This window comes from Pleurodeles waltl, chromosome 1_1 (assembly GCF_031143425.1).
Source record: "Pleurodeles waltl isolate 20211129_DDA chromosome 1_1, aPleWal1.hap1.20221129, whole genome shotgun sequence".
In the NCBI taxonomy this organism is placed as follows: Eukaryota; Metazoa; Chordata; class Amphibia; order Caudata; family Salamandridae; genus Pleurodeles; species Pleurodeles waltl.
The window spans coordinates 175,187,515-175,331,693 of record NC_090436.1 but is presented as its reverse complement, the minus strand read 5'-3'; the positions used below and the strand labels follow the sequence as shown (position 1 = coordinate 175,331,693).

Sequence of the window (144,179 nt, the reverse complement as noted above, 5' to 3'; positions counted from 1 at the left end):
GAGAGTGTAATAATGGTCTTAAGAAAAATGTTTATGAAGGAGAGAAACCCAAATGAACTTGTGACAGACAATGGAGCACAACTCACATCCGAGTTGATGAGAGATTCTTGAGTCGAAACGGAATCAAACACATTTGCACGCCATTGTATAACCTCCAGGGAAATGGCATGGCGGAACGGGTGAACGGGGGCAATACAAATGGTGGTACAGAATAAGAGGAGTGTGACCGAAAAGGATGAAGAAATTATATGGGCGTATAAGTTTGTATATAGTTGCTATATTGGCTGGGCTCAGCTGTCGCCAAGCTTCGTGACGACTTGCATGATGTCATGAATGCGAGATGTGGAATGTTGGCACAAAGCTGATGACAGTTGATGGAGAGCAGTTGAGGGATGGTTCATATTTTCATGTCAGCTTATGAATAAATGTAACATTTACTCTACAACCTGCTGGAACGTATCATTACAAATGAATGCCTTTTGGTGCCCATTTCTCAAGAAGTACCGTCATACCCTATAATTTCAAATTATTGTTATGCCATAATGAGGCAAGGAGGGAGAATCACATTTTGTTAGGGAGTTTTTTGAAGTGTCTGTGCTGTGCTGGAGAGAATAATTTAAGAGTGTTCCGTCCTTTTCTTCAGGGTGGTGATGAGCGAAATGAGGGAGAGTGGGCAGTCAAGATTATTCTCAATGAAAGCCAAGTAGGAGGAGCGGTATTAGGTACAGAGTAACAGAAGAACCATTGTCTCACTAGGTATGAAGCTTGGTATCTCTGTTAGTCTGGGAGGTTTAGGCCTTTGAGTTTTTTTGAAGTCTCAGTTTTTTATTGCAGTTCTTAGTTTGTTGATTTGCCATAAAAACACAGTGGGAAGTTGATCTATTCTGGCAAAGAAAGTGTCAAACATATGGATTGGAGACATGCTAATCAGGAAATTGATGAGGGGGTGATCATCATCTTGATTGTTTCTATACTTCCCCACCAGGTGATGAATTTGGTTGACCATTTATCTAGTATATCATTAATTTTGGTTAGGGTTATTTTTTGTTATGATCAAAGGATTTTCTAAGATTTTGGCTGAGCCAAATGATCAGGTATTTTTGTTTGTCCTTGGCTCATTAAGACCATAATCTCCAGTGACTGAGCTATTGCAGTGTACATTTATGAGAACGACCTCTGTCTTATCTCTTTTAAGGGTATATCTGGAGACTTGGCCATAGTCATTGATAGTTGACATGATGTTGGGTAAGGCAGAATCTGTCTGAGTTGTGAAAAGAAGGATGTTGTCTCTATAAGCTGCCACTTTTTGTGGTCCTGCAGAAAATGGAATACAAAGAATAGGTTCGCTCTGATTTTTATAAGGGGCAACATTGCCTGGTGCCTTGTTGTAGGTTAAAGGTGTTCCATTGATATTTAATCTGGCTTTGGGGTCCTTGTATAGGGCGAGAATCATTTTAGATAGATTAGGGTCTAGGTTGAATGCAGTAAGGGTTGTGTGTAGGAAAGACTACAAGACTGTGTCAAAGGCCATTTCTTGATCTAATGCGATCATGCAGGTGGGTTGGTTGAAGAGGTGGACTTTCTCATTGACATGACTGACAAGTCTAGTATTTTCTGCACTTAACCTACCTTTGATAAAACCGGATTGGGATGAATGAATAATTTTTCTGAGGATGGGTTTGCTGTCAATGTTCATTAGGGAAAGAGGGTGGTAGTTTGTAGGGTTTGAGGGGTCTTTACCTTTTTTAGATGTGAGTATTACTGTGGCTTCTGTGGCTGTGCCAGTGACCATACAAGTAGAGGAAAAGTGGGAAAAAAGATCCTGCAATGGACTGATGAGGGATGGTCCCTAGTTATGATAAAAGGAGGCGGAGAAGCCGTTGGGTCCTGGTGCCTCCCCTGCTTTGAGTAATTTGATCATGTTAATATTCTCACATTGGGTAATGAGTTTTTTTAATATGATTTTAGTTTTGTTGTCTATTTTGGTGATGGGGATGGTGTTAAGTTATCAAATGGAGAGAATGTCATTTTCTCTGGTGGAGTATGTGCTGTGTTCACTGGTAATATATGTTATCCTGGATCTACGGTTTCGTTTCTGATAAGAGGCTAGTACTTTTCCAGATTTATTCAGTCCACCAAAGGAGATTCATTTGTGTCTTTGTACAAAGATGTATGGTTTGTTGCTTAGGATTTTAATATGTTTGTACTTTAAGTTTGTTGGATGATTTATAAGTGATCTATCCGGGTTTTGTTTACGATCTTTTCTAAGGATTTTATTTGTCATAAGAGCATATCTAAACTATGATCGTCTTGTTTGTTTTTGCATGACATTAGTTTGATCAATTGACCACAGATGGTGGATCTGATGGCATCCCAGACAACTTGTGGGTTAGGACCTGAGTTTATGGTAATTTCTATGAAATTAATTATTTCAATTTGAATCTTGTCTCTAAATGTAGGGTCCTCTGAGAGAAGGTTATTCATTCTCCATTATTTAGGATCAGGTGTTGAGCTGGAAATATCATATAAGAAGGATATGCAAGCACAATTCAATGCTAGAATTGGTTTGATGGTGGGATTGGAGGTAAAAGGGATGTGAGCCTCATCAACTAATATGCAGTCTAAGGAATTGTGAGTGTGAGAAAAAGGAAAAGTATTTTCCTGTAGGGTTGAACAGTCTCCAAACATCTTTCAGTTTAAGGTTGTTGCAAAGGTCTGCCATTTGTTCGGTCTAAATGCGCAGGAGGAATTCCTGTCCAGGGGACCTGCCCATGGAAGATGAACATCACCACCCATGATAAATCTGCTGTGAGGGGTATAGCTTTTTATTCCGCTGTGACCAAAACGAAGGGAGGTTATTATGGAATAAACATTGGCAGTCACTATTTTGATGTTGTCTTTTTGGAGTCTGGTTATAAGCCATCTGCTTTCTGGTTCTGCTTCCAAAGATGTGATTCTAAGGCCAGAGAAATTGGAGATAAGGGTAATAAGGCAGTTTCTTTTTTGAGAGCTGGGGCACAAGCTAGATCACTAACCCAGCGTTTCTTTAGAGAATTAACTTATTTCATAGCGAGTTTTATTTCTCGTAAGGGGATTAGGTCTTACTCAAAGTTTATAGGTTTAGCCTACAATTTTCTGGCATTTCTTTGGGTGATTTAAACCCTTAAATTCAAGAAATAATATCTTTATGTTATGAGTGTCTGTGATGTATGGGGTTTGTGAAGAATGTCCTGAGTTGTGTGTTGGAGAGAAGGGGTGGGGAAATGGAAGTATTGTCTGGGTTGGGTGCGGAATGGAGTGGGGAGGGAATGAGGAGGTAATGGGAGGAGGGTGGAGGAGAGGAAAGAAGCAATGGGATGATGGAGTAGATCGGAGGGGGGGAGTTGGAGGAGTGGTGAGCATGGAAAGGAGAGAGAGGGAGAAAGAGAAAGAAGTGAAGAAAAAGAGGAGAGTGTGAATAAGAACCCATGTACGAAGTAGAGTTCTAGGTGCAATCTCATTAGGAGGACAGGCGGTGGAGTCCATGAGGGGTCAAGCCCAAGCTAACAAGACAAGAGGCCACACCCTAAGAGTAGTGTAAGGAGGATCAGTGAGAGCTCTGGCTTTAACCTGTGGGTGGATTGAAGCTAGATTAATGAACAAGCAGGGCATATCGCGCTGCTAGATCAAAGATGTCATGTAGTCCTTCCATGCAAGAATGTAAGTATCTCTGGAGCATACATATAACAAATAGCAATTGATCAATAAGCAAGGTAAGCCAATGTACGCTACATTTAAGTTACACCATGGTAAGGGGTAAAGGGTGGTGGGACCAACTTGTGTTGGTTATAATGAGGGCATCATTGGTTTGAGACCTAGGGACACTGGATTTCTGGACCGCGTACCATTCATCGTGCATAGCGAGACCAAGGTTAATGAGAGCAGTTAATGAGAGATACAAAAACATTATAAACACATAATCTAAGAAATGCATCTGTGCAACCTCGTTAGTAAGAAAAGCAAGTGGAAGGGAAGGGAGAGGTTGAGCAACAGCATTAGAAGTGGTATATAGTTGGAGTTCTGATACTGTTTTAGTGGATTAGGTTGGGTGTAGGCAAGTTATTTGAGAGTTGTTGTCAGGTAACCTGCCATAACACTGATTCAGCAGTCATCTCTAGAAGGGTTAGTAGGGTTAAAACCTTTAATTCCCATGTCAACCTCGACGTAGTGGGTGGAGGTTGGGGCTTGTCAACAACCATGCAAGAGTATTCCAGCGATGGTGTTTTATAAGGTTGGGATGGCAACGTGGCTATGGAACATGAGCAGGTTATGAATAAAGTGGGTGAGATGTTAATCAGTTAGATGAGTGTTTGTGTATTTAAGGTAGTAAGTTGATAACATAGCACATGTGTGACAGAGTTAGTGGTAAACCTCAACATGGTCAGTGGAGCATGCAGATGTAACATTAAGAGCTCGTATTTGAATCTTGAAATCCTGTGATGAAGAAGTCCGGATCATGGGGGTAATCGAGGATGGTTGTTTCCCATTGTTATCTTCAGGAGAACTGGGCCAGTGAAGGAGAATTATATTGGTAGGTCTTTAAGAGTTTTTTTTGCTGGAATAGGAATGCTTTCCTTCTCTTGACAGTTTCTTTAGAGCAGTCCTGAAATATTCTGATGGAGGAGCCTTGCCAGTTGATCCTTCGTACCTTTTTCATTCATGAGAGGATTAATTTTGTGTGAGAGTAACAAAGTGGTCTGAAGATCAGGGCTCTGGGTGTGGAGCGGTTTTTCGGTTTGAATGTTGGCATTTTGTGAGCTTATGTTATTTCAAAGTCCTTTGTGAAGTTGAAGCCCAGGTTTGTGGTGTCCATTTTTCTATGAAGGAGGCACAAGTTAGTGTGGGTCTTCCTCACCCTCAGGGTGGCCCAAGATCAGCAGGTTGCCCCTTCTGTGTCTGTCTTCTAAGTCCATGAGACTTCTTTCCAGTAGGGCCGGTCTTGCATTGGTGGTTGCCAAAGTCTTTGATGAGCTTTGTTTGTGATCTTCCAATATGTTCATGCGTGAGTCTGCTTCTGTCATTCTTCCCCGTAGTAAGTGAATATCCTAGAAGCAAGGTCATTCTGCATGGAGTCTGTGCTAGCCTTTGTAGATTGGGTAAGAACATTTAGTTTACCAAGCTTCTGCATGATTATGTTTAGAGTTGGGCTAGCGTCTAGTTTTGTTTTAACTCGAGAATCAGGGATGAAGGAACTTCTTTGGATCTCTTTGGCGCAGGTCTATAGTCTTTCGGGTCTCCCCTAGAGTTCCTAGTGTCATGAGGTTTGGAATCAGACATGACGGTGGTGGGTGAAGGTGTTTCCAGTTACTTTGTTGGGCAGGCAAAATACAGCTGTAGACATGTGTTGGTAGACGTATACTAGCACCTCCGCTACCAATGAAGAAGTGTGGGTAGCTGGAGAGTGAGGTTTCTCTGCTGGATTAAGTTAGATGCAACCTTGAGTGTCCCCAATGTGTGAAGTTGCATAGAATTCAGCGTGAAATAATATGGGTCAATTTGCTGGGGTGACTCAGAGGCCTCACAATAGGGTTAATATGACAGAAAGAACAAAATTCATATCAACCCAGTGAAATAGGTATAAGGCTTGAGGGAAGGAGAAAAAGTCCAGTGTATCTGGTGACCAACCAAAGTCAGACAGGCCTTCTGTATGGGTGAACACCCAAGTTGAAGGTTTATGAAACTTTGTGGATGTTGGAAGTAGTAGGAACAATAGCAATTAGGGGCACCTACCCCAAAAGGAAGCTGAAGGCTGATTTATATGTAGGTATAGGCCGTCGCGGTCTTCACTATGTGCAGGGCAGCTTTACCAATGGAGTTGTGTCCCAGCAGTGGCCATTTAGACATCAGGCACAGCCTCCATGCTCCATTAGGGCTCCATATGGTTGGAAGGTAATGGCATGGGAGTATGGCCCGGGGGCAGAGAGGTGTGCTCCAAGGAGCATGTTAGATGCACTGCGACATCAGGACTCTGGTACTTTCATAGTTGAGGGGAAACCTGTCCCTCTGAGGAGAAGCCATTGAGAACGTGGGTGTGGCAAAGCTCTGAGCGTAGGCCTCCATCTTTCCTGGGCTGTAAGGGTTTAACCTCTTTTTAGGTCTGGCATTAGCCAAGACCTTTTGATTTTACTTAAATTATACCTAGAACATACTTACTTAAAGGGGCTTTTAGTGAACTTTCTTCATCCATTGGTCTGTTTTGTCATTCACATTTTGCTTCTGCCAACTAAAGCATACAGCATGGGGCGATGGGCAGACTACTTCAGCCAATGGCTAACTTCACTTTGAGTGACTGCCTTTTGCTCTTTCACAAGAAGCACAACCGTTTACAAGGTAGTTTCCTTCAGTCCTAGTGTTTTTGTTTTTACCTTCTTATATCTTTAATCTTGCTTTCGTGTTTAGAGCTTGATGTGATAGCAAGAGGCTTTTAATGTGAGTACAGGGCACTTTCAGCTTTATCAGACCCCCATCTCCTGCTAATGCTGTTGTAAATTCCTTTTGGATTGGCTTTTGTTCATTTGACTGTTGCTATTTCACAGCATACCAGATTGTGTCCACTTGAAGGTGTTAATTATAAAGTTATTTTCTTTTTAGCATACATACTTTACCTTTCTGTCTATCTGTCTATCAATCTACCTGTCTGAGTACTTGTCTGTCTACCTGTCTGTTATCTATCTATCTATCTATCTATCTATCTATCTATCTATCTATCTATCTATCTATCTATCTATCTATCTATCTATCCATCTATCTATTGTTCTGTCTGTCTATCCATCTATCTTTTGAAACAATCTCTATGCAACCACCTAGCTGTCTTTCTGTCTATCTATTAATCTATCTAGCTGTGAAACACTGCATAGCTACACAGCACCCTCTATCTATCGTTGAAAGCCTCTAAATGTACCTATCTTTTCAACCCTCTCTATCTATTTGTAATTAAGATTTACAAAAACACTACAAAAAAGCATTTGCAAAGCCAGGAGGCTGGCAGTGAACTTTTTATTAAGTCTGATGTTAGAAAGTGGGATAAAATGAATTTATGAGGTAGTGCGTGCAAAGTAAAGATGTAATTTTCTTCTCGAAATCAAGGTAAGGAAAAGCAGAACAAAGAGAAGACCACGAATGGCGAGGTATGGAACACGTAGAGGGTGAAGTGGGCACACAAATAAGAGGTGTAAAAGGCTTGAACAAGGAAACAGTGTGCTGTGGGAAGAAGAACCAGTACAGGCGGGGTCAAGGAAGGATGTAAAGTGAGATGGAGTTTAAAAATGATCAGTAAGAGAACGAGGCCAGAAAATATATCATCTCTGTATGTAAAGCACTATTATTTCTGTTCATTCATATACAATGAACGTCTCTGGCATTTTCCGATCACATCTCTGTGAATGATGGATTAACCTTTTATCACTGGTATGATACATTGGAATGTATTGATTAGTTTTGGAAGCTTACATTAACAGGGTAACTGCTACTGTAGATGGGAGTATGGAGGTTCTCATTATATTACGGTTTCATTAAACCATTTTCTTTTCTTTGTGGTTTTGGATTATTTGAAACATGTCATGACACAATAATGTGAACTCATAAAATAACCAAATAGTACAAATGTACGTCTCTCATACAAAAACACATTTACAGCTCTACCACAGGATCAGAATTCTGAAACCCTCTAAAATCCTCAACATTAATGCATAACGCAACCTTGGTCTACATTAATAAGAGAGTCCCCTGAATGCCCCTGGATGCGTAGTTTAATATACTTGGATTGCACTGAGAGTAAGGGGCCCACTACACCTCACCTTTTCATGATGGCAATCTCAATTTTTCTACCAATCATCAGCCATTTGTCATTTACTTCTTTCAAAATGCATTGTGGGTGATTTTGAACATAAGGCCTTAATTGCACATTGCTAAGATTATATTATAGTATTATAGCACGTGTCTGAACTCTACTAAAAAATGAATTTTCTTACAGCCCTTTTATGTTTAAATAAAAGGCATCAGGTAACAGTTTTCAGTTAGTTGCAATGGTCAATTCCAACAGATATGTTTACTTCTTTCTTATGTTATGCCCATTACTGTTGATCTGTAACATTTTTTAAACTGTACAGGAAGAGATATGTGTTCTACTACATAATGGGTACTCTGGAAATGGGGTTGCAGCTCTTAAACATATGCGTTTCTATGTTATTACTCACTTTCAAATAAACGGAGATTGTTTCAATGTATTTTTGTAACATTGCTGGAAAATGTATACCTATATTTATATCAATGCCATAATGTATAATTCATAAAGTCATCTCTGAATATAATGATCGGTGCTATATTGAAACAAACACTGGATAATGGTTCGAGGGTCTGTCACTGCGCCTGGACTATTTTTCTTTTTGACATTTCTAAATGTATTGGTTTGTTGATTTGCAAAAGGAGGGCTTGTTTGCAATGGGAACAAATGGATTTCTACCTCTCCTGACATTTCTGACGACGTTTGCAATCAAGTCTATTTTGATTTTCCACCTGCAGTTGTAAAGGCGGAAATCCCTGTAAATTATTATTTGAGGCAAGTCTTGATTAAACCCTGCTTACACCTGAGAAACCTAATCAAAGCTTCTGCGAGGCTAAAAGTGGTTGTTGACGCACTCCTGTCACTGGTGATTCGTTGTCAGGAGGTATCATGTCATGGCGATACAAGCCACCAAAGGTTTCACAGAGCAGGGAGTATCTTTTTTTCCCCATCGTAGTTCCTTATTTATTTTATAAATAATGACTGAAGTACGGAAGACAGTGTCGTCCATCGATATATCTTACACCATCACACACATCGAACATTGGTTACAATCATGTGAGGGCGCAACCGAGTCATCTGTGTCCGATGGGCGTAGGAGTCAACTACAATGTAAGGACAAATATAATCTTTGCCAACATTACTCCCATGATCCAAGTGAAATCAGACATTCACCATTCGGGCATATCGAATGTTGTCAACTTGTGTGTGGGTGTCCTCTGGTCGGTGATCAAGCTCTAGCAGGGTTGGTGCGGGAGACGAGGGGTGCAGGTCCGACCGAATCTCGTTTCTGCTGGTCCCTCTCGGAAACAGCTTTCCCGTGAGCTCCGAGATGGTCCCTATTGCCCCCTCCCAGAATTGTTCTATCACTAGGCATGCCCACACTATGTGCATGAAATCAGCTTATTGTACTGGACAACTTGGTCACTCTGTGTGCATTCCTGGGCGCATGCGCACTAGGTGCGCCAGTGTCAAATATGAGTGATGTAAATAGTTGAATTGTGTTTAACTGCAGTCTAGAGTTTTTGGAAATAAGTTTCAAACTGAGTAACCCCATTCCCAGTCACCTGATGGTATCGCCCTGCTTAGACGCTCCCCCCACCAGTCTTTCAATGGGCACAGTGGTGATTCTGCCAGTGTTAACAGGTGTTTTATATGCATCCAACTGCCTAGTGTCGCTATATGTAAGGACAATCTAGAGGGTATTAGGTGCCTTCACCCCAGTGTCCATTTGGCTACTGTTATCCTATTCACTACATTTTACACCACAAACTGCCCAGGACCGAAACCATGTTCATACTGAAGTTCTTCAAATATTTTCAAATCCCTGTCTGTGTTAAGATCCCCCATTCCTATATGTCTGCCTTGTACCAGTGATGAATGCCATGCTGCTTTGTCAGGCCAGCTGATTCTGGCCGGGACCACAGCAGTAATTCTGGTGCACATGGCAAGGAAGGCTTTTTGTGACGTATGCCGTCCAGCACCTCTTGGCTACTGTCATCAAGGAGTGACGTCTGCCTGTTTCATCCCCGGGTGTCATCATCCATTGCATGATGGATCTGTGGCCCAAATGTGATTGCACAGCGAGTGTATTCCTGTCACTTGGCATTGCTATTCATCTCATAGGCCACTGGAGTTGTGCTGCGGAATAGTAAAGTTTGTAATTGGTAGCTCCTAGATTCCCTTTGTCTAATGAAGCACATAGTGTTTGAAGTGCCACCTAGCAGTGACCCCTTCCCCAAATTAATGCATTGAATAACAATTGCATTTCCTTACAAAAATAATTTTTCACTATCATCTGTGGTGCAGTGCAAAAATACAGCAGTCGGGGTAGTATTAGTTTGTATATTGGCTATTGCTATACGCCCCAGCCATGACAGCAGCAGTGCTTTCCAGAATGGTAGGGATTGGCAGATGGAAGTTTTCAGTGCTCAAAGTATCTTGACATTGTAACTCCTGTTGTCCTGTAGATACTGGTATTGATATGGTGGCCACAAACATACACATCCACCAAACACAGAGACAAGCACGCACAGACACACTCGGCAGCAAAAGAAAGGTGCTGTTTCAGGCCTCTTGTGCACCGGCCTGTTCTGCATACAGGACAGGCCGGTGCACAAGAGGCCTGAAATCCTCTCTTGAATGCCTGAAATCCTCTCTTGAATGCACCCGATCTCAGAAGTGCTAAGCATGGGATGGCCCTGCCTGACCAGGCCTGACCCTGCTTAGCGCTTCTGAGATCAGGTGCATTCAGGACTCCACGCATCACAGAAGGCCGCCTCTTTAATTCCACAGAGTTTTATTTGGACTCCGTAAACTCTGCCCGGCCTAAAAAGGTGCCAACTATCACTGATTCAATCACCCTAAGTTTTGGCATTTTTTAGCAATTCTGATATCATCATGTTGAGTCGACATTATTATACTGCAGTACGGTACCTACTGCTTAATTTGGCTGGTGGTTTCAGGCGCCCCCCTTTGCCTCATTGCACTTACTTTTAGAGACCAGTACTTACTTTTCTGAATCAGACAGTGACTCAGAGAAATGGAGAGAGAAAAAAATAAGGAGCAAAGGAGGAGGAAGGGAAAGACAGGTAAACAGTCAATAAGGGAGAATGCGGGGATTAAAAAGAAGTTGAAAGTTTGAAATAAAGGGGTATCAAGTGTGCAGTGATGAGAGAAAGAGGCATAAAGTCAAACCAAGACTAAACAGCTTTGATTTTCGGCAATTTCAACATTGGTCAGCACCAGCTGCTGGTTTCTGAGGACAACTTTCAGCACAAGCACTTATAATTTTGCAAAATAAGCACTGAGTACCTAAATATTTCTAAATACAATGTGGACCAGCTGCACAAATCCGAAGTTGAGCTATTTGAATTATATTCAGACTCGAGAAGTTTGATTGTCTGTGTGGGCGTCACTCCATCAACACATGCCAGGGGGAGCTGGAATGACATCAAATGCCCTTTGCTCTTAGTGAAATGACAGGGAGTGACGACATGTGACACTTGACCCTCATCTTTTTCAAGGATGCCATGTTGTATGACCTTAACCTCAAGGACATCACACTAATTGATATTGATTAAGTTCCATAATAACTGCATGATTAATATAACATCAAAGAACAAACAACCATCTATTTTAGATAGCACCTATATAATAGTTCTGACTTGATCTTTGCAATGTCTGGGACATAGTACATTCACAATTTTGCAGTGAGTTAAAGAAGGGTAAAAGGCAGGCCTATACCAGGCGGTTCATCAATCCCTCCCCTGAAGATTTTTTTTAAAAGAATGTGGTCCTATAGTGCATTTGAAAGCACAATTTGCACATACATTTGCTAACACCTATTAGGCTTTGAAATGGCACAATTTCAAATCCTTTCATAGTCTGTCAAGCCAATGAAACCTGATGCTCCCTAGGACATAACCCGGGTTTTTCAAAGTGTGCCATGGATACCACCATATGTAAAACATTAGCCCCACTGTGCTTAGGCAAGCATTTTGTCATGGATGCACCATATGCCATGGATGCCTCCAATATGCCAGTACAGCATTTTTCACTTATTGCATCCATATATCACAGGTGACCTTTATTGTCTTAAAATTATTTCTGTATGTGAGGGCCAGCATTTTGTCATGGTTGCCCCCTCCCGTCAGGTTTCCCTCCTCTGTACCAAGAAATACCTTCAATGTTCTAGTACTAGCTTTTACACAGGTGCTTCAAATGCCAAGGACCACCTTTAATTGGCAATTACCAGTATTTTACCATGTGTGTCCATTATGCAAGAGTTACCTCTAGCGTGCCAGTAACTGTATTTTGTCACAGGTACCTGTCATGCTAAGAATTGACTCAAGTTTGCCAGCAACAATATTTTACACAGGTGTCGCCATAAAACAAGAATTACCTTCAGTATGCCAGGGCTTACAGCAGATTTGCAAGTTTAACAACATTTTTCAGACTCACCTACATTCACTCAGGTAAATAAAGTTTCACCCACAACGTACATTTAAATACATTTTTTTGCTTATCTTAGCTGCCAGCACAGGTCAAATCCATCTAAACGTGCTACATTTTTAATTACACTAATAGTGAATAATAAAAGGAGTCCAGAGCCACCGCTGTGTTCTTGGCACTGATTTTGCCACCTCTGAGGCCAGGCTTGGAAAAGGCAGTGCCAGTGGTTGCCTGAGTCCCAATGTTTTCTATCAAAACATCACGTGGGACTTGGGTGGCTTTCAGTCAAAAACTTGATAGAGTTCAGGGATCTTTTGTCTGATTTGTAAATCAGTGTAAGGCTTAGATCCAGGTTAACTGACACAACATTTTTAATTCCAGGGACACTAGCTAGATTAGTACGACCTGCCAGTGATACTGAGCTGTTCAACTCTAGATGGCGCTGCTCTAAATCCGAAGGAAAGTGTAAAAGAGGTTAAACTCTGATTACTAATGGCTGGTCATCTCTGATGTATTCCCATAGTGAAGCACAAGTTGCAGTTCTACCTAATGTATTCGGTTAGCTGAATTTTTATTTTTTTGCCATCAATCTATTGCTGCTTTTTTTATTTTGTTTTTTTAAATTTAATTGTTTGTGAATCTTGAAGCATCACTTGATCCAAAAATGTTTGCACGTTACAAATTAAGATAAATAGGAAATAGAAAAAATAGACATAAACACACACACACATACAGAAATGCAGACAAAAATACACACATCTCATACATAAACCACATTCCATGTGTGCGTTCGCACACACACAATGGCTTGCAGTACATCCTATATATGGAGTGGTAGTGTTGTGCGTGCACATTGTGTGTGATGGGTGCGCTTGTAGTGCACACTCACAAAAGGCATTCACGTAGACACATGGGGGAACACACATAGACACATATATGCAATGACATTGCAAAAACAATGAGTGAATTTCCCCCACACACAATGCACAGACCAAACAGACATGTTTTGCATAAAGCACACATAAACACTCATAGCAGACTCACATACCATACCGAGTACACACACAGACACATAAAGACACAGATGCAGGAACCCATCCACACAGAAACATACTCCTACCTCAGTCTCTCTCTTTGTTCACCGGCCATTTATTCTACTACACTTTAATTTACTACGTTACACAGGCATACATGTACACACACATTCGGTTGCAAACGCACACTCAGGAATACGCCATGATAAATTGAAGTATGCTAACAATAAAGCCAAAACAAATCTTTGAATTCACCAGGCTCTTAGTCATGCACGTCAATTCACCAAAATGCCAAGGGTAGCGGAAGTGACATCACGCGCCCTTTGACCTTCTCTTACACACACACACACAAACACACACACACATGCTTACACATACACACTTTCACATAAACACACTCTCACCGACAATCACACGCGCAACATACAATTAAAAAGCATTTTTATACTTACCTCAGTTGCCACTAAAGGTCATATTCTAGCTAATTGAACTCTGTTTTTATTACACTAATGGAGAAAAATAATATATAGATACATATATATATATATATATACATATATATATACACACACATACATATGTATATATATATATATATATATATACATATATATATATATATATATATATATGTATATATATATATATATATATATATATTATCCACTATTAGACCACTAGTGTAATAAAAAAAAATGACAATACAATGGAGAGTGGAGCCCGAACTGACGTCCATGAGGAAGAGCAGCCTACATGGCCTTGGCACTGATTTTGCGACCTCTGAGGCCAGGGGTCGCAAGGGACAAGCCAGGTGTCACAGCTGCAAACCCTGGCGACCCCTAAATGATGTCCATGTTCTTAGTTGGCAGGATCAATAGTGAGCTAGCTAACACTAAATGGGTATATTATAGTAATGATCTAGTGAGCCCAAAATGATAATCCTCAGGTTGCCTTGGGTTCATTTTGGAAATTTCCCAACAGACGACTGTCTCATAAAGGCTGATGGAGCTGGGAAATTGTAATTTATTTTTCATGTACCTGACATGTAACTGAGGGGCTGACTTAGATGTTGAAGGTAACGGCCCCATCTTCAACTTTTCAACTGAAAATCTGTTCATCGCTGTGATGGTCCACCTGCTCTATGTAGATGTCGTCAGTCCCATAGATAAAAGACCGCATTACAACTGCCGCCTCTATCAAGAAACACCACCCGCGTCAAAGACAGGAAACTGAAAAGCGGATACCTGTGGGACCCGAGCCACCCTTCCCGCCATGCATATTTGGATGTGCCTCACCACCAAGAAAAAAGTGGCTTTCCAACCTCCATGTTTGAGTTGGCGGATTGGTGGGCAAAGGGGTTGAAAATTCACCTTTTTTCCAAATTCCACCCCTTTCTTAACTGGACATGACTGGACAACACCTGCCATCGCTGCTGCCACTGACCCACAGAGAAAACACAACCTCTCCCATCGTTGAACTCGAAGGTAGGGACCCCACACTGTCACGGTACGTTGGGTGGGCACTGCATGGGAGGTCGGAACCACTGGAGATATTTGCATGTCACAGTTATTTTATTTAATCACTGTGACATGCATTTGTCAGGGACACAAGTGGGTCAGACACGAATGGGGACACAACTGGTACACAACACATATCACACACATGCACACTGTCATTATGGTGCCAGTATTCATGGGCAAATGAATGCTGGCACCAAAATGATGGGACATTCCCACCTGTCAACTGTGTCCATGTGAGCACATTGCCAGGGGACCTGTGCCTGTCATGTTGTGCTGTGAGTTGTGTGTGAGTCAGTACGTGTATGTATGTATGCAATGCGATTGGCTGGTTGAGGTGGAGGGACCTAGAGTGGGTGGTGTGGTTGTGTCTGTATGTGTGTCACTTGCATGTGAGACAGATGTTGTGCATGTTGTGTTGCTGTGAGTAAAACATCCAGGTGAGTGTTTTTGTGTAGTAGTCGGTTTTGTGATGTGTGTGGTTGTGTGTGTGTCTTTGTGTAGCTGTGTGTAGTTGTGTTGATTGTTGTGGTTGTGTCATGTGTGGTGCAGTGTCAATGGTGTGTGTATGTTGTGTAATGGATGTATGGCAATGTGTGTGTTCGGCATATATGGTTTGTGTTGGAATTGCAATGGGTTATTGTGTGAATGTGATGTGTTGTGTAGTGGCTAAGGTAGAGAGTGTGTGTGTGCCACTTACCTCTCTTCCATAACCACAGCAATTGTACGAAGACCGTTGGGTCCTGCTGCCGTCTCCCTCCATCAGCTAACCGCCGCCAGTCAATCCACTTGCAGAACTGTAACATCTAAATACGACAGACGAAAGACAATCGACTTGGCAGTCTTCTGGGGTCTGTGGCCATCACAGCTTGGCAGTGCAACTGCCAACATCTAAATCAGGCCCTAAGTGTCCTCCATGGGCAGGGCCACCGGATTTGTGAAGTAATCCCTGGACTAAACTGTATGGAATGGTGATTAAATTATGCTGCAAGAAAGGCAAATAATGTGGCATAATTTGGCAAATTCTGTGGTCCTTTTTTAGTAACGCTCTGTGTTCGCTAGAAATATATTATACAGCACATGGTAGAAGTTCACTCAATATATAATTATGCAGAAAAAAACAAAATAGCATAACTCAAGTGACCCTGCTGTTGAACCATTTTATCCCTGTCTCTAAAAATAAATTACTAAAACTCCTCGATGGAGCACCATGCAGAAGCTCTTGCAACACTTGGATTGCCTGTGGAAAATGGGAGGGCTTCTAATTGCAGGCTGGGTTAAAGAGGCCAGCGGTGGCTGGTAACCTAAAAAAGAGGTGGTGGGAGCGAAGTGCCCCACCACTTCCCAAAAAATAAAAAAATAAAACCCCTCCCTCCAAAAGCCCTTAATAAAAAAGGCTTCCATCAAAAGATCAAGATAAAATATTCCCTCTCCAAAAGTCCATAATAAAGCAACCCCTCTCTCAGTATAAAATTACTATGTTAAGTAAAATTAAAACAAAAGGTACTAATCGACTGCAGCATGTCCTCCTCAGTGTTCTTCTAACTGCAGTTTGCTGTGTAGCTCCAATGACCAATCCAGATGCTGGTCTCATGCTATTAACCAGCATGAGAGAAGCCCCTGGATTGGATGGAGCAGGATGGCTTGACACTACTTCAGGCCCTGGAAGCCTGAGGGCTTCAAGGTGTGCATGTCATTTTGGCCAACACAAAATAGCTGGCCAAAGTGACATGGGCACTTTGGAGCATCCAGCCAGCTACTGCTCCTGCATGCTGCTAATTGGCAGCAGAGGACATGTCTCCCATGCCTTTTGCCTCAGAGACACTGCAGTGCGCACAATTGGGAAAAAAATAAAATGGCAATGAAATCATTTAATTGTCCTTTTATGTCTTTTACCCATGGCTTGCAGTAGGTGGGTGGAGGTGTGACATCACTTTGTTATGCACTCATTAAATATGGAGGATTAAAGTGGTATTGATAGACAACAAATATAGGTAAACAAAGATTTGGTAAATTGTGATTCTTTTCTTGCCAATGGAGTTCATTTAGGAGAGGTACATATGCACCTAATAAATAATATGTTGACTGGTTATTGTGATGGGGTGGGATGCAGGTGTCCCTTAGATGGTAGATCTCTATACACAGTGACAAAGCATACATTAGCAAAACACACAATACTTTGGATACAGAGGCAACAAAGATGTTATAAACTTGGGCCCGGATTTATACTTTTTGGTGTAAAACTGCACGAACGCAGTTTTGCACTAAAACGTTTAGCACCTGCTTGCACCATTTCTGGGCACCAGCCGAGCACCATATTTATGGAATGGTGCAAGCCGGTGCAAAGCGTAGGCTAACGTAATTTCTTTTTACGTTAGTCGGGTGGGGCTGGTGGTATGGAAGAAGGGGGGTTTGCACCAAAAAATGATGTTAGGCAGGTTAGAGTAAAAGAAAATGACTCTAACCTGCCTAGAGTAATTTTCTGACGCAAAACCATCCATACCACATGACTGCTGTCTTAGAAAGACAGGAGTCATGGCCACCACCCCAATGGTGAGCACAGGGACCAGGGTCCCCTGGGCCTGGCCATTGCACCCAGTGCCATTGGTCCCCTAACGCCTGCCCTGACCCAGGTGTTAAAAACCGTGCAAAGCAAGCTTTGCACAATTTTTTGACCCCTCCTCCTCCCCCATGCGTGATTTTTGCACGGGAGGATAAATAAGGTGCTAGGGCCTTAGAGTCATTTTGTCCCCGGAATGCCTACCTTGCATCTCATTGACGCAAGGTAGTTTTCCGCAGGCAAAAAATGACTTTAACTCCAATATTTTGGCACTAGACATGTCTAGCGGCAAAATATAAATATGGAGTTAAATTTGCGCCAGATTAGCGTAAAAAATTATGCACATCCAGTGCGAACAGAGTATAAATATGGCCCTTTGTTTTTCCTAAATAAGAATCAATACAGCCCAATAGCACATAGATTTTCTTTGGTATCATTTTTCCTCATCCTGCAGCCTTTAATTTTTCCTATTGTGTGGTTTTCACATTCATTTTTGGAAAGTACAGATTCAGCTTAAAATAAAGTAGAAGGAAGAATGTTAATTTTTGTGAATTGTGTGTTGAGTACAACCTATTCAACTTACATATGGTGAAATAGTTTATTACTATTGTCCAATAAAATGGAGAGCATATGGCTATAATCGGACAGATTTGCTTGAAATTGACACAAACACCTTAATTAACACCTTAATTAACAACATTATGACTAATTCTCATTAGGAAGCCTTGAAAGAGCTCTTGGCTACCTTGTCCGAGAGAAGTATGTGTTTGGTGCATCAATTGAAGACTGCCAATTTATTTCCTAAAACATAAGCCTGGACGTTTTAGAATTTTAGTCTAGCTCATTTTCGTTTTGGAGTGTGGATTCAACCATTTCGGTCTTTAGTTTATTATTATTATTATTATTATTATTATTATTATTATTATTATTGTTGCTGTTTGTGCCTTCCACTTTTAACAAGTGAGACTCCTGGACAAGAAGTACACCTCACATCTTCACAAGTAGCTGTGTATCTAATACCTGTTTGATGGGTTATCCATCCCCCTGGCATTCAGTGTCAGTACACAGTCTATACTGTGCCCTTGGGTGGGGGTATATGCCTCAGGAGATGTGTTGCCTAATATACATAGGAGAGCAGAGACGTTTTAAGGCATGGGTAAAGTGAGCTTTGGCCCAGAGCCCCATCCTTTAAAGCCCGCTCCCCTTATACAGACAAATCTGATCTGCAGAGAATCTTGTCCTAATGACCTTGAATAATTCTTAAACAAATTATTTTATATACCATTTCTTTAATTTATTTTTAATGTGCTTATGTGTCTATTACAGATTTTTTTGCTGAGAAATGTTGTGCTTATGATTCATGCAACATGCATAAAAAAGTTTCTTTTAGATCAAAGCAGGGCTTCACATATGAGAAATGAGAGGTCCTCACAGAGGTTAATGCAGTAACAGTAGTAGCTGCTGATTTGTCACAATATTGAAAACACGTCAATATCCATGAGCAGAATTTGTACGAGAGCGCCTGTGCATTGTCAGTGAACTAGCCAAAGAGGGCTTGAAAGACCTGGAACTGGATTATCTATTCAAAACATTTTCTGAAAAGGGTTACCCAAACTCTGTTTGGTCCAGGGACCCCAAAATCCTTAAGATGTTCCTGTAGGAGAGACATACTCAACATGGAAAGAGGCACAGCTGAGATTATAGGAAAGAAACATACATGGCCAAAATTTCAAAGTATACATTACTGACATTGAGGGCCGTATTTATACTCTGGTTGCGCCGAATTTGCGTCGTTTTTTTCGACGCAAATTCGACGCTAAACTAACGCCAACTAACGCCATATTTATACTATGGCGTTAGACGCTTCGGGCGCCAAAGTGCCCGGAGTGTGCGTCATTTTTTAGCGTGAACCCCTTCCTTGCGTTAATGATATGCAAGGGAGGCGTTCCCGTCTTAAAAAATGACTCCCAGGCCTTTACGTGGTATTTATACTCCCGGGCAAAAATGACGCCCGGGAGTGGGCGTGGCCAAAAACGGCGCATTTGCGCCGCTTTTTAACGCCTGGGTCAGGCATGGCGTTAAGGGACAAGTGGGCTCAAAATGAGCCCAGAGTGCCCTCCCCTGCCCCCAGGGACCCCCCCTGCCACCCTTGCCCACCCCAGGAGGACACCCAAGGACGGAGGGACCCATCCCATGGACATTAAGGTAAATTCAGGTAAGTATTTTTTTTTTTTTTTTTGTGGCATAGGGGGGCCTGATTTGTGCCCCCCTACATGCCACTATGCCCAATGACCATGCCCAGGGGACAGGAGTCCCCTGGGCATGGCCATTGGGCAAGGGGGCATGACTCCTATCTTTACAATGATAGGAGTCATGTTGATGGGGGATGGGCGTCGAAAATAAATGGCGCAAGTCGGGTTACGATGATTTTTTCGACGTAACCTGACTTGCCCCATTTTAAGACGCCCATGCGCCATTTTCCCCCTACGCCGGCGCTGCCTGGTGTACGTGGTTTTTCTCGCGCACACCAGGCAGCGCCGGTCTGCTTGCGCCGGCTAACGCCATTCAATAAATACGGCGCCCACATGGCGCTTCAGAATGGCGTTAGCCGGCGCAAAACTTTTTGACGCTAAACTGCGTTAGCGCAGTTTAGCGTCAAAAAGTATAAATATGGGCCTGAATGTCAGTGGAATGTGTAACCTATCAAAAAGACAAAAGCTATATGCTTACATGCATTTACATGGAGGAGACTATGTTCTGTTTCAGGAGACCAGCTTATCAAAAGGGGAAAACACACAGCCTACAGCACATTGCAGAAACCTAGAATAATGGTTATGTATCAGGCAGCCATGAAATGTGGTCCTCTGCCCCCAAAATAGTAGAGGTCATTGTGGTTGCATTAACTAAACCCTACAGAAATCCTCTGGATGTGAGTTCTTACTTATAGTTAGTAATGCTATACCTAGATTACAAAGTTCTGGGCAAAGTGCTATCAAATAGACTGGGGATGATCGTGTCCAGTTTTGACAATGCTGACCAATCAAGATTCATACCGGTCAGGAATACATCAACAAATATAAGATGCTTGTTGACCTGGTGGAGAGCCAACTGATGGATGACTAGTTACTTGCAGTGGCATCCGTCGATATGGAAAAAAGCTTTTAATACACTAAGCTGCACTTTTATGTTTGTAGTATTAAAGAAGATAGAGTTTTGGAGTGAAATAATAGAATAGATCCATCTATTTTATTCTGTACCCACGGGACGGGTGTAATGAGTCATTAAATATCAGAATTATGTAGGGTAAGGAGATGGATCAAAGAAGGGTGTCCACTCTCTCTCGTTGTCCACCTTGGCAATAGAGCCTCTGGTTGAGTTGGTCAGTAAAGAAGGGCTGCAAGAAATTGGGTTATTATTTGAGGGGGGGGTGAGAGACTCCCTTAAGTAATAAAAATAATTGATGTCAGGGTGAGATTATATGACGGAACACCGAATTAAAAACAACTACTAACCTTAACAACGAGGTTGGAACACCGACCTCGTCCTTACTACTAATGATTTTACCACGAATGCCTTAACAACGATATTTCGTTGTAAAGGCATTCCTGATAAAATCATTAGCAATAGGCACCATTCACCCTACATCCCTCACCCCACCCCCCCAACCCCACCCCAAAACCTAAAACCCCCTGACCCCCCACCCACTCCCCAAAACCAAAACTGCCCCACCCCCCAACCCCACCCTAAAACCTAAAACCCCCTGACCCCCCACCCACTCCCCAAAACCAAAAACGCCCCACCCCCTAACCCCACCCCAAAACCTAAAACCCCCTGACCCCCCACCCCCTCCCCAAAACCAAAAACGCCCCAGCCCCCCAACCCCACCCCAAAACCTAAAACCCCCTAACCCCCCACTCCCTCCCCAAAACCAAAAATGCCCCACCCCCCAACCCCACCCCAAAACCTAAAACACCCTAACCCCTCACCCCCTCCCCAAAACCAAAAACGCCCCACCCCCCCAACCCCACCCCAAAACCTAAAACCCTCTGACCCTCCACCCCCTCACCAAAACCAAAAACGCCCCAGCCCCCCAACCCCACCCCAAAACCTAAAACCCCCTGACCCCCACACCCTCCCCAAAACCAAAAACGCCCCACCCCCCCAAACCCACCCCAAAACCTAAACCCACCACTTACCTTCGCCAACTCCCTTCTTTGTACCTTAACCACGCATGTTCGTTGTTCAGAACATACGTAGTTAAGGCACAAAAATACGAAGTCGTGGTTCAAAAAAGCGTTGTTACGCTTTCGTTAACCACGACTTTCGTAATAAAAAAGTCGTAAAAAAGGATGTTTCCCCAGGGTGAACCACAAACATCACTAAATATACCAGTGCTGAATCCGCTATTCGCTTGGTACAAAAGCAGTAAGGCTTATTTGAGATGCAATGTGTGAAGTATTTATGCAACACTCAAACAGTGCTGTGCCCTAGGGGACCCCTTCCTGTTTGTGAATAGGTTACCGCCTCCTTCAAGGAGTTGGTAAAGTATGAGTGTTTTGCAACTGCATTCCCAGTCGCAAAACATTCAGACATATCAGTGGGACTTGGATTCGGAAGGGACGACCCTTAAACGTGTATTCCTAACACTGATTCGCAAAAGCAAAATGCAAGTCGGTAACAAGTTACTGACTCACATTTTACCTTTGGTACATGCCAAAATGCATCCTTCTGGTCGCAAATGACCCAATGGGCTGTTTGTGGCCATTAATATGCTTCGTATATTTGGCCCTTTGTGTGAAAGAATTTAGCAATGAAAGACAAGACCTTCTAAGAAGGCCAATACTGTCATCATGGGATGAATGGCCAGAAATGTTCTCAAGATGAACCTAAACAAAAACAAGATTTTATTTACCTGTGCTTCTTCAGTAGCTGAATGGGACACATCTTTCATATCAGATATAATAGGCAGCCCCCACAGAGCTTAACAGCGGTTAAGAAGTTAGGAGTTCTCTTGTTCAACTCACTGCTTTGGAAGCTCAATCCATGTATGTGGATCACACCTGTTTCACCCATCTTTATTTTCTCCCTTATTATTACCTCTTTCAGTATGCCAGCAGTAACCACTATTATCCATTCATGTATTTACTATGCTAGCTCAGTTCCCAGACAAAATCTTATGTTGACTTCAACTTGCTCAGAATGCTGCAGCAAGATTGCCTACAAAAACCTGCAGAAGATTGCATATGTCGCCAGTACTGTGACCTCTACACTGGCTACCCCTTTGATACTGAGTATCCATTAAGGCCCCAACAATTGTTTATAAAGCCTTGTACCTCAGATCACCCTCCTTTCTGGCCTATATATTTTCCTTATTTCAACCATCACAGTTCCTCAGATTGGCAAAGCAGTTCTTGCTTGACACCACTAGACAATTGGAGACCATTTTCCTACATCAGTGGCCAAACTGTGGAACTCTCTTCCTTTGAATTTGCAATCAGAAACAAATTTACTCTGTATTAGACATAACTGAGAACCTGTTTTTTTAATAATTATGTGTCTGTCAGCCTTTTTCCATTGCCACTGCTCGGTTTTAGGTTAATGCCTTCCTAAGGCATCAAGAATGATTTTCTTTCAAGTTCTCTATAAATAAATTATAACTTAGCATAGTAGAAAAGACAAGCACTGACAGACATGCCTATACTGTCACTCGGATAGGAAACAGTGACCTACAGATAAATGAGGATCCCGGTGTAGAATAGAACAGGGGAGTGATTGATGGGACTATCCATGAGATGCTAACCACAATCAGCTATTTTATGATGTTCTGAAAAAAACATCCCACATCATTTTAGCATTTTAGCTTTTGATTATTATATATATATATATAAAATACATTTTATTTTATCCCTCATGGTGATGCATTTTAGCTTTTGATTATTTATTTTATATATATATATATATATAATAAATAATCAAAAGCTAAAATGCATCACCATGAGGGATAAAATAAAATGTATTTTATATATATATATATAATAATCAAAAGCTAAAATGCTAAAATGATGTGGGATGCATTTTAGCTTTTGATTATTTATTATATATATATATATATATATATATATATATATATATATATATATATATATATATAAAATAAATAATCAAAAGCTAAAATGCATCACCATGAGGGATAAATCTGTCATCCTAGTCAGCACCATGACCGGGGAACCCTCTGACGGCCAATGCAGGAGACCACACATGGGATCAAAATTCTCCCGGGCAGTGCGTCCGCTCCACAGGAGAGTTTCTGTCTTAGCGACAAGTCCCCCATCTTTTATACCTTAAACAAGCTAGGTGAGCATTCTAGAACACCCTCTCCCCTGTTACGTAATCAAATGCTGGATGTACTTGGTCTATGTAAAAAACATGCAAAAGAACTGGCCGAGCCCCAATGCGCATTCCAGAGAGATAGCTGTACCTTCCGCTGATGAAAACATTCCCAGCCTCGTACCCATTTATCTTGTCTGCATCCCCTATAATATGTTCCAACACGGTATGACCCTGTTCTGGTGAGAAAGACAAAAACACATTCTGTGTGAAAAACAAGCTCTGTGTGGAAAAACTCTGCGCTGCCGTGACAACATCTGAAGCAGTTCACAAAATGGAGTCAGTGGTTAAATACACATAGCATTACACTCCACCCTTTGACCAGTGACTCTCATAACATACTGGTCTAAAAGTAACCCTTTTTGGTCTAAACATAGTCATTAGATTAGGTATTCATTGTACACAGTGACATAGCTTTATTATAATGCAAATTACTATAAGTATTCCACCTAAAATAGAATGAAGCCACTTAAAGAGCCATTTCCTCCACCTTTTGTCTATGTCTTGCTTCACTCCTTTCGCCATTTTGTGCAATGCTTCAATGTGAGACTGGATACCTCCGATGCATCCTACTCAACACCCGCTCCGCACGCAAACATGCCGTCGAACTCTGGGACCTGCTCGACACCTCCACCCCGGACATCGCCTTCCTGACGGAGACCTGGATGAACGCCTCCTTGCCCCAGACATCGCCATAGCCATCCCGGATGGCTACTAGATCACCCGCAGGGATCGTACCAACGGAGTCGGAGGCGGAATTGCCATAGTCCACAAGAACACCATCAGGGTCACGACCTGTACCAACGACACCCTCAGCACTGCCGAACACCTGCACTTCCAGATCCACACCAACCCCAACACCACCCTCAGAGGAATCCTCATCTACAGACCCCCCGGACCACGGCCTCAGTTCTGCGACTCCATCGCCGACCTCATCAGCAGGCACGCCCTAGCCTCCGCCGACTACGTCCTCCTCGTTGACCTGAACTTTCACCTGGAGAATAACAACGAGCCCAACTCCACCACCCTAATCGACAACCTTGCCACCCTCGGACTCAGACAACTTGTCACTACTCCAACGCACTCCGCTGGCCACACGCTGGACTCCGTCTTCTCCGCTAGCCCCCACGTCACCTTCAGCCACACCACCTAACTCCCATGGACCGACCACCGCTGCATCCAGTTCACCTTCCAGAAACCCACCACGCACCACCGCACCCAACAGATCCCCCGCCGCAACTGGAGCAAAATCAGCCAAGACCAACTGAACACCAGCCTCGCCCAAAAACCACCCACCGAACCCACCAATCCCGACTTCGCAGCCTATAACATCTGGCGCTGGATCGACGACAGCGCCAACACTCTCGCCCCACTCAATAAACCCTCCAACAGAGGTGCCAACAAGGGAGCCAGCTGGTTCACCTCGGACCTTTGAGCCTCCAAGCAAACCTGCCGGAAACTGGAGAGAAAGTGGCTCCTCGAACAGACACCGGACAACCATGCCGCCTTCAAGAACGCCATCCGCAATCACCATCATCTCATCAGATCTGCCAAGAAAACCTCCTTCAAAGACCGCCTGAACAACAACGCACACAACAGCAAGGAACTCTTCAACATCGTGAATGAACTCTCCAACCCCAGCTCCAGCACAAACGACATCCCACCTTCACAAGACCTGTGCAACTCCCTCGCCGCCTTCTTCCACCACAGGGTCACAGACATCCATGACAGCTTCAACAGCCAGACCACCCCACCAATTACCGACTCTTCAGACTCTCCACCCACCTTCAACTACGACCCCCTGTTCATCTGGGCCAACGTGAACGAAGATGACACAATCAAAACCATGAGCACCATCCACTCTGGATCTCCGTCAGACCCATGCCCGTACCACATCTTTAACAAAGCAAGAGCCACCATCGCACCCCACCTACGCAAAGTCATCAACATCTCCTTCGAGACCGCGACCTACCCCGAGAGCTGGAATCATGCTGAGATCAAACCCCTACTCAAGAAACCCGGCCAAGGTCATTGAGAAGATCGTCAACAGACAACTGACCCACTACCTCAAAGAAAACAACATCCTGGACCCATCCCAGTCAGGGTTCCGCAGCAACCACAGTACCGAAACCGCCCTCATCGCCGCCACCGACGACATCAGGGCCCTGCTTGACAATGTCAAAACCGCAGCCCTCATCCTCCTGGACCTCTCGGCCACCTTCAACACCGTCTGCCACCGCATCCTACGCAGACGCCTCCAGAACGCAGGGATCCGGGACAAAGCTCTGAAGTGGACCACCTCCTTCCTCTCTGGCAGAACCCAGAGCGTCTGTCATGACCACACAAACTTGCCAAGTCAAATCAAAGAAGTGCATGAGAAAAGCAGAGAGATATCCCCAGTGGAGACAGCAAAGCTCAAACTGGAAGAAGGTTTGCAGAGTAATCTTGCGCTTATTTCAAAGGAAGAATCAAGAAGAGAAGATCCAAGATGGCCGCTGTGAGTCCTGAAGGTTAGTTACAGTTCTAGTCTTGCAATCGGTTGGTTGCTAGGTTACGAGCTCTCCAGCTGGAAGCCTTGCACTTCAACTGAGGTCTGACAGGAATCAGCTGTGTGGAGAGAGAGCGCGCTTCAGAACAAAAACTCCTGTGAGGTAAAATTACATTTGAAGATTATATTACAGAAAACAGATAAATATTGTCAAGGTTTATTCGAAGAGTTTGATAGTAGACCGTTCCCGTGGAAGTCGGCAAGGCTACAGAGTTAATGTATGAATTAACCTTATGTTTACAAGGTTCTTGTTTAAGATATTAAAGTCAAAGAAAAAACGAACTTTAAAAGAGCAAGTATCTACAAATGTCAAGGTTATAAACAAAGGCCAAGTTTAAAGGAGAAACGAACTGTTAACAAATAAGCATTTACAAATTCAATGGTAATAAACCAAAATAGAGTTTAAAAGAGAAACGAACTTAAATAAACAAGCATTTACAACTACAAGTTATCAACAGATGTCGAAGTAAGGAAGGAGAAACTAACTGTAATAAACAAGCATTTACAAATACAAGTTATCAACAAATGTCGAAGTAAGAAAGGAGAAACAAACTTTAATAAACAAGCATTTACAAATACAAGTATTGACAGAAGTCACAATAAGACAGGAGAAATTAAATAACATCAGCTGATTTGAAGAACGCATTACCACCAACTATATATATATATATAGCAACATAAAACCAATCTCTAACAAAGGTTGAGAAGTTCTTCCAGAATCAGTAATAAGCATTTTTTAAGAAGAGCTATCATTTATAGAGAGAAGCAAGGCTACAGAGAACTCAGGGTGAGTGAAGAAATAATAGAATTAAAGAGAATTAAATGTTGAGAGTAGAAAGTGAAAAACTGATGTTGTATGTCCCTAGTAATTGCGACTGTGACTCTTGCAGGTGCTGTATCCAATCTTAGATGTGAAGAGGCAGACTGAGTACTGGCGTTCATCATCTCTGTGGCAGTCTCTCTACCATCCCATTCCCCTTTCCCCCTCCGGGGTACTCAGCACAAAGGATTAATATTCGTTGTGAGTAGCTCGGGTCGGGACTGAGGAGTTATCTTCTGCTTCTGAGGAAATCGAATTGAAGTATCCTGACAGATTGAAGTGCGATCACCCTAATTTTAGGGAAAAAACAGATTTCCTCCTGAGCAGAATGGCAGAAGGAATTGATATAAAAGCATTAGCCACCGTTTTGGAAGGGTTACAGAAACAATTAAATAACACCATAGAAGAAACAGTCCAAATAAAACAGCGAATAAATGAGTTAGGGAACACCGCTAAATCAAATGAATCTGAGTTTTCACAAATCCCTAGCCCTTCACAGTCTGCAGGTATTTCCACTCAAGTAATTCATGCGGTTTCCCCTATTATTCCTTTGGCTTAACCCGAGCGCTTCGGTGGGGATCCAAATAAGGCGCAGATTTTTCTGACCCAATGCTCATTGCATTTTTTATGTAGACCAGTCATTTTTTCCGAAGACCAGTCCAAAGTGGCATTTATATTGTCTTATCTGACAGGAGATGCGGCTGCATGGTCCATCCCAATAATTTCCAGAAATGATCCTGTTTTATATAATATTCAAAATTTCAAGGAAGAGTTCTTAAGAATATTTGATCGGCGAACTGCAGCTCAAGCCACTGACAATGAACTACTGGAAATCAGGCAAGGTAATAAAGATCTAGTAGCCTATCTAGCTAAGAACCAATGCAAATTTGGTTCCATCCGAGGTCCTTTATCTAAGGAAGAAAAAGAGAAAAGAAGAGTGAATCAACTATGTTTATATTGCGGTGCATCTGGGCATTTTGTTAAAAACTGTCCCAAGAAACCCAAAGCTCTTCAGTCAGGAAAAGGCCAGCTTCATCAGTAGACGGAGTTGCCCTGATGAAAGCAGAACCCAAGAGTACTCCTTTAGATCAACGAGTGGTGAATACCTTACAAACCGCATTTGGTACATTTGGTACAAACAGTATCAGTTAAGACCCTTGAGAAGGAAATTCAAGGGATCTCAGTTATGATAGACTCTGGAGCTACGGGCAAATTCTGTGATATCAAATACGCTCGTAAAATGGGTATTCGATTTATCAAGAAATCTACTTTGGAAGTAGTAAGAGCTGTGGATGGAACCAATCTTTCTTCAGGACCCATTTCCCATGAGACCGAACCAATTCAGATGCAAGGTTTTGGTGGACATCAGGAGCAGATAATCTTTAATTTGATAGATGCTCCACAATTTCAACTAATTTTGGGTCTGCCCTGGCTTACAGAACATAATCCACAAATTGATTGGAGCAAAAGAACGATCAAGATGAATTCCTCTTACTGCAAAGAGAATTGCTTTCATGATGGAGTGGAAGTGTCCACCAAGTCCCAAGCGGCCTGTTTATCATCACACTCTTCAATGATCTGTGCACTAAAGACAGCAGAAATCCCAAAAGAATATGAGGATTTAGTCGCCGTTTTTGATGAAAAGGAGGCTGAGAAATTGCCACCACATCGACCCTACGACTGCAAAATTGAACTGGAGCCAGGTGCGATATTGCCATGTAGCAGAATATACGCATTGACCGAAGCAGAGAATCAACATTTAAAGGAGTATTTGGATCAATATCTTGCTAATGGTTTTATTCGTCCTTCTGAATCTCCAGTGTCATCCCCACTATTTTTCATACCAAAGAAGGATGGGAGTCTTCGAACTTGCATTGATTATCGAGCCCTCAATCAGGTTGCCATCAAGAATCGATACCCACTGCCTTTAGTGTCAGTTTTATTAGATCAAGTAAAGAATGCTAGAATCTACACCAAATTGGACCTGAGAGGAGCATATCATTTGATTCGAGTGGCTTCAGGAGATGAATGGAAAACCGCTTTTCGGACTCGATACAGATTATTTGAATATCAAGTGATGCCTTATGGGTTATGCAATGCTCCCGCTGCCTTCCAGCATTTCGTTAATAATATATTACGAGAATTCCTCGACCGGATTGCCGTGGTTTATATAGATGACATTTTAATCTTTTCCGACAATCTACAGGAGCACATTTCCCATGTTCGATCCATCCTCACAAGGTTGCAAGAAAACCATCTCTATGTAAAATTGGAGAAGTGTGCATTTCATGTGGAACGAGTTGAGTTCTTAGGATTCATTTTGTCACCAGAAGGAGTTAGTATGGATCCTGCCAAGATAAAGACAGTGCAACATTGGCCTTCTCCTTGCAATGTCAAAGAGATCCAGAGTTTCTTGGGGTTCGCAAATTTTTATCGAAGATTCATATCCAATTTTTCTCAAACAGTTACACCCATTACTTGATTGTTGAAGAAAGGAGTGAAGTTTGAGTGGACAAAAGAAGCTGAAAATGCTTTAAATTTTTTGAAGAATTCCTTCGTCTCAGCTCCAATCTTGCTCCACCCCAATCCAGATGAGCCATATTATGTGGAGGCAGATGCTTCAGATGTTGCCATAGAGGTATCCTTTCCCAGCGTCATAAAGATACAGGTCAATTACATCCAGTGGCCTATTTCTCTCAAAAATTAACACCACCAGAGATAAATTATTCAATTGCGGATAAGGAGCTATTGGCAGTCAAAGAAACTTTTCGTGAGTGGAGGCATTACATTTTGGGAGCTAAGCATAAAGTGACTGTTTACACGGACCACCGAAATTTACAGTTTTTAAAATCAGCTCGAACTCTAACAGCTTGACAACTGCGTTGGTCCCTATATTTTGCAGACTTTGATTTTGTTATCACTTTCAGACCAGGAAAAGTAAATGGGAAGGCAGATGCTCTATCTCGAATTGATACCGGTGCAGTTAAAGAGCCTCCAGAAAAAGAATTGATTATTCCACAAGAGAAGTTCATATCTGCCATATTGTATGAAAAGTTAACCAAAGAAATTCAAGTAAACTTAACATTCGAAGGAATGCTGAAGTGGTCCAAAGAAGGCCAAGGAAGAGAAATCAAAAAAGGTTTGCCATACTTTAAAGGTGCACTGTATGTTCCGACTGTGGAGCTGCAAGAAAAAATTCTTCAGGCTTATCATGACGATCAATTGGCTGGACACAAAGGAATTCAAAAGACTCAAAATCTAATACAACGAGAATTTTGGTGGCCAAAAATGAAAACTCAGATAAGACAATATGTGTCAACTTGTGACAAATGTCAAAGAGGGAAATCAAATAGAACAGCTTCACAAGGTCTGTTAAGACCTTTGCCCACTGCATCCCATGCCTGGCATACTGTTACTATGGATCTTATAGTGGACCTCCCTAGTAGCCAAGGCTTTAACACTATCCTAGTTTTTGTAGACACTTTCACTAAAATGGCGCATTTCATTCCTTTGAAAGAAATCCCTCGAGCCCCACAGGTTGCACAGTTGTTTACACAACACATAGTACGCGCCCATGGTATCCCAAAAATTCTAGTTTCAGACAGGGGGTCCCAATTTGTTTCTCGCTTTTGGAAGGCCTTTAGTAAAAGATTAGGAATTGATTCTCGTTACTCTACCAGTTACCATCCTGAAACCGATGGGCAAACAGAGAGAGTGAATCAAGAGTTAGAACAGTATTTAAGACTCAATTTATTCGATAAAGAGAAGGAATGGCCCGAGTTGATGTGGGCAGCTGAATTTGCTTACAATAATGCTGTTCATTCCACCACTGGGTTCACCCCCTTTTATCTGAACCATGGTAGACATCCTAATGTAATGTTGGGTAAAGAAGATGATTCAGTGCCTGCAGTAGAAGAGATGGTGAGGGATTTGCAGACCACGTTAGTTAGGGCTAGAAAAAACATCATTCAAGCAAAAGACTCATATAAGACTCAGGCTGATAGAAAAAGAAGAGAGAGTCCCATTTATTCGAAAGGAGACAAAGTTTGGTTACCCACTCGTCATTTACGTCTCAAAGGAAATCGCAAATTTCAGCCACGATTTATAGGCCCATTCAAAGTTGACAAGATGATCAATCCAGTGGCAGTTAAATTGCAGTTGCCAGCTCATCTAAAGATACATCCTGTTTTCCATGTCTCCTTGTTAAAGAACAGTCCTCCAAATTTACTTCAAAACTCCCCTCCAATTCCTATCCAGATTAGCTCTGCAGAAGAGTATGAGGTCAATCAAATCTTAGATTCCAAAATCCGTAATGGCCAGCTTTATTATCTAATTGATTGGAAAGGTTATGGTCCAGAGGAACGATCCTGGGAGCCGCACGAGTATGTACATGCTTCAAGATTAGTGAGAAACTTTCATAGAACCTACCCAAGCAAACCTAAATTGGAGAACTGTTCCTTGAGGGGGAGTACTGTCATGACCACACAAACTTGCAAAGTCAAATCAAAGAAGTGCATGAGAAAAGCAAAGAGATATCCTCAGTGGAGACAGCAAAGCCCAAACTGGAAGAAGGTTTGCAGAGTAATCTTGCGTTTATTTCAAAGGAAGAATCAAGAAGAGAAGATCCAAGATGGCCGCTGTGAGTCCTGAAGGCTAGTTACAGTTCTAGTCTTGCAATCGGTTGGTTGCTAGGTTACGAGCTCTCCAGCTGGAAGCCTTGCACTTCAACTGAGGTCTGACAGGAATCAGCTGTGTGGAGAGAGAGTGCGCTTCAGAACAAAAACTCCTGTGAGGTAAAATTACATTTGAAGATTATATTACAGAAAACAGATAAATATTGTCAAGGTTTATTCGAAGAGTTTGATAGTAGACCGTTCCCGTGGAAGTCGGCAAGGCTACAGAGTTAATGTATGAATTAACCTTATGTTTACAAGGTTCTTGTTTAAGATATTAAAGTCAAAGAAAAAACGAACTTTAAAAGAGCAAGTATCTACAAATGTCAAGGTTATAAACAAAGGCCAAGTTTAAAGAGAAACGAACTGTTAACAAATAAGCATTTACAAATTCAATGGTAATAAACCAAAATAGAGTTTGAAAGAGGAACGAACTTAAATAAACAAGCATTTACAACTACAAGTTATCGACAGATGTCGAAGTAAGGAAGGAGAAACTAACTGTAATAAACAAGCATTTACAAATACAAGTTATCAACAAATGTCGAAGTAAGAAAGGAGAAACGAACTTTAATAAACAAGCATTTACAAATACAAGTATTGACAGAAGTCACAATAAGACAGGAGAAATTAAATAACATCAGCTGATTTGAAGAACGCATTACCACCAACTATATATATATATATAGCAACATAAAACCAATCTCTAACAAAGGTTGAGAAGTTCTTCCAGAATCAGTAATAAGCATTTTTTAAGAAGAGCTATCATTTATAGAGAGAAGCAAGGCTACAGAGAACTCAGGGTGAGTGAAGAAATAATAGAATTAAAGAGAATTAAATGTTGAGAGTAGAAAGTGAAAAGCTGATGTTGTATGTCCCTAGTAATTGCGACTGTGACTCTTGCAGGTGCTGTATCCAATCTTAGATGTGAAGAGGCAGACTGAGTACTGGCGTTCATCATCTCTGTGGCAGTCTCTCTACCATCCCATTCCCCTTTCCCCCTCCGGGGTACTCAGCACAAAGGATTAATATTCGTTGTGAATAGCTCGGGTTGGGACTGAGGAGTTATCTTCTGCTTCTGAGGAAATCGAATTGAAGTATCCTGACAGCGTCCGCCTCCCCCCTTTTTGCTCCGAAGCCTCCAAGATCATCTGCGGCGTTCCCCAAGGTTCGTCCGTCAGCCCTACACTATTCAACGTCTACATGGCCCCGCTCACCCGCGTCGCCCGGCTACACAACCTCAACATCATCTCCTACGCTGACGACACCCAACTGATCCTCTCCCTCATCAAGGAGCCCCTCACCGCCAAATCCATCCTCCACGAAGGAATGAATGCCGTTGCCGAATGGATGAGGAACAGCAAACTGAAGTTGAACTCAGATAAGACGGAGGTCCTCATCCTCGGCGCCAACCCCTCAGCCTGGGAGGACTCCTGGTGGCCGACCGCTCTGGGAGCAGCCCCAACACCCACCAACCACGAGCGCAACCTGGGCGTCATCCTCGACTCAACACTCTCTATGACCAAGCAAGTCAGCGCCGTCTCCTCATCCTGCTTCAACACCCTCCGCATGCTCTGCAAGATCTACAGATGGATCCCACAGATACAAGAAGAACAGTCACCCAAACCCTCGTCAGCAGCAAACTTGACTATGGAAACACCCTCTATGCAGGAGCCCCGGCCAAACTCCTCAAACAACTGCAAAGCATACAAAACACCTCTGCACGCCTGATCCTCGATGGCCACCGCCACAGCCACATCACTCCCCTTCTGAGCGACCTACACTGGCTCCCCGTCAACAAAAGGATAACCTTCAAGCTCCTCACCCACGCACACAAGGCGCTCCACAACACCGGCCCAGCCTACCTCAACAGACGACTCACCTTCTACACCCAGTCCCGCCAACTCGGCTCAGCCGACCTCGCCCCCGCCACCGTCCCCCGCATCCGAAGAGCGACTACCGGAGGCAGATCCTTCTCCCACCTCGCCACCAAGACTTGAAACACCCTTCCCTTACCCCTACGACAGACCGAAGACCTGCTGACTTTCAGGAGCGGCTCAAAACCTGGCTATTTGAGCAGTAGCAGCACCCCCCTCCCCTCAGCGCCTTGAGACCCTCACGGGTGGTATTGCGCTCTACAAATACACTGATTGATTGATTAATTGATTTAGAATGATCTGATAGGTTAAAACAACATATTCCTTCAAATCCTAAGCAACCATGGTCGTGCTTCAAAAGTAAGTAGTCAAATAGCTGCCCTATTTTGCAAAGCAGCTTTTTTAGTGCCTTATATATCTAGTAATAGTTCTGCCAAAGCAATAGATGTATTATTAATATTCTTACCCATCAAACATGCTAGTTTGTTAATAACTCTAGTATTATAAACAGCTAATCCTGGAACTCCTACCATTGAAAGACCTAAGCTTACATATTCTGATCTAGATAATAACTGAGCTCCAGAGTCACAGTCTTCTCTTAATTGAACTGTTTCCTTTGTGTTTTGAGTATGTAATACTGAGTGAAAAGGAAACATCATAAGTCCCAACCACGTGAAAGCACACAGTCCTCCAGTTATCTATGCAGGAAGGTAAGTGTATGTGATCTTTCCTCAAGAAAATAACCATCCAACAGGTAACTTGATATGCTTGATGTGACTAGAAACAGGCACTATGGCCCTCATCATGACCCTGGCGGTCTACTGACCGTCAGGGCCATGGTGGTGGTCTCACCGCCAAGGGGCTAGCAGTGAAGACTGCCAAATTATGAGTGTGGTGGGTTAGCCTCTGCCAACCCGCCACATCTCCACTCAGACTACCAGGGCGGTTGGACCCGCCATGCCGGAGATGAGCATCTCCGAACCGGCAGTCCAATGAAGACCACCAGTGGTATTTTGAGCCGGCTTTCCACCAGGGTTTCCGCTGCGGTAATACCGCCACAAAAACCCTGGCAGAAAGGCTACCGGTGACAGGGAATTTCTTCCCTGTCACCAGCAGACGCCTACCCCACCCCGCCTAGCAAGCACAATGCCCACCCACACTTTTTCCATACCAGAACCCTCCACCCCCCTTCAGGTACAGCGCCTCCTCCCCCACCTCCTTCAGGTACAGCACCCCCTTCCCCCACCCCCCTTCAGGTACAGAATCCACCTCCCTTCGTCCCCCACCCTCCCCCTTCAAGTACAGCGCCCCCGACCCACCCTCCCAGCATACATGCACACGCACACAGACACCGACACGCACCCCGCATACACTCATTCACCAACACTGACATACACGCATTCACTCACATGCATCCATACACGCATTCACTTCAGCACTCATACACGCATTCACTTCAACATTCATACTAGCATTCAATCATGCATTCACACACCCATACAAACACCCAGACACACACGCATACCAACACCCACTCACACACGCACACACAACACCCCTCACCCTCCCACCCCCTACCCTGTCGGACACCCGACTTACCTTATCCGGTGAGGAGGTCGTCCGGTAGGGAACGGGGGCTTCCACCTCTGGCAGTGCCCTGCCATCAGGACACCACCAGGACGTATTACAGGTTGTAATACGGCTGGTGAAGTCCTTCTGGCGGGGTGGGGCCGGTGGTGGGACCGCCCATGCGCCTCCGCCTGCCAGCACGACTACTGCAGGAATTCCACTCAAAATGGGACGGAAATCCTTCAGTACTAGTAATATGGTGGGTGGAAGACCGCCAGCACTGGTGGTCTTCTGGCGTCCACGGCTTTGGCGGTCTTTCAAAAAGACTGCCAAAGTCATAATGAGGGCCTATATTCTTGCAAGACGTGCTATTATTCACATTTTTACACATTTAAGCACTTCTTCATTGATAAAGTACCCATGGAATCTCTTGGGGAGACCCGGTTGTTGCTTCAAGGCACATTTGAGCGCACTTTCCGATTTTGTAGGTTTTGCATGTTAGGTTGCACCAGATATCACTGGCAGTAACATTGTAAGTGATCACTTTAGTCAGGTTGTCCCATTTCTCCTCTGTCGTTTCTTGGCAAAACCAGCAATACCTGTAGGGGGTAAAAGGAGTCAGTACACAACTTTCTTCTACCACTCCATCAGCATTAGTGCCATTGAATATTTGCAGCAGAACACTGGCGGGAGTTGGGATAGCAACTAAGCATGTGGAAGTGACGTCAACAGTGCTTTTCAGATTTGTCATGCAGAAGTCCGGCCTGTTCAATAGAGTCTGGGCTAAGTATATCCAGTTTTCGGACTGGTGCAGCAAGGGTGTCGATCGACACTGTTGGTCGATTACTTCGGAGCTGTGGGCTTTCTGTCCCTCCTGCCTCCACTCAGATCCATCTGAATACGCTCCACGAAGCACAGTTAGTACAAAGACACCTCGTAGTATGATCTGTAAAAGAGACAAGTATGATCATTCTCGCAAATGACCTTTATCAGCTGGTACATATTCCCATTTTATTTGTCCTGGTTTCATTTCTAACAGAATATTGTCTTTGCCCTTTGCTGTGATTTCTGCTGGTTCAGGAGGATGATTTGGGCATTTCTACCCACACCTTAGCACCAGGATTTGTGTCAGATGAGCCAAAGCTTCCCTTCCCATGCACTGTATGAAGGGCTGGGGCAGACCCCTTTTTAACTATTCCTCCATACACTGGAATGATTACAATTTGAGCAATTCTGTCTCCAGGTTGAATGATCAAATCAGCTTCTCTCCGGTTCAATATTTTTTTAAAATTTCGTATTGGTAGTCTGTGTCAATCACTACCCCCAAGACCTCATTGCCCTTGAGTGCCAGCACAAATCAAGGAGCAATCAATCCGAAATGCTCTGGGGGAATTTTTATCCCAACACCTGTTTCTATGAGCATCATGTCTCTTGGTTTCAGTCTGTACATGAAGAAAGCTTGCAAATGAAGACCTGCAGATTCTGGTGTTGCTCGGTACGGAGCCAACGCTCTTGTCTTTGTCTCCCAATACATAATAGTATTAGTTGCTACGTGAGGTTGTGTCTGTAAAGCTGGAGTCAGCATTCGCATTAAAGGAGTTTCTGCATTTGCCAAAGGTCTATTATTCAGGATCTGAAGGGCTTCATTTAAATGATCTCTCCAATTTCTCAACGTACCATTATCCAACTTCTGCATCTGGGCTTTCAGCAAGCCATTCATTCTCTCAATCAATCCTGCAGCTTGTGGATAATATATAGTAGATAAATCTACTATATATTGTGTTGTGAACAGTAGTCTTGCACCAACGTACCTTTAAAATGTGACCCATTAACACTATTTTATTTGGAGTGGAACTCCGTAGTATAACATCAACAAGTCTAGTGTCTTGATTGTATTAAGCTGAGTAGCACGTTTACATGGAAACACAATCAGATAACCAGAATAAGAATCCATCACCATGCAGGCGTATTGACACCTGCGACTGTTTGGCAGTGGCCTGATATAATCAATCTGCAATACCTGCCCTGGCAGCTTTCCTCTCCCTAACTAACCTCTGACAGTCTGCAGAACAGATCTCTGTTGCGCGTGCTGACAAATAGGATATTGAATGATACCTGTTTTGATCACATCTAGTGGAAAGTGCATCTCTCTAATCTCTGCCCACCTGTTAGTGGCTTTCTCTCCCAGGTGTCCGCATTTTTGGTGAGCCCACTTAGCCATGCCCAGAAAGTCAGAATCCTGTGTCGACACTTCTGCCTCTGAGATTTTGGCCTTGTCTTCTGCAAAGGAATTAAACCATCATTCTAGTGAGTCGGTGGGACAATGGACATTCTCATGATATATAATGATGGTACTTTGCTCTAGCATTTTCTAATTTTCTTGCCACAATTCTTTGCCCCACACCTCTTTAGAATGTAATTACCAGTTATGTGCATGCCACGTGGAGAGTCAGGCAGCTAGCCCATTGGCAGTAGACCAAGAATCAGTATAAATGTGACATTTACCAGGTAATTTTTGTTTTAGAGCTTGATATACAGCGTACAATTATGTGTATTGACTACACTTCCAGTCTCCTGTAGTGGAAAGCAGCTTCTTAATTACAGGATTACATGACACTGCCTTTCAATGTCTCTTGGCCCCCATATACATGGCTGAACCATCAGTGAAACATACATTCTTCCTATACTAAGGGGACAAGGACTCAAATGGCTTACCCCACTTCACAGGTGACTCTTTTACCTCTGTCACCTTCTGGAACACCTCTTCCTCCTGCCCAGTGGCCTGAAGCACCTTTTTTAATGCAAGGCCGCTGTTCCTGCTGGTCCTACTTGGGTCCTGTCCTGTATGTACCATTTCTACTTAATGGCACTAGCTTCCTATGCATTTCCTATTCAGTGAGTTTTGGGTGAACTCAACACCCACTGCATTATCGGGATCTTGGGTCTCAGAATCACATTATGCCCTATTGTCATTTGCTCAGTATCCACCGAGAGCCCAATAACACACCAGTAACTGCTTTTCAAAGGCTCTCCAGCGTCTGATAACTTTTTGGTCCAGAAACTCAGGGGGACCCTCTTTCTTTCCTGTGTTTGCCACATACTCCAATTTGTATAGTGCCCATGAACAGTCACATGTAACTCAATGCCTCCTTCCTGTACTGGCCTTAAGTCTAAAGCATGTTGAATCGTCCCTTTGCCAACTCAAACGCACACTGCTGATGCTCTCCCCACACAAACACATGTTTCTGTCAAGACACCTTGTAGAAAGGGGCCAAAATCTGACTCAAGTGAGGAATGTGCTGTCTCCAAAAAGCCAAGCAATTCAATGACTTGCTGGGTTTCCTGCTTACTACGGAGTGTGGCAAATTCTAGTATCTTTTGTCTCACCCGAGGCAACGCCTCCCTATGTCCCTGATTCCACTGAATTCCTAGAAACTTCACATTTGGGAGGGTCCTTGCATCTTGTCTGCATTTATCATCCACCCTTTGCTTTGCAAATGTTCCACAACCCTATCCAACTGAGTCTGCACCTTTTCTTGTGTTTCTCCCTGAATCATCACGTCATCAATATAATGAGATAGCTGCACCCCTGGAATGACAGATACTTCATCCAGGTGTTCTGCCACCAGTGGTGGCAGGTGGTAGGGCTGTGTACATACCCCATAGGTAATATTAATGGCTTAAATTGTTTTCCGAGCCACAAGAAAGCAAATTGCTCCTGATTCTCAGGGGCCAATAGTACAGAAAAGAAAGCATTAGCAATATCAATGGTTGCATACCAGGTCCCTTTATGTTTTTGCATCCTTTCAATCAAAGTGATGGTGTTGGGGACCGCAGCAGTCAAAGGGGGTAAATATTTGTTCAATTCTTGATAATCAGTGGTCATTCTATAGCTCCCATCCAGTTTGCACACAGGCCACACAGGATTGTTCCAAGCGGTGTTGACCGGGGCCACCATCCCTGCCTCCACCAAATACTGTATAGTCTTACCTATCTCTTCATGCCCTCCCGGGATTCGCTACTGCTTCAAATGCACCACCTTGGTGTGGGCACCTTCACTGGAGGTATCTTCAGATGATCCACCCTCACTACTGCCACTGAAATGAATCTCTTCGATCCAAATTGTTAACATCCATCCTCCAAATATAAAGTCATTCCCTTCAGCATCTCAATTCCAAGAATACACTGTAAGAGGGCACTATCAAGACAGTGTATTCTCTTTTTGGCATTCTCCCTATTTTCATTTGAACATTAGTCTGCACAGCGGGGGTGTTCTTTCCACCCAACCCTGTGATGATGTAGTGCTGACCTGTAAACCTTTTCGGATTTCCACATATCAAAGTGCCCCCCGCTCCGGTGTCCACCAAGGCTAGAACGCTTTGAACATTTTTATTTATCCAGTGAATTTCAAAATCAACATGGGGTGTATTATCTTTGCGAGCCCATCCCTGCAATGGAGTTTTGCCTATTTCCTAATCTGATTTAAACCTGTCAACATTTGCCCAAGCCAAATATATGCTCTCATGTCTGTGAGGAGATTCTTCTCCTTCCCTGTTTTCCTCAGTCAACCATTCAGTATTCAAATCTTCCTCCTCCTTCACCCTTGAGGAAACATTTTTCTCCCTCTCTGTTCTTCGTCCGGCATCTCGGACCTGCCCTGACTCACCCGTTTGTTATTCTGCTTATTCACTTTCCTGCTCCCCTCCTTTCTGTCCAGCCCTCACTTGCGATACATCTCCCAGAGGCCCTTGGTGTCTATCCCATCTATCTGTTCTTTGTTGACACCATCCTCCAGCAATGTCATAAACATATCTCTTCTAGATACCCTGTTATTATCAGTTTGGCCCTCAGACCGAGAGGCTGTTTCTGATTTACCCCACTCTCCCAGCTCTCCCAACTCACAAACTGCCTCAAGTGCATCTTTTTATAAGTGTCCTGTCTTGTTGATTAGTAGAGTCATTATCACCTATTTGTATGCTGAAGGAGCTAACCAAATGATTTTGTTTAGGATTGATACCGTCAGTGGTGCATCCAGCAAATTGTGAGCCTCATTTAAAAGGACAGCAGTTTTCATACTTTCCTCCTTAATTCTCTGCATTGTGTACCCGGGTCTATCATTTGGTGGCCTGTCTGACTCTATGATATTTGTGATTACACCCTATCACTACTAATTGAAACACATTAGTGTCTCTGTCATCCTCATATTCTCTAAATTGCTCCTGTATAATGGGGTCAGTGCTAAAGGTACAAAAGTTCCTTGCATCTCCCACATCCAACTCCACTCCAGAAGCTCCTGTGTCAAACAATCGCACCAGCAAGGTAAGCAACGCTTCCCCAGGTTTTTGCCAAAACCTATCCAAAATATCAATAATCTCCTGTTGCGAGTAATCTTCTAGGGAGTGCATTTCAACTCCCCCGGATTTTGTGGGGTGCCCTGTACTTTCCGTCTAAATATGGGCTGTGCGCGAACCACTTTATGTTTGTCTGCCTCACCCTGAATACTACTGTTTTGAGAAGATTCTTTGCCAGAATCAGAAAAGTCAGAGGAATCCCAAATATTAGCATCCCATTTGTCAGGGTTCCAGTCTATCCCTGCTTTAGCAATGGCTAAATAGACCTTCTTTTTCTTAACTCTTCCCCGTCGCTTCTTGTATTAATATTGAGCTACGCGCACCACATTCCGTTCTGCTATGGTCTTGTAGCAATTTATTCTGACATGATAACATTGTAGAGGTATTTTTGGCTTCGCCAACTGCTTTTGTAACTGTTCATGTTCCCATTCTAGCTGAACACATTTCTCATGCATTTTCCAATAGGCACATAAAAGGATCCAGCCCCTACGGCCTACAATAATTAATTCTCTTCCTTTCTCTATTGGCACTTTCTGCAAACAAACTAATACTTTTGCTGGATCAGTTTCTGACATACCCACATCCAAATTCTCACACAACCCAGCACCACAAGGCCACTTATTTGCAAGTACATCATAAGGAGCTTTTTCTCAACCTGGTATTTCACTTGGCATCTGTGACGCTGCCTTTGGTTTTCTGCCAAACATTTTTCACTTTTTAATCTTTTACTTCGAATACTGCAAGTGACGCCAATTTGTATTGCTCTTGTTTAAACTAAGAGGAAACAATGCCAAAGAAACCAGCACTCTTAGTCTGCGTAATGAATTTATTAAGGCACTTCCCAGATATCAAAAAAGCAAATAAATATATGAAAACAAGCATTTAACTTAAATGAAGTAAAACATGTGTATACATCAGAACAATCTTAGCAATTAAAGAATCGCAACATCTATCTATCTATCTATCTATCTATCTATCTATCTATCTATCTATCTATCTATCTATCTATCTATGTGTATATATATATATATATATATATATATATATATATGCATATCTATATATATATATATATATATATATATATATATATATATATATATATATATATATATATTCCAACAAACACAATGTCTGCTCCTTCAGCGTATCCTGAGTAGTGAACCACGAACCACGGCTCATATTATTCCAGCGTGCGTTTATTCAAATCGAAATGGCAGAAAAACCTCTACGCGTTTCGGAGCAACAGCTCCTTGGTCACAAGTATAATTAATAGAGATATATTATTAGTCCATCAACCATTCTTATTCAACCTACTTTGTAAAAAAACAGGAAAATAATAAAAAGACTAAAGCAAGATATGTGCACATCTACCAGAAGAACGTGTCTGCCATTTTGGAGTGTCATTGCTGAATACCAATATTTACCAACAACTATAGCAACTTGTTGTCTAACTATATGGAAATAATATATTAATACATCATAATTATTACCAATTCAAATCTAATTATTACAAAATGTTGGTCCTCTATCAACCATTTGATATTCATAAACATACAATAAACATTATAGCAACTTATTGTCTAACTATATGGAAATAATATATTAATACATCGTAATTATTGCCAATTCAAATCTAATTGTTTAAAAAATGTTGATCCTCTATCAACCATTTGATATTCATAAATATACAATAAACAATATACAACATAAAATCACTTATTGGTACTTAGCGTTTCATGTCACTTGGTTACACCTTCCAGACAAATAGAAGGATTCAGATATAATAGCTCTCCTGCTCCCATCCAATTAGGCTTATCCAGTTCTTCACCCTAAAACTGAAACACAAAATAATCGTTAACATTATAATCACAGTGATATATGTGACACTACTACCACTCTTACATTCTAAAGGAAATGGACAAAATAATTTGGACAAAAATGTCCACTTAATTAATTTTATACATAACAATTAAACTGGTTTCACACTTTCATGATATATCAGCCCAAATGCACTGAGAGTTCTTCGTCCATATTTAATCCTTTCGGTTGAAGAGTCCTATATTTTATAATCAATTTGGATTCCAACCTGCGTAGTTCTTGTTCTCTATTCCCACCTCTTATACTCACAGGGATACTATCCAACACACAGAATTTTAACATATTTGTATTCTTTTGATGACAACTTGCAAAGTGTCTTTCTACTGGATATTGTTTATCCTCATTTTTAACTTCTCTAAAATGTTCCAATATCCATTTATACAGATGCCGGACTGCATTCAGGTTAACCTGCGAGGTGAGTGTGGCCCGACATTGGAATTATAATCATTCTGTTGATTCCGGGTGAATGCGGAAGCAATTTTAGTGGTGTGGCAAGCAGAACTGACTTATGTGTTCTGAAGTCAGGGATTACAGGGTTAGCAAGCCAATATACAAATTATATTACAAGTAAATTAATGACAGAGTATATTGGGACTCAGGGACCAAATGGCAGCTTTGAGAGAAAATAAAAGGATGGAAGCAGCTGAAAAACTATTTGCAGGTTCAATTAACAAACATTCAGATTCTGATGTGGGAAATGGTCGAAAGGAGGAATTGGAGAAAAAAACAATTATGGAATCATTTGTGGAAGATATACAAATGGTGGAGTGATAGAATTTCCAGAGGACTAAGGGCCTGATTCTAACTTTGGAGGACGGTGTTAAACCGTCCCAAAAGTGGCGGATATACCACCTACCGTATTACGAGTTCCATAGGATATAATGGACTCGTAATACGGTAGGTGGTATATCCGCCACTTTTGGGACGGTTTAACACCGTCCTCCAAAGTTAAAATCAGGCCCTAAGTATCTTTACTTTACCTAACATAGTTAACTCTGAGCCGGACATGATTGAAGAGTGGATGACTAATGATCATAATTGTTCTGTGGGGATGTTAAAGATATTAATAAAGTATGCCAGGAAGGATGTGGAGAAACTAGCACAACAAATAGACAAATGCATGGAGATGTTAAAAGATAAGTGTACTCCTGATGAATATGAAAAGGAAACAACAAGGTTGAATGAACGTTTAAACAAATTGGAAGGGGAAATAATAGCCAAAAAACAATGTAAATTTGATAGAGATGAAGTGGATTATGAGATGGGTCGTATTTTGACCTTTGGACGGAAATTTGATCATTTAAGGAGTAGTAGTATGTTAGAAGATGTGAGGCAACCAATACCTCACATGCATATTACAACAACTGATGTTTCTCAGGTAGCAACCAGTGGAAGTGATACAGGAGAAAGTGATGTTTCTAATCAATCTGATGCTGAATCGGTAAAATCCAACATTTTAAAGGAGTTCAACCTTATGGTGCAAGGGAGAATGAAAACCCAAAGAGGTCGAGGTGCGCAAGGTTACAGAGGTTGTAGAAGAGGAGGGAGAGGAGGCAGAAAAGGAGACGGAAAGAAACAAGGAGATATTGAGAGTTCTATGGCAATTCGCACAAGGGGGCAAATTGTATCAAGTCAAGGAATAGATTGACAGTAGTAAATTTATCAGATACAGTTTTGACAAAAACTCAGGTACAAGTCTTGTCTCTAGGCCTTTCGTTTTGTCCAACAGCTTTATTTGACTTTTTTACACAAAGTAGAGTTGACTTATTTCACTTTGTGAGAAAATTGAAGTTAAGATATTGGCATGCCACTAAGGGCCAGATGTAGTAAGCTGTTTGCATGGTGCAAACTGCGAAAATCGCAGTTTGCGCCATGCAAAAAGCCTTCTGCGATGCACATTCACAATTTGCGAGTCGGTACCGACTCGCAAATTGTGAATGCGACTCACAAATAGGAAGGGGTCGCAAAGCAATTCGCAGTTACCACCAGTGTCACACTGGTGGTAACTCATTCACAAAAGGGAAGGGGTGCCCATGGGACCCCTTCCCCTTTGTGAATGTTGCCCAAAAGGTTTTTTGAGTGCAGGGACTCGCTATGGGGTCGCAAAATGCGACCCACCTCATTCATATTTATGAGGTGGGTCTTTGCGACCCCATAGCGAGTCTCAAACGGTGTCTGAGACACCGTTCTGCATCCGCATTTGCGATTCAGAAATTGCGAGTTGCTACATCTGGCCCTAAGTCACCAAGAGAGTTAGTTAATAGCAACAGTTCTCCGTCAAATTCATTAATAAGTGATTTAGAAGTTTTACAAACAATGGGAGAGCTGGCAGGAGACAGTGGGTAGGTTGATGACCCTGTTATGAATCTTTATAGCGAAGGTCTGAGAACAGACTTACGGTGTGCAACAACAGGTAATTTTAGACCAAAATCGACTTTTTGTCCCCAAGTGGTACAAGGATCTATTGACGTGTTTAAAAAATGCATGATAAATGAATTTCATAGATTGATAAGAAGAAGGAATTTACACATATGAATTTAAAAAAGGATCAATTACAAGCTACTAAAGAGTTAAAGAGAAAGCAGAATATTGTCATAAAACAATCTGACAAAGGTGGCAATGTGGTAATTTGGCCCCTAGACAAATACTTACAGGAAGGACTCAGGCAATTAAATAATAGTAGTCAATATGAGGTAACAACCATACAGTAATTTATGCTAGCTAGTAAGGCATATTTAGAGAAATTATATGCTTGGAAGGAGGAGGCATTAATTGAAAACGATTAATATTCCTTTCTGAAATGTGATCTACTTAAACTACCAGTACTCTATTTACTGCCAAAATTACATAAAGATCCCATTAATCCACCAGGGAGACCGATTGTCTCATCTAGAGGTAGTGGCCTAGAGAACACTTCTAAATATGTGGATTATTTTCTTCGCCCATTTGTACAGTCTTTACCATCGTATATCCGGGATACAAGTTTTTTTTGACAAGAATTGATGGTATAACCTGGGAAATCAATATTCATTAGTATGTTTGGATGCAGAGAGCTTATATACCTCTATTCCAAATTATGTGGGTATTAAAGCTAGTCAACATTTTTTGAGAGCTAGATCATTATCTTATCTAAAACATACGGAAATGCAATTGTGTATGATGAATATTTGTCTGTCCAACAATTTCTTCATATTTGATAGGACGATCTATAGACAAACCCAAAAAGACAGCAATGGGACCCTGTTTCGCTCCCAGCTATGCGGGTCTGTACCTTGGCTGGTGGGAGAAACAGGTGTTGTATAACATCCGTCAATTTGACGAACATGTTATTCTTTGGGTGTGCTTTATTGATGATATCTTCTGCATATGGAATGGTAGTGAGGTGCAAGCCTTGGCATTTATTAAGATGTTGAATGAGAACCAATTAAATTTAAGATTTACAGCCCATATCCATGCTTCAGAGATAGAATGTTTAGATCTAAAACTGGAGGTTTGAGGTTCCAAATTGGTTAGTTCGCTGTTTCGTAAACAAACAGCAGGCAACAGCTTATTACATGCAAAAAGTTGTCATCCAAAAAAGCTTATAGAGAGTAATCCATATGGAGAGCTACTCAGAGCAAGAAGAAACTGTAGTGAGGATGAGGATTTCCATCGGGAAATGGAAACTATGAGAAGTAGGTTTTTGGAAAGAGGTTATTCTAGTAAACCTATTGATAGTGCTTGCAAAAAGGTGTTAACAATTAACCGAGAGGAAGCATTAATTCCTCATCAGGAAACAAGCACTAATATACAACAACCAGTTAGGTTTATCACCAATTTTCATAATCAAACATGGAAGGAAGACGATGTTTGAATAAATATTGGAATGTATCAAGAATGGATGAACAAGTCAGGGATTTTGTTGTGGATAAACCACAAACTACCTTCAGAAGGAGTTCCTCATTGTTGGTGCAGTCTCCAGAAAGGAATCCACAAATACCTATACAGGTTTTTTTTTACCTGTGGCTCATGTAAAGCATGTAAATTCAGTATCAGCTGTTGGGAGGTACTGTTGTCTCAAGAAATGAAACCTTTTATAACAAAGAAACATTTAACCTGTAACACAGAATGTAGTATTTATTCATTGTATTGCCCATGTAATAAATTTTACATTGGCAGTACAATTCATAAAGCAAAAAAAGGGATATTGGAACATTTTAGAGCAGTTAAAAATGAGGATAAACAATATCGAGCAGCAAGACACTTTGCAAGTTGTCATCAAAAGAATACAAATATGTTAAAATTCTGTGTGTTGGATAGTATCCCTGTGAGTATAAGAGGTGGGAATAGAGAACAAGAACTATGCAGGTTGGAATCCAAATTGATTATAAAATATAGGACTCTTCACCCGAAAGGATTAAATATGGACGAAGAACTCTCAGTGCATTTGGGCTGATATATCATGAAAGTGTGAAACAAGTTTAATTGTTATTTATAAAATTAATAAAGTGGACACTTTTGTCCAAATTTTGTTGTCCATTTCCTTTAGTTTGTAAGAGTGGTAGTAGTGTCACATATATCACTGCGATTATAATGTTAACGATTATTTTGTGTTTTAGTTTTAGGGTGAAGAACTGGATAGGCCTAATTGGATGGGAGCAGGAGAGCTATTATATCTGAATCCTTCTATTTGTCTGGAAGGTGTAACCAAGTGACATGAAACGTTAAGTACCAACAAGTGATTTTATGTTGTATATTGTTTATTGTATATTTATGAATATCAAATGGTTGATAGAGGATCAACATTTTGTAATAATTAGATTTGAATTGGCAATAATTATGATGTATTAATATATTATTTCCATATAGTTAGACAACAAGTTGCTATAATGTTTATTGTATATTTATGAATATCAAATGGTTCATAGAGGACCAACATTTTGTAATAATTAGATTTGAATTGGTAATAATTATGATGTATTAATATATTATTTCCATATAGTCAGACAACAAGTTGCTATAGTTGTTGGTAAATATTGGTATTCAGCAATGACACTCCAAAATGGCCGACACGTTCTTCTGGTAGATGTGCAAATATCTTGCTTTAGACTTTTTATTATTTTCATTATTTTCTACAAAGTAGGTTGAATAAGAATGGTTGACGGACTAATAATGTATCTCTATTAATTATACTCGTGACCAAGGAGCTGTTGCTCCGAAAAGCGTAGAGGTTTTTCTGCCATTTCGATTTAAATAAACGCACACTGGAATAATACGAGCCGTGGTTCGTGGTCTACTACTCAGGATACGCTGAAGGAGCAGACATTGTGTTTGTTGGAATATTTGGGGTTCGCCACCCCACCACGAGCTCACCACGCTTAAAGTGGCTGGAGCACGGCGAGGCAAGACGAATATATATATATATATATACGTATATATATATATATATACACATATATATATATATATATATATATGTATATATATATATATTTATATGCAAATAATCAAAAGTTAAAATGCATCACCATGAGGGGTAAATCTGTCATCCTAGCCAGCTCCGTGACCGGAGAACCCTCTGACGACCAAGGCAGGAAACAACACATGTGATCAAAATTCTCACGGGCAGCGTGTCCACGCCACAGGTGAGTTCCTGTCTTAGCGCCAAGTCTCCCCATCTTTTATACCTTAAACAAGCTAGGAGCTAGAACACCCTCCCCTCTGTTACAAAATTAAACGCTGGGTGTACTTCGTCTATGTTAAAAACACGCAAAACAACTGGCCAGGTCCCAATGCGCATTGCAGAGACAGAGCTGTACCTTTTGCTGATGAAAACATTCCCTGTCTGGTACCCTCTTATCTTCTCTGCATCCCCCATAGTATGTTCCAATACGGTATGACCCTGTTCTGGTGAGAAAAGCAAAAGCACCTACTGTGTGAAAAACAAGCTCTGTGTGGAAAAACCCTGCGCTGCAGTGACGGCTTCTGAAGCAGTGCACAAAATGGAGTCAGTGGTCAAGATGGAGTCAGTGGTTAAATACACATAGCATTACATGGGAACAGCCAGATTCCTTTGAGAAAAGTGCACTGAAACAGAGGCAGCCTGGAAATGTATAATAACTGGGTGATATTTTCAACAGTAATACTTTGCATACATTTAACTTTCATCCCACATATTCACATACATACCCATAAAAGCCAGTCAGTTCTTAACATATAGCTTATTGACCACGGTGAGCAGACTAACATGGAACAATGAAACAAGTGGGACACAAGCTCATGAAACACTAAGGCCCTCATTACAACGCCGCCCGCCAAGCGGCCGCCTATACAGAGTTTCCGTCCGCCGGCCTAGCAGGGATGTCGGCCATAACATTGCAGCCGGCTCCTAATGGAGCCGGAGGTGTTGCGGGCGTGCGACGGGTGCAGCTGCACCCATCGCGCTTTTCACTGTCTGCTGTGCAGACAGTGAAAAGCAGGGTGGGGCTGTGCCTGGGGGCCCCTGCACTGCCCATGCCAAGTGCATGGGCAGTGCAGGGGCCCCCAGGGGCCCCACAACCCCCCTTACCGCCAGCCTTTCCATGGCGGTGTACACCGCCACAGACAGGCTGGCGTAAGGGGGGGTCCAAATCTCCAGGGCAGCGCTGCCCTGGAGGTTTGTTACCGCTGGGATATCCGTGGCGGTAAACCACCAGTCCCGGCGGTAAGACCGTGGCGGTTCCGCCATGGTCAAAATACGCGGCGGAGTACCGCTGGCCTGTCAGCGGTACTACCGCTGCGTTTGCCCTGGCGGTAATTTACCGCCCGGGTCGAAATGAGGCCCTAAATGTACTTGAAATAAGCTACGGTGCACATGCAGGTAAGTGGATACGTTTGTTACAGGTCGGACCGGGAGGGAGACTCTCCGCAATTGCTGAGGTCTACTTTCTAGAATTCACCCGCAACATTCTGCAGCATGAGGCTGCATTACAAAACAAGCATTTAAAACATTACGCAGCACAAGGCTGCATTACAAAACAAGCATTTAAAACATTACAATACTCTTTACACAAGGTAGAATAAGGAGGATGGTTTCCCTAATATTTAGGATTATACAAGGGATGACAAAATCACAACTAGACACATTGAAATAAAAGCGGGATGAGGGCTTAGAGCATAATAGAATCAGAGTGAATGATAGCACTTAACATTCCATACAACGATATCCAGAAATGCTAGGCTTAAGGTAATCCCACATCATTACATGCATAGAATACAGTTAACTCCACACAGACCACACAAAATGTTTCTATGGGAGCCAAGGTGTAAGAAACCGGGGCAGACATTTCCACATGAGTTTAGCATGCACGGTTATCAAATGGTCTAGGTAAAAGTTACTGATGAAACCCTATATTTGCAACCCAGAATCATGCCTACTGGCTGAAGGTCAGATCAAAAGATAAAAAGTGTAAAGTAAATTTCTTCATCTAGCATTCATACTGACAAAAAGACTAATAGCCATGGGATGGAAATTCCTCAATGCCCCGATATGTTCCAACCTGAAAAAAATAATCTCCCCAAAATGGTTAAAGTCATTAAACTGTAACGTCTGGATACAACCAACCCTGATGTGGCAGTGTTAATCTTGAGGAAGCGAGATGAGAATGCCAGAAGCTGATTCCCTACGCCACCTGACCCCTGCAACCACCTGAGAAACAAATGGCAAGAGCAGCACCCTGAGGTAAGGAGAAGTGGAGAAAACAATAAAGATGGCATCCTTGAGGTCCCTTCAAGATGAGTGTCTCTTCTCTGCACTGCATATTCCCTCATTGTTCTGTCATTGTTGTGCATCTACAAGGATATGATATGTTTTGTTTAGAACCTTCCCTTCTAAAGGACAAAAAGGTAAACATGCAATTGAACACAGGTATGTGTATGTACTTACCTAATACCCCTCACTTTCCCAATAGATGCTATGAGCTGGACCCTGAAGGTGCAGTGCAATTCCTAAGGAAATGAAAACAAATACAGTATGTAGGATATGTATGGAATTACATCATTCTTTCAATGCCTTTGGAAAAATAAATATCCATATGTTGAGGGATTAGAGTACTGCCCATGAAGTGCCACAAAAAGTACTAGAAATAATAGTTCTTAAAGTCCAAATACTGTAAGAGTAGAAAAACCCTAAATAACAGCCTTGTCCTTCTTTTGCAGGGTACACAATCATCATCCACAAGAGTTCATGGAGTCACAGCACTGGAGGGTAAGTAATATCCAACAATGTATGGTAATCATGTATCTTACCAATTTAGGAGAAGATTCAACTGTTGGTAAACCCTCTTGTACCTTTGATGTGTCCGGAGGTACTGAGAGAAAAGCAAAAACCTGAGGAAAAACCCCAGATAGTCAGTAGCACTAGAAGGGTAATCATGAAGTGCAGGAATCAGCAATGGGCGGAACTTCCACCAGGAGGGGAGATGTATCTGCAAAAAAACAGGCTTCAGAAACATGGTAAGCCCAGATCTTAATTTGAAAATAATTACAGGCAAAAGGAGACTTTCGGGAGCAGCTTTTATACTATTGCTCCCGAGAATGTCAACCGTGTCTAGCGTAAACTTCTTGGAGGCGGACTGATGCAAACGGACGTGAAAACACTAGAATATGTTCCCTGCTTCAGCCGCCTCCTTACTTCCTGTTTTGACTGCACCATGTGCCCCAAGCAGGGACGTGCAGCCGCAGCCGTGACAGTACACCCCTCCCAAACCTTTCCCTCTGGCTTAGGTTTAGCGGGATATTCCACATGAACCCGTCTCACCAAACGGGGTGCATGCACATGCCCTGTAGGCTACCAGGAACTAATTTCTGGACTGTAACCTTTTCAATAACAACTACATCCTCTCCCTCTCTTTGAATCCAAAATCGCCTTTAGTTCATATTCTGATTTGTACCCCACCTCCACTGGAGGCGGTATACTTTCCAGGGGTGTGCCTACTGTAACTGACTTGACCAAAGACACATCAAAAATAGGATCACTTGTAACATATTAGGAAATTTCATTTTAAGGGCTACAGAACTGATTAGTTTGCATACCTTAGAAGGCTCCAAATATACAGACTGAAATGTATTTCACCCTTTTAGACATAATTGTTTTGTGGACAACCACACTTGATCCCCAATTGAACATACCTTTTAATGATGTTCTGTGTATATCGGCATACTTCTTATATCTTTGCTTTTTTTGTTGTAAGTTTTCCCTCTCTGTTTGATGTATTTTAAAATATTTTCATGAAAATCGTGTGCAGTGGGTACTAATTCAGGAGTTTGTAGTTCACTATTCATCATCTTTGCGTAAAAGACATATGTACAGAAAAATGGGTAAAAACTCACGGATTCATTTGTGGAATTATTATATGTTAATTCAGAAGCCCACAAGTAGTTTTACCCAGTCTGACCTATCTTGTAAAGTTTGGCACATAGTATACTTTTTCAGACATTGATTCACTCTCTCAGTTTGACGATCTGCCTATAGGTGATGGCTAGAGGAAAGTTATACATCAGTGCTCATCAGATCACATGCAGTTCTCCAAATGTAAGAGATGAATTGTGAACCACAATCAGAAATAAATACGGAAAGTACTCCATGTAGTCAGATTATGGCCTGTGTAAATATCTCTGCCAGTCTCTTAGCTTTAGGGAGACCTTTCAAAGTGGTGACATGCACCATCTTAGTCAAATGATCAACAGTCGCCAGAAGTGTAATGAATCCACCAGGTGTGCGTAATAGTTTCACAATTAAATCTAAGGACACAGTGTGCCAAGGTTGTAGGGGGACAGGAATGGGCATACGTAACCCCTTAGAAGCTGCATGTGTAACTTTTCCTTGAACACATATGGCACAAGTTTCCACAAATCTTTGAGAGTCTTTTTTCTATTGTGGGCCACAGAAATGTCTCCATAACAGACCTATAGTTTTTTTCTCCTGGAAGGCAGCCCAGCGTAATTCAATGACACCAATCAAGAGCATGTTCTTGTAGATTGAGAGTAGGTAAATTTAGATTCCAATTTATGTACTATAAATAACCTCTTTCTGTCCTGGCATGTTAAAATAGAACTGTTTTACTTTACTTTCTGAATTAAAGTAAAGAAGTCTGGGGTTGTTACCATCCCTAATACTTTGTTGGCAGGTATTATATGTGAAGGATTATTTGGACGTTGAAACGGTTCATAACCATATTGGAAGAGACCATCTGCTTTATAATTTTAGTTACCAGGTTGGAAAGGGATGAAAAAAATCATAACTGGAAATAAACTATGCCCATCGTAATGGTGGAGCATACAAGTACAGACCTGACTTTAGAAACTCTAGGTTGCGATGATCAGTAAGTATTGTTAAAGTGTGTTCGGCCCCAGGTGCCATGGGGTGGAGATTCCTCAATGCCCCGATATGTTCCAACCTGAAAAAAAATAACCTCCCCAAAAGGTAGGTAATGGTGCCAGTCCTAAAATGATAACTTGATGGCCAAGAGCTCATTATCTGCCACTGTGTAATTGGATTCGGCTGAACTTAGTTTATGTAAGTAGTAAGCTACTGGATGTAATTGCTCAGTGGCTTAATGATGTTGTGACAAAACTCAACCCACCACAATTTGTGATACATCTGTCTATCCTACAAAAGGCTGCATCAAATCTGGATACCTGAGAATAGGGGCTGCAGCGAATGTTTCTTTTTAAGGCCTGAAAGGCCGCTTCTGCCTCTTTATCCCAAAGAACATGCAGCCCCTTTTTAAAAAATCTTGTAATAAGAAAACCTAAAGTGGAAAACTGAGTTATGAAATTTCTATAGAAATTGGCAAAGCCAAGGAAACTCTGCACTACCTTCACAGACTTGGGGGACTCTCAGACCTTAATAGCCTCAACCTTCTTCATGTCCATTTGAATTCCCATTGAAGAGATGACAAAACCCAGGATTTTTATCTCTTCAAGATGAAATACACATTTTTCTAATTTTACAAACAAATGATGCTCCCTCAGCTTCCTCAAGATATTTTCAACATGTTCAACATGTTCTAAGTAATTGGAAAAGATAAGGATATAATTGTTATAAACAACTGCAATGATATTGATGTACTCTTGAAATACCTTATTTATGATGTATTGGAATGTGACCATCACATTACAAAGCGTGAAGTGCATCACCCAGTATTAATAGAGACTGAACTTAATACGGAAGACAGTCTTTCATTTATCACCTTTCTGAATCCGCAGTAGGTGTTAAGCTCCTCTAAGATCCAATTTATTGAGGACAGTAACTTTTTCTTTTACTTCATCTAGTAAAGATGAAATTAAAGGATGAGGATACATGTTCTTTATCTTGATGTGATTAAGGGCTCTATAGTCTATGCAAGCCCAAAGCTCTCCTCCCTTTTTCAGGGACCAAACAAAAACCAAAGAAGACATTGGGAAACAGGATTGGTGTCTGAACCCAATTTCCAAGAGTTCATCTAAATACTCCCTTAAATTGAGGTTTTCTCACTCTGTAAGAGCATACATTCCACAATATGGTAATTTCACCCCAGGCTGGAAGTCTATGCTGCAGTCAAAAGGCCTCTGAGGGAGTAAGACAGTTACCTTCTTTTTATTGAATACATCTCAGAAAAACTAAGGTATTCCATAGAGATATCTGAATCATTCACCCCAAAGGGTTCCCTGAACAGGTTTCTGACTTAATCAAGTCTTCTGTAAACAATGTTGTTGACATTGGATAGACGGAAATGCTAGTGTCCCAGAAGCCCAGTCAATCAAAGAATTATGTTGGTATAACCAAACTACCCAAAAAATGTCTCGGAATTGAGGAGCAGAAATTATATCAAATCAAATGGACTCCTGGTGAATATCAGCCATCACAAGCGTCATTTGAATAGACTGGGAGAGTACTGGACGCTAGGACATCTCACTACCATCTGTAGTGTGGATATTCTCAACCTTGTTCCTGGACAAGTAGGGATACTCAAAATATTGGCAAAAGACAAATCCATAAAGTTAACAGTGGCACCGAAACCAGTCAATAAATCTAGAGGAATACTGTGGTTAAGTTCCAATTTTAAACATGCTGGTACATGAAAGAATTTGATGGGAAGTTATAGATTGTATTGCCTAAATCTGAAAAGATCATTTTGTCTAAACTACCCAGTATTTGGGTCTCTATAATCACAGGGCTTAAGAGTTTCCGGCCTCCTTTGAGGAGTAGATGCCATTCTAGATGTCTCTTTGGGTTTACTGGTACAATCTCTAAGGGAATGTCCACCCCTTCCACAATATAGGCAACATTTCTTATCTCTGTGTCTTTGTCTTTCCTCATTGGCAATAGGATCACAGATTCTCCCAATTTACATAGGTTCTGCCTTAATTATCACCTTACTCTCAACCTTTTTCTCGGGTTACAAATATTATTGCTGCTACTTTTCCTCAATCAGATTATCGGTCTCCCAATCAATAGTCTAACCCCACAACTAGGTCAATAATGTCATCACAGTCCTCTGGCGGTTTAACCACCTGCGCCAATAAGTTCTTCAGGTCATCTCTTAGGCCCCTATAGAACAAAAAAGCTCTCTTCTCCCATGGCCACCCAGATTCCACTACCAAACTATTAAACATGGTTAAATGACTAATGAGATCGTTATTCACTTGTTTTAGATTTAGTAATTCTGTATCTATGGATTGCATAAATGTATGTTTATCAAACAGTTTCCTCATCTCAGCCTAGCTACCAGTGGTATTGACCATGTAACCACAGTTCCCCGTAGATATGAACAGATAAATGCCACTTGACATTGATCATTCAGCAAATAAGCTGGTTTGCACATAAAATGCACCTGGCATTGATTTAAAAATAAAGTAAATTTAGATGAGTTTCCATAGAATCTTTCAGGAGGAGCCAATAGAAGAATGTGTGGGGCAATAACCCCACACTCCCTTGCCACCAACTGCACCACCCTCAACATCAGATGATTGAGTCACAATAAACAAAAGTAGGTAGATTTAGAAAAAAACTTGGTGTGAATATTCCCACCAGAACTAGCTGTACTACTCCCGTACATCCTGAACTATCACCTTACATATCCTCTAACCTCTGTGAAAGCTGATGTATTTAAGTTTGAGACTGTCATACAGCCTGTTGTAAAAACTTGCTTTCACTTTGTAAAGAGGCTAGTACATTAATCACATCTGCCAAAGAAAGGCTGTGGGTTCGATCTTGTTTAGACAAGAATTTTAAACTTGGGTGTGCAATATCTGGACACAACCAATCCTGATTTGGCTACATTAGTCTTGTGGGAGCAAGGTGAGAATGCCAGAAGCTGATTACCTATACCACACAAGCTCTGCACCCACCTGAGGAAAAAATATAACTCCAGATGAGAACAGCACCCAGGGGAAAGGGGAAGTGGGGAAAATAACAACAATGGTGTCTTTGAGGTCCATTCAAGATGACTATCTCAGTTCTTTGTACTGCATAGTCGCTCAGTGTTCGAGTATCGTCAGGCATCTACAAGAATATTTGTTTTGTTTAGGACCTTCCCTTCTGAAGAAAAAATTTAACAATGCAATTGAACATAAATCGGTAAGTGTACTTTCTTACCTAATACCTCCAACTTTCTCACTAGAAGCTAGCAGCTCACTCCTGTGAGTGCGGTGTAATTCCTAAGGGAATGAAAACAAATACCGGATGTAGTTTATGAGGTACCTAGAAAGTCACTACTAGTAAGACTTTGCTACAACTCTCAAAGTTAACCTCACAAGTTTTTTCAATTATTTACTTTCCTGTACAAAACTTGTTTTATGCTGGAAAATGACGAAACGTAACGCAAAGTAGCGCAAGGCACTGCTTTGCATTACTTTGCATCAAGGGGACGTTCCATGGGTGTTCCCATGCAACCACCCACCCTTTTTGATGCAAAACCCTATCTACCAAAAATGTGAGACAGGGTTTTGCATAAAAAATTGACGCCTTTTAAAACCAGGAGAAATGTTGTAATTTCTCCTTTCTTTTCCTACTTTGCATGCGTGCTGCACTGTGCAGCACACATACAAAGTAGGAAAAGTTTTAGAAGTTTTCTAGGCCTAGTTTTCTGTGCTGGAAGGGTACCCTTCCAGTACAAAACCTATGCCAGACCCTCTCATACACCCTTGCAGTAAGACGCAAAAGTGTGTGCGTGGCGCACAGCAGCTGAAATCAGCGCCGGCGCTAGGGAAAGGGCAGGCGAGAGCCATATCTCTTCATATATGGCGCTCTCCTGCTCCCTCCTTCTCGCGCAATGTGGCAAAGATTTTTTTGCTTGCTGAGCTGCCTTGCCAGGGAGGATGGTAAATCTGCCCCCAAATCTCACTTTAATCTGTAAAGAAGGCAAATAATCTGATCTATTCCAAAAAGAGATCGCTAATGAGTCAAAACAAAAACATCAACATTGAAAGAGGAACAATACTCACTTTCTTTACCACTCTAGGAGAATAGCAATCATTCAAAATTTATTTTTTACCTTATTGTGGAACAGTGTTTCATGGCTCCTCACAAAATTCTTTGAATTATCAGTAAGTATTATAAAATAATTTCTTTAATTTTGTACTGAACATCGTATATGCCTCGTTAATTGGATAGATCTTACTTCTTCTAGTGTTTAAGGAGGTTCAAGTGTGTTTCAGTCCTTGGTGACAAAAGAATGGGAGCGGGAAAAGCAGCAAGAGAAGTAAGAAAGATAAAATACAGGAGGAGAATATTTGTTCTGGTGATGTTCGTCGGAAAGAAACCCACTGATACACGTGCAGATGAGGGCCATTTTTACATTTAGAACAACTGAGGCAAATTTCAATATTTTTAGTTGATTCATTTTTCTGTGACTTTACTGCTGTTTTGTTGCTCACTGAACCTCACTTCTTGTGTGTGCTCACAACTTAGTTCACTTCTTTGCATCCACTAAAGCACTGCTGCACTTAAGCAGGTGCCCCTAGGTAGGGTCATTTTCACTGTCACTCCTAGAGTGCTTTCTCTTTCGGCCCTGATTCATGAATGAAATTATTGTAAGCTCCTATTTACTTTTTTACAGAATATATCCATTTCATAATGGAATCCACTGACTGAAGTTAACTCCTGGCGAATGTATGAAGTCATAAACAGCAATGTAGGGAAAATATAATTTTTTTTTTAAAAAGGGCTTTTGGAGGGTTCGTAATATGTTTCTATTGTAATGGGTTAACAGCAGCAATGCCACAAAAGCTAAAATACTTTATTTCTACCTAGATGATATTATAAAATATTAAACTCATTTTTAAATTTATTGATGTCTTAAAAAGGTTTGAAGGGTTAAGCTAAAAAGGTTAAACAATTGTAACAAACAGGAAGTACATAAGAAGCCCACTTTTTGCCTATATTTGCGCAATTAGTCATGTGCAAATCAAGGCGAGTTTGTTAATTTGAGACAAAGGCAATGGTTAGGTAGACTTGGGGCAGGGACCACACTAGTCCATATCAAAATAAATAACAATAACAGGCATCAGTGAAGTCCATGTGAGCATTAAAATATGCTGTTTGAAAGTTTGGCCTCCTAAATTCAGAGAGCAGCAGATTTCGAAATTGATCTTGCTCAATGTTTCCCTGTTGATTCTAAGATTGTTTTTCACGTGGATGTGTTTAAATACAAGGAGATGCAACATTTTTGGAAGTATCTGGAGTGATCTGGCATTAGAGTCATCTTTGCTTGCATTATGGCCTGTGGTGGGAGTACTTAGAGGACCATCTGCTCGATACCTTAACACAGGATTCAGGACACAAAGGCCTTTCGGGATCTCAACTGCTAGCATTCTGACACTCCAACAGCTCTTCTTCAACTACCACTTTGTCATGTAGTTTCATAATCTACTTAGATATGTTGAATAGGATCGTCCCACCAGGGCTAATCCAAAGGAATTTAAGATATGTGATTAAATGCAGTTGAAAGGAGGCAGCAAGGGGGGAGCTGGGTTGTAGATGGTTGTGATTGAGGAGGGTGTGGTAACCAGTAGAAAATGTTAGGTGGCCAGAGACAGGGATGAAGCTGACAGCAAGAAGCTATGGATGATTCATTGTCCTCTGCAGTAATGGTGATCACACTGGGTACTGCTGCAGAAGCATACTTAACAAGAGTTTTGCTTTGGTATTGTGCATCCATCACACAACCAGCGGCATGGATGGCTGAGATGCCAGTCTTGATTGGCACAACTAGCATGTGATCTGCTTGTTTTGTAGTGGCCTCAATGGTCTACCCTGGAGCCTATGAGGTGCCTCTGGAAACAATGTAATCATCAGTCACAAGTATGAGAAACACCATCTTAAGTGCTGTGTTCCCCATGATTTCATAGGCTACCCTAGGGCATGTCTTTGCTGTGTTCTGGGGCACCCATATGATAAAGTGACACTTGCCGCTAAAGTTGAGCTAAAGCTGAACAAAAGCCCTTCCTGAGGCTGACAATGGTGTGTTGTTGATGTGTAGGGTGAAGATGGTCCTTGGTTTCTAGTAAGCATTGACTCCTGGGAGAGTAGCCTACAGAAACTACACAGCCTATGGAGATTGAAGATGGGTGCTGGAGTAGGTCCGTATGAACCAAGGACTCTGGCTTCTGTGGCATCCTCTAGAAGTGCTATTGTTTTTGTTACAGCTCTGGGGTTTTGCTACTTCTTTTGAATTTTGTGATGCTGGGAATGCAAAACCAAGACACAGGTGATTAGCCTGCAAGCACAGCACCTCTGGGTTTAGTGGTGTAACCTTAGCCACCTATGGTGGTGGTCTCTGCCAGGTCTAGGCCCGTACCTTCTCTCTGCTCAAATGTGATCTGCCTGGACCTGTCCTGGCCTGATCAGATCCAAAAGTAAACACCTAAAGCCCAAATTAGGATTCTAAATATGGGGTAAGACAAAGCTGAAGTGATAGGCGTGTGAGAAGTGATGGCTGCTATATAATCAGTTGCTGATAACTGCAGGAGCAGCAGGCAGTGCACAGACTACTTAATAAACATATTGTTCCCCCAATTACCTTTGAAACCATGAAAACCCGAAAATCACTATAAATAATGTCTTGAACAACTTGTATTAATTTTCCAAGAGGCATATCTCAGTCAAGATGTCCATTAGTTTCTTCGGTATCAACTTAGTAGTAGATCACCTGCCACTCTTTTGTTTTCCTTTCAACCTCGCCCTTTCTTCTACCATCCTCCTGCAGAGTTCATCCCCAGTCAACTCATAGGACCAAACCATGTTCCCAGAAAAACGAATTCCTGCTTCCCAGTGATCACACTACAAGGGGCAGATTTTTGTTGACCAAAGTACACATCTCTCCATTTCTTCTTTCCTTTCTTGCATTCCTCATCTGTCACTACCCCCTCAGCTTTGCACAACTATCCACAAATTCCAACCAGGCAGACTGGTAGATGCCTAAGATGGAGGGTACCAATGATGCTTTGAGTAGTCATTCTTTCATCAGACGCCCAACAGCCAAGGTTCCTCAAGCATTAAGTAGGGATGTATTTTCACTTTCAGACCAGCCTAAAGTATTGCATCCACTGCAAACAAGACACTGCATCAGCCACAGTGTTACTCAAACCAGATACATGTTTTGCACACAGAATAATGTATAAGCACAGACATCGCATCACTGTCACTCTCAACAATTTGCTCAACCACTTTTCCTTTGAAACAACCTGTTTGAAACCTGCATCACTGCTTCATTGTCAATCAATAATATCACTGTGCTGTTTCAAAACTCCCATCCCCACAAGTCCAAGGCCACCAGTGTCAAAAAACATTCAAAAATCCTGTTTTGTGTTTCTTCCTCAACCACTGTTCTGCACACCATGCTCCATTTCAGTATGCCAAAAAGCTGATTCAGAGCTTACATAAAACTGCTCTGTTCTCAACTTCACCTCCATCCACATGCTTCTACCATTGTAGTTGTCCAGGAAGCTATCCCACATCGCTAAATCTTCTCTTGCCCACTTGTTGAGGCTCACTGTGGGATGTGGTTGCTACACACCTTTTGTCACCTTCTCTAGTCTCCTGCAAAAATCTCTACTTGGTCTAACTACTCTGCAAGCAACATTATGGTGTCCCAACAATTGCTGTCCTCAATTCATTTTTTCAGTCCCGTCACTGTTGTTATCACTCCTCTCAATTTTGTTTGTTTATCTAATGGTGTCCCCCTTTGCGATATTAGCATCTTTGCCACATTTCCACATCATGTCTATGGCTTTGTCCATGCTGGCATATGATACTGTAAAATCTTCAATTTTTAAGTAATCATTTATAGATGTGCCTTCTGGCCAACACAAGTTATGAATCAATTTCTATTTACTTCTCTCCTTTTTTGGTATGATTCTCAGTGTTGATGCAATCAAATTGTCTAAAGCAGTGGTTCTTGACCGTTTGACTTCTGTGGACCTCCACTAAATAATAACTGGATTCTTTGGACTTCCCCCTACATAATTTCTAAATTCAGGGGGACCCTCTGTGAATCATTACTGGAAGCCGGCTACCCCACCTAAGGTTTTTCACTGATTTGAACCTCAAAACAATACACAAAATACAGAAGCGAATATACTTTAAACAAATACACAACTGATTAATTATTTTATTTAATTCCCAAAAGATAGGTAAACAAGGATATATAATGGGGAGATTGGAGCTTTTCTAAATGTGATTTTTAATTCAAAAAGATTAAACAGTACGCTAGACTCTAGGATATCATTTTGTCTTTTTCACTTCTAAAGCAATTTTTGTCAGCTCTTAAACTGAGGCCACACATTGTCCATACTATAATCTGCTTGCTGTACTTGTTCTGCTCCTACAAATCAAGCTAAGGATACTTAATTTTTAATCTCCATTTTGATATTCCTTCACATTTACAGAACATATTTATATTTTCAATTGTACTTGTTGTTTCTTTATTTATAATTAACTCATTAAGTCATATTTCATTTCTTCAACAGTCATGATCCATCTGATTAGGTGACACAGACCTCTTGGGGTCCACGGAACACAGGTTAAGAAGCGCTGGCATGAAGGCATGAGAGAGAATGGATTTCCCACTCTCCCTTTGTCTATTTCTCAAGCTTCTCTAATACTGTGCCATTCATTTTTTAAATGCAGAATTAATTCTATGCCCATTTGTGCTTTTTAGGCCCACAATAAGGTATTTGAAACCCTTCTGTAAAATCTGTCCAAAAAAGATGTGGACACTCCCTATATGAGTAATAAACTTGCCACATGGCCAATACTAGAATTTTAATTGTGCTATTGGCTCTCACCAAAGGTCCCTCTATTACCTCTTTACCCTCCTCTTTCACTATTCCTGTGCCCTTTCATCTAAAACTAGCATGAGCGCATTGGATCACATCCACGTATTTCCATAAAGAAAGGTGTGGATTCTCTCTTACATATCACAGTGGTATAGACAGGGATGTCTGTAGTCCAATTCTCTATCCTGACAGGCACATTGACCTTTTGCTAACTCTCTTTCCTCTTCTTTGGACCCTTTGTTTGCTTTTGTCTCTTTGTTTAATAGTTTAAGACACCAATGTAATATTTTGCCCATATGTTTTCATTTGTAAACATCAAAATGCTACACTAATCATCTTGTCAAACCTATATTTGGTGTCAGTGCAGTGTCACTAGTATTTATATCATTCTTTAGCTGCTCAGCTTCATCCTCAAACTTGTTCACACTTTCTTCTGAAGTAATCTTTGTTGTATTGTCTGTCAACTATGTTGTTTTCTTTATATTTTCTTTCATCCCTGCTGTTGGTAATTAATTTTTCTGGCATCACCGTTGTACTCACACTGTTTTTATCTACATGTGCCTCAACCTTGTACTGTCTTTAGTTCTTTCATCCTCCGTACCCAGGCACTCTCTCTCCAAGTTTTAAGCCACATCCTTTGGAACCATTCCACCTTTCTGTTCAATTTGTCTCCTTCTGATAATATCTTCCCATCACCCACTCCTGTGGTCTGTTGTCTTTCATTTTTACTTCCTCAAGGCCCTTAGGTTGTCACTGTCTGCTTTTTTTATTCCCTCCACATTTTGGCCTCTCATTACTCAGACTCCTCTTCCTCACTTTCAAAACCTCTTATGCTACCTCATGGCTTCCCGGTATTACCACTTCTCCAATTGTGTTCTTCCCTCTTGACACCAGCTCTGGTGCTCCTGCTTTTTCCATCATTTTCAGGCATGCCTTTGATCATCATCTCCTAATCTCTGCCACAAACCTTCGCAGCTTCTCTCCCTCACATTACTTTGTCTTTTCCCGACGCTTGTTATTCCAAATGCAGCATCATCTTCTGCTCTTCCAATGGAATATGACCTGTCATTCCATCTTCCCAATCTGTCTCTCACGCTACAATGTTACCAGTCTCTCTCAGTATTTGTTTCTCGCTCTATCACTGTGAATCGTTCTCTTGCGGTCTCAGTAACAGTCCCTCCATTGTTTTCACTCACAGTTCTCTTCACTCACTCCTTCCCACACCCTCTTTCTTTACTCTCCTTTCTCCGTACATCTTGTAAATACTACACTGCTGTCACTCTATTTATTGGATAACATATCAATGTCTGATGTAGTCTTGTCCCTATCGGACATTTGTCATGTCTTGGAATCCTTTTTCTCCTTTCTCACAATGCATTTTGCTATCATCCCTCATCGTTTTAGATACTCTAGCGCTTTCTTGTCCTTCATGTGCCAATGTAATTTTCATTCTCTTCTTTTTATTTGCCCAGTCTCATTCCCTGACCTTTTATTTCTCTTGCTGCACTGTTGAGGCCCTTTCTCTTTTTATCTTGTCTCCCACACCTGTTGGCAATGTGCACTTCTTCGTTCCGCCTCATTTTGCTTTTCTCTATTTTATACCAGGTCTAGTGCAACCTGCCATGCTTTGTACTGTTCTTGTGTTCTTGTCAGACCCACTATGCTGCAAATCTAGCTTGTCATGTGTTTCTGTGCTTACAATTACTGCTCTGTGTACCTCTGCAGCCGCTGCCCTCTTTGGAGCTCTCTGCTTCCCCTTGTTAGCGAAAGACCTTACACCTTCCTCCATATCTGCCTCTGCAGCAGTCTTCAAAACCTTCTTTGCTGTCACATTTTCAGCCTTAGTTGGCCGTGTTCTCCTTTCTATCTTCCTGTGCTGTCAAAACAAAACAACCTTTGCCAAAGCCAATAGGTCTTGTCTATGAGAGCTATTGGCTTTGAAAATGCTGTATAGCAGCGTGGATGCTTTGCAGTGTAGATAAAATGAATTTTAAAAAGTGCGAAGATGCGGCAAGGGCTAATTCACTTTTTTACTGTTATATGCATCACAGTTCTCTTTTATTTTAACCATGTTGCACAGCGGTCACACTGCTATATAGCAAAGCTACAATTCATTGTCAAAGTGGGCAATGCCCATGCTATACAGCAGGAACAAAAGGTCATGACAGAGCCAACAGTCTAAAAGGCAAGACCTATTGGTTCTGTCAATGCTTGTTAGGTCTTGGCACAACACCCATGTGAATCCAAGTGATTCAGTTGATCTTCCCATGCATAAAAAAGACAAAAAATATGTAATTTGGCAAAAAAATCCAATCACAGAAAGTAATCAATTGTGTCCATTTCTTAGTACAAAGTACATTTGGAAACAGATAGCATCTGTTGTCACATTAAAAGCAGATAACATCTATTGTCACAATAAACATCCATTTGAAAGGAAGAAAGAGTTTCTTTGAAGTGAGTGTGGCATAGTAAAATATAGCTACAAATGGCAAGGGGCTCAACAAGGACGATAAGGAAGAAGAAAAAATAAACGTACAATTAGCACAATCAGCGGAAAGACAGCAATCAAGCTGAAGCAATCAGTACTTAGTCCATGCTCCAGGTGAAAGAATAGGAACTGAAGCTAGCATGTGCTGGCCAACTAAAAAGCAGCAAATCAGAGTGACAGTGTAGTTAACAAATGTTAACAATGCCTCTTGCAAGCAAGAGCACATGCAATGCATTCGCTGTCGCAGGCAAAACCTACAAACGGGGATAATTTGGCACCAAATACCATATTGTGGGAACTGTGTGAAAAAGGGCCTTTAACAAGCTGTGCTCTTCAAATAAGCTGTACAATCTCTAAAGGTTTTCTCAAACACTTTAATGTGCTCGGCTGCCAGGATTGTTTTTAAACAAGACACACTTTTTCCCAATACACAACTGTTGAAAAGCCGTCTTCCTCATTCCTGGCCACTTCTGGCTGTTGCCCATGCACATCTTTTCCAGAAAGGACTCCCTCCCGCTCTTGTATTCCTGCTCGCCTCCTCTCCAAAGCCCCTGACCCGGAAGACATCCATCTTTTATCTCTCGGGTCACCTAATGATAAGAGTGTTGTTCTTCAGCCATCAAGATTTGCAGCTCAACAAGGTTCTGTCTCGTTGCCTGAAGCATACGGCGATGAAAGTCTGCTGAGGTTTTACAAAGATTTTGCACTTACTACTGATAGTTAATCCTAAAAGTACTAGTTATGGCTAACACTTTTTAAGCTTTTATAGTTTATATAAGCTAATCTAACAATACTTTATAAGTGAAAAAAAGAGCAGAATTGTAATGTGTGGTGTTCAAATTCATAAATATTGATTTTGTGTTGATATTTATTGGTGGAGGAAATGTAGATGTATCCCATGTAGAATGAATGGTGTTTCAATGACATAGACTGTATTGCAGTTCACAGAAATGATATGTCTCTTTCAGTTTTGTGATTGCAGAGATATTTTCATGTTATGGTAGTTAGCATCTGAAAAGATGGTCTGCCTGTTTGTAAATAAAAATATTTTTAATAAGTTTTATTCTGGATGCTGATAATTTAAGAATGCTGAATTGACATTTTATAAATATAGATTTTAAATGTAGAAACCTTTACAGTTACCAATTTCTACTTCAAAAATGGTTACTGGTACCTATTACTCAGTTTAGATACATAGTAGTGCAATACAATGATGCAACATTGTCTTTAGGGTTAGTGTTAGATGCATGGTTGGGCAGTGCATGCGAGTCAGGGCACCTGTGAATGGGCAATATGAGAGCACTATGAGAGCATCATTGAATGTGTGCAGAACTGAGATAAGTGACATCGCTTCTGATTGGTTATCTCTCTGAAATGTTGTTTGTATTTACACTTATTGTTTAAGCTTGTGCTAGTTTTATGGACTACTCTGCATTTAAAATATCACCTGGCTTCACTTCGGCATAAATGCAGCACATACACTGGGAAAGCTATGCAGAAGTTGGCCTTGAAAAGGGTAATGCAATTAAGGTTGTCTTTTTCTCAACATCACACTTAGTGCATTATGTGTCAATATGAGTGGTGGTGTAACTCAGCAAAGCGGGGCCAGCTACAACTATTGCTACAAGTTAATAGTTGCACTAAGATGATTCTATCTGCATTAACACTATGTAGGCCACAGTCATTGGTTAGAAAAGCTATTCGTTGGAAAAATGAAAAATATCGCTGGTCTATTTTTGGAAGAAACCTGCTAGATTCTGGTGTATGTGAGGTGTAGGAGTGTAAATGAGGGCGATCCATGTTTTGACCGCTTAAATATGGCAATTTCATTCTTTCAAGCACAGCAATATGCTTCCAGATAGCCCAATGTAAATATGTCAAAAGGACACAACACGAGGTTAACAACTTTTTTATTGGCAGTGAGCATTATTGTTACATGACATACAAATATGCCCTTGGAACACTTTCTCAGTATAATTTGTATACAAAATGTAAATTGAGAATATCAACAATGTATGCACTAAACAAATTCTGCAGTTTGTGGATACAAAATGCAGAGAAAGCAATGTTACTGGTTACATATGATAACAAAAGAAAAACCATACTTCAGATTTTCACCAATCTTCAGTGCACAATACAACATTTCATTTTAAACAATGCATTCAATAGTGTGGTTTGGCACATGAGTTAATGTTGCAGGCACGTTTACATTGAACAATAGCATTGCAAAATGATCTTGAAAGGATCCTTTTATTTTGTTCACACATTACTGTTGCAGTGAGTATACAGGGCACTTTTACCCCAAAATAAAAAACACGCTCTTCATTCAAAGGCCAAAATATTTACATGTACATTTATTGAAATAATAAATTCCTCTTAATATTACCAAGAGAAGTGCAATGTAATTTGTGCCGTTTCATAAATGTGTGTTGTAGATGGGAACAAATATTGTAAAACTTGACCTGAGTCAGTGGTGACGGGGCTTTGCAATTTATTAGTCAATATTAAAGCTGTATCTTATGCCTAAGGTTCACTAACTTTTACAATTCGTGCATTTTTTAACTATTACCAATGTTTTGGAACAGAAGCACCAATTTACAATTATGAATTACATTTTGACCAAACAGCAGAGGAATTCTCAAGGAAATCTTACATTTACTCTAAGAGGTTTACGTATGCAATTGTAACAAATTTATAATTTTTTAGACATGGCAAAACAGGGCTGGGAGTACTTCTAGGAACCTCACACATAAAAATATATTATACTGGTGTAATGTGAGTAAGAGTATCCCATTTGTACATATGACTTACTGTTTTCTTTACGCAAAACATGAATTTACACTTATAACTCAAGCCACATAAATCAATTTTAGGTGAACACATGACTTTGTTACTTGTGACCATGTTTAGACCAGAAATAGTAACATACTTGCTTTGAAAAGGTCCCAATGAATTGAAAAATGAAAATACCAGAAAGGTAGGAGTGGAAATGTTGAAGTGCTGTTGTAAAAGATTTTACATGTCTAAGTTTATGGTCCATTGAATATCGATAACACATGCCAAGTGCATGAATTTCCACCAGATGCAACATTCTGTCCACAACTTGGACATGTAGAATTAAAGGGGCATTATAAAGTAGGCCATACAAATCCACTTAATGATTTGTAATTTTCATAGGGTTTTTTAAACTCAAGTTATAATGCATTAGAATGATGGTAATTATCAATTAAAACTGTAATATATATTATTTGACAGAATCTTCTAAACGTATAACTTTCTGCTTTGATTTAAAAATGCATTGTAAATAGTTTTCTTTCCTTTGTGCTGTTTTGGGATGCACAAAGATCATTTTGTAGAACTGCACACATTTAAGCATAATTTACAAAATGTTTTAGTTCCTGATTTACTATAATGACTTGTACATTTGTGAGAGCCAACTGTGCAGTGCTCTCTGCTTGTGTTTCCGCAGTGCCTTGGTAAATGTATCCAAACGCTGCATGTTTCAGCTTAATGAAAATAACATAAAAAGATCAACATTCAGTAAAACATTCTGCATAAAACACTTTAAAAGAATTAAGAAAAATGTTCAGATATGCCATTTTAAATAATTGTACTTCTTAAAATGGAAAGGCATGCTGCAGTCCAAATATGCCATTAATACAGAGTATAATTTCATTTGAACACAACGTAATTTAACTGGTTATTCCATAATAACTGCCATAATAAAAAGCTATTCCTGCTAGTTTGCCAAACACCTTCATAGAGTAGCATCAGGTGGCCACAGTGACTCACACAGCTCCTGTCAAGTAATGCCCGCTTTGTCTTTTTTAATGAAACACGCACAGGTAAAATGTGCTTACACACAGTGATATTTAATACTGCTGGTGAGTATTGTACAATAATGTGACAACATTTATTTATGACACAAACAACACAGTTCAAAATGCTAATTTTGTGAATTAATAAAATAGCAACAAAAAAACTGAAACATGAAAACACCTATTCTCTTTGTATGCAAATGCATGTAAATGAAGAAAATAATTTTCTCTTATGTAACCATTATACTGTTGAAAAACACGTAAAACATATTATTCTACACTGCTGCACTTATGTTGCGTTTACTTGAAAAAGAGCATGACATGTCTTCGAAAACTATTTAGATAAAACAACTGGTCAACCAATTTTAACATGCGAAACATTAAGCATGTTTGGTAGGAAAGGGTAGTGCTTCACGCTATATGGGTCCACTATTCACAAAAACATCCATCTGGCCAAGAAGAACATTTTGCTAATGTTATACCAACATCAACCTAGGTTTCTGGCATTTGTGGTAAATAACTGTCATTAACTATTGAGCTTCCAATCACATCCTCTACACAGAGATACACATATTCTCCATCTTCCTTCATGTAACTGAAACATGACTTTATGACCTTGAAATCGGGAAGGAAAGAAGAAACCTTTCAATATTAGTCAAAAAGGTCTACCTATGACATTACATTCTTGAGCCTGACACTCCCCTACTGCACAGCAGAAGTTAGGAGAAGGAGATCATCACCCAATGATGAAGCTCCTGACATGTTACACGTTGTTTCAGCGATATCTAATCAGAAGGTGAGCCCTAATGGAATAGACTAAATAATCATGAAGAAGAGGTTAAAACATGTAATGCTCACAAGCTAGAAACTATTGAGACACATTCCTCTATGACCTGATCAAAGTGATATGCTGAATAATGACCAGTGGAACTGGATTTAATGAGGAGTTAACTCCCACAGCCTCATTTATGGATGGTAAGTTACCAGAAATACACAGGGCAATCACCACTAAAACCATTTAATAGGGGATGACAAGAACTAAAACAAGTCGATGAAAAGAGGAAGCGGCTGAATTAATTAGTACATATATTGACCTACTGTAAAAGGCCAATGGTCAGTCATTTGCCCTAGTTAGCATTTTTCTCTCCCACTAACATCATGTCCTTGTTCCGATATTTCAGATCATCCCACTTTAGCTAACGGCCACTTCATTGGTATAATAAAGGTACAGTAGTGTAAATAACTGAGTCATGTGAATAAAGTGCCAGGGTGACACCAAACAACCACCCATGCATTATAATGAACTAAACTAAATCTAACTGGAAAGCATGTAATCTGCTAACATTTTGGAAAAAATCAATACAAAGAAGAAAACAGATGCTGGTGGACAAATCTGAAGGAAGACCTTCACCATTTCGGGACAAAATCCACATTTGTAATACACCATAAGAACCCCATGAGTAATATCTGTCCTAAAAACAAGACCTTTACTAATAGAGTCAAACCACAGTCATTGGTTTGAAAAGCCATTAGTTGGAAAAATGAAAAAGATCACTGGTCTATTTTTGGAAGAAACCTGCTTGATTCTGGTGTATATGAGGTGTAGGAGTGTAAATGAGGTCAACCCATGTTAAAAAATTTTTTTGCCATTTTCCTGTCCAGATCAAGTCAGTGGCTCATTTCTACTGCAATAGGAAGGAAAGCTGTCTTCTTAAATCAAGTTTTACTAAACAATAAAATGTGGTAATTGGATTTCAAGAGTGGGTGAAAGAAGAAACATCAGCATTTTCCTACCTTGCAACAGCTAGTCTGTGACCAGTATTGCAAGATGTCATGAATGATAACCCAGAGAATATTTCACAGATTTCTACTGCATTCTAGACACTTATGCATGAATGATCAACCCCAAATGCAATAGGAAATTAATTAGTTTGTGTTTCACATCCTGCCAGTAGGATATAGTTTAATGCGTGGGTACCTAGTGTATGTTCCCAAAGGCTTAACCAAGACAGATTTTCGTTTTCTTTTCACAATACTAAATCATCAATTTAGAATTTAAATCAACAAAGTACAAGTGTGCCATTAACATGCTTCTAAACCTTATCCCTCTCCCTTCTCTAATTCAGATTTTCTCTATTCCTTTCACCTTTCTAGGTCAGGTTCTGTGTACCATCGAACAGTCAGCAAATAACCCCTCCCCCACACACACATTCAGATCCAGACCTTTCTCATGCATGTTAATTGGAACTATTGTACAGGCGTGTCAGCTTGTGCCCTTGTTTGAGAAGTAATTTTAAGCTTTGCAACTTAAAAATCAAGTAACTTAGCTTTACTGTTTCCTGTGAATATGAAACAAAGCAAAGAGTTACACAGTGCATGGTTAGACATTTGTTAAAAATAGAAACCTAATTGACTATTTCTGTGTGCAACAGCTGTGGCATGAGTAATTTAGATCAACAATCATGTTACGATAGGGTTAAAATGATATGTTTGTCCAGTATATAAAACGTCATTTGAAAACTACACTTATCTCATAACAAAACATAGGTTTCTAAATTGTTGTAGTAAATGACAGTCTGAACTATCAAAAATATTGGCTTTCAGTTGAGTTATTATCTACAAGGTTCATTGAGAAGCCGTGTATAAAAACAAGCTTCCTGTACAGTGAGTTTCGTTTTTATATTTTGTTAATTTTGGGAGTATTTTTTTTTTCTGCACAAAATGAAACAATTGTTTTTATTTCCAAAAACTGGCTAGACGATACCCTATACATTCTCATATACCAAAAAACTACATGCATCTCTGTGTGTCCATTCCCTTGTAGATACTTGGACTGTAAGCAGGACATTTGAGTGCATTCGCATATTATGAAGATGTACTGTGATGTACACAGTTAGACATGCAATGCGGCTATCTATTCAACCATAATATCACTTTTATTGAGTAATGCAAAGAGCACATACACATTCAGGTTGTCTGGTTTCCCAGTGCTAGTGGTCAAGTGCAATCTCTTCAGAGTCTTTACTTACAGAAGGTATGTTTGATTTGTCCACTTAAATGCCTTTCCTAGGAACTTTGTCTTTTTTTGACATGCGCTCTTTGTGAGAAAAATATGAAAACTTGTTTTTCTATAGTGCTTCATATAAGATGGTTTCACTCTCTAGGCCCTAAAAAAGTGCCACTATTTTTCAATTTAATGCTGCTCAATTTACCAACATCATAAGGATGGAAAGCTAAGTGGACTTTACTGTAATTGAATCTTCAAAGCCATAACATCTGTCACAAAACCATAAGGCCAGCACCTGTTGTGCTAGTTTCCAATTGACGCTTGTCATATAATAATACCAGTCCTTCATGCTAGTGGCTAGAGATACGTAGACACTGAGTGGATAAGCAAGTAGTACAAAGCTGTGTCACCATTGCCTTGTATGGCTTCTAATCACAGAATGAACAAGACATCTTGACAATGAACAAATCTGTTTGACTAGCATGACTGCAGCATACACTACAATCACATACTTAATGTATATTGTTTACCACTCTTTAGTTATCACACTAATTCACACATGGCCATGTTTGTTTTCATAAATTGAAGCGGAACACTCATGAAGACTATGTGACATATAAAGGAAAACTTTGACTTGGCCCAGTGACATTGGAAAAGCCAATGATATCTATTCAGACATCTTACTTTCAAAAGGCATACGCCATAGTTGCTTATGTACAACAGGAAGGAGTTATTCTTAGGAAAGGCAGGCTTGACTTACTGAGTTTACAATAAATAAATTGATAGTACAATGGAATGAGGACATTTAAAAATGGGGTCAGCTAGACAAATAGGAGGATAGTGGGTTAATCAGTTTGATAAGCGTTCATTAACTGTAGGCTTTCTGAAGTTCTTTTGAGAAGGACTGTACTTCAAATCAAGAAGTATAGTTTTTTTTACATGTGTAAGGAAAACTTATGTATACATCTTGAACTTTTGTAAAAAGCACGTCCACCCCACATCACCCTTTGAGGTTCTGTAGCTGAACAACTACACAAACATAAGATAGCAGGCATATATTGTTTTTTTCTGTATGCCAACTACCATTGTATCTATAAGGTTTAAGAAATTCCATCCACTACCCAGAGTACATTTGCCTCAGCTGAATACATATACTGACTCCCCTAACGCTCACCTAATAATCAGGATCTAGTGAGTGACTCCTGAGTACTTTGAGAGCTTCTTGTCACACATGTACAGCTGGTGAAGGAGCAGCTAGAAACTGTCTGAGCTCCAACACAGTCAGTGGTAAAGGACTCCTAACACACAATCCTGCCATAACTGAGATGTCATTAATTGGCTGCAAAGAGAAGAATGGGCATTAAGAGTTAAGTGAGGGCATTGTGGGCTTTTTCGTGTATGTCTTAGAAGTGGATAATCACTGAATCCCTGGGATGCCCACAAAAATGGAAACCCATGATGTTGGCCAAGGTAAGTAGAAGATTGCTAATGAGTTACGTTTAATAGCTTGTGGGCTTTCTTTGACAAAAATGAGTAAAACTATTTAGAAAATACTGGCTGGTGCATGGTTTGATTTTATATATGTATAAATCAAAACAACTAGTATTACCAGTCAAAGTTGACTAATATTAACATTCAACGTTGATTAGCCTTCCTAGGATAACTATTGAGTCATTAGACTGCCATGAGCAATTCTCAATAATAGGAGTGGATAAAACAAAGCACAAACTCTCGAAAGGTGCAAAAGGGAATGTGCTAGAAGCCTAACAAAGCTGCAACCTTTGCTGTCACAGTGACTGGTAGGAATGCCTGCTTACTTTCCTGTAGACCAGTGGTTCCCAACCTTTTGATGTCTGTGGACCCCCACTTTATCATTACTGGAGCCCAGGGACCCCCACTGACTCTTTATTGGAATCCGGGGACCCCCGACTGAGCCATTACTGAAAGCTGGGGACCTAATCAATTAATATTATTAAAAGATTTTAGGAGCCACGGATCCCCTGAGGAGGCTTCGCGGACCCCCAGGGGTCCCCGGACCACAGGTTGGGAACCACTGCCGTAGACTAATAAAAGTGCTGCTTGCACAGAAATGTGTGCAAGACCTCGTAGCTCATTAAAAAGATGGCAAATATCAGAAGGGAGTTCTTTAACCAGAACCTTAGCTTCCAAGGTGCTTATAATGGATCAAAATGTAAACAAACTCCTAAAATTCTATTTAACATGAATGAACAAATTGACTTAGGGAAGTTCATCAACAGAAGAGCCTAGCACACAGTGTTAAAGCTTACCGGCTGAAAGTGTTCTGAAATTTAGGCCTGTTCCAGAGTTTGGCGGATGGGTTACTCCGTTTCAAACGTGACGGATATCCCGTCCGCTGTATTACAACCTTGATGGGTTATTATGGGATTGTAATATGGTGGACAAGATATCCGTCATGTTTGTGACGAAGTAACCCCCTCTGCCAAATGCTAAATCAGGACCATACTCTATAACATGGCGTGTATATAATGCCCAGCTATAAATAAAACCTAATAAAAGCAAGCCTTTCTAAGATATGTACTATATGTGCAAATAATGGATGTTTTACCATTTGCATTTTGGTGTGCTTGCATACGTTGGCAGATGGGCATGGTTTGCATTCTAATCCTACTAGCTAGAGGAATGTGCACACTAACCTTAACTAATATCAGAATCCATAAATTAAAAGAAAAGCATTTAATGAACGAATATGTTACTCTAGGACCAGAGGACTTGAAAGTTTTTTTTCTGTAAAGAGTTGTATCTTACTTCTTACTTAGTTGTGACTTACTCATTAATTAAATTTACAGAAGACAGGCATGCGTACCTGCAGAGCAAAAGCTTTGTAAGTCAGGCCCTTAGAATTTATATCCTACAAGAGCATACTTAAAACATATATTTAGCAGCAGTTCATAAATTTAAATCTTCTATAAGAAATACTATAAATATACGGGTAGTTTTCACTTTACTGGGTATTTATGACAATTCTGTTGAACACGTACACATTACTAAAAATCCCAAACTATTGTACTGAAAGGGTCAGAAAAGGAATCTACACATTCTATATCATCGAATTCTGTTCTTTTTTTAAGTATGCTGAATTCAGCTTTGGGCACTTTAAACAATCATTTGGCACTTCAGTTAGTTTAGGTCCTTAGGCACAATGTGATAAAGTTAGCTTAGTTAGTCCTTCTGCGTGCATCTTATACAGCAGTTTAAACTCAGCTGGCAGCTGGTGGGATTCCTGCCACTTGGTAGTAAATTTTGTTCCTTTTTTGTCGTAGTAATGGTATGGGAGGTCTTTTCCTGTGTTGGGATCCCATCCAAATGGCCAGAATCCATACAAGTGGATCTCCTCGCAGATGGCAGATGCAAGAGTGTACATCAGAATACCTGTGCTGAGTCGTTTCGGTGCCAGGTGCTTGTTTTTCCAATACCTGCAGAAAAGAAAAAAATTAATTGATTCTATTAATGTACAAATATTTATAATTAGGGGTCAAGGAAGCAAAATATTCTCTTCAACTAGAGAAAGCGTTCTGTGACCACTCTTCACAGTCCTGTGCATCGGCACTTGGTAAAAAATTAAACATCAGTTACGCACAGGTATGCGCCTCTTGTGGGCTAAGGCTATAGTAACTGTTAAGTAGTACATACTGGATCGGGAACTCAACATGACTAAAGGCCATGCCCAGTGGCTTTGGGGTGGCGGGGATATGGACTGGGTGCAAGGCAAAGCCAAAAACCATGCACTATCCCTAGAGTCTGCTGGGTGTGGAGGAATCTCATGCGCTGCAGTCTCTGGAATCATGGGGACTTGATGCAGGTTAAGCACTGGTTATGGACAAAGTCCATGCCCACCAAGCTCTGGAGTGAGACTGGATTGGATGTGTCTTATGATAGGCTGCTACACCCTGTGCCCCAAACCCATTGAGCACAGCATGACATTAGGATTCAGGTGCCGGGATCAGTGAGTTCAGGTCATGCTCCAAGATCATGAACTGAACTCAGGACCTACTGTGCACAGTCAAATACCATCCTCAGTTGCTTTTTGTGCCAGGAGAACTTGAAGCAGGGTATACACATCCCCCTTCAGCCTGTTAGATCAAGGGGTATTTGGCAGCAGGTGTGAGTAAAGGTCACAGACGCATCCATCCTTAACAAATCCTTTATGAATTATGTCTCCATTTCCATTCTGTTCCCCATACTCCATTATACGAAGGTAGTTCATGTAATTACTGGTGAGAAATGTGGCCATTGGCTGTGGAGGGGCTCACAATCAAATTGGCAATATTACCAATAGCTCAATATGTCTTTCTTTCAACCATAATGCAACAGTTTCAGCTCCTATATTTGCCCCATTGCATGCGAGCAGCCACCTCAGTTGAAGCCATACCCTCTCTCTCCAACTGCATGTCTGCCCTTCTCCTACCCTCTCACACTCAGTGGCTGCGAAAGTATGAGGACTGCTTCACTTGAGGTTTGGAACCAGTTTTGACTTTCTCCTCTCTGCACTGTTCACCCCATTGTTCCCCAGCCCCACAAAAAGACAACGAAAGTGCCAGGATCACAACTAATACCAGGAAACAGCTCTCCTTCTCCCTTTGTCTTCTTCCACCAAGTTTGTACTCAACCTCACCCCACCCTCTTATTGCACTTTGCAATTACTTTAGTCTTCAGTCCAAGCTAACATAACTTTATCTCAGTGTAATGGTTTAACTCCTTGTCTTCTGATTCTGGTTAAATACCTTTGTTTATCACTACTCCACGTGATAAGACAACATGACAATAGCCATGTATGCTGATTCACAGAGAGTAACATGCTATTTACTGGCATTTTGATGGAAGGGAAGTTATCCTGACCCTCAAAAGGCATTGCCTCTTGGGACCACCACCTCCCCGGGGCTATGTATATTGGAGGGGGGCTCAAGGAGCTATGTCCCAGAGTGTCCACCCCTGGGACATAGCTGTTTGCTGTGGCTTGGTGGAAGTATTCAGGCTGCCGCCAGGCCACAGCAAACACCCCAATCTGATGAAGGGAGAGCCCCTTCCTCAGAGTGGAGTTTCCTCGGTCTGTCTGCCTACAGAGATGCAGGCAGTCAGACAGAGGAAACATCGCTCTCACAGAGAGGGAGCTGCTAACAACGACTGACAACAATGTTGGCTCCTGCAGGAGGTGAGGAGCCAGCTGGGACTGTGGGGGCCTTCAGGTTCCCCCGCGGTCCCCAACATTGAGACTGGGTGCCCTGAGGGGGGGCACCCAGGTCACATGGCCGGGCCCTGGTGCATGGGGTCCCTAGGGCCGAGATCAGCCCTGGAGAGGGGGTCAAAGTGGCCCCCTCCAGAAAAAAAAATTAAGCTGGGCCCTGGGGGATGGGGTTCCTGGGGAAAAGATTGGCCTGGGGTTGGTGCACAGCCCCCTCCCCAATAAAAAATAAATAAATAATTAGGCTGCACGCCAGGGGATGGGATCCTAGGGCCAAGATCGGCCTAAGGGGTCAGGTGGTCACCTGCCAGAAAAAAAGTAAATGTATAGGCTGGGCCCTGGGGTATGGGGTCTCCTTTCTCCCCCCCAAATAGCAGTTTTTGATATATTAAAGGGAAAAGAAATGTGTATGTGTGTGGCTATGGATCCAGGGAGATTGCCTGCTGAGATCTGATTGACTGCCAACATTTCAAATGAGAAGTGTTGACAGCCATTTTGGCTTCAGATGAGTCCACAAAAAAAGTTTAAAAAAAAGACAAGTGGACAGGGTATGTTTACCCTAGCCTCCTAGCCTGGTCCAGAGGTCTCCCTGGGACTCTCCCAAGGTCAAAAAGCATTTTTTTTTTAAATCACAGTGAACTCTGTAGCTGGATCGATTAATTTTTATCGTGATTTGTTTTAAAAAACACAGGGGGTCATTACGACCTCGGCGGTCTTTTTGCAAGACCGCCGAGGGATCGCCGTGCGGAAGACCGCCTGTGCAGGCGATTTGCCGCTCAGCGTATTATGACTGTTGGCTGCTCTCCGTCGTTATTCCGACAGAGAGCCGCCAACAGCCATACTTGCGGGCGGCGGGGAAGTGGAGGTTGCTCCACCTCCACCGCCACGCCAACAGAACACCGCCCAGCGAATCATGTCCTGTGATTTGCTATGGCGGTGTTCTGTTGGCGGTGTGGTGTCGGCGGAGCTGCCCCCATGGCTCCCGTCCCCTCCCGGAGGATCGACGGACCAGGTAAGTCGATCGTCCGTTAGGGGAGGGGGGCGGGGGGTGTTGGGTGTTGTGTGCGTGCATGGGGGTGTGCATGTGTGTATGTAGAGGGGGTGTGTGAGTGCGTGTATGCTTGCAGGGGTGTTGTGTGTATGGGAATGAGTGCGTGTATGTCTGTGGGTATGTCTGTATGGATGTGTGCGTGTATGTTTGAATGTGGGTGTGCGTGTCTGACTGTGTGTGTGGATGTAGGCATGTATGTCAGGGTGTGTGCGTGTGTGTGTTGTGGTGCCTGCATGCGTGTCGGGTGTGTGTGAGTAATGTTATGTTGGGGGTCGGGGTCGGGGTGGGGAGGGGGGCCCTGCCACCTTTGGGGGGTGGCAGGGGTGGTGGGGGGTGTAGGGGAGGGAGTCGGGGTGGGGGGTGGGGGAGACCCCTATCAGTGCCAGGGAAGGAATTGCCTGGCACTGATAGTGCTTTCCACCATGGATTTCATGGCGGTTCAAACTGCTGGAAATCCACGGCGGTAAGCCGGGTCCAAATACCGCCGGCGGTATACTGACGCCCGCCGGGCTGGGGACCCAGGTGTCCAGCCCGGCGGTCGTCTCCGCCCTGGCGTGCGGGACGGAGAACCGGCGGTTGACCATGGCGGTAACCGCCATGGTCATAATACACCAAGGTAAGACCGCCAGCCTGTTGGCGGTCTTACCGCCGGTTTTCCGCCATCCGCCAGGGTTGTAATGACCCCCACAATCTCCTGAGTTACTAAATGCTTCTGCCCCCAGGTGGGCAAGGTCCCAGGGGCACTGCGGGCTCATAATAGAAGGGGGCTGTATGGGTCCTATTTCCTAGGGATTTTAGTAGCCCCAGAGACCACCATCTCCTTGGGAAACCAAGGACCACCACCTCAGGGCAATATGTCAACAAATTAATGCACTGCACGTCACCATGTGCCCTGGGCACCACCACCTCCCCGAGGCTCAAATAACGTTAAAGGAGGGGTTCATGGCAGACCCCCGGCCCCAGGGACCATCACCTCCCCAGGGCCAAATTGAAAAGATGAAGGAGGTCCGTTGTGGACCCCCGAGCCCTGGGGACCACCACCTCCCCGGGGCTATTTTACTTTGGAGGGGGGCTGTGCTATAGATGGCCCTGGGAACAGACACCCCCCAGGGCCAGCTCCCACCGAGCAAAAGCATACAGTCCACTTTCAGCAAGCGGGAACTGTCAAACTGCTCCTGCTTGCTGAAAGTGGAGTTTTCATCTTTTTCAATGCACACTGTCATGTGGGCAAGGAAAGAGATGAAAACATTGCTCCTGCATGCAGTGAGCTGTTATTTGTAGCAATGCTGCAGTCCCCAGTACACCCAGTAATATGTGGCTGGCCCCTGGGGTGTGGGCCCCCCAGGGCCGATATCAGTCTATGGCCTCCCTTCTTTTTATAGAAAAAAAGATTTGGCCCTGGGGAGTTGGTGGTCCCAAGGTCCGAGGGGGGTCCTTGTAGCCTTCCTTTAAATATTTTCAGAATAGCCCCGGTGAGGTGGTGGTCCCCGGGGCAGGCAGGGGATCTGCGTGCCTCCACATAGTTTTTGAAATGTAGCCCTGGGGAGGTGGTGGTCCCTGGGGTAGGGGTCAGTGCGCCCCCCCCCCCCAAATATTTGTTTTATGTTGTCCCAGAAAGGTTGTGGTCCCCGGGGCCTGAGGGATCCGTGCTGCACTCCCCATATGTTGTTTTAATGCTGTTCCAGAGAGGTGGTGGTCCCCAGGACCTGGGGGGTCTGCATTGCCTCCCTAAGTTTTTGACAAAGCCAATTGGTCTGTTTTATACATGTTCATGTGCTTCCCACCCTTATAAAGCCAATAGACTTGCCTTTTGATGTTCCAAACCTTTGCCAATGCCTGTTGGTCTGATTTATTTAAAATAACACCCCTTTATATTTTTTCTTCATGTTTTTCAAAAACAACCCTATATTTTCAGTGAAAAAACAATGGTTGAAGTGATGCATTATTACTTCCTGTTCATAACTCTCTTTTTCTTTCACGCACCAGAGTCACTGTAGTCTCATAAAAAAATACTTTCTTTTAATTATGTGAAGGCCATGTTTGGTGCACTTAACTGGCTGGATAATGGTTCACAGCACATGCTCTGGATGGTCGACAAAGTACTTGGATGCTCCTTTGTGAGATATCATGAAGGCAGCGATGATGGAAGAATCTGGCATTATATTATTCTTGATAAGGTGGTTGACACCAAAATTATGGTTAGTGCTCTAAAAAGCTAAAATGGGTTCACATTTCCTATGGGTTCTCAAATATTTTTCTCATCCATGTCAGTAAACCATTCTGACATGTAAACAGAAACATGGACTTTCAACACCAGCAGCAGTCTGTCAGTTAACTCCATAGTAAATCAACTGCAGGATCACTAGAGTGTTCTAATGAACAACTTAAATACTCATCTTTTTAATTCAAGACAGAAGTGAGGCATTCCTGAATGCAATTTTTTGCAATAAGAGCTGTTAATTTTAAAGCTTTCCTGAAGATTGTGCTGCAGCAAATGAGCATTAAAATGTTAATGGAGGTATGAAACCAGAGGGTTAAAATGTGAGGGGAGGTATGGGGTTTTAGTATTTTGAGGCATAACATATTTTAAGGGGACTAAAAATTGTTAAGGACAGAGACATCTTCATAAGTACAGCATCCACTTTCCACATCTGTTTAGTTTACTTAGTCTATCCATGTTCTCAGCAGCCTAACAGGTCCCTAACCCCAAAACAGTAACAGTAAAATTTTGGTACACATATATGAAACAAAAATCAATTTTCCTATGGAAATCATGTTCTAACTACCTACTGGTGACTGGCAGTAGGAAAAAAAAATAATAATAAAAAAAAAATATATATATATATATATATATATATATACACACATAGGTATTTTATATATTTGTCATTTTGCAGCTCGGCAAGGATGGCACTGGGCCAATCCCAGGCTTAAAGGTTTTGCTGTTTAAATGGCAAAAGACTTTGTCGCTTTCTAGCTCGGCATGGATGACACTGTGCCAATCCTATGCTTACAAACTTTGATAGAAAACAGACAATAGAGGTGAGCAAAACTAGAGTGTTGTTGGTGTTGCAGGGTGTTCCTAACTGGAGCTGCTCTCCACCTAAACTTGGTAACTACCCAGAGTTCTCTATTCTGTTTTGGATATATATATATATATATACACTGAAAAATCAAAGGTTACAGGGACGTTATAGTTAGGTTCTGAATTTACTCTTACAAACCTATGGAAATTCACCAGTTATAGCCAGAGTTCTTTCAAGGAACTAAAACCTGTGCCCTAAGGTAGCTATACCTCGTGCCCTCACAATTCATTGCTAATTAGCCCATATATTATAGCATTCATGACAACTTCTATAATGTCATTAAAAATATAAATGAAACATTAGCATTCAAATTATTCAGAAAAAACTGTGCGTGGCGAGGGTGCAAGTTATGGTTAGCTTGGAACGTGAATCCGCTGATCAATCAGCGATCCATGGTGCTAGATATCTATATTGTTTGGCCTTACATTACTCCAAAACGACTGAACAGATTTACACCAAACCAAAAAGGCATGATCTCTAGAACAGAATTTAGCTTCATGACAAATTTGGTGTACTTCCGTTCAGTGGTTCGGGCTGTAGGGTGTCTAAAGATTTGAAAATCCCCATAGACACACTAATGGAGAAAAAGTGTTTTTTGACCCACCTTTATTTTGCCTTCAGCCAGTGAGCAACTGAACTGACCAGTATAAATTTTGAACATTTTGTGAAGATTTGTCAAGCAGTGTCAAATTTATTGCCCAAAAAAAAATGCTCTGTCTATGGAAAAAAATTGTCTTAACTATAACTATCTAGTGGCAACCAGCACTAGGATATATATATACATATGCCACTGTTAGGTAGTTATTGTTAGGTCCTGGTTTCAATAGGAAAATTGATTATTGTTTTTCCAATAACTTTGGTAGAGTTTGTGAATCCTCACAAAATTGTCAAAACTAGTACACCAGGCAGTACAGCTACTGTACTGAAAGTTTTGGGGGCCCCAGGGCCAGCTCCCTACATAGTAGTTTGCTATTGCTTGGCGGGAGCTATCAAAGCTCCTGTGAAGCAAGAGGAAACTGTAAATCCACTCCGAGAGGGCAAGAGTAGGAAAACTGCTCCTGCTCACTGTGAGCGGACTTTTTATCTGTTTTCAGAATTCAGATAAAAGGATTGCTCCCACTTGCAGGGAGCAGCATTTTAACACTTACTAATTAGCTGAATGCACCAAGTAGGTAGTATGTAGCATACTACAAACCAGGAGGGCACTGAAACCTTACTATGTACCCTGATGAAGGAGATTAGAATTAAGTTTGCAACATCTGAGTCTAACGAAGCCAAAATTCAGAGGTCCTGTGATAATCTGGACACTAAAATAATGGATTTGACGGAGAGGTTAAGTGCTAAGGAAGCTTTCTTAGGAGCATTACATGCAGAAGTAGAGACCAACAGAAAAGAAATAGAGGCAGTAAAGCAAGGCGAAAAAGAACTCAGTGAAAAATTGGTGTCTCTGGAAAATAACTCCAGGCAGAACAATTTAAGATTCCTGAACATCCTGGAAGGAGAGAAGACAAGGGAGTTTGTTACAACCCTGATTAAGGAACACATTCCCTCAGTTACCCACACAAACCATGACCAGTAAATACAGAGAGTTCACCGGGACCCTTTTAGGAGAAACCCTCGCACAGACAGACCCAGGAAAATCTTGATTAACTTTAGCTCCTACTCTCTAAAAGAGTAGATTCTTTCAGAGGCCCTAAAAATAAAAAGTTTTAAGGGGGTTCTTTTAGTGTTAGGTCTGACATCTCCAGGGCAACCCAAAACCAGCAATGGGAATTGGTGAAATATATTAAGGAGCTAAAATCCTTAGGTGCCACTCCACAATTGAAGTTTCCTACTACTCTGAGGGTATTGTGGAATAATAATATAACATAATATAAGGGATCCTCCCGAGGTTGAGAGGCTGATAAACCAGATAAAATGGAACATTAATTCTTCCGGACCTGAAGGGTAAGATGAACTTACCAGTTTGGTTAAGGGGAGGGCTTCCTAGGGAGGGGTGGGTGTGTGGGGGTGAATTGGGGTAAAGAAGGGTACTGAGTATGATGATTAGGATAGACATTCACAGAGTGGGGTGCATGTGGGAGAATATATAAATCAAATAATAGTCCTCTACTATGGTTACGACCATTGCATGAGCTGGAGAGAGGTACTAGGAACAGGATGACGGGTTCAGGGTTTTTTCAGAGTCTAAAGATCTTAACCTGGAAAGTAAATGGCCTCAGAGTAGTCAGTAGGAGGAGGAGAATCTTAGAGTGTCCGAGGCTCTCAGGTGACAACATCATATTGCTGCAGGAAACACATTTACAACAGAAGGAATGGGGGACAATTCTCAAGGGGCAAAGATGGATCAACAAGTTTGCCTGTATGGGTCAAAACTGCAACATGAAGGGGGTAGCGATTATTATTAAAGAAATCTGTCCAAGAGCACCTGGAGAATTACATCACAGTTCCCAGGGGAGGTGCTTGATCATGAATATTAAATCACATGGTACTCTATTGTAAGCTATAATGGACAAAATACGGATGATCCACCTCCTTTTAGAGACCTTTACAATCATTTAGCTGAGAGTAGGAATCTTATAATAATAGGAGGGAACTTTAATGTTCTGTTAAACCCTGTTCTACATAAGTCTACCTCTAGGCTTATGGCCAGTTCACCAAGAATGAGAGAGTGCTTGCATTACATAATGAAGAATATGGGCTTGATCGATTCCTGGCGAAGGTGGGCTGGTCAAGCTAAGGAGTGTCCTTACTGCAATAAAAAATATAGACACGCGTCCAGAATCGATTTCTTTTTGACAGATGTTATGCTGGGGAATAAGCTTAAGATAGTTACACACCAGCCAGGGCACCTCTCAGACCACTCTGCAATGCAAGCTCAACTCCTCCTTATTGGCTCGTCTGCTCCCACTAGATGGACCCTTGATAGGTCACTCCTAGGAGAGCAAGAGATTGTCAAATCCCTGAAATGAGGCACTGCATAATGTTTTTAGCTAAATAGGGGTTCTGCCCCAATCCACATTGTATGGGACACGTACAAGGCGTTTCTTCATGGGAGACTGATTAGCTGTGCAGCACATGGAAGGAAGGAAATCAAAAACGGAGTGAAGAAGCTGGAGTTAATGATTGGCGTATTACACGGGTTGCTCAATAGCTGTAATGACCCCGTCAGACAAGTGGGTTTACAAAATCAGAATGGAGAGGCTAAGGGATCCCTTGGGGAATTTTTAGAGGGAGTGGTGCTGAAGAATTGGGAAGCTAGTAAGCTGGCACACTATCAATATGGTGAGGGGTATGGGAAGTTACTAGCTTGGAAGGTCAGGACAGAGAATGCCAGAAACGTAATCAAGGAAATAGTGATTATTGAGACCAATGAATGTTGTGCAGAAGATTTCCGACATTGAGAGGGCCTTTGTTAATTTTTTACATGACCTTTACAGTGATGACGTTTTAGCTAATGAAGAGGAAATAGATAAATGTTTAAAGTAAAATGCTCTTCCCATTCTAGATCAAGACAAGCAGCAATACCTCAATCAACAGATTAACAGAGCAGACGTGGATAGGATAATTGGTGGGTTAAAGAACAGGAAGGCACCAGGCCCAGACAACATAACTAGGGAGCTATACAAGGTGTTTAAAGAGGAGCTCACCCTAGTCCTAATGAACCTAATGAACGTGCTGTTTATTGAAGCCTCTCTTGTTCCAGCCTCCTGGAATTAAGCCATTATAACCTTAATCTTAAAGCCGAATAAAGATCCTAAGAGCTGCGGGTCATACAGACCTATATCTGTGCTTCATAATGATTATAACATTCTTGCACAACTACTGGCTAAAATGTTAGATAGAGTAATAGGAAGGCTGGTTTATGGTAACCAGAAAGGCTTTATGAGAGACAGGCATTTAGGTGATTTGATTCACAATGTGGTTTCTGCAATAGGCGTGGCAATAGATAGTAACTCCCCTATCTCTATAATGACCATAGACGCTGCTAAGGTGTTTGACAGAGTGAGCTGTCCTTTTTTTAGCAGGATTAAGCAGAATGATTTAGGAAGTAACTTTCTTAAAGCAATAAACATGATCTATAAATTCCCCTCAGTGAGGGTTTTAGTTAATGGTAACCTTACACCACATTTTCAAATAGGAAAAGGCACACGGCAAGGAGGACCACTTTCTCACTTGTTCAACATTTATATTGAACCACTCACTGGGAGGATCAGGCAAGACCAGAGGATGTGCCGTTTCAGTATCATGAATGGCTCAAAAAAGAAGCCCTCTATGCGGATGATCTAATGATTTATATGAAAGACTTTCAAAATTATTTTCCAGCAATTTTAGACACCCTAAATGATTTTGGGAAAGTTTCCGGATAGTTAATCAACACTGACAAATCTGAATTGATGACTTGGAATGGTCCGGTGGACAATCCGTTAAAAATGAGGAAATTAGATATTTAGGAGTTTGAGTGATGATGGAAATATGGCACAGGTAAATTTCACTAGACTCATGATAGAAACCAAGTGACTCCTTCATTCATGGGCTTATCTCCCGCTGTCTATTTTAGGGAGAACGAACTTAATTAAAATGATGAATCTGCCTAAATTTACCTTCATCTTTAATGCCTTGCCTTTACACTTTAGTGCTGAGTGGTTTAAAAAGCTTCAGGGGGAAATTTCTGGTTTTTATTTGGGCACACAAAAGCCAGAGAATTGCCTGGAATAAGTTACGTAAAAAGAAAAAAGAAGGGGCATAGCTCTAGCAGATTTTCAACTAGACTGTTGGGCTTTCCATCTGAAAAACATCAGGTAACTGCTATCTAAGGGCTACTGGCAGGCATCCCTCTGGCTGCATGCATTACCAGAAGACTTGCGGGAGAAAGATAGTGACTTTCTTTTTAATTTTGGCCATCCGTAGTACTACAAAAAGGTTCTCTCTGCACCTGCTTAGTTTGTCTACCGAACCTTGCATCCTAATACCTTTATTCATATTTCCCTTTGAAGTACCATTTTTTGGGTTTGAATCTGGCCTTGTGCCTTTTGGACTTTGTCTTTGTTGTTTATATGTTTTTGTCTGCTCTCTGGTGGCTGCTCGAAGAGTTCCCTGCTCTTCAGCATCCTGGGGATCAGGGCTGGTATCACTGTAGATGTCTGATCACCATCTCGCCTTCCCTGGATCAGGGTAAAATGCGACAGTAAGAGATGTTCAACTTCGCAATGTCTTACTTTGTATTATGTGATCTCTGACTTTCTTACCTCTACCATAGCCATCCAGAATCCACATCACAATCTGAGAGAGTCAGTTAGTGTGCCAGTCTACTAACGATTATCATACAGACCAGGCATTCCCATTGATACCAGAGCAAGCACTCCTTTGTTTTCTCTTACCCTTACCCTTTTTCCCATTCTTTCTCTTGTGAGGTATTTAAGTGTTCAATACTTCAGAGACACTCTGAGATGGTGGGAAATCTCAGTGGATCTGGGTTTTTGTCCGAAGCTTGAATCTAGTGTACTGAGTGAACAAGCAAGACAGGCAGGGGATTCACTGTCCACCACAGGTTCTTCTGGCCAGGCTCCCTTAGCAGACCAGCAACATTCAAATAATTTCAGCTACTAGCATGCCATTTTACCCTGTCAACATCCATGACACACACCTTCAACCTATTCTACGTACCTCCTTGGCCATATGAGGACGTCTGCAAAGAAATCACTGACCCCATAACATCTGCCTCCATGCAGCACAGCCATCTCACATTCGTCAGAAACTTCAGCCTTGCTGGACATTTATTTACCAAGATAATGAAGGAATCAGTTTACATACTCCCTAAAATCATGGACATCAAGGAGCACAACAAGCCTACACACTATAAAAGGCAACATACCCTCAAGTACATAATAGTTGCCTCACCCTCGAAAAAGTTCCTGATAACTCTGGATGAATAGATCATTACGCCATCTCCATCCATTATGTTGAACCAATGCATCATGATCAACCCAAATCTTCAGCACTATGAAACTCTTAAGATCTTGCAGCAAAAACATACCCCAAACATAAGAAGAGATATGGAGATGGTCCAAAGCCCCTAATAATTGAGCTCAAAACACTCAGACCTCACAAAGATCCTTTATCACCACACCCAAAGTCACATTCTACAAGAACACATTAGCCAGACAAGCAATAAAAGTAAAATGTTTTTCAAGGCAGTTCAGCACTGCATCAACTACACCCCCTGGCTTTCCCATCCAACAATCAGTTGACAAATGTGACACTGTAATACCTCCCTTGATCTCCCACTGTTTTATGCTCAATTGCCCAAGTCTATCACCTTCAACCACCTCTCACACACTCACCTCACCAACACCCTCAACTTTTTTAGGACCAGTGCCTAGAAAGATGATATGTTACCATAATTCATATTCAAATCCCTCCATAGAGAGCCCCTCAAGCCTGTCCTTAAGATCAGTAACACCTCCCTCAGTCAAGGAACTTCCTGGGCATTTTCAAAAGATGATACATCATTTCTCAGCCAAAAAATACTATCTAGGATCTAGATTATGTAGAAAACTGCTGCCCTACCACTGACCCACCTTTCATCAGTAAACTGATTTAAAAAAACAGTATTTATCTAATTACAAGAACAGATCAGCAAGAATAACCTCTTACAGGACTAGGCTTTAGGTCTTACAAGAATACTGATTCTGTCACCATTCAGATAGTTGATGATGACTTCCTGATTGCGGACAAAAATTACCCTTTCCACTTCATCATACTTTACCCTGATGCAGCTTTCAAATACAATCAAATCACCACTCATATACCACTCACACAATACAAATGTGCATGAGCTACTCTGATATGTTCCTGCAATGATTCAGTTCTTACCACACTACATCACTAACCGCCACCAATTTATCCAGATGCTAAGGAAAAGATTAAACACATATCTTACAGAGTGCCCTAGGGCTCCATCATATACTATGAGATCTTCAACATCTACATATATTACCAAGGAAGCCTACTTAACAACAAGGGGATCAAGATCTCTTAATAAACAGATGACACACAACTATAACTGAAAGACTCCGCCACTCACAAAAGCCATCACCTCAAAAACGGACTCAGGCTTATTCATAACTGAGGCCCTAATTACGAGTCTGGCGGTCCTGGGCCTCCACTTTATGCCCGTGGTGGAGCGACTGCTGGCACTGCCAGGTTGCTGCCTGTTGACAGCCTGGTGCTGCCGACGGTCTTAATCCGCCAGGGCAGCTCTGGAAGCAGCACTGCCCTGGGGATTATGAGTCCCCTCTCTGCCAGCTTTTCCAAAAGCTGGCGCAGACGGAGTGCAGGAGGCCCTATGGGGCCCCCGCACTGCCCATGCACTTGGCATGGGCAAGCCATATACCCCCCATGGACAGCCCCGTCACGCTTTTCAGGCAGTGAAAAGCGCGACGAGTGCTGTTGCACCCAATGCATCACAACATTGTCGCCAGCTCGATTACAAGCCGGCGGCAATGTTGTGGCCTGTTCCCTGCTGGGCCAGCCGCTGGCCCAGCAGAAAACTCATAATAAGGCCAGCGAGCGGAAATCCTGAGTGGTGGTTTTCCATCCTAAAGAGTCTGGAAATGGGGGCCTGAATGTCCAGCACTTGCCTAAGACTACCTAACCACCAGAATTCCTCTTTTTCACCAATCATTACAAACAGTCACAAATTCAGTGAAGTCATTAAACCTATCTAGAGCTCTTCAAATACTGGTTTCCACAGCATCCAAAATTAAAATGATATCCTCTGCAAAGAGCATTACTTTTGACATGCCTACCTCAGGAGGTACATTAGAATCATCGTTGCGTAACATGATAGCCAAAGGTTCAATAAAAAAGGTAAATATAAGTGGTGAAAGGGAGCATCCTTGACACATGCTATGTGAAATATGAACTCGACCTGCATCGCTTGAATTAATGCTAATCGTGGCTACTGCACACAAATACAGATTCTTCAATAAATGGATGAATAGGGGACGGAAACCAAACCTTTTCAGAATCTGAAATAAGGCCACCCAATTGACGAGGTCAAAGACTTTCTCTGCCTCAACCATAATTCTAACTATTCTAGACTTATTGGTTGAGAAATAGTCTATGGCCTGAATCATATAATAAGAATTTGTTACGATCTACCTACAGGGAAGAATGCCATTCTTGTCACCATGGATAGCTTTTTGGGTGACTGGAGGCAAGCTACTGGTTAAAATCTTCATCAACAGTTTATACTGTGCATTTAGCTGACTAATTAGCCTATAAGAGTTAGAGTTAAAAGTTGGTTAACCTTTCTTTAAAAACTAAACACAACAGATTCAGTCAATGTTACACAAATGGACCCACCCAAAATTATTTCATCACAGAGATTTATCAGAATATCTTCAAACGAGAAAGCAAATTCCTTATATACCTAAATGGAGGTACCATCCAATCCTGCTACTTTAACATTGACCATAGAAGCCACGGTCGTCCGAAATTCTATCTCTGAAATTGTTTTATTAGAATTTCCTGGTAATCGATCAAAAGCTGGGGGACTGGGATTGGATCAAGGAAATCCCCAGTAACATCATCTGATATTGCTAACTTAGCCAGTACGATTTTGCTGAATTTTGGCAGCATTAGATATTAGGGTGAGCAGATGATTCTTTAGGGTACTGCAGGTGAGTAGAGTAAGTATTTCCTAAGTTATAAGGATTTTCAACTTCCGTGATATCTTGTAGCACAATACTTATAAAGTATAAAGGAAGCCCAAAAAATAAACTAAACTGCATATGTTAAGTTTTAGATTTATTTACTAAATGAACAACTGAAAGACCCATTTATGGTCACATGCTAATGGAATCCTATAAACAAATACATAACAAATAGAATACATCTTAATCTACATAGGTTTTTTTGCATGTTTGGCTTACAAAATAAAACTGCCCAAACAAGCCAAACAAGAAACATCTTTCTTATGCACCCCTGTGCAACAAAATGAAAATTGCTCTAGCAGTGAGCCACACAAACTACTGTTTGGAAGACACTATAATTGGCCACTAGAAAAAAAAAAAAATCTCAATTTTTATAACAAATACAATGATTGTCTTTCACTCGCTTTGGCCTTCATATGTAGCATACCCCTACTAAAAGTAGCAAGAAAGTCCAAATAATAAACAAGACTGCATATGTAAAGTTTCAGATTTACTATGTTAACAACGGAAAGACCCATTTATGGTCACATGCTGATGGAAATCAATAAACAAATACATAACAAACAGAATACATCTTACTCTACATAAGATTTCTTTGCATGATCTCTGGCTCACAAAACAAAACTGGCCCAACAAGACAAACAAACAGCATTTTTCTTATGTACTCCTGTACAACAAAATAGAATGGCGACCTAGCAGTAAGCTACACAAACTACTATATGAAGGATATGAAAATTGGCCACTATGAAAAAAAAAAATCTTAATTTTTATAACAATGATTACCAGTTATTCACTTCAGGCTTCATATGTAGCAGAATCCTACAAAAATTAGCAAGGAAGCCCAAAAAAATAAACTAGAATACAAATGTAAAGTTTCAGAATTACTATATGAACAAGTAAAAGATACATTTATGGTCACATGATTATGTGAAACAATACGCAAATACATAACAAATACAATTGATAAAAAGAAAGTAGTCAAATTGAATCAGATTGCCACTCTGTAGTTATTGTTGGTTTCTGATAGGAATTCCTCTGATATAAGCTCTCTAATAACTCTCCACCTGTGTTACGAATCACAACAAAACTTTCCAGACCAATAGAATTTTCTGCATTTTGAGATTATGTAATTTTTGGGTGACTCCTTAAGGGAGTGCAAAGATAAAAGTGGGTCCCAAAATGTGTATTTCCACCAATGCATTTTCCATAGACTATTGTATTTGACGTAGTGTAAACAAGGCTGAATAGATTTACTTGATAGGGAGGGAACTACTACTTATCTAAGGCACTACACTGAACACAGCCAAAGTGTAGTAAAAACAATATGGCTGACTTTTCATTCTCTAAAACAGCCATTAGCAAATTATATACTGGCTTGTCATTGCCACGTACCACGGTATACTCCAAAGTTATCATTGTATATTATGGCCCAAAATATGACTAAAGCCTAGCTACATTATTGGAATATGGTACCCCTGTGTCACTCATGGTATTGTATAGGCAATGCAAAACTGAAGTCAGATTTACAAAGGATGAAAGACCACCATCCATGGCCCTATGTTGCTTGGTAAATCTGGAGAAACACAAGGCAGGGCAATTTGCTGTTTTGTGTTACTCTGCAGACCACAATCTATATTGCAGCTAAATTTTGCATACATCCCTATGACACACCACTGTAGGCACTCTACTCTACGCCTCTCCACCGTATGAGACTCCACTCTACGCCACTCGACGCTGAGCTATTACACTGTATGCAACACCATTGTACGCCACTCCAGTCTATGACACTCCATTGTACACCACTCCACTGGATGCTACTCCACTATATGCTATTCCATTCTATACCATTCTGATGTATGCCACGCCGCTCTACTCTATAGCACTATATGCCACTCCACTTTACAACTGTATGCTATTCCACTGTATACCACTCCACTGTATTCTACTCCACTCTACACCACTCCAGTGTATGGCTCCCCACTCTACGTCACTTCATTCTACGCTATTAAATTGGACCACACTCCAATGCACACCACTTGAATGCATTTTATTGCACTATACCCCATCCCACTGTACACCAATCCAGCCTACACCTCTCCATTATATGCCACACAACAGTACGCTACCTCACTACACACTATTACACTCTGCTCTCCACCACTTCACTCTACAGTATTACAATGCGCACAATTTCATTCTATGCCAGTCCACTCTAAGTTATTACACTGTGGAGCTCATTTAGAGTTTGGCAGACGGAAAAGGCTGCCCGCCAAACTCCTGTGGTCAGGTCACCACCAGTGCGGTGACCTTACCACGGCTCCTATTACGAGTTTCCCGCTGGCCCACAACTTTGACACCGGCTCGTAATCGCAGACAGTGAAAAGTGCAACAGAGCTTTCCATGAGGGCCCCTGCACTGCCATGCCAATGCCTGAGCAGGGGCCCCCATGGAGCCCCCTGAAGCACGTCTCTGCCAGCTTTTACATGGCTGTGGTACCGCCATGCAAAAGCTGGCAGAGAGGGGACTTGTAATCCCCAGGGAGGCTCTTCATGCAGTGCTGCCCTGGAGGATTAGGACTGTTGGCACCGCTAGCCCCTTCAATGGAGGGAAACTGGCGTGTCGGTGGTCTAACTGTGGCACTTTTGCCATGGTCATAATGTGGTAGTCTGACCACCGTCCAAACGTGGGGACCACCGATTTGGCAATGGTCAGACGACCACTGCGAGTCTGGCAATCCTAGGACTCTCAGACTCGTAATGGGGGCCTGTATGTCACTCCACTGTACGTTACTCCACTCTATGTCACTCCAATGAACAGCACTTCACTCTACACCACTTTATTCTACTCTATTCGACTGGACCCCACTCCAATATACGCCACTCCACTGCATTACACTCTACCCCACGACACTGTATGCCACTCCAGTCTGCACCACTCCATTATACACCACTCCACCCTATGCTACTCCACTACACACAATTACACTCTATGAAACTCCACTGTACAACACTCCGTTCTACGCCACTCCACTCCACTGTATGCTATTACACTGTACACAAATCCACTCTACGCCAGTCCACTCAATTATTTACACTGCATGCAACTCAACTCTATGCCTCTTCAGTGTACGCCACTCCACTGTATGCCACTCCACTATACGCTACTCCAGTATATGCTATTCCACTCTACTCAAGTCCACTGTATGCCACTCCACTGTATGCTATTCCACTCGATGCTACTGCATTCTACACCACTCCATTGTATACTACTCCACTCTACCCCACTCCATTCTATGCCACTCCATTGGACACCACAAAACTGTGTGCTATTACACTGTGCTCCATTCCAGTGTATGCCACTCTAATTTATACCACTTCATTGGAAGACACTGCACTGTATGCTACTCCACTATATGCTATTCTGGTCTACGTCACTCTACTGCACACCACTCCACTCTATACTATTCCACTGTATGCCACTCCATTATATGCAACTCCACTCTAGCCACTCCAGTGCACACCACTCCACCCTATGCCACTTCTTTCTATGCTATTCCATTGGACACCACTCCACCCTACAGCGATCCACTCTAAGCCACTCCACTATATGGTACTTCACACTACCACACTCCACTTTATACTACTCCAGTGTATACCACTCCACTGTACGCCACTCCATTCTACGCTATTCTACTCTACGTCACTCCTCTATACTTCACTCTATGCTAGTCCACTGTATGCCACTCTATTCAACGTTATTACACTGTATACAAGTTCAGTCTTTGTCTCTCGATTGTATGGTATTCCACTCCACTGTACCCCACTCCACTCTATGTTATTACACTCTACCCCACCCCACAATACACCACTCCAGTCTAAACCACTTCACTGCACATCACTCTAGTGTATGCAACTACATCATACGCTGTAACCCTTTACACCACGCCACTGCACTCTACTACATTATACTCTATTAAACTCTATGCCACTTCATTGTTCGCCACTCCAGTCTATGCTACTCCAATCTAGGCTAATTCACTTTATGCCACTCCACTGTGCGCACCTGCACACCACTACAGTGTCTTCCCCTCCAAGCTACAAACCTCTACTACAGTCTGTGCCACTCTACTAGACTCTACTTCACGCTATCTCCATACACTTCACTGTCCCAATTTGCACTGTACTCTATGCCCGTACCTCTATTGTACAACACTCTGTACACTCAGCAACAGTTTTCAACACTGTATAACACAGCACTCCACTCTACTGTGAGACGCCACTCCAATTTATAAGTTACCTCGACTGTATGCATTGCCACTTCAATGTATGCTACCCCACTCTGTGCTAATGCACTGACCCCTACTCCACTCTATGCCACTCCTCTGTAAACCACTGCACTCTATGCCGTTCAACTCCATGCCAATCCACTCTTCTATACTGCAGTGTACATTATGCCACTGTACACTATTCCACTATATGCTACTCCACTTTACGATTCTCCACTCTACACCCTATAGTGTACGCCACTCCACTCTGGTTGTGTGGTGAGCGACCTTAAGAGTTTGGAACGAAGTCCCCTTCTTATAATAATTTGAAGGTAGAGGATACATTGAAAATGATAACTATATCTTTAGAATTTTTAAAATTTGTGTAGTTTAAACTAGGTTTGTATAGGGAAAATATATTTTCTTAACTAAAAGCTTAAACATTTGTTTTTTCATATACTATATATATATATATATATATATATATATAAAAAACATGTGGCATTGCCTCTAGGTATAGTTAGGGCCGTGTTTCCATAGAAAAAGTGTTTTTGACATCCCTATATCTTTGGCACAAAAACAAACAAAGTCTGCTTTCTGACAGTGGGAGCTGTCAAACAGTTCCTGCTGTCAGAAAGCAGAGTTTTCATGTGTCGTCCCTGCGCACAATATGCGTGCAGGGAAGACAGATGAAAACATTGCTCCCACAAGCAGGGAGCTGCAATTTAAAGCAGCTCCCTTCTTCTGGGAGCAATGCAGGCTCCCACAGGACAAGGAGAGCCGGCTAGGACCACAGGGGCCTAGAGTAGAGGATCCCCCCGCGGTCCTGTCACTCTCTTTCTCTCTCTTCCATCTCATAATGGGATGGAAGAGAGAGAAAGAGATTGTCATTGGAATTGTCTGTCCAATCAATGAATCAGTTTTTTGTATAGCGCAACTTCTTACCAGTGAGGTCTCAAGGCGCTGGTGAAGGGGAGCTGATCAATCGAAGAGCCAACGTCTTGAGGTCTTTCTTGAACTGATTCAGCAAGGGGGACTGCCTGAGGCAGAGTGGCAGCGTGTTCCAGGTCTGCACGGTGAGGTAGCAGAAGGATCTACCTCCTGCTGTGTTCTTCCTGATCCTAGGGGTGGTGGCCAGTGCCAGTTGAGCAGAGTGGAGTTGTCTGGAGAGGACAAAGAAGGATAGGCAGTGGTTGAGGTAGGCTGGTCAAATGTTGTGCAGGGCCTTGTTAGCGTGTGTCAGGAGTTTGAAGGTGATGTGTTTGTTGATGGGGCCAGTGCAGATTTCTCAGATGGGCGGCGATGTGCCTGTGGCAGGGGATGTCCAGAATGAGCCTGGCCAGTGCGTTCTGTATTCTCTGGAGTCTTGTTTGAAGTTTCTTTGTGATGCCATAGACTTTGCTGCTGATGAGTGCGTGGGTGACAATCCTTCTTGTTTCGATGGGGATCCACTTGAAAATCTTCCAGAGCAGGTGACGTGAGTGGAAGCACGATGATGAGACGGCGTTGACTTGTGGGCCATGGACAGCGAGGAGTCGAGGATGATGCCAAGATTGCGTGCATTGTCTGTGGGGCAGGGGCGGTTCCAAGAACTATTGGCTACCAGGAGTCGTCCCAGGCAGTGGGAGTAGGGCCTAGGATGAGGATCTATGTCTTGTGCAAGTTGAGCTTGAAGCAGCTGTCTTTCATCCAATTGGCAACTGTTCTCATTCCGTTGTGGAAGCTGCTCTTGGCTGTTGATTGTTCCTTGTTAAGGGATAGAATTAGCTGTGTGTCATCAGTGTAGGAGACGATCTTGAGGCCATGGTGTCTGACGATTTCGGCGACTGGGTCCATGTAGATATTAAAGAGTGTGGGGCTCAGGGAGGTGCCTTGGGGAACTCTGCAGCTGGTTTCTGTAGGTTCTGAGATGAATGGTGGGAGTCTGACTCTCTGGGTTCTTCTGGTGAGGAAGGAGCGGATCCACCTGCGTCGTGTAGGCTGGTGCCTAAGGTGGTGTGGGAGACGGGGTTGAAGGCAGCGGATAGGTCAAGGAGGATGAGGCCAACTGTTTCTCGGTGGTGCAGTAGGGTGCAGATGTCATCAGTGGCTGTGAGGAGAGCAGTTTCTGTGCTATGGTTGATCCTGAATCCGGATTGGAGGCGGTCTAGGATGTGGTTAGTCTCAAAGAACTCTGTGAGCTGCATGTTGATAGCTTTTTTAATTACCTTGGCCGGGAAGGAGAGCAATGAGATTGGTCTGTAGTTTTTCATATCCCTTGGGTCAGCGGAGTGTTACTTCAGTAGAGGGTTAATCTCTGCATGTTTCCAGTAGTCTGGAAAGGTGGTGCTCTGATTGGATTGTTGATTGTCTGGCACAGTTCGAGGGCAATGGTGGGGCTGGCTCAGCTAAATATGTGGTGTTGGCATGGGTACGAGGGTGCCCTTGAGTGGATAGAGCTCATGGGTCTTCGGGTGTCTTTTGTGATGATGAGGGTCCAGTGGCTCAGGGTCACTGGAGGTTGGAGTTTGTGGGGGTGCCGGTAGGTGGGGGAGCTTGGCTCTCAAACCCTCCATAGATGTCCTGGAGTTTTTTAGTGAAAAAATGTGGCGAGGTTGTTGCAGAGGTCCTGAGAGGGGGCGATGTCTGTGGTGTCGATTCATGAATTCCTTAACTATGGTGAAGAGCTCCTTGCTGTTGTATGCGTTGGTGTTGATGCGCTCATGAATGGCTGACTTTCAGGAGTTCTTGCAGCCTTTGGATAGGACTACAAGGCACATCAGCACCAGGGCCCCAGGAGGCAGTCCCTGACATGCAGCCCACCTGAATCCAGTGAAGCGCCATATAACATGTTGGTATGTCCCACTGTGCGGGACTGTTGCGGACCACGCCTGGGCAAAGCCCGGGTCAAAGGCAGGCCTGTCCAGTGCCCGTCAGTGACCGAGAGAGGCCAGGTCGGACCCCCCTTCGTGGTTCTGAGCCTTGTTATAGTCCATCGGTGGGGATGTTTTCGTGGAAACCATGAAGAAGAGAAAGATCACAAAAGACACTACGGCGGGTGATACCATAGTCACCATTGACTCCTTTTTGGTCCGAGCAGCAGGGGTCCTTACAAAGGACATAGAACTGTCTGAAAGACATCTCCCTATGGATGAGGGAAGGGCTGACCCACTGGTTTTCGTATCTCACGAAGTTCAACACTAGAGTGTGGTTGCTAGTGGCCCTGGGCAGCCTTCCTCCCTGTTAGCCGTCTTAGAGGAACTGAATATGGCACCAGGTGACAGCTCCAATTCCACCCTTATTGAACCACCAGTTAAAAAGAAAAAAGAAGGTGGTCCGCGCAAGAAGTCCGCCCTATCAACCAAGGAGGCCAACAAGGCTAGATCCAAGCAGGAGCCTGTTCATTCTTATGTGCACTTTTGTGTTATAGATGACATCTGCGCTAGGGTGGAAACTATATTACGACTGCACCTAAAACCAATATTGGACCATCTTGATGGTTTAGAGATGAAAATGTCTAAATTGTTTAACCACCACATTGATACCTCTAGACATGGGATGCCATCATCAAGCCGTATTGCCCCAGAAGTTAGTACAATAGATCCTGGTGTTAAGGAGAGAGGAAAGAATCAGTTGCATTCAACTAGTCATCTTGACTCCAACAGGGAGGGGGCAGACCATCATAATGGCTTCCAACAGTAGACAAATATTGCCAGTAGAATCGCAAACACATAAAGCCCCTAGCGCCTCCATTACACATTTCCCCCGAGGAGTGAGTGAACTTCCTCCGGATGAGGCAGGTGGCAGAGGGACACTGGAGAGCCTTCACGGAAAATGCTCGCAAAACACGATCAACCAACAAAGGCCTAGAGGGAGGGGGGCGGGACAATAAGGTTCTTAACTTACCTCTGGCCTCATGCCCATATGTTGTGGTACCGTATGTACGCCCACTCAGATCGAGCCAACTGAACAGCTGATACTAAAAGTTTCCCACAGAATAATGAAGGCTCTGAGTTCTGTTCACCCTCTCTCACCCCACATCCTCATGGCAAGAAGGATTGATTGGGTGGATGGGTCACAGAAAGCTATACCAGGTGACTGCATGGTTGTTAAGAAACCCGGCCATAGTTCTAAGCATTTTTAGACAATTAGAACACTTATCTGTAGGTCCTGCCCAGATAGAGGCCATCCTGGGGCTATTTTTATGAGCCTTGTGACCCCCCCAAATCACAGTGTGACTTGTCCCTAGAATTCTGGATAGGTCATAATGCTGGGAGACAATTGGAGAACATCCCTGGGGCATTGTTTGGTAACAGATGTTAGCCTCTGGAAGGATTGGAGGGCCGTGTTTGACTGGTAAATCCGAAAGACACTGTAAGGGGTACAGTGGGTCCACAGTCCAACGGAATCCCCAAAGAGAATGACTCCAGGTTGATCTTAATTAATGTTGCTTCACGGAATATCACAGGCTTTTGAAGTAAGATGGGAGATCCAGACTGGCTAGATCTTGTGACAAACTGCCAATTAATATGCCTACAAGAAACATGGGAGGTGGCTCCGTTCCACATCGATGGCTACAGCACTTACCGTAGGCCTGCTTTGCCTTATAATGCTGGCAGGGGCAAGAGAGGTTTGCTTACTTTTGTTATAAAATCCTTCCCGGGGGTGGTCAAAGAACTCTATAATGACTTATTGCCCTACCATTGTTTGCTGTGCGATTTCCTAAGTTTTGGGGGCCTGTTGATTTTGATCAATTATTACAATAATTGCTAAAATGGGACTGCTACGCAGATGGTAGCAGCCCTTGAGGGAGTGATTAATGGTATTAGGAATGCACACCATAAGCCCATGGAGTTCATCTGGGCAGGTGATTTTAACACCCATGTTTGCTTAAGGATCACCAAATCAGTATGTGGCCTAACAGACAACAAAGGGGAACCCTTAATTCACTTTTCACACGATGCTCATGGCAGCGCTCTTATTACAATTTTGTTAAAGCTCAACCTCCTGATGATGAATGAGGTTAGAGAGTCCATGGTGGGGGTTGGCCTCTACCTACATGGGCATAAACTGCACATCTACAATAGATTATGTGCTTTGCACAGAACTGCTAGGCGCTAGAGTGGCTGACATTTACCGTCACATTTACTGGTGTCAGTGACCACGCTCAGGTGTGTTGGAAGATAATGTTGGAGAGTGGAGGCACAGCACATTTCGAAGGTGGGATTTAAACCAACCTTAGCCAGAAAGAATGGGTTTAGTTTCATGTAGGACAGGGTGGATAAGTCAAATGTGTTCTATATGGTGTTTCACAATAAACAGACTGATGTCTTTACATGTTTAGACAAGGAAGCTGATGCTACCCAAATTATAGCAGCCTATATAGATATTACAGAGTGTGTAAAACAATCACTGTTAACGGACATGGGTACAGTTAAACCTCGCCCTCGGGGTTGGTTTGGCAATCCTGCACCAAAGTACTCTCCAACCTACATGTGACCCTACATAGTGAACCGAGAAACAGCCCTTCTTAGGGAAGCGAGGGCTGTTTATAAAAAGGCCGGTGGGACTAGGATTAAGGAGATCAAGGATGGTACGCAGGAGGCTCTACATATTGTGTGCCTTGATAAGGACTGGGCTGCCTTATGGAAGGTGGTAAATGGCACGTACTTTAGGGAATGGAGACCCCTCTATAGACATACACATACAGGACTCCACCCTGGTAAATCATTTCTCCACTATATACTTCACCCAAACAGGAATTGCAGAGGAAACAGATGCCTGTGTGTTGCAAGCTGAGGCCAATCCCCAAGTGTTTTAATTAGAGGAGGTCCTGCGACCCCTGAGGGAAAGTAGTAGAGTTAAGGCACCCACCCCGATGGGGTCCCAGTGGAACTCTATTTTGACTGCCCGAATCATGGGGACGACTGATTACAAACATTAAAATAGTTGTGAGAGTGAGTCGTTTAGCCACGTGGAAAAAATATGTTTCTGTCCTCATCTATAGAAAAGGGGAGAGGTCAGACTCAAAGAATTATAGGCTGATTTTCCACTTGGAAGTAACAGCTAAAGTAATGGGAAGAATATTGTTGCACAGACTGGAGGAGTGGGCTAGTGTAAACCATGTCCTAACAGACACTCAGTATGGTTTCAAGAGATGGATGGGAACAATAGAACAATGCCTAAATCTGAGCCTGCTAATTAGCGAAACCTCGGCTACAAAAAGAGGGTCCCTGTTGCTAGCATTTATGGATTTAACTGCAGCTTTGACTGTGTTTCAAATGTTAAACTTTGGCCAGTTATGACCGATATGGGCATTGAGGATGGCATCATCCGGTTTATAAGGCATCCTTATTACAAGGTTGAAGCATGTGTATGTTTTAGAAAGAATGGGGAATGCACAGAAGTATTTGATACAGCGGGCATAAGGCAGTGCATCCTTGCCCCCTTTCCTTTTTCTCTTTATACTAATAGAATTGAGGCTGCACTTAATCTAAGATCTAAAGATGCCTCCTATGTGGGAACTCGCCACCTACCTATTCTCCTTCATGCAGATGATAAAGTCCTCATGGCTAGAACCAGGAAGGCACTTCAGGGGCTGACCGATGATTATTTTAAGTTTATGTGGGACCTGTGTCTCCATGAAAACAAAAGTAAAACTTTCACAATGACTTGTGGGAAGAAGTCCAAGAAGCAGCCAATGCATTGAGTGAATAGTATGAGTGAAGGACACTACCTCTTTCTTGTACCTGGAAGTGCTATTTGATAGTACATATTCAAGGAAAGCAATGGTCTCAAATAGAAGTGCCTTGCTAGAGAAAACCATTATGGAGTATCAGAGCTTCTGCAAAAAATCCTGGATGCAAACCAGTCAAAGAGCTCCTAACCATTTATGCTGCTAAATAAGTGGTGATTGCCACATACGGGGCAGGCACATGGGAATGGTGGATATAAAGGCATCCAGTTAACAGAAAACAGCTTCCTGAAAAGCTTCCAGCTGTTCCTTGTAGTAGGCATTGTGAGCGTGTGAATTTTCTAATATGTTTATTAATGATTTTCATACTAAAATGTGTAATGAATTAACATGTATAACGAGTGACTTTTGAAAATGTTCCTTTTCTGTCCTTAGCTGAGCAAAATTCCAACTAGTTGCTATGGTTATTTTCCATAATTCAAAGCTTTCATAAAAGTGTCTTCGAAGTTTGTGTAGATGTGCTCACAGCTACCCCTAGAGGGTTGCAGTGTTATGTCTTACAAGGTCATGTTTTAACCAAGCATTGCATCAGTTGAAATGTCCTATTGTTTGAGAATGTTACTAATATCTGGTCTTTCCTCGAGGATGGAAGTGAGATGAAACTGTAAAAGTTTCTTCCTGAGACAAGATATTCGAAAGGCGGTGAAACAATGGAGCTACAGACGAGACGGAAGAGGATATGCTACTTTTGAAGAAAATGTTATAGTTAGCGTAGATTTGTTGTGTTTTAGGTCATCAATTTAGTTGTTGATAGCCTGAAATGAAACCACCCATAGAGTGACCAATCATAAGCTTATTAGGATTTAGTATAACAACTTGGGTAGAATTCAGGGAAAGGGTGTGTGTGAGAGAGAAGAGAAGGAGATGTGAGGAGTTCAGAGGAGAGCAGACGAGAGAAAGCAGACTTGAGTGGGTGTAGCTGTCGTTAGGCCCAAATCTTCTGATGACATAACTGATGGTGCCCCCGGGGCTGAAGCAAGCTATTTGCTGTCTCTACTTTATTTTGGGTAATGTATGCCATTGTAATGTAAATGTGTCTCTTTTGTTTTCCAGGTACCAGCTGCAACTTATGACTTAATTGCTACATATTAATAATATTTTTTATCATTAATTGAGTTAAAGAGCTTTTCTAAATTTGTGTTATTAAATTCTTTTCACATGAAGCCCAACATGTTGATGCTAATTCGTGGTTAGAGTGGGAACTAATTTGAAATGCTCCTGACTTATTTTGAAATCATTTAATACTGAACTAATGTATACTTTGCCGTTATTACCGGTTTTTGTATTATTAATAAGTGTGATTCTTTTGGAGATAATTTGTTTAATTGTTTTAATCAAATTGAGATGTATAAGATGCTTTAATCAACCGCTATTGATCTTATATGCTTATCATTTGTGTTTGAGAGTTCTTTTTGTGACATTAGCATTGTTAATATAGGGAAATAAATTCATGAATTCTTCTTAATAAACTGGTGTGGTTATTGACTAGAGATTTATATTATTGATTGTTATTGACTTTTGTTGATGCTCACGTTTCTCATTGATGACATCCCCTCAAACCTATTTTGCTTTGATCCATCGTCCTCTAGCGCAGAATCCACCATTCAGTGTGAATAATAGCTAGGATTCTGTGGCGCTTCAGCAGCATAATTCCATTGCCCATGAAGAGCTGGGTGTTGTCCCTTATATAGCAGATAAATTCAAATTATCTCATCTTTTGCTTTGGCATAGCAGCTGGGCGAGGGAGTCCCCTCCATTAAATTATCTCATCATTGAGGGCTGCCTGAAATTGCACACAGCCAACAACATCCCTCTGCTTGCTTTTGTGAGAGTGACGCTGGAGGAAACTGGGCTCGGATACGTCCCTGGATACGGGGACACCCATGCAGAAAAGCAATCGCTAACCCATGGTGCATGCATTGGTTATCACACCTTCCTGGCATTTGAGCTTGTAATTGCACAGTGCAGGGATGCAATAAACAGCTAGAATTGGTGATTCCCGCTGTGGTACGTTCAAGACGCCTTCACAGTGAATCTCGTAATTGGTCATGCAGTGGTGAAAATGGCACGTTTTGTCTCCTGATTATTATGGCCGATTGGCTTTGTCTTACATAACGTTGACTCACACTTGACTTCATTCTGGCTATCTCTCTATAAAAGTGATCCAACACTGATCTGTGGGCTTCCTAGCAACATTTCTAACTACATTCTGGTTATCTATGGCACAATGTGGTCCTAGCACAGTGTGGCCCATACTTGACTTATGATGGCCGTTATTGACATAATTATTTGTGTCTGTTGCTTTATTGTTGTAAAAATGTGTGCAATGCTATGGACATGTCATATATTTGATGATGATAAATAGGCATGGAAATCAGTATCTGTCAAGGTATTACAGTAATACAAGTGAGTGTCTGGGGAAAATGACAAGCTGATATTTGTGTACTAAACGTGTATTTACTACAAATGCAAATCCTGAATTTCAGGCAAAAATATTCTAGCTCATGAAAATGGTACGCTTCTCTTTAGGAGAATTATGCTTAGTTTGCTGTATTAAATTACTTTTGACAATGTCTTTTATTGAAACTAGGAGAAATGTGGTTTCGAGCTTCAGAGATGAGCCTATAGCTTTGATTGCAAGATGGAAGCAAGAAATAGACAAGTTAATCGCCATTGATAAAGAGCTTTTGAAGGTGATGATAGGATGTGTTTGTGTAGGTTTTTCTATTTCCTCAGATTCTTATTAACGTTTGTTTTCTGGAAGAATATGCAAAAATTGTTATTGCTATTTGGAGTCTGCCTGCTGCCCAATCTGCCATTAGTCCATTACTTTAGAGAACTTGTTTGCCAAGGCCAGTTTAAGAGGGTATCGGAAACTCAATAGTCCTTTGATTTTGATACGTGCAAAGCTCTCAAAACACCATTGATTGTTTACAAAAAAATGTGTATCCAACATCCCAGAATGAACTCCTCTTTGATAGTATTACAATATGTTTGAATAAGCATGTCAATCAATACATTTTGTTAAACAAATACCACTAAAGGGCCATACATTCTGCCATTATGAGGTTTCATGGCCTGAAAGTCATTTGGAAGTTGACGGCTCTCACAAAAGACACCCCCACACGCCATATTACAACCATATTAAAAGCACCAATATTCCCAAGGTTTGTACCCTATTGGACCTATGTAGGAGGACCTTTCCCACTGGATTCTATTTTTACATATATGCCACTTCTTCATACAACTATATTCTGAGCATTTACTAACCTTGCACCTCCCCCTCCTCTGGCCAAAAAATATTTATTTTTCTTTCCATCATCCATTATGTCCTGTGTAAACCCTGATAATCACTAGCCTGGATCAAGCATCTTCTACATCCTCCTGCCACCAAGGAAAGATCTCCATCCTATTTGTCTCCAGAGTGTTGGAAAGGTTCTTCCATACACTGTCTTCTCTGTAGGAGCAATATTATTGGCAGTTGATTATCTTCTAATTATCCCATTTGCTCAGAGACTCCTGTTATGTGTGGAGCTTTTTTGTACTGCTGTATGATATGTTATTTTATGGTAGTTGATGCTATCTTATGTTACACCGTCTTATGCTTTGCTACATTATATCATGTTGACCAGCATTCCTAGAGTGTAGCCAACTCTAGGAAGTCAACTAGTACCCAAAAAGTCCACTGGCCCAGGGTGAAAAGATAAGTAGGAACTGAATGACCAAAGCACAGATTTGAAAAGTCTTTGATTGACAATTTTAAAAGGTCTGGTGATTCTGGTTAATACAGTGGTAGATTCTTCCAACATTTGGAAGCTTAAATAGGAAAGTGCTGAGCAGAGACTCTATATAGGGAAAGGTAGTTAGCTCAGTGAAGTGCTCAGGTACTTTGGTAAGCTCTAAGCATGTCACTGTGAAAAAGTGTTAGATGTTCATAAATAAATGTGTTGGCCATTCAGAGTGCCGTACAAGAATTATTTTGCACACCATCAACCTGTGTAAGGCCTTCCAACAAGCAACTTGTGAGGAAAATGGAGATTGCTGAACAATGTCCTTGCTTCAGTATTCTGGATATGCTGGATTCTGTCCAGTGTAAACTTTGTCATGCCTATCTGAGCCTACTAGAGGAGTCCAGCCTGGTCTGTCCAAATGTCAAGGTATGTTGGACGCAATGTGAGTAGGCAAATTAATGAAACATTTTGAAGCGTTTGAGGTCAAAGAAGCCTAATTTAACAACACTTAAAAACTGTTCAGGCATTTAGGGATATAATTGAAATTTACCCTATGATCTAACTAATTTTGAAGGTTCAGGGCAGGCACCTAAAGCTACAAAGTGTATTAAATGTATTTGGGGGACACCACCTTGCTCTCTTCGTTACTGTATTATTGCTTCTAACACAGTGGCACTCAACTACTGCCTGCAACACTTGGACAAGAGCCATCATCTAAGTCGAGGTAGCCTCTCTATGGTTTACTTCCCTAGTGGGTCTTCCTCATTCATCCATATAGTGGCACCAACAAGTAACAATACCACGAAAGCATCCCTTTACCTTAGCCGTACTCCTTGCTTCCTCTGTTTTCTCAAATCTATAACTGTATACTCCGTTTTTCAGCTGGTTTGCCTCTTGCTATCCACTGTCTAATTGATATTTACCCGGGTGCTGATGTGTCACATTTACGATGCTTTTAATGTTTCTTTTTACTCCCTCTAATTTGTACCCTCCCCTCCTACACTATAATAGACATATTGTGTGCTCTGGGCACAGGGCATGGCCTTTGACCACATTCTGCATCCAACCCCCTTGTACCCAGACCTCACTGCGCACAGGCTTCAGCCATGTCCAGAGGGTTCTGGGAGTAGCATATGGCCTTCAGCCATGTCCTGGGCCTGGTCTCTTTAGAATGTGACTTTTTTTAAGGTCCTGTAATTTAGACTCTTATGCTAGGGAGCACATGAAGTAGTACATGGTATTGCCAAAGGACATTCTCTGTGGCCAGAACCTGCTAGATATGGCTGAAGATTGTGTAGATGGCACTGTGAGAAAAGGTGGCCTGGATGCAGCATATGGTCACTTTACACAGAGCCCAATAGGTATAGTGAAAGGCCATGCCCTGCAGAATCTGGGTGTTAGCGGCACAGGTGTTCTTCCAGAAAAGCACGTTTTTATTATCATTGTGCCAAAATGTCATAGTCAGAATATTGTGAAAGTAGGTATATATTTGTAAATATAGATTACTATTCCTAACTCCACATCAATGTATGTAACGATGTATAGATACACATTATTTATTTATTATCCTTTCATTGAAAATGTTCACATCATCAACAGCTTTAACACACATTATCAGGCAAGCTTACATCATGTCATAACAGCAAAGTAAAACACAGTCTCTAACTCGACCATATACATCCTTACAGGAGATACAACCTTAAATACCCATCCTGCAAAGGCTCTTAATATAGTGTAGACATACAAATATAGCAGGGCAGTAACATCCCCATGTCTATCCCACCCTACAGTACCACCGAATTAGTCAAGGGCACCATGATTCTTCTCACATGTATGTTGCAATGCAGCATGCAATGGCCATCATACAGTGTTCATCTTTGGCTGGACTGGGGAACTAAATCACCCATACAAAAATATTCAAACCAACCCCACTTCCTTCATTTTAGGGTGACCAGGCGTCCCGGATTTGCCGAGACAGTCCCAGTTTTTCACCAGCTATCCTGCCAGATTTTGGGAAATGTAGCTCATCTCATGTCCCGGTTTTTAGAGAGGGTCGACTGACAATAGTGGGAGGTGCATTTTTATATTTTCAAAAGCAGAGCTAGTTAGAAGCTGTTATACGAAAGCAATTGAAGTAACATACATGATACTTGCATTAAAAAATTGCACCTTAGTTATGTTCGTAGTGCCTCTCCTATAATTCTATGCTCATGAGCGCTGTCTTTCTGTGAGCAAAGTTGAAGTAAAATTGTAGTCCCTTTTCTGTTTTTTGTGACATGTCCCAGTTTTGGGCTTTAAAATCCTGGTCATCCTACTTCATTTCCTCATGCAATATTGCTCTTTCTATCCATCCCTTCTATCTCTCTCTGTCTTATTCTCTCCTTTCTCTCTTCTCCCTCTCTCATCTCCTTCTCTCTACCTTCCCCCTCCCTCTTTTTCTCTCTCTATTGAAGACTCTCCGTGCCTACTGCAACTATCCTCGGGCAGCTGGGGAAAGTGACAGAGGCACCAGGAATAACATCTTGTCCTAAAAGGCGACCAACAGTGATTCCAGTCCACCAGGAAAATGCATGGAGGAATAAATGGCCTGCCCTGGGTTCATCTTATTCTTTTGCCTATCAAGAATAGAATGTAGCAGTCCCTAAATATCTTTAGCCCATGCTGTAGTGGGCTGTAACATCATATGTTTCAACAGCTCCATTACCAAGGGGTGCATCGTTCAATCAGCCTTGAACTCTTGGCAGCAGAACCTCATCCACTACCGGGCTATTCAAAATTTCAGCAACAGCACCACAGTCAGTCTGATGGATCGAGGGATGCTTACCACGTAGCCCTGCAGCATTACCGCAATCAAGTGGTGACGTTCTGTTTCTTACTATAAAATGTGCAACCTCCCTCTAATAGTCTCCAACGTCATTGCCAAGCTAAAGAATAAAAATTGCAGGGAGGTGGGCCCATCTTCCCCATCTTTGGATCAACGCGGCACCCAGCCTACAGAACAAATGCTGGTGTGCAATGTAGCCTGTACAAGAAAGTTTCTTATTCAAGAACTTTCTTTCTTCTGAAAACACTCAGACGAGTATTTCTCTATATTGACCCACAGCTTAGAAGGCTGATCATAAATGCCACTTATCAGTCTAGATTGGATTATGGAAACTCTGTTCTCTTGGCCGCTCCAAAATATTTCCGGAATCACTTGCAAGGTGCACAGAATACAGCAATCTGGTTATATACTTCAACAGTCTGGTTTATAAGTGGCCCAAAATTTCAGAGTCAATTTCCGATGCCAGAAGAGAACTACACTATCTTCCAATTCATTCTAGAGTCATCTTTAAAGTCATGACCACTGTACTCAGAATTATGTACTCAAAAGCACCTGATTTTATGGCCAAGAGATTCTTGTGGCCCAAAACGTGAAGAACATTCAGATTTGACAATTAATATTTTACCGTAAAATTAGGCGACAAAGCATCCTCGATCGCAACCGTAAAATCATGAAACACCCTACTACTAGACCTCCACAGACAATCTTCCATCAAGCACTTCAGCAAGACATTTCTGTTTAACTAAGTTATCTCGAATCACTGTTTACAACTCCTAGAAACCGTTTATGGTGGACGTATGCGCTTTACAAACTCATGGAAACTTAAACCTAAGTAAAACGTTTACACGGGAATCTATAATTTATGGACATTAATTTAATTGGCCTACAGCAGTATTGTGAACATTTCTCGTCAATGTCACACTCCGAGGCTGCTTCCAATATTTTTTGTGCATATCATCCATCTAACTCTCAAACTGCAAAGTACAGAGCTATCCAGTACAGATACATTTTCAAGGTACCTAGATGTGCAGCTAATAGTAACTCTAGACTTCTCTATATTTGGCTCCCTTCACGGTATTGTGGTAGAAGATATTTTAGCTATGATATTGTGACAGGATGATATTTTTGTACTTGACATGTGGACATGCAGCTCTGAGCACAGGGCGTGGCCAAAGGACACAGCCTGCATTATAGAGCCATCAGGGCATGACCACAGGCAGATTACAGGCAACTTCTAAAGATTTATTCAAGTATATCACAACAAAGCATACATTAACGTGTGTAATGGGGCGTTATGGTTATGTGGTAAGGCTGTAAAATTCAAATATTATACAAAACGTAAACACCCCCTTGCAAAGTTTCCATTAAAGAAAAGTAATGGTTGCAATCCAAAACCTAAAAAAGCTATGAATTTTGCACATTTGAGGTATGCAACAATACCCACATTGCAGAACGCATCATATTGCTGACCTATATGCATGAACGTCAATTCGCCAAAAGGCCAGGGGCAACGGAAGTGACATCACACGCCATTTGACCTTTACATTCGCTCACACACACATGCTTACACATGCACACACACTCTCACATAAGCACACTCTCACCTGCATGCATGCACACAACCTACATTTAAAAACATTTTTTACTTACCGCAACTATTAGGGAGGGTCATATTTCAACTGATCGTACTCCATTTTTATTACACTAATAGTGAATAATATGTTATTATTCACTATAAGTGTGATAAAAATTGACAAAAAAGGAGATTGCAGCCCCAACCGATGTCCATTAGAACTACCTGATCCTGTGTTTCTGGCACTGCATTTGCAACCTCTGAGGCCAGGGGTCGCAAATGCAGTGCTAGGGGTTGCAAGGGGCCAGCCAGGGGGGCAGCTGCGACCCCTGGTGGCCCCGCATTGACGTCCATGCCTATTTGACTCTTGCAGGATGGGATCCTACTCATAAACGAAACCTGACTCACATAAATAGTTGGATTATAATGAATGATTTAGTGCCTCCCAATTACAAAATATATTTTTAAAGGTAGACTTGACAGACCGGGGTGTCCAAAGGGTGTCTAGACCTGGCTTTAAGATCTATTTGCAATTGCCTATTTGCTAAAGAGCATGTATTATCAAATCACTGCAAGGTATCAGAAAAGTTGTTTGTAGGCTTTAGTAAGGCAGATTTATATATAAAATCAGACCTTGAAAGATTTACAATTTGGTCCATGTTTTTCTCACAAACAAGGTATCTTAAAAAGAAATCAAGATTTTTCCCAAGGAGCAGTACAAGGAACTGGTGAGGGTTCCGAAGTCTCCATGCACGTCCATTCGATTGGGACTGAAGGCAAGCAGTAAACAGCAGCAAACAGCAAGCAGCTGACCTTGGGTAAATGGAGGATCAAGGAAGCCAGGAGGGGATTATGATGTCCACATGAGGATTCTAAAATCCCTCATGCGTAAAACAGTTGGCCAGGCTTCTTGTCAGAAAATATAATCAATTACGGAGGCACAACCTCTCCCACAAAAAGTAGGTAGAGTTTGTCACTACCCATCGTGTACTCAATCATATAAATAAGATTGCACGCTGCAATGTAATCCCCATGTTGAATACCTCTATGGTCAATGATACTGGTTATGTGCTTATAGGCCAGTTTATTCTCTTCAGCTGTACTTTTACCTAGTTTGGCATTGAAGTCTCCCAAAAGTATTAAATTAAACTCCTAGACCAGGGTCCTATGTCTACCCTTAATTTTTTCTAAAAGGTTAAACAGTTTAGCAAACTTTTCACTCAGTGGGTTCACAAAATCTTCATTTTAAATGATAATGATGGATATGCAAAAGCTATGAATACCTTTGAGAACGATGGCCTGAAATTCCATGCTGTTGGTGTCTACAACCTTTACCTCTAGTTTAAATGTTTTTTTGAGTTAAATAGACAAGCACCCTTTAGCACAACCATGTGTGAATGGTGTAGAAGGAACAGAATGGCCCAAGTTTCTTGAAAAAAATATAATATTATACTTGCTAATCAAGAGTTTCCAATCAGACAAACACAGTTTGGAGCTCATTTCTGCAATATTCCAGCTCGTTATCCTAACAGAAAGTGGTAGAAAATTGTCTTAAGTGCAGGGTCCACATGGCACAGAGTGGGGGCAGTAGCATCATACCCAGCCTGGATGCCTGCCAATGAATACACCACACACAGAGATATGTATTACACATCTTTATTCATCTGTGTGTAGCCACAAACTCAGCATTCCAAACCTGCATTAATCTTCTGGTATTCACTGTCACTAGTAAGAGGTCGAGTATGTTGGTTCTATGACTGATGTGTAATAATGTCTTTCAGTTTTAACATGTCACTATCTTGACTCATGGCAGTGACAATTTGTTTTAATGAAATGGGAGCAGGCATGTTTGATTTCATAATAAAATGTATCTAGGCATCAGCTGTCTTAGAAGGGGTAGCTTGACACTGTATAGGGACTGCATAGGCACTCTAGAGAAATAGTCTGCAGAGTTTGATCTTTCACTGAATGATGCACAATTGTGTAATTGTATTCTTGTAAACTTACAACCTGAAGTACCTAGAGTACCTTGCCTAACCTTGTAGCTAGTATCTTACAGTATACTTTGGTGTCTGCATTGATTAAAGATATGGCCCTATAAGATTGTGGATTCCACTGCAGTTTACCCTTTTTCTTAAATACCACAATATTTGTATCTTTTCATGAGGGGGCAATGCCTTCCACCTGAATATGAAGGAAGGTAGCAGTCATCACTTCTCTCTATGCTTTGGAAGAAAAACCCTGTAGAATTTCAGGGGAATCTTATCCGGTCCTGTAGCGTTCCTTGTTGCCAGAGACCGAACTGCTTTGGCTACCTCTTCCGGACTAATTACCTGATCAAGGATAGCCCTCTCTTCCTCACTCAAGGTATTCCCACCAACTATACTAAAGAAACTGGCATACCTGTCTGCCTGAGGCAGAATATCTTCTGCATAAAGTTCTCCATAAATTCCGCTAAAGACTAACAATCTCTGCAAGGGTTTCTGCCTTCTGTCGATGCTTGTCAACAATGGCCTCAATCGCCTGTTTTGCCTCTTTCTGCCATATGCGGTGTGGCAATAGTCGACCCGTGTGTTCCCCGTACTCAGAACACCTTGTGTCTCAGGAATTTGATTACTCTAATACTGAGTGATTGTAGCTTTACACACTGTGATGTTGCAGCGTCCCAGCACCGTCCCACCCTTCCTAAATACACTTGGCCAGTGCTACTTCAAGGAGAGAGAGGTCAGCATATAAACTTTGCATCTGCTTACTCCTCTGCTTCTATTTAGAAAGACTATAGCTAAGTGTTTCCACCCTAATGCCTGCCTTAAGACAATCCCACATCATCTAATAGGCAGAAGTCTCCTGGTTTACTGTCAAAAAATCCCTTAGCCACTTACGCAAATGTTCCATGTAATCTGCTTCTAAAAGTAGTTTCCTATCAAACGTCCATACCCTACTGGTTTGATTAAGCCCCCTTATACATAATCAAGCACTAAAAGATTGTGATTAGGTAATATCCTGGGGAATATCTCAATTCCTGCCTGTCCAGCTGCAGCGACTGACACCATAAAGCAATCCAACCTCACTAATTTATTATGTCAAAAGGAAAAGAACATGTATCCAGGGTCCGGATCATTCAATTTGCTCCATATATCAATCAGCCCATGGTTACTGATGAACCACTGAATTGCTCTAAATACAGCTGGCTTCTTTACAGTGTTCATACTACACCCCCTGGTTGCCCTACTGACAGGCATGTGAATATTAAAATCCCCACATAAAGTGAGGAGTATTGACCAGCATGATAACTCTATGTTAAGACAGTCAACAAGGGCAGGTTCGTCAAGATTGAAGCCATACACAGGGTAAACTTCACCTGGCCTACCTGTAGTTCCAAAATGACCTGCCTCCCTGATTTAATCACCAATTTTCTGATCACTTTACAGGTAGTTTTGCCCGCAAGGATAGCTACCCCCCTAGAATTCATTCCCTGAATAGTGCTGCAGAGAAGTGAGTACCCCAGGTCATCCAACAGGTTCCATCTCGCCCACAGGATATGAGTCTTCTGAACACATTGTCAGATCTCATTGTTCTCAGACCCAATGCTATTTTACCCCTCTTATGTCTGTCATTTAGGCCACAGGCATTAATCATACAGATACGTAACCTCCCCTGGCTGTTCAGCTTGTGCTGAGGCATTTGAATATCCGTACACCAAATCCCAGCCAATCATATACCTTCATTGCTGCTTCCGAAATATTTTTAAGCACCACATCCTGCCATACACTGACATATGCTCTAGTACACCCGAGCAATTTTCCCCTCCATAAAGAACTCTTATGCCCCATCCTTCCTCTCCTTCCCCCTACCACCACCTCCCTCGGACCGGATTTCCCCCCACCCACTGTCCCATTCCCCCTCATATACCCCCCCACCTAAGTGGGACAATTGGATCTTCCATGGCCCATAGATAGATGTGACCCCCCTCCAGGTGCGCTCCAAAAAGCAAAAAAATCAACAGTAAAAAACCCTAAGGAGGTGCGTCCACAGAAGGGTGACCCAATGGCTAGTGTAAGTACCCCCATCAAAGTGATAGACAAGCACTGCAACATCCCTCCCAGTATTATTATACTATCACCAAGTATCACACACAAGTACCCTTCAAGTGGATATTAGAGCAACCCCCAACTTACAGACCTATTCAAGCCTACCAAGCCTGACATCATACAAGACTCTCCAGAAAGTCTTTTGTCTTGATCTCAGAGGGAAAAAGTTAATTTTATCCTGCCAATCAACCGTTAATTGAGCAGGATTCATCAAGGACGCCAGTGCCCCCTTTGAGTGAAATGGCTGGATCAGTTGCCTCAGGTGCCATCCTTTCTCCACTGCTATGTGGCCAAATATTTGGCCTGACAAAAAATATGTGGCCATCAGCTGACCACACTGCATCACAGTGAGCTTTTTCAAAGATGGCCTGCTAAAGGAGAAAGTTACCAAAAAATACTAAATTGGCCTTTGGTTTGCCACCTTCTTGTGTGTGGCGCTGATGTTGCCTAAAGGGGAACCAATGAGTTCTCTGGACCTCCATGTCCCAGTTTCAGTCTGCCAACTCTGAAAAGGCACTTCTAAATAAACCAATGATAAACTTGCAAGGGTCATCCTTCTCAGCCCCTTCTATGACCCCAAGAATCCTCAAGTTATTCCACCTTAATATGTTCTCAAATTCCTTGAGCTTCCACTGGGTATCCCTCAAACATGTATCATGATCTGTCATAACCTTCGGATTTGCGAGCAAGCACCCCTCTAAGGTCATTATTCTATTTTCCATTTCAGACAATTTCTCAGAGAATTCAGAACAAACTTTAGCCACTTTCCATATGGCGCCTTGCAATTCTCTGTTGGCAGCCTGGGCCCTTCGAATATCTGCCCTGGTTTCCTCCCTATGGGCCATGGTCCTCTGATGAATCCAGAGTAACTGCGACAGCTGGGGTCGTACTCCCTCCTGCCTAGGCAGATTCCCATCTTGAAATCGCTGAGTAGTCCCATTTTATACCACCCTTGTCTCCATTTCCCGAATCCACCAGATTAGCCTTTTTCACCATTTGCCAGGGGTCCTTTCAGTCAAAGTTATCCAAGAGAGCCTCCCCTCCCCCACTCATATCACTGGAGCAGCTTGCATGACTGCCACCACTTCCCCTCCCAGTTACCTCATCCGTATCATCGCCTGGCCATTCAGATTGATCTGATAGTGAGAAGAAGTGCTCAATTAAATCAGTGTTCCCCCCAACCTTGAACGGAAAGTTTCTACTCCCATTTGGAAGCTCTCCTTGCACTGCCTGCCCCCCAGGAAGTGCCCTCCCTCATCCTATGTGTGTGGATTTGGCCCCTGTGGGATCCCTGTCATATGTCCACATTCAAACCACAAGCACTTTGCAAACTAGTAGTAACGGGCACATTTGTTGCTGAGTCTCTATTTCCCCTTCCACACCTGGAGCTGCTTGATTACTGATGCCCAGGCTCTGATACTATGAAGTTGGCAATGCTTCCAATGTCTGACAAAGCTGAGGGGGAAGAGGGCACTCAGAGAACTGGGAGATCTGGGAGCGCTCTTTGTCTGCTTTAGCTTGCCCAACAACACGGTCAGCTTTCTGGAAAAAATCTGCCACTGCCTCTGCCTTTGCCATGCCTCCACTGACTCCCCAATTAGCTGTGCTCCCACTTGAGTGTCCTGGCCGGGATTTCAAGGTCCCAGCTGTCTTGGGTACTAGCCTGGCTACTGGGGCGCAAAGGTTCTTCCAGCGCTGTCTGCAAGGCAAGTTTATCCGAAGATGCCACAAGACTAACTTGACCAGTCTGGCCAGCATTGCAATGTAAATTGTGGTGAGCCCCGCTCTCAGCCCAAGACGCCCGCAGCAGCTGGATGCTGCGTGGCAGGCGAGCATGCTAGCCAAGGGGAGGGGCCGCATAATCTTGTCTCTCATCTACCCACTGTCCCTGAGAAGCGCAGCACCGGGGGGGGGCTTGATCAACCGTCTCACACCACATGTCCGCCTCCCTGCCCCCCTCCCGATCGAATCTCTTGCAGACTTCTTTGGGAGGTACTAAAATAGAAGGGGGTCAGCCTTGCCTTTATCAAAGCTATTAGGGATCTATACCAGACTCCTAATGCGAGGCTGTAGGTGATGGAGAAAGCTCAGACAGGATTCCTATCATGAGGGGCATAAGACAGGGCTGTCCGTATTGTTCATCTTGTACTTAGACCCATTTATTGACGATTGGAAGACAGTAAGGGAATCCAGCCAGTATCAGTTAGGCAAATAAACTATAACGTTTTGGCCTATTCTGATGAAGTAACCGTTGTGACACTGGACTGCAGAAAAGTTCTAGTTGTGACAGAGACGGAGGCTAAAAATTATGGGACAATTGAGGGGTACCATCTTAACGAAGGCAAGACTCAAATGATTTGCACAGTAGGGAGTAAATGGGAGAATCAGAGGGTTGTTGAAGATGCAATTTTTATCTAGGAGTAAAGATAGCACCCGCCCTAGACAAGCTAGTCAAGCTTAACTTCGCTCCTCAGATCGGGAAGAGCAGATAGGATTTAAATAGAATTAACAATTTACACTTGTCATTAGTAGGGCTGTGTAACGTCATGAAGATGCTCATCCTCCTGAAAGCCTTATATATGTTTATGGCTATACCTTTGGAAGTGAATAAAAGGTGTTTGACTAAGCTGGATGCTCTATGCTCCAGCTTTATTTGGCAGTTTAGAAAACCACAAAGGGCTGCAAGATATATAATTAATCCCTAGGAATAGAGAAGGTTGGACGGCACCGAGCTTTATGCTGTATTATTGGTCCTGCATGTTGCAGCATATGTTTTTTTTTTATCTAATCATGGGCTGCATGCATAATGTAACCTATTCGGAGAGTTCAACAAATTTTGAGCTCATGTTAGGGCCTGATGCCAAGGGATTTTTCTTGCAGAACATAGAAAGGAGCTATTACAAAAGGACCAGGTTTAAGACCTAGGATGGGGCCTTTAAGGTCTGGCAGTTGTTAAAAATGAAAATAAATATTACAAGGTTTAATCAATATATGCATTTATGGAAATTCCCCGATCTTCCAGCCATATTTCATAATAGTCTTGGTAAAAGATTCGAGGAGCATGGTATCTCATGAATGGGAGATTTGTTTAAAGATCATCAGTTGTGCTCATTTGGTGAGCTGCAGGATAAATTTGGCTTGAATAGAGACAAATTCTTCAAATATCTGCTGGTGAGAGATTTTATTATGAAACTGGATATGAAACAAATCTCACTTGTAAAATCTTCCATTATTGAGGCTATCAAACAAGGTGCCAGAATCAGCCAGGTTTATACTCTACTAACGCAGGTCCTACCAGATGATTTGGAATCCCAGGATACTATATGGAAGGAAAGCATGGGGGAATCGGCCCATTGCTCAAGTGCTCTTTGGATATTGGGAGAGAAACTCTCCTAATAGCGGGTTTGAAAAGTCAGCATTTTAAACTGTATTTGATTTGTATCATGCTCTGGCAAAATTATTTAGATGGGGTAGGAGAGCTTTGTTGAAGTTTTTGCATTGACACTGCACCTGTAAGGTAAACTCTGGGAAAAAGTGAATCACTGTGTTTTCCAGGTGCAGGTCGCCTTGTGATCGGGCTGCCTGGAGTATAGCATCCCAATCCCTATAATTCAGGATCCTGGCAATGATTGTGTGAGGAGGAGAAGCCGGCTTTGGAAGAGGGCCCAACTCTCTATGCACCCTCTCAAAAAACAAAATAGTTGGACAGTCTCTTTGGTTTTAGTTTATTGAGGAAAAGGTCACCCAAAAACAGGTCAACACTTGGGCCCTCCATCGCATCCGGGACCCCAACTACTCTTATATTGTTCCTCTGGGCCCTACCTTCCTGATCCTCCAGCCTGGCAGCCATAGCTGTACTCTGTTTGGTTACAGTGTATACTTGTTCCTCCAGGCATTTTGTTGTGTAGTCCATTGATATGCATCTCTGTCACTGCCACTTTCTCCGAGATCTTATGAAAGTCTGCCCTGAGGAGGTTCATGTCCACAGTGACCGCCTCAATTTCGGGCTCAATGGGTTCAATGGTGCCCCTCAGGACCTGAATCGCAGCCATTATGGAGTGCAGAGAAGGTTCCCTCTCCTGGAGGGAGTCTCTGCCAATTCCCCCGCTCTCTGCCTTCCCGTGACAGACCATCAGCAGTGGACATCCTAACTGTGTATCTATCCAGGCTATTGTTTTGCTTGTTCTTCTGGGTGCTGCTCCTCACCATGTGCTGGGCCTTCCCGCCACTGTGTGTCTCATCAGCAGTGGACATCCTAATTGTGTATCTATCCAGGCTATTGTGTTGCGTGTTCTTCTTGGTGCGCCTCCTCACCATGTCCTGGGCCTTCCTGCCACTGTGTGTCCAACAGCAAGAATCACCCGCCACATATAAGGGACACATTCTACAGGCAAGGCCGAAGAGACCGCAAATCAATGCTCCTGTGCTGTCTGATTTAGGGCCAACTTGGGGGGGTCAATCTGTCTCCTCCTGAACATATAGCGGTGGCATATAGCACATCGACCTATCATTAGCTGTACTTTTTCATCACCTGGAGCCCAGCAATCTCTCAGTCTCCCTCCACTAGGCACTCCCAGGGCCCCACATGGCTGCAGCACTGGAACCCTGTATGGGGGAGAGAACAGGAACCTCACTCTCCGTCACTTCCTTGAATGTCGAATAGGCATGGCAGCAAGTTTTGTTGCTGCCGGGCCTCCCGCTGCTCGATCCTATCAGGCCTCCACACCAATAGGAGGAGGGGGAAGGTCCGCACCCCATGATCTCACCCTGATTGTGCTTCTCTGGGGCCACATGCCCCCCTCAGCTGCAGTCCACCCGATGGGATTCCGGTACGCCTCCCTTGTCTGGGCAGCATCTCCCTCACAATGGGGGGGAAGGAGGAAAGGGGTATCTCTCCCTCCCCTTCAGTGCTGGCAGACCTCTCTTTCAGTCTCTCTGGGCCACCCAGGTGCCATCCATGATTTTTATCCAATGCTGAATGGCTGGGGCAGCAATCAAATTCTTGCTGGAAAGCAACTCATCAGGCCGCCGTCACTCTACTGGAAGGTGGGGGGTCAAATGCACACTGCAAAAACAGCGCGTGCTGACAGGATAGTGGACAAATGTCAGGGGATTCCCTAATAGCGGCCTTAGAGCTCCCTTAGCTTGCGGCCATCTTAGCCGGCAGCAAGCTATGTCCCCCTAACTGCCATAAGTGTGGAGCTGACCAAGCAAAAATTCTGCATATGTTTTTTGCTTGCCCAAAATTAAATAGTTACATTCGAGAAATCAGGGCCTTTATTGGAATAATCCTCAGTAACCAGTTCGTATCACTCCTCAAGTAATGCTGTTAGGCTTCGGTGAAGATGTTGGGTTAGCCAAAGGCAAAATATATCTAGTTTTCCTTGCCATGGCGGTCTCCCACCTCTGTATAGCCTCCGGTTGGATAAGCCCAGATCCACCAACATGTGAAGAATGGAGGTCATGTTTCTTAGTCATGAATAATATGGAGAAAGGACTGTATGAACATAAAGGCCGGAAGGCCAGAAAACGGGGAAAGCTAATTTGGTCACTAGTGTCGGAGTGGATTAATAACTATAAGCCGGTAACCTCTCCTCTAGATTGAACATTTATTGATGCATTTTGGTACTCAAATAATAATTTGTGTTAGAAATGGCCGAGTCTTGAGCTGTCATCGGACTTGGGTGACACTAGGTCTTGGTGGATCTTAAAGTATTTAATATGCAGAAGTCTTGTGGCTTAATAACAATCTCTCAACTGTGTTGGTGTCTCAGAGGTACATATATCCAGTATATGGCACTTTATGTCTCGGGACTGTATCCCATGGACTTTTACTATATTCATCTCTCTTTGCTGTTATGGCAAGGCCTAGGGACCCATTGCATCTCTGTACCCTGTGGTTTGGATACACGTATCTGGAACTTGACATTTTATATTTAGGGACTATATTTTATGAAGTTGTATTGTATTTAGTCCTCTGTGTTAAGCTAAGAGGTATGGAGTCTTTTGCTTCAGGGATACATGTATGTGGCACATGGCACTTTACTCTCTGGAACTGCAATTATGAACCTGTTCTGTATCCAGTCTCTTTGCTGCTAAATCATGAGGTCTGCAGCCACCACACTTTTGTATCTTGTTTCAAGGATATATCTGTCGGGCACATGGCACTTTACCTTTTGGGACTGCTTCTCGTGAAATAGTACTGCAGCTACGCTATGATGTTCTGAGTTTTTGTACTTTTGCACTTTTTAATTGTAAAACAAAAATGAAATACCCTGCTGCAATAATTATGTTGAATGAATCTTTGCTTTGCCCTTTGCATTAAGAAAATAAAAAAACATTTTTTTAAAGAAAACTTCCTTGGTGACATTACAAATTACATCATCATTGCCGTTACTGCTGACTTAACATATACTTTCAATAATTGACATTGCTATTTGCTGACAGGTGAAATACAAAAGTTTCTTTTTATATAATCTCTCTGATGACTTTCATAATTTAAACAAAATAAAGGGCCTGATTTAGAACTCAGTAGATAGAATAAACTGTCACAAACATGACGGATATTCGGTCCGCCATATTACGATCCCCACAGGATATAATGGGATCGTAATACGGCAGGTGGGATAGTTGTCACATTTGTGACAGAGTATTCCCCTCTGCCAAGATCTAAATCAGGCGCAAGGTTTGTTGAGCTCTGAGGAGAAGAGTACTGTGGCTTAAACATGCTAAGAAGGTAGGCCTTGATGGTATGTATTTTTTCTTTCCCGTGGGGTATGTCAAGCCCCTGAAGTGTTTCAGTGCTTCTCATTTTCTTCTTGAAGTAACAGGACAACAGTGCTACAGTCAACTGTCCCAAACCTTCTTCGGGCAGAGGAAGGAGGTTAGGGACACCTGACTGCTTCTCCTGTGTCCCGTTCACAATTGGCACCATAGAAAGAGAAAAGTGCCTATTGCCGCTCAAAACAGTCATAATATTGTGCCTGCTAAAGAGCTTAATTTGTAAAATAAAGAGTGCTGGTACTCAGAGCTTTGCTCAGGAGCCAGTGGACAGTGCAGTAAAAACCAGGGCACTCCGAATACCAAGGCTGACAGTCTTCAATCCACCTCATTCCTTTTTAATCCACAACCAGACACCCCTTCTCCTTTATCTCAATCTTAAGGGTTCTCGATTCCTCCTTTTTGTGACAGTTTCTCAGTCTTTCTCTTCTTCACTCTTGCTGATTTGTCAGTTTCCCCCTCTCTGGCTCTCAGGAAATGTCTGATGCAGAAAAATAAGTGCCAGTCCCCAAAAATGAGTTCCGCTGGTCCTCATTGGCAACCACTGGCTCAGATTAAGACCTGGCCTGTTGGAAACAGCAATATGTGTAAGAGTAAATTGTTGCAACCAGTAACAATATATGAGGACTTAGTGTACAACATATTTCCTTTTATACTTTGGTACTAAACTAGTGTAAAGTGTGACCATTAGCAAATAAATTACTGACTACTGTATAAGTATATGACATAGTTCTATTCTCCAAATGGGTGTGCTATACCAAACTACTAGAAAGAGAGCTTCTTACAAGCATGTCTCAACAGTGCACTCAGGATCCATGTTTCTTACATCAACATCTAAGGTATTAACAGCTAAGGTGGTAACTGTGGAACTAAATTAACTCTTTCTTGACAGCAAATGTGTCATTAATTTCCAGCTGTAGCACATCCTTTCACTTCCCATACATTTACCACATCACAACCACACTCTAAGTACCATGACTACTCTGACATCTTGAGTATCATCAAACACTATTAAGTTAGCCATAGTCTAACCCTCTATCATGACCAACAATGCAATAAACTCTCACGGCATATGGTTTTCTCTCTCTAATGCACAATATATGGTGTCCCAATAATCCCATTACCTTTGACTTGCTTCTGAAATTTGGTGTCAATTTTCTCTCACACTTCTTGAGGTTGACACCAAATGCTTTCTTCTGTTTGTACACAAGACATATTCCGTGAGGGCAGATTCTTCTCTGTCCAGGTCACTACAACCTAGATCTATATAGCCCTAGATTTCCACTGTTCACCAACCTTTGCTACTGTAAAGGAAGGTATAGAGGCTTTCCAATGTAAGTCCAGATACTGGTCACAGGATGCCGCGTATATAGAGACCTTTTGGTGACTAATCATCAGTAGCTTTTTGAGTGCAAGCAATCTTACAGTGTCTTACTTTCTACTCACTACCACTTTACGATTTGTCATTCAAAGCAGAAGGCTATCTTGCGCATCATACTGGCCTACTGAACATTATTGTTCATCAGCATCAATTTATGACAAGCCAACCAAGTATACAGACTCAAAACACAATTTCTAAGCATGAAATACGGTAACAGATGTGCACAGTGCATGTGTGATCACATTTCATAAATAATGAGCAGTATGTTTTGATTTGAGATGGGCTTAATGTGCTTGATTTACCTGTTGACATGTTGCATTATATTTCCTGGCCAGGCCAATTGTACCTTCAGTTGTCCCCGATGCTCAACAAAAAAGTCCACCAATGTCCTTGTGATTGTTGTAGATGTGTGGAAGAAAAAGGCTGGAATCCAAAGCATGGCCCCGTCAAGTTTTTTCAAGCTCAGAAAGAAGTTGTTTCTGTCTTGAATAGTCAAAAGGTTGTTGTAGTACTTCTCCAGGATGCTTGGATTGAATGTTGTGAGATTAGTTTTCTTCCCAACATCTTTTTGGAAAACTTCAGTGGGGGCAAAATTGCACCGAAAAACAAAATCAGACTTGTCAATTTCTGGGCCACACTGGCTGCCTGTTAGGATCCCACTATTTCCGACAACAGCGCAAATGTTGTAGTGCTTATTCAAGATAGGCGACGTCTCTGGAAGCAGGGACTTGAAGTTATTACTGACAGAAAAAACGTATTTGTGGCTGGAATAATCATAGTGCATCAGTTGTCCAACTCGAACGCTATTTTTCGTAAGAGAAAAGTTTTTCATCACATCAACATACTGAAGAATTTCTTGCCTACAAAATAAATACACATGAATAGAATTATTTATTGTACTAAGAAGGACAATTATTTTGTTGACATAAAAGGATTTTGTTCATACAGTATAGTACAAAGCTTTCTTTCCTTACATATGCATGCATCGACCAATGTTTGCCCAAAATTGGGTCTCCAAGTATTTTTACAGAATTTTCACCCCTCTGCCGCTATAAATTCTGAGAATGGAAAAAAGGAAGTACATCATGTGATAAATGAAAGCTACTGTGACTCTTTTGCTAGGGTTTCAATAACTAACTGGCAATGTCTGGTGTAAATCCGATCAGTATTAAGGTATAAAAATAGTTGTATATCTGGATGGTTGGGTCCGTGAGTCTTGAGAGACCCTCTTTGGAGTGTTAGTTTAAAAATAGAGCATTCTGATTGGCTTTATTTCCCATAGGTCATCTCGCTCCCATGGGAGTCAGATTCTCGCGAGACCAAGCACCCTGATTGGCTGCCAGGAATATGAGAGAAATGTTTCTGCAAGCCATTACAGGGCTCGAGGACTTAGTCTTCTGTCCTGAACATGTTTATAACATTAAACATAAGGGGACAGGGTACGGACACCCTGACACCCTAGGCCCCATGAGGTGGGACCCAGAGGAACCCCTGGGGGCCAAAAACTGTTTAAAAAATTGCATAAATTGCTGCAACTCCACAAGACTCCCACAGAATTATTAACAAAAATAATGCCCACCCCCCAGGCCAAAATTCCATGTATATGGGAAGGGGTGATGCCTTCCTCCTGCCTGAGCCATCAGAAGACCCAGGGTGTCCACTTCCAGGGCCGGAAATATTGTGTATGGAGAGGGGGGACACACAGTCCGCCTCCCCGAGCCATCAGGTAGCTCAACCCCAGGACAAAGCGGTTTCCCTGCCGGAAACGATACTGGCAGGGAAACCTGTGGTTAATCTCACTTGGTGGGAGCATTTTTACATTTTTCACCAAGAGGGAGCAAATACTAAGGGGCATAATTAAGAGCTATTAGTGCCATTCTAACACCACATTAGCGTCTTTTTTTTACGTGAATGTGGCGTTAGAAGGCCAAAAACGCTGCGTCATGTTTACAAAGTGGCACAGTGCATGCATTGCGCCACTTTGTAACCCTTTGCGGTACATTATGCCTGAGCCAAACATAATGTATGCGAAGGGGGCGTTCTCCCATTAGGGGGGGGGGCAAAAAATGGCGCAAGGAAATCTAGCAGATTTCCTTGCGTCATTTTTTTCGGCACTTTTAATGCATGCTCAGAGCAGGCGTTAAAAGGGGGCACGCCATTAACTACAATGGGCCCCTATATGCTCTGCAGGAGTAGCACCAAAATGTTGGCACTATTCCTGCAGCGTACATGAATAGCGTCAAAAACAGTTACGCTATTGCTCCCTACCATGCAACACGGTGTGCTGTATTTTAAATGCGCACATACATGGTGGCGGTAGAGGGGCGCTAAAGGGTGCAAGAAAAGTGGTGCTGCACTGTGTGCAGAACCACTTTTCTTATATATGCCTCTAAGTCCAATCCCAGAAGGCAGGAACTTTAAAAATGCTCCCTCATGCTGGGAGCAGACTTTTGATCTGGCTCCTTGTCCGTACTGATGCAAGCAAAGAAAGAGATCAAAATATTGCTCCTGCATGCAGGGAGCAACATTAGTAGCTGCTCCCTGAAGGCAGGAGCAATGCCACCTCCCACGGTATCTGGGGAGCTGGCTGGGGTTGCGTGAACCTTGTGGCTCCCCCGCAGCCCCAAAAAGAGTATGGTGGGTGGGCACCAGGGCACCTATCTTTCAGAAATGCGTGCCACAGGGAATGGGGTCCCTGGGGCTTATAATGGCTCAGGGAGGGGGGACTTGGCCCCTCCCCTTTCAATATAGGCCCTGTGGATGGGGTTCACAGGGCCTAAAGAGGCTCAGAGAGAGGATCATGCAGCCCCCTACCCTTTATTTTTAGAAATGGCCTTGGAAGATTTGGTCCCAAGGGGGGTAATAAGGCTCGAGAAAGGCATGCTGCCCCCTTCGCCCTTCTTAAAAAATAAACAGGGAATAGGGTCCCAAGGGCTAAAAGGGCACAAGAAGGGGGCCCCTCCCCCTTCAACAAAAAAGGCATTGGGGGATGGGGTCCCCAAGGTCTAATAAGGCTCTGGGGCACGCAGCCCTTTTCCGCTTTAAAATAAATTAGGCCCTGGGGGATGGGTTCTCCAGTGCATAATGAGGCTCAGTGAGGGCGTTCATGAGGTCACGCTCCCCTTTAAGATATGTATGACCCTCGGGGATGGGGGTCCTCATGGACACAATAAATTTGTGGAGGGAAGCCATGCCCCCCCGCCCTTTAAAAAAGAAAAGCCCTGGGAGATGGGGAGATGATACATGAGATGTCAACAGAGATGTCCTAAATGATGTCATAGAACATGTCATGAGTGATGAAACTTATGAGGTTATAACCAGTGTCTGGCACGGATGCAAATTACAGTTTTCTCTGCCACCTCCCTGGGGCATTGCTGATCAACTATGCAGAGGGTGCCAGCATGGCACCCCCACGCCCTGGCGACCACCACCTCCTCGGGCCAAAATATATAAAGTAATGCAGAGGTGCCCTCACTGTCCCCCGCGCCCTAGGGCCCGCCACTTCCAGAGGGCAAATCATGCTAAAATAATGCAGGGGCCCATGCAGCCCCCCTGCAGCCCCGGGAACTGCCACCTCCCCGGGGATAAACATAAAATTAATGTGGGGGGCCTATGTGCCCCCCTCCGCAGCCCTGGACACTGCCACCTCCCTGGGGCAATTCAAACAATTTAAGGCACCCCTCACAGCCCCAGGGACCGCCACCTCCCCGGAGCTGAAATAAATTAATGAAGGAGGTCCGTCCATGCAAAAGTAAACATAACTCTGCTTTCTGCTTGCGGGAACAATGCTGGCTCCGTAGGATGTGGCCTTCAAGCTCCCCCTGAAGTCCTTTCATTTTCTCTCTCTCTGTCTTCCACCCCATTACAGGACGGAAGAGAGAGTGAGAGAAAGTGAGTGGAATGTCTTAGGTATGTCTTGAAACTGCATGGCAAAGAGTCACCTGTGGCCTAGTGGTTAAGGTCACAGACCCCTACACCAAGGGTTCCCTCCCTTTATTTCTTTTCAACTTCAAATATTTAAGGCACATACCGGAAGGCAGTCGCACTCTTTTTACTTGACAAATACATTAGATTTTTCAATTTGTCCAGGAATATCTCATTTAAGTATATCAATCATCAAAGCTTAAAAATCCTCTATCTCTCTTTCTCTCCCTCTCTATTTCTCTCAGTCTCTTTTGCTAATTCAATCTCTGTCTCTCAATCTCCCACATTCTCTAACTCTTTCTATCTCTTCCATCCCATAGTAGGTGGTTACAGGGGGTTGGCCGCAGGGAGCCAACCCCCACTATGCACGGACGAAGGCCATGCGCAGTGGTGGTTGGATTAACGTATAGTAATTAAAATTACTTTACAGTAAAAAGCATTAGAAATTCCCTGAAAAAAAACAAAGGTTACAGGGATGTTATAGTTAGGAAATATCATTTTTAAACAAGCATAGAAATTCACTTAAAAAAACAAAGGTTACAGGGACGTTATAGATAGGTTCTGAATTTACTTGTAAAAAAAAACTAGAAATTCACCTGTTATAGTTATCTAAAGTAACTATAACTTGTGCCCTAAGGTAACTATAACTCACGCCCTCGCCATGCACAGCTAATTTTCTCACAAATTGCAGCACTCATGACATCTTTGATAACATCATTGATAAAGTCACTCTACCTGTGCATGGCGGGGGCACAAGTTATAGTTACCTTAAGGCATGAGTTATAGTACTTTAGCTAACTCTAACTATAACAGGAGAATTTCTATGATTTTGTACGATTTAATTCAGAAGCTAACTATAATGTCCCTGTAGCCTTTGTTTTTTTCAGTGAATTTCTAAGGTTTTTTAATTCTATTTCCTAACTTCCTAACTATAAAATCCCTGCATCCTTTGGATTTTTCAGTGAAAATATATATATGTATACACTGTCACATCCACTCTCACACACACACACAGACACTCATATATATATATATATATATATATATATATATATATATATATATATATATATATATATATATATATATATATAGATATATATAGATAGATATCTATATATTTATATATAGGTGTAGATATATATATATTTACATATATATATATATGTACAGATCGATATGTATATATGAGAGTGTCTCTGTGGATGTGACAGTGTCTCTCTGGGCGTGAGAGTGAGTGTTAGGGTGTTTGTCTGGGTGTTTGAATAGGTGTATGAATTTATATCTATTTTTTGGGATGTTTCACGAAATCCACGAATCTACCCACAGATTTACACAGGGGGGCTGCACTGAGCCCCGCAGATGTATCCACAGATCGCGGACACTGTAAACAAAAATAGATTTTAAGGCATATGAAGACCATTTTCACTATTTTTACACAATCAATCAATCAATCACAGTATTTATAGAGCGCACTACGTACCCGTTAGGGTTTCAAGGCGCTGAGGGGGGGCTGCTGCTATTGGTCGAAGAGCCAGGTCTTGAGGAGTCTCCTGAAGGTGAGAAGGTCCTGGGTCTGTCGCAGGGAGGTCGTTCCAGGTCTTGGCGGCGAGATAGGAGAAGGATCTGCCGCCGGCGGTCTTGCGTTGGAAGCGGGGTACGATGGTGAGGGCGAGGTTGGTGGAGTGGAGTTGGCGGGAGGGGACGTAGAAGTTGAGTCTGTTGTTCAGGTAGATTGGTCCGGCGTTGTGGAGTGCCTTGTGAGCGTGGGTGAGGAGTTTGAAGGTGATCCTCTTGTCCACGGGGAGCCAGTGGAGGTCTTTCAGGTGGTGGGAGATGTGGCATCGGCGGGGGACGTCAAGGACCAGTCGGGTGGAGGCGTTTTGGATACGTTGGAGGCGGCGGATGTCTTTTGCTGGGATGCCTGTGTAGAGTGCGTTGCCATAGTCTAGTCTACTGCTGACGAGGGCCTGGGTCACCGTTTTTCTGGTTTCCGTCGGGATCCACTTGTAGATTCTACGGAGCATGCGGAGGGTGTTGTACAACTAAGTAACCCCCATGGGGTCAGGGAACCTTTACCCTGACACCATCATCTACATTCACCCAAGATTTCAGCTCGAGGACCTTTTCCCGGATGAAATAAAATGGCGGCTGCAACATTCCTGTCAGGTTGCGGACAGCCAATCAGATTACCCCTGTGGCGTGTGGATCCGCAGCTCGATCCACATTGGTTCCTCAGAGCTAGATGTCTATATTATTTGGCCGAAAATTATTTCAAAACTACTGAACGGATTTACACCAAACCACCAAAAGCACAAGGATCTAGCTTCGTGTCAAATTTGGTGTAATTCCCTTCAGCAGTTTCGGTTGTAGGCATGTCTAAAGAATACAAAATCCCCATAGGCACAGAATGGAGAAAAGGAGTTTTTGGACTCCCCCTTTATTTTGGCCCCCGCTGTACAAATCACTCCAAAACGTTCAAGACAGCAGCTGAACTGGCCAAAATATAAGTTTTGAAAATTTCATGAAGATTCATCAAACGGCACCAGAGTTATTGGCAAAACAAAAAATGCTCTGTCTATGGCAAAAAAGGTCCTAAGTATAATTACCTAGTAATATATATATATATATATATACATACAACAGTAGTTATCCCAGCAGTTCGTGAAAATGATGGACGTTTGTGATATAAAACACTAGTAGCTCAAAGTTCAAAGCAAAATAGTTTTGCATGTTTGTCCTGCAGGCTAGCAGCAGCAGCAGGATGTATATTACAATGAAATTACATGAGGGATCATAATTAATTGCAGCTCTCTGCGGGAACACTGGGGATGCATGTATTTATTTACCTTGGTTCTGCACATGTTGAAATTGCTCACAGACCCTTATGATGTATAACATTTATTGGAGTAGAGAAGGTATGTTTATTTTAAAAGCCCTAGAATGTATGTCTGGTTGTAGGTCACCTTATCGCAAGATATATATTGCAAGATATATATTGCATTATAATAATACTGCGTCAACTGGACCTACCACTACCTTGGAGGGTCTTGCAGCAGGGAGCTCAGCTCGTGATGTGGCAATGACTTGGTGCTTGCCTGCTGTTCCTCAGAGGACTGGAGCCATGGTGGTGGGCAAGGGGAGTCATGCAAGGCAGCAAGTGCTGGGTGGGCACCATCGCTTTGATGGCAAAACACCATCTTGCTGACCTGAGATTGGCAGTTGTTGGCCCAGTGCAGGGCCAATGGTCAGCAGGGGTAGTCAAAAGAGCTGACAGCTAGGGAAAGTGTCTCGTGCATTGTGATTGGGCTGCTGGAGACTGCCATGTCTGGATGCAGGTTACTATTCAATGGCTGGACTCCTATTCCTAGTCAGAATGTCTGTAGCCATGTTGGAGGTAAACATGGAAGCCTCTCCTTTAATGCTTGCTATTGATGATTCTCAGACCTGCAGGACTGGGTTGTGAAGATGGCATGGTTGCAGCCATGTTGGAAAGAAAAATGGAAGCCTCCCCTTTAATGCTTGTTATTGATGATTTTCAGACACGCACGACCGAGTTATGAAGATGGCTACAATTTCCTTTATTTCCTTCAGAGTATTTTCATTAGCACACTCTATAGCTGGCAGTGTTCTTCAGCACACCTTGAAAACTAGGAAAACGCTAACCTTGCTATGCTTTTGTATTGAAACGGAGACAGTGCTTATGTGCACAGCTGCGTGCAGTTGTAACTGTGCTAATGTAAAGAGCTTTGGTGCCCATCGAGTCATGTTTGTGCTATATAAAGATACAAAAAAGTCAAGGCAAGTATAGAATTATTGTTCTTGAGAACAGTACTTATGTACTTAGTATACCTACTAAGGATAGGCCGATGTTGTGAACGTAGTATTTTTGTAGGTTGATATTTTCGACCTCAATATACTGGCATACAACCTGGGTGGCCAAATGTTTTCAAAATATGAATGATTTCGTAATTCCAACATCCAGACAAACATTAGGGTGAGCAAACAACGGCGGCCTAAACTGGATGCCAGAAAGTAGTATCCTATGTCAACAATATTATCTGCACCCGACTATTTTTTAATGCTTTTTGTCAAGTTTTGTGCCGTATTTAACTTGGTTTCCTACACGACCAACTACTGCACTTGTGAACAGTATTTCATTATCCTGTGTGGGTTGTGTGCAAATTTACAACTCTTACCTAAGAAGCATTTTGGGGGAGTACATATCCAAATTTTATAACTCCATTTCAAGACTTGTTTAGGTCTAGCTCAACAGCACAATTACCATGTGTTTAAAATATACATAGATTTGGCTTTTGCTCCACCCAGAGCAGTATGTCTGCCATGCTACAGTCTGTTTACTGTATCATTTCGCCTTCTACTGAGTGCTTACATTGCAATGCATGATGGACTATGTGACATCTCAAAACTACACTGAATCCTCACACATTAAATTATTTACCTAATACATGCATTGTTTGCAGAAGCAATCTGTATTGTGTTTTTTTCAGGTCAGCAGACAGTAGAGTACTGCACATAAAGCCACTGTGCAAGCTTCCTTTACACATATACAGATGCATACGTACACGCACACACACACACACACACACACACTGACACACTCTCTGCAAGTACAATATTGTCAAGATGAACAGGAACAAAACAGCCAGAAACCAGGCGCGTGTTTACCTGTCTGCTCCGTCTCCTATGCATCTCTGGAAGGCAAATTGTAGGTGCTTACATGTTACTTCGAAGTGTGTGAGCCTCTGAGAAGGCTGTTTTGGACACATTTACCAATTCTGGTGCATTTTTAACTTCAGAGCGATCCGTGCCAGCAATCATGCCAACTGCCGAGAAGCAGTCAGGACTTATACAATATTCAGGCCATCGTAGGCAGGTGCACACCGGTACCAACGGAAATGGCTCCAAGTTGTTGCCAAATTGCACGAAATAGCCTAAAAAGTCCTTGTTGCTAATGGAAGTTGGGAGACCAAATTTCAAAATATAATTTAGCCTGGTTTACTGAAAGCCAGTGTCACTTTCGGGACAACTAACAGGGGGAGCAGAGCCAATAGCTCTGCCTAAATGTGCTAATCCATGCAAAAAAACATGTATTTATGCCTGTCTATGCACATTAGAGCCATCCACAGTGGCTTTTCCGTCGCTTGTTTTGGAACAAAACATTATTAAGTCATTAAGTCAAGCATTATTAAGTTCCAGCACGAACTGCAACCCTAGTGATCCGTTTTCAGCCACACACGGCATAAGCATGAAAATAATAATTGCGTTTTGTTCCGTTTTGTTCACTTACCTTTGCCGTAGAAACGCAGTCCTGTTGAATACCCATTTCGGTTTTTCCTGTAGCTCCTGCGTCAGTGAATTGGTAATTGGTACAAAGGAAGGGTCCAAAAACTTCAGGGCAAATTGTGACCTGAAAAAATATAAACCGTATTTAAGTAAGATACCATCAACTCTAAAAACTGAGCAATGAGACAAAGTGCAGGAAGCTAAAACGAGGTTCCCTTACCCTAAGATAATTGTATTATAGCTTTACATGTAGAACAAAGATGTGATGTGCATGTTGACTGCCCGTAACACGAATGGTATGTACATGTACTGTCTACAGGATGGGGCGAGGGTAGTAGGCCCTGGTGTCAGCCTCTATTCAGCACCCTGGACAGAGCTCTCCCTGCTGCTGGGCCCGGCCTTGCCCCGAGGCACGGGGAGGGGGTCTGCATGCTCAAATTTCATCTCATTCGCATGGAACGCGGATGTACTGACTCCGCACATAAAATCTATATTTGCAGTCTCTTAAAAACCGTGCCACTCCGGGGCAACTGTGAATTAGTCTATGTGGTGCTTGTCCGAATAGAGGCTGCAAAGATGGGGGAGGGGAGAGGGAGTGAAGGGAAGAGGCCTGGACCTGTTATTAGTGGCCGCAGGGTGCTATGGCAGAAATGAGGGGGAGAGGTGGGAAGCGACGGTGCGTGTGGAAAGATGAGGAAATGCCGAGCTATACAAAGAAAATGGGTTGCATGATCAGAAATAGGGAAGATTATAGATCGGAATGAATGTTTTGGGGGGAATATTTGCTAAAGAACGGGGTAAATATGGTCAAGAAACTCGGTACTATCCGGGTGTGTTTAAAAGACACAGCACATGGCATCCGGCTTCTCCAGGACTTGTGCTTCTGTGATGTCATATTCCAACATGGTGAACGCCAGGTTAGTGATTGGACCGCTTCACGGGCCTCGCGACAGAAGAGGTCCTCCACGACCAGCGTTAGCGGGCTTTACATCACCAAATGCAGCAGTATGCGACACAAGATTGCTTAAAGATGCTTTGTGGGCCTCTTAGAACTGATACCGACATGTTTCGCCTGCTTCTGGGATCTGTTCGTCCTCCCTTCCCCACCACTACCCCACCCATCCTCACAAACCCTTGACGCCCAGTTCTGATGCCCATGCCCTTGTCTGTGGTACAGCTGACAGAACTGATTTCGGCCTCTGTGACACTGAGCAGTGCTCTCTCGAGCTCCCCTCCCACATTGCTCTTCCCGAGATCTGCTGTTTATACCTTAGACCCTACTGCCTGCCTCCCCGAAATCTGCCGAGCTGCATGGACCCTGACACTACCATCTGTTCCTCTAAGCTCTGCTCTGTGCACATTCACCAGGCCTGGCGCTGATCCATATGCTTTGAACGGAGTCCCGCTTTGCTGTATGTACCCCGATCAGCACAGCCAGCGCCCCTGGACCTTACTGCATGTGAATGAGCTCTGCTACATGCGCCCTGGGCACTATTGTCAGCATCCCTGACTCCTACTGCTTGTGTCAGTGTACCCAGTGAACACCGCTGAGCAATACTGCCTGTGACACTGACTCCTACTGCTTGTGTCAGTGTACCCAGTGAACACCGCTGTGCAATACTGCCTGTGATACTGACTCCTACTGCCTGTGTCAGTGTTCCAAGTTAATAACGCTGAGTGATGCTGCCTGGCACTGACTCCTACTGCCTGTGTCAGTGTACCAAGTGAATAACGCTGAGTGATGCTGCCTGTGCACTGACTCCTACTGCCTGTGTCAGTGTACCCAGTGAACACCGCTGAGCAATACTGCCTGTGGCATTGACTCCTACTGCCTGTGTCAGTGTACCAAGTGAATAACGCTGAGTAATAATGCTTGTGGCACTGCGTTCCACTGCCTGTGGCCCTGGGTTCTTCTGCCTATTGCCCTGGCCTCTACTGTGTGCACCTCCAGCACTGTCCCTGAATTATACTGCTCGCACCACTCAAGGCCAGTGCACCTCTTTGTCTATACCACTATTAAATACTGCCTGTGGCATTGATTTCTACTGCATGTGCCCCTCGGTCTCCTGTCTGTGTCCCTGAATTCTACTGCCTGTGGCCCTGCGTTATACAGCCAATTGCCATGGGCTACTGCATGCAACTCAAGCACTGTCCCTGAGTCGTACTGGCCGTGGCTCTGGCTTTAACTGCCTCTGGCCCATAGCTCTGATGCATGTGGCTCTGGATTCAGCTGGCTGGGACGCAAAGACCTGCTGCTTGTGCCCTGGGTTCTATGTCTATAACCCAGAGTTCTACAGAGATTTTAAAATCCCTGGAATGTGTGCCTGGTTGTGAAGCTACTGCTTGGGGCCCTGGACTCTATGGTTTGCACTGCAGCACTGTCTTTGAGTCCTGCTGCCTGTGACTCTGGACTCTACTGCCTGTGACCCTTCAGTCCACTCTCTGTGGCCCAGAGTTCTACTGCCTGTGGCCCAGAGTTCTACTGTCTGTGCCTCTGTGTTCTACTGTCTGCACTACCAGCACTGCCTGTGACCCTGGAATTTACTGCCTGTGGCCCATTGCTGTACTGCCTGTGGCCCAGGGTTCTGCTTCCTGTGGAGCATAGTTGTATTCTCCGTGCCTTTGTGCTCTACTGTCTGCAGATCCAGCAGTCTCTGAGTTCTACTGCCTGTGGCCATTGGTTCTACCACCCTTGGCTTAGGTTCTACTGCCTGTAGCCCATAGTTGTCCTGCCTGTAGCCAAGGGTCCTACTGCCTGTGGCCCATAGTTCTACTGCCTGTGGCCAAGGGTCCTACTGCATGTGGCCCATAGTTCTACTGCCTGTGGCTCAGGGCCCTATTGCCTGTGGCTGAGAGCCCTGCTGCTTGTGGTCCATAATTCCACTGGCCCATAGTTCTACTGCCTGTGACCCAGGGTCCTACTGCCTGTGGCCCATAGTTCTACTGCCTGTGGCCTGGGGTCCTACTAACTGTGGCCCATCGTTCTATTGGCCCATAGTTGTACTGCCTGTGGCCCAGGGTCCTACTCTCTGTGGACCGTAGTTCTACTGCCTATGGCAGAGAGCCCTACTGCTTGTGGCCCATAGTTCCACTGGCCCATAGTTCTACTGCCTGTGGCCCAGGGTCCTACTATCTGTGGCCCATAGTTCTACTTGCCCATAGTTATACTGCCTGTGGCCAGGAGTCCTACCGCCTGTGGTCCATAGTTCTACTGCCTGTGGCCCAGGGTCCTACTACCTGTGGCCCATAGTTCTATTGGCCCATAGTTCTACTGCCTGTGGCCCAGGTTCCTACTGCCTGTGGTCCATAGTTCTACTGCCTGTGGCCGAGGGCCCTACTGCTTGTGGCCCATAGTTCCACTGGCCCAGAATTCACTGGCCAAGGGCCCTACTACCTGTGTCCCATAATTGTACTGTCCGAGGCCCTTGGGCATACTGTCTGTGCCAAAGGGCTGTGTTGTATCTACCTCCAGAACAGCCATCGGTGCCCCTGGGTTCTACTGCCTACTACTGAGCTCCGATGGTTGTAATTCTGCACCCGTGAAGCCTGCTATCATTACCTATGCGATGTGTGCTACGAGCCTTCCTGCCTTGCCCTCACCCCTGCTCTGTTGTCCTACTCCCGCACCCCCAGGTCCTGAGACCTGTCGCATAGATCAATGGAGGGGGATTCAGAGCTTTGCGCCCACAAGAGACCCTTTCCCTCTCATCTCAGTCACTCCACCCACGGGTATCGGATCTCCTCCCCGGTGGCCCTCTCTGGCTACCCTGCAAACTGTGCGGCCTGGTCCTCCCTTCCCGGGATTCCCGTCCCGCAGACATCACCACCGCTACTTCCTGCAGGAGCGGATCCTCCTCCCACGGAGAGAGAAGATGCACAGCCACACAGTAAATAACAGCAGCCCCCTCTCCTCCGACCTGACACCCTCGCACGGAAAATCACCAGCAAGAAGGGGCCGGACAACCCCCAACCCCTCTCCCCGCGCCCGGGTCACAGCATGAAGCTCGCACGCATGTCCCATCCGTGACGCTTCTGATCTAAGCAAGAAGGGAGGCAGACATGACTGTTCCCTTCAGGCATGTAATCGCGGGGTGGGAGATCAGACGCCCCCCCTCCACTCCTGCTAGTCACTTCATGCTGCACAGAAACACATCACAAACACAGGCAAGCAGATGGGGCAATGGCTGCACCCTGTCTGGCATCCATCCAAGCGGTGGAATAGACACCGGCCCACCCCTCACAGTAGGTCTTTTCTGCCAGCCAAATACATCTATCGCACATTAAAGACGTTAAAAAACACAAACCACTGCCACCACCCACCAGTGAGCGCCGGGCAGCGGCGCCCGTGCCCTGCCTGGCACGCACTTACCGAAACCCGGCGTGGAACATGTACATCCGAGGCCCCCCCGAGCTGGCGTACCGGGGGGTGGTGAAGATGTTGTCCTTCTTCAGGGAGACATAGCTGATGAGCGAGAGGATCAGCAACGCCACGCTGAGCATCACCAGCCCCAACACGCTCGCCACCCGCACCATTTTGAAAACTCTCATCCCCGGGGGGAACCAATTCAGAGAGACATCAAATAATATAAATAAAAAGGGGCGCGCGCCCCGGCGCTGAGATTAGCAGCAGATGCGGGCAGGGAATGGAGCCGGAGCTGTGGGGGGGACTGGAGCTAAAATGGAGAGCTGGGCGGCAGGGAAATGGCAGCCGGCTGAGCTGGTGCTGCGTGTGAGCCGCGGCCGCTGCCCGGGGCCCCCCTCATCCTCCGTCCGGAACCACGAGCTGCCATCCCTCTCTCGCTGCACAAGGAATGAGATGGGAATTGTGCCGCCGCTCGATACAGGCACAGCATTTAATTAATGAACTCTAATCTCACAGAGCGAGCTCCCGGCGTGGGGGAGGGGCTGGAATTAAGGCATCCCTGACACGCATTACCTGCCCGGGATGCATATGCATGGGTTAGGATGTATATCTGAATGAATGCAAAGCGACGGCACCAGCCGCCGAGGTGCTAATCAAAGGCAACGCGTTACATGGAAATTGCCTGTATAGAGAGCACGTATACCCGCCTCCCACGCAGAGAGGCTGTGATAAACAAGAGCACGGTACATCGTGTCAGTGATGTGTACATCTCTGCAGGCTAAGCACAGAGACGAATCCCGGAATCTGAGAGTGCCTCCCACGGTTGAATGTTACATGGTGCCTGGGTGAGATACGCACTCACCTCTGGACCTAACACCGACACACTCTCACTGGGAGATCACGACGAAATGCGACTGCTGTATTATGGCTGAACTGACTCTATACATTAGTACAGTAAGTTTGATATCTGAATTCGTTCACAAACACGTAGATTATATGTTGCGCCCAAATCATGTTACGCCCCTGATCAACACATCGAACAGTGAAAGGTCAGGGTCAGTGATCGCACTATAATACGTAGTAGTATACAGGCCTGTACAATACGTATGTAACAGACTACCACAGAACGGAACACCGTGATCAAAGGTGAAAAGTATCCACGCACGTGTACCGAATATCTGTAGCTCACAACCTGAGACTCTCAAACCAAACGTGATTGATATATCTGGACTGCATAATCTTTAAAGATAAAACACACACTAAGAAAATCTTCAAATGGCTCCCCACCAACCATTGGCAGAACTGTCCCTCAGGGCTTTCTTTACCAGCAAACTGGACTATGGCAATGCACTTTATGCTGGAATCAACGCTTCAGAGGGCCACAGGGCACAAAGGCGCTACTGGGACCAATTGTGGGTGTTGAGGCCTTTTACTCCTGACGTCTCGGGACCCGCCTACTATGAATTCCTAGAAACTGGTTCAAGTACCTCTTTTGCACTTGAGTCTCAGTAGTAAACGTGGTCGAGCAGTCCAGGCTTTCTCAGGGGAAGGTGTGGATGCAGATTAGTGAACACAGGCTCACAACTCAAAATGCACACAGCAGCAATAAATCAATGTCAGCCAAATACTCACTTTTGAAAAAATAGAAGTATTTTATTTATTCCACTAACTACACTAAGGGGAAATACAATATTCACAGCCCTTGAGGTCAGGGCTCTAGTGTTTCAGTGGCAATTCCCTGTCCCGCTCCCTCTTTGCGTTAGGGGTAGTGATTATTCTCCACTCACTGTTGGCAACATTCAGGGAATGTCTTACTAGCAGTGAATGTCCCAAGAGTCCACTCTGACTCTTAAATTCAATTCACAAGTGTCCCAGCGCCGCAGCTCTCTCAGTGGGAGAGTCCCCCTTGAGCTATAGGCCCGAAACAAGTCTTATCCCCTTCAGTAGAAGTGAAGTGTGCAAAGTCCTTGAGTGTGCTCCATTCATGGGCAATCACAGTGGCTCAGGTCCTGATCAAGTGAGTCAGCTGCACGCAGACTCGGCGGCTGCACTTGGCAGGCGCACACTCTCTCGCTCCCTTGCGGTTGTGCTCCAGCAGCTATCCAAGGTTTTCTGCATTCTTCCTGGGAGTTAGTGTTTCCATACTCCTGATGGGGGAGGTTGAGTTCAATGTTCCGGACCTCAATCCTGAACATGGGTGGCGATGCTCAAATGGTGCCCTCAACAAGGATGGACCAGTTGCAGTCCTTATTGCTCCTGGTGGCCTCCGGGTCACCACTGCTCAAGTCTATGCTCTCTGGCCCGATCAACAAGTGATACAAGACACAAATCACAAGTATTCCTGGTAGTCCCTCCTGATATACGGAGTTGCCGCACAGCTGCCACACAAGACTTCGGCCCTTACCCAACGGTATTCTTTACCATGTAGCTCCTCCTGGCATACAGGGTTGTCACAACTTTACAACGCAGGCTTTGTCCCTTGTCACATGACAGGCTTTTCCACAGCTATCTTCAGCATGGCCCTTTTCTGGCATACAGGGTTCGCTGACGCAGTACTGCACATGGTCAACAACACCATTCGTGTAGCAGCCATTTCCTCATATGTCGCACAGGGAATGCACTAGACAGGGCACCACACTGGATCTTGCTCCCTCTAACACCCTCATCTTCTTCACATGGCACACCAGTCTTGGCAAGCAGGCAGGCAGGCAGGCGCTGGTGCTCCAGGCTCCAGGCAGGTGGTCTTGAATTCCCTGTGTGATGTTCCCTTACCCAGCAGGGAGACTAGCAGGCCTTGCCCCCAGTCCTGGTCGCAGAGAGAAGTCTTGCAGAGCTTCCCCTTTCTCACACAGCCTGTATGGCTTCTTGGTAAATGACAATATTTGGGGTCTCAACCTCCCCTTTTTATAGTCCATTTCCAGACACCAAATGTGATTTAGGGTCTGAATCACTGAAATTTTATGTTGGTGTTCTGCTTCTTTTGAAGTCCCTCCTTCGTGGTTCCCTCTTCCTCCTGAAAAGCAATCTATCAGAGCAGGAGTGTCTCTGAAGCTGATAGTCCCACAACATAGGCTAAGCCAGTGACTAGCGTTCACACATGGATGTCAGCCACAGTGATATGTGTCTCAAAAGGTTAGCCCTACTCTTGATTATTCTCTTTTCAGTCCCATTTCCTTCCTGAGATGTGCCAGGCCCCTTCCTTGTGACCTTTCACTGAATCAAAGAGCACTCTATGAAGTGTACAGGGGGGGCTGGTCCTCTTTCCACCCCCAGTGCGTGTCCCATCCAGCTCACAAGAATGCAGCAATCCACAAATCTGTCTGGAGGGATCTCTCTACCTCCACTCCATGTTTCACCATGCATGCCTGGGTCCCCCAAAATAGAACACATGGCCCTCCATGTATTGTACCATCTACAGCCACGCATACACCCAGTGCATGCATACAGCATACATGTGCTGCATAATACTGTATATTCCATGTACTGTATGACTCACAGACACTCATACAGCCAGCATATGCATTTAACATGCATACAATGCCCAGCAATGTATCCTTGATGCACGGTATCATTCACAGGCACACATACAACCAGCATGTGCATTTAACATGCAGACACTGCCCCTTCATGTATTGCACCACTCACAGGTACACATACATCCAGCATGTACATCTTACATGCACACACTGTATCCTACATGTATTGTACCACTCACAAATACGCATGTGACCAGCAAATGCACTTATCCTGCATGCTCTGCACAGCACTACTGTATGTCCTTCTGGTACTGAACCACTCAGGCACTTGAACCTCTAGCACATGCATACACTATGCAGGAACTACTCTGTACTGCATTATCCCTGTATGGCACCCTCTCAAGGCACACATACACCCGACATAGGTAGACCACTTCTGCACTGAGCAGCCCTTTACACCTACCTAATGTAGGCCAAAGGTGAGTTAAGCAGACAGCAGTGGAATCTTTAAAACAACAGTGACCCTGTAGGCCTTACTCCAGTGACAGGTTAAAAAGGACCTAATCACTCCTAATGATCACAACATGGTATGCTTCCACCACTGTGCTGCTCAACTCCTGGTGTAGGCAGTAACTTGGTCCACAAGACTGCAATCTGTGAGACGTGCCTATGTCATGGCACACACTCATGATCCGTTTTTGCCTATGACAACAAAAATCAGCACTAGGGATCCAGACATCAGTACAGGTATGCACTCATGGCAGTGGTGCATGTCCATTACCACGAAGAGGACTTTTCGATTCAACAACGCTCAACTGACCAGAAGACTCCAGACCATAAAAAACTCTGCGGCCAGTCTCACCTTCAACCGCTCACTCCGCACTCACATCATCCAACACCTCAAAGAGCTTCACTGGCTCTCAATCAACAAACAAGCAGTCTTCAAACTCCTCACACTCACACAGTTCCTTACACAACACTGCCCCCATGCACCTCAACAGCTGCATTAAGTCCTAGAAACCTACCAGACACCTGCACTCCACCGGACTCCTACTTGCACATATGCAGAACCAGATCTGGCAGCCGTGCCTTCTCCTGCCTTGCTCCTAAAGCCCAGAATGGCCTGCCTCTGCACATCAGAGCCTCCTCATAGGTTCTTGAATTCCACAAAAAGCTAAAGACCTGGCTCTTCATCTAGCCCAGACTCTGGCTTGGCCCATGCAGCTCCTGCTTCAGTTCCAGAATACCATCCCAAGTGAGTTATGCATTATGCAAATGCATATAACAAACAACTGTTAGACCTGACATTCTCTGGGACTGGCTTCCACCACATGTTTGTATTTTCCCTTTCTGTTTGCTGAAGTTGATTTTTTCGCCTTAGGACTCCGTGAACTTTACCACTGCTAACCAGTGTTAAATGCTTGTGCTCACTCCTGTTAACGCGTTAAAATTGGCACTCACCCAATTGGCACATTTAATTTACTAATAAGTCCCTAGTAAAGTGGTACAGCCCACACAACAGGCCTGCTAATTAAATGCTACTTGTTGACCTGTAGCACTTGTTGTGCCACTCACTTAAGTGCTTCTTTATAATATTTCTCAGACATGCCATTGCAGCCTGTCTGCCAATTCGTTCAGCGAACTAAATCTTTTGTCAGGCCTAAACCTTCCCTTTAATACATATCCATCTCCCATAGAGTAGGCCCTGAACAGCCCATAGGGCAGGGTGCATTGTTTTTGAAAAAGTAAAACACGCACTTTTAAAGTTTTACATGTCCTGGTAGTAAAAAACTCCTAAATCTGTTTCTTTTTTATTACTGTGAGGGCGACTGTCCTCATAGGATATCATTGGGTTACCTTATTACGATTAATAAGTGCTAAATTTGAAAACAAGTAGAAATGTCATGTTTGGCCTCAAATTATTGTAATTGGAATCGTAAAGTGGGGATTTAAATCACAATTCTGAAAATAAAACTTTTACAAAATTTTCAGTTTCAGTTTCATGTCCTGGACATTTGGTGCCTGCAGCCTGTCCCAGTTCATGTGACTGTGATTAGCATGGCAGTTGGCATTTGGGTATTCATCCCAGATGTTGAGACAAAGAGGGTCTAGGTGTTGGCAGGATGGACCACCCTACCAGAATGTGTGAGGTGGACCTGTTCCCTGCCCCACTTACATTTCAAGGGAGCTGACTCCAACAGAGTCACAAAGTACTTCACACCAGTCTTTTGTCATTTTTAATCTCTTGAAACTTGGGAAGGTGGGCTTTTCCAGAAACCAGACGTAGAAGCAACAGGAAATTTCTCCCACTTCAAAGGCTGGCACCAGGTCTAAATATTGGGTCCTGAGACCAACTCTTCAGTTCACTCTTTGACCGGTGGACATTACAGATCGACTGCCTTGTTCCTCATTTGACTGCTCTGCTGCTTGATGCCTGCCTTGTTCCACAGAGGGCTGCCCTGCCGCTTGAGGCCTGCCTTGTTCCTCAGAGGACTGCCTGCTACTTCAGGCATGCCCTGCTAACTGAGAAGGATGGCTGGAAGGGATGCTTCCTTTGTCCAAGGGCAGATTCAGTAATTACAGGGGTCAGTTGGCTGACTTCCTGCTCTCCGCTACAAGGACACAAAAAACTCCAGGGGCCTCCCTGCAGCTGCCGTGCTGACCTATTGCAACTGGCCCTGCATGGACCTGCAGCTGGACTGGCCTGAGCCCTGCTGGCGTCTGCTGGAGTTAGTTCCAGAACCCCAAGCGGTGCATCCCCAAGTCCTGTTCCCTGGGCTGTCATCAGTGGAGCTCCTCCTGTTAAATCTTGACGTCTTGAAACCTGGTTAGCACTCCATCGTGATTGGCTTGTACTTGTGACATTGTCCCGGTCTAGTGGGTCCAGATACCCACAGTTAGCACTTTTTGCTTCTTAACGCAATTTTTACTTAAACATTTAAAATTGCATATCTCCGATTTTCCTTATTGGATTTTTGTAATTTTGGTCTCAGTTTATTTATTGAAACCTACTCTATTTTTCTAAATTGGTTTGGGATTTTCCATGTGTTGTGTTTTCACTTTCTTACTGTTTGTGTGCTGCATAAATACTTTACACAGTGCCTCTCACTTAAGCTTGACTGCTTTTGTGCTAAGCTACCAGAGGGTTAAGCCCAGGTTAAGTTAATGACTTTTGGGGTTCACCCTGACGAAGATTGTAGTTGTTGCTTGAAACTCTCCCCTCAATCAAAAACCCAGTTTCCTACAATAACATAACATAACACAGCATAACATAACATACCATGTACTGCATGCTATCTAGAACCTACACAAACCAGCATGTGTACCAAACATATAAAAATGCGCATAGACTCACACACACACATTCATACAGAGCTGTATATTTTTTTTAAATGGTTGCAGAGCATGGTATCTGACATAAGTACTTTCCTGCATAACATACACTAAACACCCACTGAAATGTTAGAGCCCAAAAAGCTGTTCTACATGTTATTTGCGTATGTACAATAGCTACATGCCAAACATCTAAACACAAACCAGAACTTGTCTCCACCCTTGGACTCATTTGTTCCAAACAGTAATGGCATACAGTTCAATTCCTTGTTAATGAGAATAACTTGACCCACTTACTGATTAACATGAAATGTGACCAATCAGCTCTTCCGGAGCATTCAAATTATAGGGTGCCCCTCCAATCATAGATTGTATTGTCACTGCATGATGAGGTTATGCCAGTACCATGAGCAAAAGGAGTCACTTTAGGGCTGGTTCGAAGTGCAACAGGTGAAATGGGTATTCATTCCTAAAAAGCAGACCACATCTCTTGGAGATGAAGATTAGTTGAGGGACGGAGAGGAGCACTTCTGCATCATTCAAAGGGGAATCCTGATTCCTTCAGCCAATAGAGTACTGTATCTTTACAGCTGGAACTGGAGGGCGTTGGGGCATGTGAGTAATGTCAAAGAGGGGGCTCCCACGCAACTATCACATCACAACTATCACAGTTGCAATAGAGGCAATAATAATACCCAACCACAGTTGTAGCTGTTATTTTATGTAAAAGAACAACACTTTAGTAGTACCTCAACAAACAAATCTATCTATCCATCTATCGATCTATTCCAAAACAACACCCTTTTAGCATTAGAGTGACACATAAATTATGTAAAACAGAAAAAAGAACTCTGGTAGTTCCCAAGTTAAGGTGGAGAGCAGCTCCAGCAAGGAGCACCCTTCAACAGAGGTGACACTCTAGAATTGCACACCTCAAATGTCTGTTTTTCTAGCAAGGTTTTTAAGCATAGGATTGACACAGTGCCATCCACGCTGAGCTAGAAATCGACAAAGTATTTTGCCATTTGTACAGCAACATTTTTAAGCATAGGAGTGGCCCAGTGCCATCCTTGCAGAGCTGTAAAATGACGAAAGCCTTTCACCACTCCAGGCACAGCAGTACAGCTTTAAACTGGTAAAGTACCATCCAAGCCAACCTGGAATGAGCAAAAGCAACCTCTGACACATGTTTAGATGTCATCACATCTCTTCAAAAATGTTAAGCTTTATCCAGACACAAGGGAGTACGCAGTATAAGTCAAAACAACACCCTTTCAGGGTTAGAGTGATGCATAAATTATGCAAAACAGAAAAGAGAACTCTGCTAGTTCCCAGGTTTAGGTGGAGAGTAGCTCCAGTAGGGAGCACCCTGCAACACCAGTCACACTCTAGATTTTCTCAACTCAAATGTCTGTTTTTCTAGCAAAGTATTTAGCCATAGGATTGACACAGTGCCATCCACGCCAAGCTAGAAAGCGGCAAAGTCTTTTGCCATTTGTACAGCAAAATCTTTAAGCATAGGATTGGCCCAGTGCAATCCTTGCCAAGCTGTACAATGACAAAAGCCTTTCACCACTCCAGGCACAGTATTACAGCTTTGGACTGGTAAAATACCATTCAAGCCAACCTGGAAGGAGCAGAAGCACCAGCTGACACAAGTTGTTACGTCATTACATCTCTGGGAACTACCCAGAGGTCTCTTTTCTGTTTTGCATACATATCTATATCTATATATATAAATATATATATATGTGTGTGTGTGTATATATATATATATATATATACACAATATACATATATATATATATATATATATATCTCCATAAACATTTGTTCACATCCGTCCTACCTCCAGGGTCAGATTCACAGCACCTCGGAGAACGTCTTCAGTTTGCCAATATAATTTATTTGCTTTTATATTTCATTGTCTCTGCTTTCATAAAGTGCAAACAATGCAAAGGGAAAGCGGAACTGGGGTTGATGCGTTTCGGCGTTAGGCCTTTGACTGGACCATAGAGTCCTACATTATTGATAGTCTCATTTTAAAGGTGTACACACAGTGCAGTCCCTCCACCATGTCCAATAAAAAACTGGAGCACATATCTTGCTTTTCACTTCGTCATAACTCCAGCTCCATGTTTGTTGTAATTTCTGTAAAGTACAATGGAAGCAAATAGACTCCTTTTATGCATGTAATTTCATATTCTTACAACATTTTATACGTGATTTCAGTTTTGAGCATCTCCTGGCAAAGATTACAACATATATAATGGGCATCATCATATTTTTAATTCTCGTATATATATATATATATACATATATATATATATACACACACATATATATATATATATATATATATATATATATATATATATATATATATAAAGTGCAACTGTTTTCATTTCTTAAAAAAGGGTTTTTAAAGTGCAAATGTTTAAAGTGCAAATATTCTCCCATTTAAGGAAATCATAATTCCCACAATATCTCCATGATTAAAATATATAGATACACCATACAATCGAAAACGTTTTCTTTTTTAGAATTCAAAAATTCAGAAATTCAGTGTGTGCAAACCTCACAAATGTACTTTAAGGATTTATAAATGTATCCAATCCAATACAACCATTTATCAATTCTATTGGTGATTTCTAAATGATTTCTGGATAATTTTTTCAATAGTTTTATCAAGAGGTTTTCCAAAAACCACAATTGCCATTAATCTAAAGTAGAAATTCATTTTCTTAAAGTGTATTCATAATTCAATTGATTATTTTCCAGGGAATTCCAGGGAATTCAATACGAGTAAAATTAATCAGATAATGTGCAAAATCATTAATTTCTACCATAAATGACATTGCTGTATATCTATGGCATGAAAAAAGCTTTTTTTTTCAATTTCAAGCCCTTTACTATTGCACTACCCATTTGTATATAAATGCTACACACAGTGCATAAATTGTAAACTATCAGCACCTTATGACCCAAAGTTCTTATTCTAAGTCTTTTGTATGCGCATCAAAAATGCACATGCAATTCCGCATCTAAATTATGTACATGTGGAATCTCTGTTCCTAACAGTATTATCAAACGTGATTCCATTCTTCTTAAGATCATTGTCTATCTCCTCCACGTTCCTCAGTTTTAATATCTTTTATTTCAAAATATTTGAATCCTCTGGTCGTACCATCATGTTTTTCTTGGAAATGCTTAGCAAGTGGGTAGGAAAAACTTTATTC

The 144,179-nt window shown here is 42.7% G+C and overlaps 1 protein-coding gene across 1 annotated transcript; it reads right to left on the bottom strand.

Annotated features, from left to right (window-relative positions):
- Nucleotides 1-66,150: 66,150 nt before the first annotated feature.
- On the bottom strand, nt 66,151-135,014 carry ST8SIA3 (ST8 alpha-N-acetyl-neuraminide alpha-2,8-sialyltransferase 3). Its single transcript, XM_069219985.1, has 4 exons — nt 134,138-135,014; nt 129,773-129,892; nt 120,840-121,397; nt 66,151-74,537 (listed from the first exon to the last, which is right to left on the bottom strand). Exons 1-4 carry the CDS (start codon nt 134,314-134,316, stop codon nt 74,255-74,257), a joined length of 1,140 nt encoding a protein of 379 aa, XP_069076086.1. The 5' UTR covers nt 134,317-135,014; the 3' UTR covers nt 66,151-74,254.
- Nucleotides 135,015-144,179: the final 9,165 nt, after the last annotated feature.

Bases quoted from the DNA above. Each gene is read 5' to 3' on its own strand.
- ST8SIA3 (XM_069219985.1), bottom strand. From the start codon at position 134,316: ATGAGAGTTTTCAAAATGGTGCGGGTGGCGAGCGTGTTGGGGCTGGTG. The intron at 121,398-129,772 runs GTAAGTGAACAA...TTTATTTTGTAG, and splicing joins ACTGCGTTTCTACGGCAAAG to GCAAGAAATTCTTCAGTATG. The intron at 74,538-120,839 runs GTAAATCAAGCA...TCTTTTCTGCAG, and splicing joins ATAATGCAACATGTCAACAG to GTATTGGAAAAACAAGCACC.